At 41.5% G+C, this 121,896-nt stretch overlaps 1 protein-coding gene across 9 annotated transcripts; it reads right to left on the reverse strand.

The window, feature by feature from the left end:
* Positions 1-35,128: 35,128 nt before the first annotated feature.
* KLHL13 (kelch like family member 13) lies at positions 35,129-121,685 on the reverse strand. 9 transcript variants are annotated; one of them, XM_048318504.1, is made up of 9 exons: positions 121,599-121,683; positions 111,352-111,416; positions 101,594-101,652; positions 59,168-59,309; positions 57,851-57,983; positions 57,400-57,596; positions 50,447-51,242; positions 43,244-43,357; positions 35,129-41,656 (listed from the first exon to the last, which is right to left on the reverse strand). In XM_048318504.1, exons 3-9 carry the CDS (start codon positions 101,611-101,613, stop codon positions 41,169-41,171), a joined length of 1,890 nt encoding a protein of 629 aa, XP_048174461.1. In that variant the 5' UTR covers positions 101,614-101,652; positions 111,352-111,416; positions 121,599-121,683; the 3' UTR covers positions 35,129-41,168. The 9 variants fall into 9 exon arrangements, with proteins under 9 accessions (XP_048174461.1, XP_048174463.1, XP_048174467.1 ...); XM_048318506.1 differs by lacking the exon at positions 111,352-111,416 and adding an exon at positions 115,806-116,057 and having other exon boundaries at positions 121,599-121,671; XM_048318510.1 differs by lacking the exon at positions 111,352-111,416 and having other exon boundaries at positions 121,599-121,685.
* Positions 121,686-121,896: the final 211 nt, after the last annotated feature.

A 121,896-nucleotide genomic window follows, 5' to 3' on the forward strand; every position in this document is an offset into this window, starting at 1 on the left:
CCCTGGGGGAATAGACTTGGTAAAGCCCTCTGGTTTTGCTAACACTTCCAATTTGGTTTTCAGGGTTTGATTTGCCCGCTCAACAATGGCCTGCCCGGTGCTATTGTACGGGATGCCATGCACCAGAGTGATACCCCACTTTGAAACAAATGTTTGGCTCGATTTTGAGATAAAGTTCAGACCGTTGTCTGTCTTGATCTGCTTCGGAATGCCGAGCCACGCCATACATGTTAGCCAGTGTTGGATGGTTGCTTTAGAATCAGTTCTTAGGTGTTGTGTGGCCACGATCATTCCGCTGTATGTGTCCACAGTCACTGCAAGCCACGCTCGGGGTTTTAGCAGATGGCATAGTGTAAAGTCCGTTTGCCATATTTCTGAGGCTTTAAGGCCTCTGGGGTTAACTCCACTGGACCACAGCGGTGATTTTTGACAGTGGGGGCATGTGGCTACGATGTGTTTCGCATCAGCAGTCGAAATCCCGCACCTTTTTGCTAGTGCTCTAGCTCCGATGTGGAGAGACTCGTGTAGCTGACGAGCATCTCTCAGTGTCCACAGTCCTTTTGCGGCGGCATCTGCCTTGTCGTTTCCGATTTGAAAGAATCCTTTAACCGGATTGTGGCTGTTAACGTGGATGACAGATATGGTGCCCTTCCGCGAAGAGAGTGCTTCTTCAAGCATCACAGCCACTGTGGACACTGACACGCCGGGCCCTGACATGGCTAGGCAAAGCTTAGCCACAAACATAGAGTCAGTCACAATGTTGAGGTGCTCTTCTGGGAACAGTCCACACGCCAACACCACAGCAGTTGCTTCGAGTTGTTGGACTGAAAGCGTAGGGTCAGTTGCTTTGATGCACTGCCACTGCTCTCCCGACTGCCACACCGCTGCTGCAGTTGCGGTTAGCGACGATGCGTCTGTGAAGACCATCGGTCTCGGTTGCGGTCGGTCGATGACTTTTGGTGGGAGATCGATGTCGATGATCGCAAGCAGCTGGGTCCATGGGGGTTTTGCGGCATAGCGAATCTCTCCTCCAAAACCAGTGAGGGCTATGGCTAAAAGCTCTGACATTTCATTGATTGTGTGAAGAGTTGTTTGCGGAAGGGTAGGTATATCTTGGCAGGTTCCGTGCCCAAGTGCCTTAGGGCAAGTCTTCTCCCTTTCATGATAAGGTTGCCAAGACACTCAACTCCCAGGGAAAATGCACATTACGGCTTTCCCAAGACCACCCACTGTATCGGTTGGGCTTTGTCAGGGGGCCCCTGGGCTAGCGCTCCTACCCCTCCTTTATTTGTGAAGTGAACATACAAATCAAGAGGTGCTCCTGGGTCCCGCCTGGTAAGCGTACTCACAGACATTTGCTGCTCGATAAAGTCGAGCGAGTTTGTCGCTTCTGGTGTCAGAACTTTCTGTTCCCATGAGTTTTTTCCTCTGAGGAGGTCATTTAAGGGGTCCATGACCTCGGGAGGAATCAGGATGATGTTGCGGAGCCATTGTAGAGATCCCACCAGCTGCTGCATATCATGGAGCGTCTTGATATCCCTGCGGATTTTTATCTGGAGCGGGGTTATGTAGGAGCTTGTAATTCCTACTCCTAGAAAGGTTACACATGGTCCCTTTTTTATCTTTGCGCTCGCGATTTCAAAGCCATTTGCTTTCAGGGTCTCTGAGACTGTCGACACCAGTCAGTCTACCTGGCTTGTTGATGGCGCGGCAATAAGGATGTCATCCATGTACTGAATGATGGTCGCGGCTGGGTCGCTGCACCGGACTGGCGCTAGTGCTCGGTCTACCATGATCTGGCAGATGTGGGGGAGTTGACCATCCCTTGGGGTAACACCTTCCACTGGAAGCGCAGGTTAGGCCGTTGGCTGTTCGGGAAGACGATGGAAAAGGCAAACCGCTCTTTGTCTTCATCATGCAGGGGTATGGAAAAGAAACAGTCTTTAATGTCAAGCACCGCGCAGGGCTGCCCCTTTGGTATCATCGAGTTCATGGGCAGCAAGGTTTGGACTGGACCCATTGGTTGGATTTTTTTGTTCACCTCCCGCAGGTCGTGCAGGAGGCGAAAGCCCTCACCAGATCATTTGGGTATTACGAAAACCAGGGTGTTCCATGGGCTTGTGGAGGGCTCTATGTGGTTCCGCTGTAGCTCGCGGCTAACTAGCTCGAGGAGGGCGGTCATTCGAGGCTTAGACAGGGGCCACTGCTTGGTCCACACCAGGTTAACTGATTTCCATACCAGTTTGATGGGCAGCAGTGGGTATGCGGCAGTGGCCCTTAGAATAAATTTGTCACTCTGACTTTCAGTAGGGCAAGGGCATCCCTCCCCAACAAGGGTGGACACTTTGGCATAACATATGGGAAAAGGGTGATAGTTTTTTCCGGTCCTCTTTCGGTGCGGAGCGTTGTCGCTATCAGTTGGGTGCTTTTTTGGGCCCGAGATAGTCCCCCAACTCCGCCCATCATGGGGGCCTCCTCCAGTTCCAATGTATAGGCCAGTATGTTTCTGGGACAATGGTAACATCTGATCCCATATCAATCAAAAAGGGGAGACGAATAGCAGAGTCACCTGGGTTGTTATGGAGACAGCAAACTTCCCCACACGATCGGTGGGTGGCTGCCCACTTTCATGGCCAAAGCCACCCAGGGATCTCGCTCCCAGGAGTTTGTTCCTGCTGTGCCTGGAGCGCAGACAGGTTTAACTGAGCCATCGGTTGAGCTGTGGAATTGGTCATTTCCCAGGGGGGCAGTGGGTGCGGGAGCTCCATGGCCCATTGAGGGTTGGCATAGCTGGGCCGCTTCATGTCCTGAGTGGGAGGGAGCTGTGTGCGGCCTGGATGCCCCCTCCCCCTCCCGTTTCCCTGGAGCTTGGATCTGCATTCTCTGGCAAAATGTCCCTTTTTCCCACATGCCCAGCATGGCCCTCTAGGTCGGGTCTGGCGTGGGGGAACTGCTGTTGACGGAGGCTCTAACTGGGGACAATTCATTACAACGTGGCCTGCCTGGCCACACTTAAAGCATGCCATTACACTGGTTATTGCAGTGCGGACAGCTGCCTGGATTGGGGCCAGATGTTCTTCTTTTGCGACATGCTTAATCATATCTGCAGTACTGGACCCAGCTGGTAATGACCGTAAAATGTCCTTAGTGGCAGAATTGCATTGTTGACGCAAGCATTCTGCCACCACAGGGCCCTTTGCTTCTGAGGGCAAAGCAGAGGAATCGACTGCTGCCTGGAGGCGGTCTACAAATTGTGTGAAGCTTTCGCTCTCACTCTGCTTTATTGTGGACCATGGCGATGGTCTTGCAATAACTCTGGAAGCAGAGCGGATAGCTTCTCTGGCAGCGCGGGTAGTTGCCATGACTTCGTGGGCCCGTAGGCCCTCGGCCTGCACCTGGGGTGTGATCATGGTTGGGTCCATGCCCATTAGCCACTGTAGGCTGGAGCCGTGTAGCGGATGGTCTGCCCCAGTTGGGCTAGTTGCTTTGCGCAATTGTCTTCCCACTCTTGTTTGAAAACAATCATCCCTGCCCCATCAAAAATTATCTGCAGGTTTGTTTAATGTCAAATGGGAGCATGTCATCCCCTCCAAAAAGGCTGTCAATGAGGGTGGAAACCATAGCCGAATTAATCCCTCTGTCTGCAATTGCTTTAACAATTGCTTGTATATCTTTAGGATTTATCGGTGAGTAAGTCCTCTGGTTTCCGCCTTGCCCTCCTACCCGGACCGGGAAAGCTAACGTGGTTGAAGGGGCCCATTCAGCGCAGGCTGTTTTTATCTTTCTCCAGTCTGTAAGCGGGGTACGTTCTTTTTCAAATTTCGCCTTGGCCCAAGTAGGAGCGCGGTGGTTATAGCTTTTATCTATTCTTAAATAATCTTGGTCAGAGTCGGAGTCGGTTACAGACCATTCATCAGGCCACTCACTCCAGCTGTAGTCCGACTCGGAGCCGGAAGTCAACTGACTGGATACTTCCGGGCTCCAGAGCTTTTTCCCCGGGCTCCTACCCCGCCCCCTTCTCTTAGGATTGGGCCGTTCCTTCCCCCTGGGCTCGCCCTGCCTCCTGCTGAGGGAGGCTCTTGCTATATATGGGCATGTTTCTGGGCGAGCGCTCTGGTTGGCCCTGGTTCCCCCTCCGGGATTCCCCCCCCTTTTCCATTCACGCGCGTCTGCGTTATCTGGCGGCCCTTCTTTGGTCCCGCCGGCCGTGTCTGTGTTACCTGGTGCACCACCCCCGCTGCCACCGGCCGCCTGTTTGTCTCCCTGCGCACCTCCCCCGCTTCTGCCGGCCGCGTGTGTGTCTCCCGGCGCACCTCCCCCGCTTCTGCCAGCCGCGTGTGCGCCCCCCCCATCCCCTCCGGGGTCGGCGCCATTCCGCGGGGCATAGGGCGGGGGTCTGGCCCACGCCGTTTCGGACTCCGCTTTAACGGCAGACCCCCGTGCCTCCTCCACCAGCCCACCCCAGAATGATTGCGCCCGCTCCTTTCCCTCTGTAAGTAGAGTTAGGCTGGGGGACTGTGGAGAGGGTCCCTGCTCCTGCGAGCCTGTACGCTCGGCAGGGCTGCTTTCATCCGCCGTTTGTGTAGCCACCCCAACTCCCAGCTGAGGTGTGGCTAGCAAACAGTTCCGTGCAGCTTTCCAGGTCTCCTGCTCTTGCAGGGCCTTACGCAAAGCCTGCACGACTTTTCCCCATAATTTAAGGTATTTCCCCGAACCCGAGGACGTTGTTTCGTCGGCCAGAGCCTTGGAACATTTGTCCCATACTTCTGGGTGGAGTATATCCACCGGTCGGTCTATGACCCCAATTTCCAAAAGCCTCGCAACAGAGAGAGTAAAATCTTTTGGCTTGCAATCAATGCCCCATTGCTTATGAATCTGAGATACGACCTTCGCGAGAGCTTCCATCCTCCTCGCTGGTCCGGGAGCGTCCTCCCCGCCAGGCTGGTCCCGCCGCGCCGGCCACCGTTCACCCATCCAGGCGAATTCCCAATCCCGATTCTGATTCCGGATTCCCGGGTTTCGGCACCACTTGTTGCCTCTCGGAGGCGTAGCGACCTGGTTCAGGAACGGTACGATGACCACCTCAGGTCGTTCGGGCCATCAGCTCACAGACACCAATTTGGTGGACGGCAAATGGCGTTTATTCATGGGTTACATAGGGTTAAATAACCTGGGTTTACCGCATCACTTCCTTCTGGTCAGGTATTACCTGTAGAGGGCAGGGGTTTTACCTGTCCCGCACAACGCGATATCTTCCGAACGCCTGTCCCTAATCTCCTACATTTCCCCCCCCTCTATCCTGAATTATCCACAGCAACCAAAAGCTATATTTCTTCCTCTTTGCTTCTGCTGGTGGTATTAGATTTGCAGCTACCATTTTGCCGCTTTTAGAGCTACTGAAATGCTAGATTGCCCGTGCTACCTCTCTAGGCTGCCTGTGGCTTTCTAAGGCACTGAACTACGAGCCTAGCTGGTAAAAAGATGTAAGTATCTCCACAATAAGGATTAACACTTGTGATGCCTGTTTGTCATAGAGGAAAGGAGGGTTTGACAGGATCACAAGGGCTGAATGGTTGTGACCACTGGAAATTGGTCCATCAGAGTTCCTGGGATGGGCTTCTGAGATGAGGGCGGGCAGAGATCTACACCTAAGTGGTTCCTGTCTTGGAACAAGCACAGGGCAAAATTACTTTCTGCATTATCTGCCAGTCCTTCTATTCAATCATTTCTTAATATCCAGAAATTCCCCCTAATGTATCTATTGGCATCTGCAATGCATCCCAAGGAGGGAGGGAGAGAGGGAGGGAAGGCAGGCAGGAAGGAAGGCAGGAAGGAAGGAAGGAGAAGGAAGGCTGGCTTCTTCGTTTGTTACTTTTCCTATAAACAACAGAGAAACCTGCCAAAAATGAACACAATTTTTGTGGGTTTGGCTTTTTCCCCTCCCCCCACAAAAATATGCCTACAGATCACAGAAAATGTCAGAGAGCCAATCACATCCTTACAGCCCACAGCCACTGCTCTGCCATTATCAGACAGAAAATGTCAGGTTTTGCTGTCACCACAATGTTCCAGGACCGGCTCAAGTTATGGATAAAGAGAAAGGCAAATTCTGGCCAGTGGTGCCTTCCCAGTGAAGTGCAGCACATCAGGAGTGGTCTGTTGTGAGCACCCACAGCTGCTGCTCAGTCTTGTGCTTGCACCCCCCAGACTCACACAGGGCTTTTCATACAGTGCAAGCCCTTCCTCTCCTGTGAGCTTACATGTAGCACTATTAAACTGTCTCCTAATGACAAGCTCAGAGACAGATTTTTCCTTGCCTAAGCAAGAGCACTGCCAATTCCACCTGTTAAAAGTATTGACTGCCACAGGGTGATGTGTGGAGCAGTGAGACCACAGAGCTGCAAATTGTAAAAGACAAATTAAGTCCCCACTGACAGCACAAAGAGAGCTGTTCCTGCAAGCAGAAGACTTTGTTCAAAGAAGACTTTGCTAGATTGAAAACAAAAACAATACATGGTGACAGTGACCTTTGGGCTAAGTAAGAGCCAAGGATGAAGTTCTTGCATCTGTAAGGGCCAAAGGAGCTGCAGGATCATGCTGTGGGAGCACCAGTGGTGCCGAGAGCTGTTCAGCCACCTCTCACTTCTGCAGCACAGATGACAGAGAGCAGTTCAATTTTTTGGCTCTCACTGAGCAGACAACAGACCCCCAAGTTAGACACTCAAGGCCATTGCAAACACTAAAGCATCTGGCAACTGTAAACCATTTTTCCTCTGAAGCACTCTGTTAAAGCAACAAATTCACTATCTTTCCTACACAGCCTACATTTATTTTGCCTTGTACCTTGCCTTGTATTTAGCTGCATTAAAATCAGCTTATTCGACACCAGTCCAGTGCTGGTATATATAAAGTATACTGCTGATGATTATAAATTCTTCATGATGTCATTTTCGAAGTAGGAAAGATCCACAAGGTTGGGAGAGACTCTCCTAAAATTCTTTTACCTTAATCAATCAAGCTTGCTATAAACCTGTTATAAACTTGTTATGAAGAAAACAATCAGAAAACCAGTATCAAATTTGTCTGACAAGGTTATCTTGCCCTCCTTTAATATTTTATCCATTATGAAGTAGGATTTAAAATAAAGATGCCTTCAAGGTATCTTCACCCCTAGCAGATGGCAGAAGTCACAAGGCAAGAGATGTAATTAGAAAATGAATGGCCGTCTCATCATTTATTGCCTTCTACAGCAGTGCTGGAGAAAAAAAGTGGGTGTCTGTTTGTTGGTGCTGAGGGTATCCATTTTCCAGTTTGATGCTCCTTGCCCCTGGCCTTCACAGAGAATGGTCACATCCCACTTGAGCTGTTTTAGAAGTCTCCAAAGTGCTCAGCTGTTTCCATGATCAAGGAAAGAGGAAGATGTGTTGCTTTGCTTGCTAATAAGTCCCCAATTGCTTTTCTTTAATGCCTTTGGAACTGATCCATGAAGATTGGCAGGGAAAGGACACTAACAGTGGGATTGTGCCTTTTGCATCCCCCTGACAAGTTACCAGGCTCAGTCCAGAATTGCCCTAACACTAAGGGGAGTGTATGCAGAAATCCTGCACTCCAAGGAATGCTCCATGTGCATATGGGTCAGATCAATTTTAATTGCATGATTCTTTTTTTTTTTCTCTCAGATTCCCAGACTTATGCAGGACATGCTGCAGAGCTGGTTCATGATTCACACATTTAGAAGGAGCTCTATTCATAGACCATAAGGATAAGGTTTATGCTCCAGGCCTGCTTCCTAGAGTATCCAATCTTTAGTAGCAACATGGAAAGCTCAGGAATGAGCAGCACCTTGCCAAGCTTTTCAGCAAAGGCTGAGACCAGCTGGCCTGGCTCAAAAAGAATGCAGAAGTACCCAGAGCAGCAGTTGCACTTTGGCTGCAGCTGCCCCCAGCCACAGGCTCCAGCATCTCCTCTTTTTGCAACCTGTGGGTGGGACCTCAATGCACTGCAGGCTGGAGGGCTGGGAAACCAGCCCAGAAAACCGGCACCAGCTAGCAAAGAGACCATGCTGTAAGTAACAAGGCAAATGGTGCAGGGGTACAGGGAGCATTCATTCAGAAGCAATTCTGGAAATATCCCACAGAGTAGATAATGCCAGGGAAGAGCATTTTCCTTTAATGGCCCCTTCATTTCTCTTTTATTGCATCTGAAGTATGCAGTAAAAGGAAAAACATTTGAAGCCATAAACAACCACAAAGAAACAGCCTGGCATCTCCCGAAATACACTGCAGGATTGGATGCAGGTGATTTTAGGAGGGAGCAGGGTGGTGACAAAAAGGCATAGTATTGATGGCCCCATGCTGGGGGGAATCTCATCCTCCCCTGGGATGTCTGAATGAAAATCCCACACTGTACCCCTCATCACTTGTTCTGCTCTGGGAGACTTGCCTGCTGGCTCCATGGGCATCATTTCCCAGGGATCATGGTGTTCCCTGGGGAAGCAGAGGTGGTGGATAGACACAGGGCCTGCAGTGGGACACTCCTGGAGGAGTACCACATGTTGCAGGTCCTGGAGATCTGCGAAGAGGAGATGAGCCAAGACAAGGTTTGTGCCACTGCACTGCAGCATAAGGAATCCAACCAGCAGAATTCCACCCCCATGGACAGTAACAATGCAGTAATGTCAGAGCATCCCTAACTGAACTGCACCTTACTGGCAAAATCTTGGCCCTATATCTGATATACCAAGGAAAATTTTTTTTTTTTAGGAACTAGTAAGGTACCAAACCCCCACAGTGTGCAGGATGATACAGAGCCCATCTAGGGGGTTTGGATACCTGCTCCAAGCAGTACCTGAAGCAAAGCTGTAGGATGGGAGCAGCCTGTGCAGCAGATACTACAGGACAGTATCACTAAGGCCCAGTGGGATGAGCAAGCTCCAAAAGTGAAAGGTTTCAGATGAGACTCTCAGAAAGAGTCCATGCTGAGCTCAGTTGCTACTTGCAAAACCTCATATCTAGCAACACATGATAAGCAATTTCTCTGCCAACACACAAAGAACTCTGCTGCAGGTGAGGCAGACCTGTTCTCTACAGCTCCAGCATATGTGCCCTCTGGGCAGATCATACAAACTGCAGAGCCAGAAAAAGCTTTTGATTTGGGGAATTAAGGCCTGGCTCTGCTGTGCTAATGAGCAGTCATTATTCAAAGCATCAAAGCCAAAGGAGGGAGATCCTGGAGCAGGGTGAAAACACAAGGAGGTGTCAGGGAGAAGCATGATTACCTTCCCTTCAGAGTCAGGGTACTCTCACACTAAGGCTGCCACAGTATATCCTGTCAAGCAGCTGAAATGAGTTACCATTGAAGGTAATGAGGAAGTTGAGGAGCTGGAGATGGAACAGCTACAACCCAGCATTTCCTATTCCCTGGCTCAGCTCTGCCTTGAGCAGAGGATCTCACAAACTCCAAGAAGTGGGAGAGGCTAACTGAGTGGCAGAGTCCAACTGGCAGGACTGAGAATGGGGGTTTGATTGGGGTCATCCTGGAGCTGTGAAGTTTGATCCTTTCAGCTGCGCTCTCCTCATCTATTCTGTGTAGGCTTTTCCTGCTACACCTTCACCTTTCAGCAGCACTCTCAACAACGGGCAAGTATCTGATATCCACAAGTCTTTGTCCCCCCTACCCTTTTCTGAGAGAGCCCATCCACCTGCATTATTAAAACCTACTGATTTTTAAACGAGCTTCATAAATCCAAGAAGGGAGTAAACAGTGTAATTAGCAAGCAAATTACACATTGCAACATGATGACGAGGGAGTAAGAGAGGGGTTACTTGTTGAGATCTATCTGCAAATAAGTCTCCCATTGGAGCAGGCTACATAAACAACTAGTCAGAAACTTATTACATCTGCTGGGTCACCACTGGCTTAGCAGCTGCAAAAAAAGGTAAGAGTTCACACTTGCTGACTTTGGCGGGGGAAGACATGCAGACAATCAATGTGATTGATAAAGCAAGCTTCATTATTGGCAATACAGAGGCACTTATATAGTATAAGTATACATGCTTATCAGTTCTTAATTGGTTTAAACTTACGAAAGCGCATTCGTGTTTCTACATAATTGGGTTAGATAAAAGACTACATTTGGCAAACTTCTACTATTTATGTTTTAACTTGAGAAATCAAAGTTCTTCCTCCCTTCTCGGTCAGTACATCTTATCAGCACAGCACTATACCTCCTTAAAACTCCCTTTTGGTTCTCAGGCCTGTTTCTCACGCAGGCATTTTCTCATGCAGGCATTTTCTCATGCAGGCCTTTGCTTGTACAGCTCTTTTATTGATCTGTACACTTCAGTTTTATCAATGATCCATGTCCCTGATCCTCTAACCATTCTTCAACAGTTCATTGAATCCTAATTGGCAACAAACATTTGATCAGCCTCAGAACTAGTATAACAACTTGTCTTGGTTTGAAAGACAGGTATCTGCCAAGGAAGGCAGAAACTCCCCTTGGTATGGAGAATATGACCCCCTCCCCTCCAAATTATTATAACTCTGAAATTAAGGGGCTTTCAGGCAAAGATATGGGGAAAGGAGTAACAGTTCTTTACTAGTATGTACATATATAACAAGGCAAACAAACAATAACACCAGCAGCAACAACAAACAGAGCCAGAACCCAGCGCCAGCCTCTCTCGGCTGTCGGGCCCTTTCCCCTCGGGTGCAGTTCCGCTCGCAGCCGGCAGGGGCGCTGGCGGCTCCCGGCCGGGCAGGGCGGCTGCGATGGGAGGCTGCAGGGGGCGCTGTGCCGCGAGCTCGGCTGTCTCTGCACGTGGGTAATGGCGGCGGGCTGGCAGAAGGGATGGGAAAGGGGCTTCCTTTACAAACCCCCAGGGGCAGGCAGGCCCGGGGCCCCTCCGGATGGCGGAATGGGCTGCAGCAGGAACCTCGGAGCGGCGGCTGGGATGGCAGAGGAGAGCAAAATCCCAGCGTAATAAATAAAATGTATCAGAAACTCTGCAGCTGCAGCTGGAACCGGGGTTGTCCCAGCAGGCAGGGGTTGTGGGGTTACAGTGTAGCAAAAATCCAGAGCAGCGGCAGAGAAGCGGCAGGGGTGGGCAGCGGCAGCCCAGCTCCTGAACATGGCTGGGAGAGGCTCCCTTGGAGGGACTTGGGGCTCGGGGTCGCGGGTTTTCCCTGAGGCACCCGAGTGGATAGTGAAGGTCCCTTCCAGTGACATCGGGTGTTAATAAGGTCCCAGTTCAATGGCCGCTCCCACAAGCAGAGCTTCACTCACGGTAGAAAACAGCAGGAGACAGAGCCTCCCAGTGGTGGCAAATTCTCCTTACAGTAATTGCAGCCTGTCTCCGATGTCAACAGTGAGAGAACTAAGAATTCCGCCCAGCCCCTTTCCCCCAGCCCAAATCTCGTGGTATCTCTGCCCCTCCAAGAGAAACCTCAAAGCTACGAGAGTAGCCAGCCACACCCTTCCCCTGAACTGTGGCAACTTCTTTTGTCTCTCTTAAGTACCAGTCATTATTGTCTTTTAGCAACAGATGTGGGAAAATTCCCTGTGAGAAAGAAAAGGAATGGAGCAATCCTAATCTCCAACACAGCTACACACATATAAACAATGCTGCTTTCCTATAAAGTGTGTAGAAAGATGTTAAATAACACATATTGCTGGTTTTAATTTAGCTGGATGCTGTAAAATAATGCCAAAGTAGGAAAAAACCCACAAAATCCCAAACAATCCAAAATACCAATTTCCAGTGCCGAAGAATCAGTAACCAAGGACATGAAACAGGTTAATAATAACATTTAGCGTAGACATGCATTACACCACTGGTTGTCCAACCAGCAACACCTAATTGAACTAAAATTATTTACTTTGCATATCTAATTAGAAGGCACAATTTCAAGGCTATGGTACAAACAGTCACTCAAGCATTAAGCTTTCATATGAGACATAGCCGATGACACTTACTTGTGCAGGGCATGGAGGAAATGCCAGTGCTGGACCTGCAGCTCTGGTTTGCAGCAGATATTACTGTTTATGATGGCCCTGATCTTCTTGTTGTAAATTTACAGACCCTACTGCTGTGCACAGACATCCCATACTATATCTATCAGAAAACATTACCCACTATAGCTCTTGGCAACACCAACTCTGCTGTGTCAACCAGCCAAAACAGAGCTCTAAATGAGAACAACTCAGATCATATGTTTTGCTAATTATGCATAAGAAGTAGTAAACAAGCTCCATTAAGATTATTATGCATGAGTTCATGTTTTTGCACCATTCACAAATTCCCTACAACTGCTTTTCTTAGATAAATAAGGTTGGAACAATACAGCTGACGTTTTGTGCCAAAGACTATGACTTCACCATAGCTTTCAGAGAAATTACCCTGAGATTTATGGTCTTGTTATAAATAAAGTATGTAATTCGTGCTGTTATGTATAAAACTGGAATGTAATCAGACCATGTAGAGACAGAGTTTCAAAATCCCTCCACCAGCCTGGCTGAGAGAAAAATTTCACAACACTGAAAGAAGTTCTCTCACAATAAGTGAGGATTCCACCTAGGTGGGGTTAGATCTTATCACCGGGACATTTGCACCATGACGACTTGATTACCACCTTCTGATATCTACATCTCATCTGATAAGGAATCGGACATTCCGGGAACTAAAAATAACTGTTCCAGGAACCAGAGATGGCCCATTCATCATCAGAGATGGCCCTTCCATCACCAGAAATGGCCCACTCATCACCCAGGATGGACAGTTCATCACACCCAGGAAAGGCGTAGTGCAGCCCAACTCCGGGACAAGAAAACTTCATTAATATGATAAAATTACGAGAAGAATAGAATTAATTTGGACTCTGCCCAAAAACTGTATAAGAAGGGACCAGCTGAAGCAGCAGTTGTGAACTTGGGAGGTCTGGTGTGATGGAGATCAGATCTATGCGTGTTCACCCAGCTCCGACCCCGGGCTCGGAGCTGCTTTTCTCGATCGTGGCTTTCTTTGTGACTGATCTTTTGGCCACGGAATAAATCTATTTCTTCATTAAATTTAATTTGGCTGAATTTCTTTACTTCAGTCTTATTAACCCATGACCCTGATATTGTCTGATGAGACTTTATTATCATCCTAATCTGGTGGCTGAAGAGTCCTTTTTTTGATACAGATGACTCAGGGCAGAAGCAATGTCTCTGAACTGAATTTGAGTCTGAAAGAAACTGTCCCAACTGTGTATGAGCATGGATAGCGCTGTTCTGTCTAGAAGGAAAGCTGTGTCAGAATAGGATGAACATATAGTATATCTTTCTTTTCTGATTCAAGCCAGTCTTACACAAACTGGGAATGCTAAAACAGACAAAACTACTAGAAGGCATTGATGCAGCATATTCCCTGATCACACCAAGTTCACAATACTCCTTCAGAGAGATGTGTGGAGAGTCTGGGGGATCAGGACAAAAAAATAGGTTTCCTGCAAGCATCATCTCCACATCCTGGACAAACACAGCTCCAAATGCATAAAGCCATGGCCTCTCCCTAGGTCTTAGATCACAATGAACATGTTGCTTGGCAATACCATTCCGTTTTTAAAGCCCTCCATTCCCCAGCACTTCCGGCTTCACTCCTAACTGCATGCCTACTTGGGACTTCCTGTTGAAAAATGTTGGGAAGCAACTGCACTCAATTTCTCAGTCCCTTTATACTTCTTAATAGTGCATAAGCAGATATGGGCAGACTTGCGACTTTTTAAATTAACCATATTATTATTTTGATACTATTTTCTTCTGGCTTGTTACATAACAGGAATGCCATTCTAACCCCATGTTACTCTGCTAATTGCTTCTGTTGTACCTACTGAGCAATGGCCCACTGGCCAACACCGGAAAGAACAAACTTGATATGAAGAGATTGCCTGTGCTTCTATAGTATCTCCCGGCAGAGAGAGAAGGAAAATGCCTCCCTGAGATTAGAGTAATGTGGGATATGCCCAGCCACTGCCCTGGAGGGATGTCTGCTGAGATAAAAGATTTTGCAATCGCCCAGCAGGACTCCCTGGAAAGGTGACTACTTTTGAGTCATGGTGAGGAAAAGTAGACCCACAATCCTTTGGGGGGCCCTATGCAGATCATTCTGTAACCCATTGGTTTATCCCAGACCCTCTGTAATCCATTGGTCCCCTTGCTGATCCCCTGTATCCCTATAAAAGAAGACCAATTCGCCTCTGTAGAGAGGGAGCTCGTCCCTGGCTTCCCTTCGCCAGAGGGGACCCATAATAAAGCTACCTTCGTGCAGAACCAGCCACACGGGCCTTCTCGTCTCTCTCTCTGGTCTGGTTTGGCCTAGAGGCAGCCCTGCAGAGCTGAGCTGGAATCACGAGCTGATATCACTAAAGAGCTGACAGCTTCTGCAAGGGCTCCTCTGCCAGCAGCTGAGAGGAAGACACCGGACCCCGGGAAGGCGATTCCTTTCGGGACCACCTCCCTGGACCGGTCATCTCTTCCTGGGTCACAGCCTCGGACCCCAATCACCAGCTGTAATAGAGTAACATAGGAGAAGTCCATTACTTCAGACAGTGCTGCAGACAGCTTTGCTGGAGGAGATCAGCTTCTTCCCTTGACTGGGCTGTACACAAGCAGGAAGTCTTACCTGACATTTCTTAGATTTATAAATCCCTGAGTGATCTTCATGGATCTCTTTAAAATAGTTTTGAAGCACTGCCAGGTTCACCAACCTTGCATTGTTTCTAAAATGATGCTGAGAGCCTTTATTTAAATCAGCAGTGGGGTAAGAGCACCTTGTCTCAACAGCTCTCTTCACACCTGAAGGGCTTTAAAAAGGCAATTTAAGGACTTCTGTAGAAATCTCACCTGTCTTCCAAAAGTAGCCATTGTGAAGCACACAACTGCTGTAACACTGAGAGCCCAGTGGTCTGGAGGGCAGAGCAAAAGTCTAGAGGAGCCCAACAAGACCTGGGTTTTAACCCAAAATTAACCCACACGTCCATGAGCTGCCGCTATCATTGAGTCAGAACAGGCCTGTGCTTTCCTATGGATGTGTTCAGGCATTCAGCTTCCAAATCCAGCTTGCTCAGGGGCTCCTGCTTGTGCAAAACTGTGCCCAGACCACAAATTAAGGTTTGCCAGTGTCAATGTGTTCTCCTTGACTATGACATTCATAGCCTTTAACTACAGGTATTTTAGAATTATACTAATGTCTCCTATATAATGTAAGGCAGATTAGAGTTCTTTTCCATTTTATCTTGCTCATCCATCATTTATTTAACTTTGCATACTGCCATTCAAAGCAAGTATTTTGAAATCAAAGCTCCATTAAACCTATTGAACTATCTGTTGTTCTGGGTAACTGTTATCACTGGGTGCAATAGCTTTTATTAACTGAAATAGAACATTATGAAAATAAAAAAAAAATGTGATTGTTAACCTTGGAGCATCCCCAGGTCCTCATTATAAAGAAGCTCAGACATTAATGCTACAATTTATAAATACATTATTATTAAAAAAAGACTAGGAAAAGTTGTAGAAACAGAAAACTAAGCAATGTCTTCCATCATCGATTCTGCTTTTTTAAGCAGGTAGATCTTTTTTTACATGCAGCACACAGAAAGGCTTTGATGTTTTATGTAATGCTGTCATTCACTGAAAGGCAGCTTGAAGTTCAGTATAAAATTCAGAAGACTGCACAGAGAGCCCAACTTCACAGCTCCTGCTCTCCTATTTGTGAAAGGCTTTATATTTAAGAGTATTTATACTGCTTGAAAACTATGTTCAGAAGAGACATATCATGGTGACTCGGTCTTAGTCACTTTGTAATTAGATGTGCATTTAGTAACTTCAAAGTAAGGGGAAATACTGGTCTATTTCTGCACTATTTTTCCTCTATGTCATGCTTGTAAAAACTTCAAAGTGTCTAAAAACCAGTCTGATTTCATACATAATTAGGTATGGAACTGATACTTCCAAACAGCAGCCTAAGACAATAGCAACCCACTTTCCAGCACTTGGTAAGAAACAAATTGAGATGGAGACGACAGCAAAGAATAGCTGATACCTGAAATCACCTCCCTGCTTTCTGGAGTGAGAAATTTTGGGATCAAGCAACCCATGTGGTCTGTGTATCTTCAGATTTGTCATTTGTGCCAGGAAGTTATCTAGGAAATCTTATAGACTGAAATATATTAATTGGTCAGAGATAGGTGGCTAGATCCAGAAATGTGCTTGAAGCAGTTGCAGAAAAGTAACAGGCTCTAAAGGAAGATGCCCAGCTTTCCAGAGGCCAAAGATACCTGGTACAGCATCACAGAAAGTTGCCAGTAACAAGGCAAAATTGCAAGACTGACTGTGAAATTCTACAATGCTTAGATAGTTGTTAGCTTTATCTGGGGAGATGTTGCAGTGGGGATACTGTAACATGCATATCAAACAAGGAGTCCCGTGGAAAAAAAATATATATGGACAGATTCTTGGTAGCTGTTTCAGAGAGATGTTTCTTTCTCCAGCCGCATGGCCGGGCTCTGCTGAGGAACTCTCACAATCCTGGGACCGAGGGTCCTTGGCCGTGCAGGAAAACACAAAACAACCAATGGCGAATGAGGCTGACCAGGGGCAGGGAAACCCCGTGTCTGTCCCCTCAGGGCCCCTCTCCCAGGGCTACATGGCAGGGGAGGAGACCCCGACATTTCACCCCTTTATTTTTAACAAAAAGAGATTTAAAACTTAACATTGAAAACAACTGGATAAACATAACAAGAACAGTTTTAAAACAAAACAAGCCACCCTCCTGAGTCTTTAAATGTCCAAACAGATTCTGTGGAATATCTTAAGGCTAACAGAAGGGAGACAGGACTCTCTGGGCATGCTTTGTGGGGAAACTGATGCAGGAGAGTTTTAATTTCTTCCCTCCCCCTTTTCATCCCCCACTTGGCACTGGAAAGGGATTTTTGGGAAAACAATTGGCAAAGGCATGGTTTTGTGAGGGAAACCATGGATGAAAAAATGGATGGGGAATACACTGGGGGTAATCGGACATAGGATAAAGGGGAAAGGTGGGATTAGGAAAGGGAGACTGTAGGGGAGGCCTACAATGGAGATATTGTCTAACATGACTACAATTTTTAGCATATATACTGCCTTTTACAGGAACACCATCAGGCCCAGTGACCTGCGATGCTTGTAACCCTTTTCTACCCTGTACAATTTTGAATTCCACCCCCTCTCCATCTCCCAAGCTTGGGATGCATTTTTCAGGGTTATTCTTTTTAATAGCAGTTCTATGCACAAATATGTCTTGCTGATTGTCACATCTTGTTATAAAACCATAATTTTGTTTAACATTATACCATTTTACTATTCCTGAAACCGTAGCTATGGTGATATTTTCCTTTTTCCAAGTGGCTGCTGTTTTCTGTCTCGCTGCGTTCTTGCTTTCTCTTTCGCTTGGTCCCATGTTGGAATTTCCATAGCTGCTAGTGCTGCCAGGGCCGCTGGAGCTGCTCGTGCCTGCACGCTCTTCCCAGGGTCGCATTCTGGGCCACGTGGGGCGGGCCGGGCCAGGCCATGCCACTCAGTTCTCCATGCGTCGCCTCCTCTGGTCGCAGCTTCGCTGCCAATGCCAGGCGCTGCATCCACGTCTCGGCCGGGCCCCTGAGCGATGACTCCCCCGCGCCCCGCTCTAGCGCATGTTTCGGCTGGGTGTGGCTCCGCTCCACTGCCACCGCCACCAGCTGCTGCCCGCGCGCCGCCCCTCTTGGTCAGGCGTTCATGGGGCTCACTCCACCACGCGCTGCACGGGGCCGGGCAGGCACCGCCGGGTCGCGCCGCTCCCGCCGCGCCTCACTCCGCCACCAACACTGCTGCTTGCGTGGCTCCACCCACGCGTGGGAACTGCCTCGCTGCTGCTCGCAGAGCACTCGGTGCACGTGGCCTGGGTCGCACGGTCCCTGAGGCAGGCTTCGCTTCACCAGGACACAGCTGACATTGCTCAACAGTCTCGGTAACTAAATAATATTCACGAAAATATTCTTCCATCAGCATATATTTTGACTCAAAAATTAACTGTGTCCAAACGGTGTTCCAAAAGTCTTTGGTAAGAATTAAATCCCAAGAAACATAGAAAAAGTTCTTAAACAACCATGCCAGGAAGTGTTTCAGTTCTTTTTGAGCTTGAATCAAGCTAAAATTTATAAATCGTTGTCCAAGAATCTTTTCAAGTTTAAGATAAATGTCCATATGCGGCTCTGAGAGCCAAGATTCTTCCCACGGTTCCTCCATATTTTAGATATGGAAGAGCAAAACAAAAACAAGAGGAATCCACAGTTTCTAGGGTTTACTCACACACATCAGTCGCTTAGGGATCGGGGATCGTTCCGCTCACAATTCTCCACCATTATGTTGCAGTGGGGATACTGTAACACGCATATCAAACAAGGAGTCCCGTGGAAAAGAAATATATATGGACAGATTCTTGATAGCTGTTTCAGAGAGATGTTTCTTTCTCCAGCCGCATGGCCGGGCTCTGCTGAGGAACTCTCACAATCCTGGGACCGAGGGTCCTTGGCCGTGCAGGAAAACACAAAACAACCAATGGCGAATGAGGCTGACCAGGGGCTAGGGAAACCCCGTGTCTATCCCCTCAGGGCCCCTCTCCCAGGGCTACATGGCAGGGGGAGGAGACCCTGACAGGGAGAAGTTTAATCCAGGCTTCCTTGTAATCCTTTTCCTATTGCTGACCAACACCACCTCCCCAAACAGCCCAAAACACTCTTCATGGAGAGCAGTGCTTGCACAGCACAGCCTGCCATCCCCTCAGCAGTTCTCTGGTGCAGGAATCAATGCAAACTCCTATTAAGGCATATCTTTTTCTGTTGTTTTTCTGACACAGTGCAGAGAACCAAAAAATACCCTTGAAGAGATGCACATATGAGATTAGATGACTTACAGACAGCATGAAAAACAGACGTACATGGGTATTGACTACCTTTCTTGCTCCAAGTAATTACTGCAGGCTACAGTGAAGAAGCTGCAGTCTCCCAAACACCTTCAGTCACATCTCATTGGCCTCCAGCCAGATCATCCCACGAGAATCTTTTCAATCACATAATCCTATAAAAACCAATTTGGTTTCACAATGGTGATGAATCTGTCCTCTGACTAACCTTATTATTTGCTTGCTTTCTTTGTGAAGAGCCAGATCAGACAGCTTCAGATTTATCCATACATTTTCAGTGTTTTGTTAATCACCTTATTACTTTATTGATGTTCCCAGATTGGACAATCACCTTCAACTGAAGAACACTTGCTAATTGTCAGTACTGGGGAGGCTGGACATTTGTGGTAAGTCTGATTAGGGGAACAGCATTTCTGTTGCTCTGTTAGAATGTAATGATCATCTGTAAAACAACAGGACAAAAACAAGTGGGAAAAAAAAAAAGATATGTGCTCTCATCCATGGGAAATCATGCCTGACCAACAGTACACGATTCCTTATAAGAAAACTTCCTTGTTGGACTGGGGAAACACACTTGTCCTCACCTATCCAGAGCATGGCAGTCAGTGAAATCTCCTTAAGTGAGTTACTGCTTGAAGATGGAGTGGCTGGGAATTACGAGCAGGAACTAGCTCCACTGGGATTACCAGCAGGCTGTGATGAAATGAGACGTCTCAGAGCAAGGGCATTATCAGTGATGACAATCCAGTTCATGGTTGTCATTAAGGATCCTGATCCATGAAGCAGCTGTGGTGTTCAAGGAACATGCCGGGCTCATGTTCAAGGCAAGAGCTGTCTTACAGAGGGAGACATAACATCAAACCTGTGTAAAACAGCACTGTATTACCAGGCTTTTCTTTTTCTTTTTCTAAAACCTTGAAACAGTCAGGCTGAGACTCAGAGAAAAGGTGGTGACATCACAGGGACTGGTACAGATAAAACAGAGAATGCCTTGCAAAGAGGCACAGCTTGGCTCAGCTCTGCTCCACATGGAGCAGGTGATCACTGACCCAGGCCCACGTGAAGGAAGAATAAAAAATGTTCTTCAGCTCCTGAAGACTCAAGACCTGGGGATATCGCTATCTCGGGCTCTGCAGCTTCTGTGCCAGAGCGCGAGGTGTTGCGATCTCTAAAAAGTGTCTCCAAAGCAAATCTGCTCAGCAGGATCAGCCACACACATACATGCGTGCACGCACAAACGCATGGGTAGCCTCAGTAATATGGGTCGACGGCAAAGAGGCAGGAAGGATCTTTGCATAGATTTCCACAGGAGCAGTTTATTGCTTCCACATTGTGACGGATTCCAGAGGGAAAGACGAGAACAAAGCAAAGCTCAGGTTTAAGTATGGGAGTGGGGCAAGTGCCAGGGACCAATGGAGAAGCTCTGGGGGAGTGGCGAGGGACAAGGGCCAATGGGGGAACTTGGAGTGGAGAACTTTCTAGGATATGAAACGTAAGGTAGCAAGGGGGTGGAGTGGTCAACAGCCAACCAGGGAAGCAGAACTGGGGTAGATTACCATAACAGAACAAAGCATTCTGGGAGAGGCCTCTTTTCTCACCATGACCTGAAGTCTCTGGTACCAGGGACTGTCTTACCGAGAACTCTTTCTGTCCCTTGTACTGCAGGCTAACTGGCCACCACATGAGGGGGCAAAAAAGCAATCAATAGTGCAATTTGGTTCTAATTCCAAAATTTTTTAAGTCTGCTGCAGTGAAATAGTTTATAATGAAGCAATTTCTACCACCATAATGAAGAGGAGAGATGTATGGGCCAGCAACAAATCAAAAGCCACTATACCAGAACTATTGCTCTTGAAGAGCCATCAGAATTGCTGCTAAAGTGTCTTTAGTGCATGTGACTTAGCATTCAATCACTGCTCAGGCTAATGCTAGGCTAACTAGCCCTGCACAGGTCAGTGTATTGCTGCTGTTGGGGCTGAGCCTGGGGCCCAGGTGACTTTTGAGTTTCTCTGTGCAGGAAAAGGTGTATGAGATGCTCTCATTTGCCTCCCAGAAACACTTCACCTCTAAATAATCAGGCAGTGGAGGAAAAAGGGGTTTTGTAATGCCAGATGCTGAAGCCTATGTCTTCAAGGGCTCTCTCTCACAGGGTGCAAAAGGCTCAGCTGGTACAAAGCATTTAGTCTACACAGGGTTGACAGAACTCTTGCACCAAGCCAGGAGGCCCTGCTGTCACCTGCCTATGCACACCAAACCCTTGGAAGTGTGCAGGATTTCCTCAGCTCACCTAGGACATGGGTGAGCAGGAGCAGTGGCACAGCCAGGAAAGGCACCGGGGGCTGAGGCAGGTCCTTTCCCAGTGCCAGGAAGGCCTTGGCCAGGGCAGCTTCTGGACCAGAGCACCACAGGAGACAAGCTTAGCACTCACCCTAATGAGCTACCTATTACAGGAACAAACCTCATTAATTTTAATGCTCTCCCATTTATGCTGGAGTCATTGTGCTCGCACACTCCATTCACCTGACAGTGTCCACTGAGACAAACAGCAGCTCATTCCTAAAGCAGCAGCACCTCTGTACCCCTATGAGCCCTGGGCTGGGGAACCAAAGCTCAGACAGGAGCTCCCTGACACCCGGATGCAGCATGGGGGATGCAGACACCCTGCTCACTGCCACTGCAGGACATCCCCAGAGCAGGATTAGTGCCTGGCTGAGGGGAGGTGATGGTTTTGCCTCCAAAACCATCCCAATGCCTCTGCAACTTTAAGGCGAGCTGAAGGACCTGAGCAGGATCCCAAACTGCAGCAATCTGGGGCACAGAGACTTCTGGGCTCTTCCAAGGGCAGGCAGAGCCACCCAGCCTCTCTCATCTGGTAGAGAACACCTGCTCATCAGAAACTGTCGTTTTCACAGAGAAAAAGACGAAAAACAGGTGGCATTTTTCACTCTTTCCCACTGAATTTTTAAACTGAAAATACCACAATTTTCAAAGAAGGCCAAAAAGAAAAAAAATTACAAGACAGGACATAAACAGAAATTATTAGAAGTATTTCCACAGGATTTTTAAAGCATGAAAACCTCTTTCATAAATATCTATGGAAAGATTACTGCTATTTTGGATCAGCTGTGGAGTCAGCATCAAGCAACAGATTTTGCTGAGCATCCACTCCTCTGACAACATTTCCCAGGATAGAAAGCAAAATGTCCAGAACTTCTCAGCAGACTCTATTTGCTAATTTTGTCCAAGGAAATCTACCCTCCAAACTGATCCCTTCATGTCTTAGAGCAGTCCCAAGGAAGATCAGCAGCACTGCAGACACTTTGGTCACCCATCAGCCCTTTCTGAGGCTGCATTACAGTGTTTGTACAACATACTGCACATACAGTCCAGAGCCTTTCCCTTGCCAAATGCACATTTTTATCCATTTTAATGCTGATCCTCCCTGCATCCCCGAAGTAGTAATAAGTGGCTGAAACACAGGCAGGGAGACAGCATGTAATTGCTCTCCTGGAACAATTACAGCAACAAAGCCACCATCAAGGTGTTGCAGAGCACTGAACCTCCCAGAGAGCACTGGTAAGACGTGAACTCCTCCTTGGAACAAGAGTGGAGACAAATTCAGGGAACTTTTTCCTGCTGCCCAGATGTGTTCAGCATTGCAGGCAGCTGTGCTGAACTGGGGGTATCCTGAAAGCAAATCCATCAGATAGAGACCTGGAGAAAGCAAGACCCTGGAGAAAGGGTGGAACAAACTGTATAGCCACGGATACTGACTAATGAACACAGATTCATTATCTAATTTATGTTCAACAGTGTTAAAGCACAAGGCCTGTCCCATTCCACAAGCCAGAGGCAGCAGCATCTCCCTTCAGACCCTGCAGCACCCAGGTGCACATGTAAAGGCTTTTCTTCGAGGGATACTAGCAAAGCCAGCAACTTCTACCATGCGGATGGATTAATAATTTTAAATAGTGGAACTAATGTGATTTAATCACAGGTTTGGGGTTTTCCCCTCCTCTGGATAAAGCCCTTATACTATAATTTATTTATTAACATAAGCCCTTATTGCAATTAGGATTAGTCTCCTGTTTTGCACTGGGAGCTGAAGAGGCACGGGGAACATGGGTCCAGCACAGGGGACCAATGCCCAAGGAATCCAGGATTTTGTGTAAGCTGTGGGGACTGGAAGCATTATCAAAATGGCACTGCTGGTCACAAGTAGGAAAACAGCATCCATGGTGTCCATGGATGGTGCTGGAGAGGTGTTGGCAGCTGCAGTTTCACCCCAGGTTGGTGCTGCATCTTCTAGCTGAAGATGAGATGTTCCCCTGAGCAAGCATTTGTCCCAAGAAGCTCCCCCAGGCTCCTCTTCACTCACATATTCACCCACATTTTTTGCCTGCACCATGATTAAGAACAACTGCACTACTAAGACACATCATCCACATGCAGATGTGAACAAAGGGGAGAGAGCAACTTCCAAAACCATTGCAGATTTTGGGCATCAAAATGCTTTTGGGGATAGAAAAAATAAGTATACAGAGACAAATCTCCCCATCTACTAATAAGTTTATTTCCTGACAACATGCATATAGCAGAGGAGCACTCACTCTTAGTAATTCCAAATGAATCAATGGAAACACCCAGAAAATAATTTAGTCTCAGGAGTTAGTTCATATTCACTGACAGGATGAATGACAGTGTGGTTCCACACTTGGTTGGTTGGATTTTAACAAATATATTATCTGGAGTTGAGCAATCATCCACCACCTGGACTCGTAGCAGAGTATTGATGGATGTTTGGTCCTACCCTCCATCTGCTCAGGACAGAAGTACCATTTTTACTGATTTTGGAAGTTGTTGGTCAGGGCTTACCTCCCAGAGGCTATGCTGCCCCAGGCACCAGGCATAGGGAATGGGATTTGGAGTTGGTCCATTCACCAGCCTGGGTGAAAGCCAGCACCCACCAGTCTCAGGTATCACTCTGCAGAACAGGAGCTCCACTGAAAAACCCAATTGATTAAGGATTATACAAGCATACTTTTATTTTTTGTAATTTTGGCAATATTAACTCTGTAAAGTGTCGATGCTGCAGCAGAGCTCTGCAAAGCAGGATATTTGTAAGGCTGCTTTAAAGATTTTATAAATTGGGAAAGTGAGTTAAAAAAGGGGACCTTCAAATGAAAACTTTAAAGCCAGTTTGCCAGCTAAATAGTGCAAGAAGAAAAAGCAAAATTGAAAATAAAGTTACCCGGTTTTTAATACTACATGTACCAGACAAGCTAAATATAGCAGCATTAGACTAAGGCATTGGCTTTAGCAGGCTTAAGTTTCAACAATTCACTTGCTGATTAGCATCCACATGACATCACTCAGCACCTTGATTTTTGGAAACAAGGACAAATAGTGAATTTTTAGCTGTTTAAAGAGACCCAAATCACAGTGGGCTAAACATAGAAAAGGAGAGCGATAACGGAGAATGATGTAAAATCTAATTAAAGACCTTTGGCTGCCGCAGAATTGAAAACCAATTAAAAACCTCTTTTTGCCTAGGAAAGTCCCAGAAGAAATTCCTAAATCTTAATTTTCTTCTGTCCTTATCTGCACTCAGGTCGCTGAAGCCTCCTCAGCCAGGCCAGGAAGATAAGAGCAGTGAGCAGAGGCACACAGGGTCTGCCTCCCTCTCCACAGGCAGAGCTGCCAGGACCATGATCTTTAATTATCAGATCACAATCGGATGCTCCATTAGAGAAAGGGTTTTTAAAGCTCCATTTAAAACTTGATATGCCAGCCTCGATACCTTGCTGCCAAGTATAGCCCTGGTGGAGGATGAAGGATGATGCTCAGCCTAAGCCATACCTTGAACCCACCTACTCCTGCCAGCACTTCCAGCTGCTCCCAGCTTGGGCTGTCTCCTATCCTGCTGCACTGGGGTAGTGCCTTGGCACTTTGCCAGACACTTAATACCATTTTATTTTATTGCTGTAGGGAATTATCAAGGAGAGAAACTGAGAACACTCAGAAAGACTTTTTACAGGTTTATACTTAATTTAAAAATCTAATTTAAATCCTTAGTAGCCTTTCCTTATTATAAAATTAACACTTAACTCCTTCCTTGCTACTTGAATGAATTCCTATCTGTGGTCAGCCAGAGAAAATGAAATTGTTAATTACAATTCTGGGGTGTCATACTGCATATGAGCAATTAGAACCATGGCTTTTGACACTGATTTATTTTCTTTATTACCACTTTTTGTTGTCTATGACAACATCACTATGACCTGAGGTTTGAGATTCACAACCACGGCAAGTGCAGAGACCAGAGGGAACCAGAGGGCTCAGCTCTGCTCCCAGCTCCAGCACTGGGAAGGTGCAGACTGCCCACTGTGTGCCCACAGTAGTTGTCCTCCCTAGAACTGCCAACACACAGATCAGAAATCCCAGAGCACTGAGACTCTCCTAAGCATGATTTGGGAGCTGGTGCCATGCTATGCCAGAGGGGGAGCATCTGAGGGCCGAGGGCATGATGCCTCATGTGCCCATCACCTGAGACATTCTCAGAAAGATATCAAAGAACCTTCTCCCCTGCACATCTTTCCTTTTTGTTGAAGGCTTCCTTTCTTCTGTTACTGCTCTCCTTTTCCCTTCACTTTTTTAGATCTCTAACATATTCTGGTTTTTCCTTCCCACCATGGCAGACTCAATCTTGCCTCCCACTGCAGAGCTGCACAGCTGGGTCAGCTCTCCCTGCTGCAGGCAGCAGGTGACCCTGCTCACACCATCCTTCTCACAAGCTCTGGTCTCCTCACCTGAAGAAGGAGAATTAAAATTATCTTAGCAAAACCCTACACAATGATGGATGACTGATCACTGCACTTTCCTCTCAAAGATCCCACAGGCATTGCTTGAGCTGGCAGCTTGCTGGGATTTTCATGTTTTAATGTGTACCCATGAACTTCCCGAAGAGCAGCCTGGGCAGTGCAGGTCCTTTCATCATTTTTCCTGCTGAAGTCCCAGGCTCCATCCAAGTCAGCAGCTGCAGAGGAGCAGCTTGTGTCTGTGCAGACACAAAGAAATATCACAGTGGTGGTATTTACCAATTCCTTAGCAATGACAAGTGCAGCCACCTTAAGCAAAAGGACCACTGGAGCCCCAAAGCAATTATATAAAGCAAACTCTCACCTTGAGAACATATTGACATTTTTTAAAACTCACGCTCCCAGTGACTTTGCTCCCTTTGCTTGTGCCCCTCATGATGGCAGTTGTGGTAGATTGCTGCCTTGAGTCTGCCATGCCAGTGATCTCCATATTCCACTCTCTCCCAGAGCCAGGACTCTTGCTCCCCATGGACAGGGATGGGTCCTTTAATTGCAGCCTCTTCCCCCAGGACTGGGGTCTCAGAAGAACAGATCTGTTCCTCCCAGGGACAGCTGGGATCCTGAGGCCTCACTCTCTGGAATGCCGGGCCATGGTGCTCCAGGACTCTGATGGTCCTTCTGCTGTAGGTAGATGCACTCATCACCGCTGAGCATTTGCAACCAAGCCCTCAAGGATCATTTCCACAACCGAGGGTGATTAGTCATTTGATCAGCTTGCTCACCCCCCAGCGAGTTCTGCTGCTGCACTCCTTACATGAAAAAAAGGCAGCTTTAATTTGGGGGAGGCAGCTTTAATCCTGCTGGAGAAGAAAAGCCATCAGGAGTTCATTTAGTGCAGTTTGATGGGAGCGCTGTGTGTCAGCTCTCACGCCATCAGATGCTTAGTGAGAAGCAACTCCAACTGGGAATTAACCCATATTGCAGTTACTGCTAAACTTCTGGATTTAATTACTTTTAAGAAAGTATTTTAATCCCCATTCCTAGTTTTATTTCACCAGAGATGTCTTGGCCTTACAGCAGGTTAATTTCTACAATGGCAGCTTCAGAACCTTCTCTGAGATAGGTTGGATCCTGAGCTCAGGGGGCTCCAGGCCATCAGACACATCCACGTTTTCTGAGACCATCAGCCTCAAGGGCTCTTCTACACATAAAGATAGCCTTTGATTTTCCCCCTCCTTCCCCCACTGGTACAGGTAAATTTTATTTTCCTTTATGCCAAGCCTTTATTCTTGAACAACAGACTGCCCAGAGGGAAGAATAAAGAGGAACTGTCTAGAGGTTTGTGTATTGTAAGGTCACAGCAGGCCTTTCCTGATGTAAGTCACTAATAGTATGGCTAGACACACTAAATGACATAAAAGTCAAGAGTGGACAAATAAACATAATTTCAAAGTGATATTTATCCTACTTGGGAAGGCCACTGGATTTACAATGTCTAATCCTTTGCAAAATGTCTGTATATTAAATAGCAATAGTTAATTCAACCACATAGCCTCTCGATGACCTCATTAGTCTATCCCCTTGCTAAAAATACTCTTGGTTTGTCCCTGGGAATACAGTGATTCTCATCAGCAAATCATGGTTACTCTTATTTAATACAACAGCACAGACTAATATAGATGAAAAATACATCAAAGAAACTGAACGATGGCTTTCTGCTTTTCTGTGGGGTAAAAACAGTAAGAGCAATCCGTTATTTTCTTGTGATAATACAAAAGAACCACCAGACCACCACACGCGAAACCCAGCAATAATCTTGTGCAGGTATAAATTAGCGCCTACCCCTCCCTGTGCTCAGACCATGCATCGTACCCACAGCTACACCCTTTTATTCCCTTTATGGCACATCTTGGAGGTCTTTGACGGGAGCTGCACAGACCTGGCAGGGTTGTGCCAGCTGGAATCACCACTTCACTGAAGAGCACTACACCTGCGTCAGGCTCAGTTCTTGTTTAAGTCACAGCTTTCCAGTGTCTCTTCATCACAAGACACTGGCCCTGAATTACAGGCACTTTCTTGTTGAATTTTTCCATGCTGTCACATCACTCCTGCAGAAGTTCTCCAGCCTGTGAGATGCAGCATGAGGCCTGCATTGCCCTTTGACATAAAGGCTCAATTTGCTAAAAAATTGCATGTTTACAGAAGTGTTAAAGCAACAACAGGGAATTCTTAAGACTATACAAAGCACTTCCTTTGAGTGTGCTGGTCACAGGGCTGGTCAGGATCTCCCTTTCTCCCTCTCTGTCCATCATGCAACCCAAAAGGACAGCTCAGCAAGGAGCAGCTGGTAACACCAGAGGCAGCCCAGAATTGTTGAATCCAGTCCCCGTCACAGCTGGAAGCAGAGGCTGCAGGCGAGATGCTCCCCTGCCTGGAGGAAGCTGTGCCCCAAGAGGGGTATGAAGATCTCAGGTACCAGCAGCTTTGCCAAAGTGCATTTAAAGACCTGAGTGCTTCCCTGGCCTCCACCATCCTTAAGCAGCAAAACCCTAAGAACCTTCCAAACAGGCTGAAAGATAAGCAGTATTTTTCCTAACGCTTCTTTAAAAATCACTGTAGCTTTCATAAAACTCATTTTACCTGTAATTTTATCAAATTGTTTTGGTGAAAACGGTTCACTCCCTGTTTGGTGATGGCCACAACCAAAACTTGTTCATATGCCTATAGTAATGCTGGGAACGTGCTCCAGATTTGTTTTCTAAGCCTAAAATTATTTGAAGTAGCTTTCCATCAAGATATGTAAATCTGATCTGTGGCCCACACACAGACATTTCACCTGGTTCCACATCATTCACTGGAGCTGGAAGGGAATTGGACCTTAAATAAACATAAACCATAGCATTTGAGTATTTAACATTGCATCTTCTTCAACTGAGGAAAAACAGTTCCCCTGTTACATCCTTCCTGTTCATCACTTTCTTCAGCTGTGAACATACAATTATTGGTGATAGAAATTCTAAGAAGTAAATAAAATTAGTTCTAATTAGTAACCGAAGTAACTTTTACTGAATAAGTAAACTGTGAATCTTTCCTGTGTGCCTAAAGGACATATTTTCTCTTATAATGTCTGTGATCATATTACCAGAGTCCTGCTACTGGGCAAACCTGGTAAACAAAGCACAGAAATATCAGGCATTCTGCAAGGCATGAACAGGGTAAATGCTGCTGGTGTTGCTTGGTGGGGTTGTACTGTTTGCAAGAACAAGCTGCTACTAAACTGCTGCAGCCCTTTCCAGTGTCTTAACAGTGGAAAAATGGTAAAGCACTTGCTACAGGCCCTGAGAAGAAGAACGGATGAAACTGCTTAAGATTTACCACTATGGTGCACATCTTTACAATCAAATGTTCATGTATAAACCATCATCCATTAGCTATAATGAAGCATGCACTAAAAATAATTTTTTAAAGGAACATTCAGCTGCTGTTTACCCATTCAAAATTTTTTTTAGCCATTCAAGATGGTTTGATTTTTTTCCCCCTTTTTAAAACAATTCATCCCACTCCACCTTGACATCTTGTTTACAATTTGTTTCTAGCCACAGAGAGCTGACAGATGTGATGCGATTAGCAAGACAAGACAGCCTAAATACAGAGCAGACAGCACAGCAGACAAAACGCAAGGGGCCTGTGAGCTCCTCTGCAGGCTCCATCATCCCTACCAGCCCTGGAAGTTTCCATCTGACAGTGGAGATGGGCATTAACCCCTGCAAGTCCAGACAAGGGTTGGTTTCAAAACTGGCTGCACTTAGGAGCAAACCCAGTTTCTGTTGAATTACAGAGAAAAAGTGGGTGGTTTTCTGCAGCCCAGCTCTTTCAGACAGGAACATTTCCAGCTGAGTTCCACTTTCATTAGCAGAGTTACAAAAATTACTGAAGTTCAGCTTGTGTGCTGTGACCTTGTCCTTGGTGCCACCTCAGCAGTGCTATGGGAACAGGAGCACAGTCCCACAGCTGCTCTGAGCCGCAGGAGCAGAGCTGCCTGTGGGGAAACGCCCCCCTCCAAGTATTCAGAGCTGTCAGACATGGAGTCATCTGTGTGTTTTCCAGGCAAAGTGGTCAGGACTGGGAGGACAAAGAAAAAACAGAGGAATTTTCTAACAAACCTAAATGAGCATCTCTGGCATTGGCAAATTCAGATACCTGGAATCTCTCTTGCCAGGGTCTTCACATTACGATGCTATGGCTTCTCAACCATCCCCCAAATCAAGCAACAGGTACATCCAAAGAAGCAGCTACTTTACAGTCATTTGATGGGGTCTTTCCAAAATATTACTCCCCAGTTTTGAAAGGCACACGAGGCCATCCAATATCCACCCATCAGTACCACACATCTGAGAATGTGCTGTCCAGGATCTGCAGACAATGGGGTCTCAGGCCTGGGCAGACGGCTTTACTTACTACTCTGGTGAAGTGTTTTCATTGAAGGCTGTCAAATCACATGGATAAAGTCCACAGTTAGGGTGTAGAAACCTGAAGTTGAGCAAGGGGCATCCCACTTTCAGCAAGAACAGCACAGGTGGGTTCAGGGGCTGATGGTTCACATCACAGCAGCCATGCACAGCATTTTGCAGAGGCGTTAACCAACAGGGATGAGTTCAGAACCAGGAGGGGAAGCCTGCACCACACTAGATACTTGATCACAGCAGAGTTTCATTCACTTACTCTTGTGATGAACCCAGTTGCAGCAGTTCAAGAGCTGTTTTCATAAAATGACAAGTGGTCATGAGGTTCTCCTATGCCTTCTGTGTGTGGCCAATACAGCCACTTGACAGCACAGTCTTTGCTGTTGACATCAAAAATGTCACCTGATCCCCCATCCACCTTCAGGTAGATCACAAGATGTTAGGGCTTTTAAGAAAAAACAAAAAGTAGTATCAATAAACAGTTGGAGAAAACAAGTCTTTCAAACCTTAGCTGATAACCAGCTTCAGAAGAGTGTAATAAATTATTTGTTCCCATGTCGTGTGTAAGGGAATACAGACTTCCCAGGTGGCTTAGAAAAGAAACAGGAAAGAGAAAGGTCTTCCTCCAGCAAACAGAACTCAGAAAATAAAGATGTATCATACCCTCTGACCAAGACCCAGTGTCGTGATTTGATGCTAAGCACCAGACACCTACGAAAAACTATTCCCTTATTTTCCTCTGCTATAGCTGAGCAGAGGAGGGGGAATTAAAACAAAAACTTCCTGAGTTGAGATAAGGATTAGGGGAAAAACACTTTAAGGCAAAACAGGTTCAAAACTTAAACAGTATAAAGAAAATTTATTACCAGAATTAAAAGTAAAAAGGGTAATGAAAACTAAAATAAATCTTTAGAACACCTTTCCTTCCCAGTCTCTCCCTCTTTCCACCGACCTTGCAAGGAGACAAAACATGGGGTTTTTGGTCAGTCTTTCACTTCTTAAAAATCTTTCTTCAGTACACGTAAGGAAAAGAGTTTCTTTTTTCTGCTGTGCTCTGGGATCCTTCCCACGGGAAATAGTTCTCTGGGAACTTTTCCAGTGTGGTTTTAACTTTCACAAACAGCAGCCCGCCCAACCTGCTGTAACATGAGTCCTTCCCACAGGCCAAGTAGTCTTCCCACAACTGCCTAGTGTGGGTCATTTTAATTCATGGGGTTTAGTCTTTTAAGGATAAGCTGTTCTAGTTTGGAAACAAGGGTTCTCTTTCTCTATCTCTGGAAGCAAGGGTCCTCTCTCTCCGTTCAAGTTCCTCACTAGATTACACCTTTTCAGTAACCACACACTCCAGAGTGAGTACTCTTTCTCACAGGCTGCAAGTGGATCTCTGTGTCCCCCCATGCACCTCATGAATTACAGGGAAACAGTTTGTTGTATTATAGTCCTCACAACAGCATGCAGAATAATCTCAGCTCCGGTGCTTGGAGCACCTCTTCCCTCTCCTTCTTTTCACTGACCTTGGTGCCGCCATGTTGGTTCTCTTCACATGTCCTCACTTTTTCTCTGACTTGGAAGAAAGTTGGTGTCTGTAGGTTTGTTTGTTCTCAAGTTCCATCAATTGAAAAAGTTCTTACAGAACTTCACTGCGCTGAAAAGGTTGATTTCGTCTGGGCTCCATATCGGGGAATTGTTCACCATGTTTTCATCGCTGGCCACGTGGTTTCTGCCGGCATGGCATGGGCAGCCCCAGCTGCATGGTCTGTGCTGGCACCGCACAGGCAGCCCCAGCCACACCACTCTCGGCCTCAGGAGGGCCCTGGCCGTGCGGTCCCAGCCTCTGCAAGGCCCCCACCTCACCACCCCCTCGGAAGAAGAAAGAGAGCTTCCCACGGTTTTTCCTTTCTTAAGTATGTCACCACAGAGGCGTTACCAACTTCTCTAATTCGGCCAGCCAATGTGTCCATTGTCAGAGCTTTCAGGGATTGGTTCTGCTGGACATAGTGAAGTTCCGAGGAGCTTCTCTCTGAGAAGCAGCCTCCGTGCCTTCCTCCACCCCCACTAAAAGTCCAGGTTGTGTTAAATTAACACACCCAGCCCGTGGGTAGGCCAGGCCAAGGGTGCCCCTCCCAGACTCTGGCCCTGCTCTCCCCACATCCCCATCCAGAACCTGAACAAATGGCAGTGCTGGTTACTGGGAAGCTGAGGAGCCATCCTGCAGGACATTACCTCTCCCTGGAGGTTCATGACACTCTTGCACTTAGGTAACTGGTTTTGCCCACCAGCTACAACATTCACGGCTTCTTCCCTCCCTCCACTCCCAGCACAGTGCCCATAAGATTTAGCAATACAGAGGTTTCACTTGCCTCTTAGCTTTCATATTTGCGTCGCACACACTGAGATTCTTCTTCTTAATCCTGACCCATTTCCAGTGGCAAAGCAGTAACAATGAACACAGGGTCTACTGGTTTGATGCTGTAAAGTCAGCACTGTGTGGGGCATAGGGAGAAGATTCAGAGCAGAGGCTTCTGTAAAAAGAAATTCCAGTAATTTTTAGTTTGTTTGCTGATTTTAGACTGAATAAAAGACTGCTATTCCCTTCAGCCAGTGAACTGTTAATGAAGCTGGAATTTGTCCTAAAGACCATATGGCACATCATCTCTATCAAGTTATCTAAATTCCAGAAAGCCCACATTTATAAGTGTATAAATATGGAAGAGGAAAATGAAATGTGATTCTTTAAGAAGTGTAACTTCTGTGGTAGCCCTAAGTTCCAAGCTGCAGCTGTTTATCAAATGGCACTGGTCTCTCATGCCACGTGGTATTAAAAAAAAAAAAAAAAATTCATCTTAATTTCGAAAAGACAGCAAAAATTAAGAGCGAGATGAAGAATGTGAGGCATCTTTTAAAACTCCCAATCTGAAGCCTGGTCAAATGAAAATGCTAGTTTACAATTACGATGGGTTTTCTTTGAAAAGGAAGTAAAGATAGGGAGAGCAAAGTGTTGCAGCTTTTTTCTCACCAGCATCCCTAAGTATAGGACACCTGCTTGGTGACACGAAGAGGTCTCAATCATGTCCCTAACTACTTAAACCTCTGCATGGGCCCAACCTGCCTGGAATCAGACTCACAAAAGGTCTGAGAAATATTTAAGGCCTTGGCAGAAAACTGAAGGGGGGGATAAATCCCCACTCTCTCCAAAACCAGTGGCTGATGAGTGCTAAAATTAGATGAGATCACTCAGACGTGCTCTTAGTGACCTCAACATGCAATGATTGCAGCTCAGATTTGTCCTACACTTTGGAGAGCCAAGATTCAAAGTATTCTGATGAACAATCAAAGATTGAAAGAAATCCTTCCTCCATGCAGCTGGATGAAAGTATTTTTATGGCTCTGCTGTCCACATTGGAGCCCTGCTGGTCCCTGCTCAGAGAGGCACAGCAGCACTTGTCTTCCCAAAGTCACACTCCATCCCTGACCTTCAGCCTCCCAGAGCCACAGGCTGGAGCCCAGCTGGGGCAGAAGTGGCCATGGATGGCCCCTTGCTCTGGGCAGCTCTGTCACAGTGGGGACTGGACCCATCCCCCCCAAAAGGAGCAGGGATGGGATTTGAGGCTCTGGTGCCTCAGTGCAGGTGAGTACGCGTTGTTATTCCATAGTGTAAGACTAAAGTCACAGAGCAGGGGAATAATGCAAAGATGTTTGGTTTTTTCCTTTGTCAGCACTGTGTCACTGCAGGCCAAATGGAAACCTTCTGGGTTATTAGACAAGATAAATTTGACAGGTTTGTAAATCATAAAATTGTCCCAAATGGCAGAGCTGCTGACAGCAGACACTATTATTCAGTTGCATTTGATGTTTCCTTTTCTTTGTTTCTTCTTGCCACAGGAAGAAACATCCCCTCCTTAAAACTCTGTAAAGTGAAAAGGAACAGCAGAAACTCCAAAGAGACCTGAATGATGAAACAAAACCTGACATTTCATGTTTCCTGGGTTTGATTAAATGCAGTAATGCTGAAAAAACTAGATACATAAACCCTCTTTAAAAAAGGCTTAGGAAAAACCCAGAAAAGTGTACCCTCTAATAGTCTATGTTAATTTAAAACATTATTCAGAATTGACTAGATAGAAAACACTGTGACTAATGGGAACTAGGGCATCACTTATGTGATATGAGCACTTGAGACATCCCATATACGCACAAAGTCAAATATTAATAGTGTGGTATACCAACAGAAGCAATCTCTCTCTGTTTTGGGGACAGACGTAGGGATTTATTTAATTGTCTTTAATTACAGCAACAATCCTTTCATTGCTAATATCCTCAACTCCTGACAAAACATGCCTAAGGGACAGGAGCTCTTTCTCCCCTTTCTGGAAACTTGAGCTGTGCTTTAACTGTAGTTAGGGAGCTGCTTTGATTTTCCTTCTAAGTTCACTGCTCCTGACCCTGGTAGAGGTTCTTCAGTTACACAAGGATGTTACCCTGAAGATGGAAGAACATCACATTCAATGAGAGTCTTTCGGAGGCAGGGGCCAAGGAAACCTCACCACCTAGTGCTTCGTCCATGTACAAGCAGGGAATACACACTCCATAAAACAGCTATTGTAAGCACTTGTTGCAATTATGTATCTGAAAGATTAAAATATTCAAAACTAAAGTTAAGCACAGGCCAAAACAATCTCCATTTAAATGTATGAAACAGGGCAGGCCCGTTCTTCAATGCAATTTTTTTCCAGAAGTGTTTAAGAAAAGAGATGACTAAAAATGCGGCACCCATCAGCAGGAATTTTATGACTTTGTAATGGTGTTTATTGACAGCTGTCAAACATCTGGGTAAAAATATGAAAAGATACACTTGGCAGGCACTGAGTAAGAAACATGGGGAGGTGATCAGTGGTGTGTTTATTTCGGTGCATAAAACATTTAAGGAAAATTATTTCCGCATTTCTAAGAAAAGGTTACAAGCAATGAAAAACAAATGGAAAAGAAACCCAGCCATTTTTTTTTTTTTACAGTAATGTTGAACAAGGGAGGTAAAGGCAAAGTTGTTAATTCAACAGAAGCCAAGTATTTTGGACCAATCCCGGTTATGAGGAACACAGGTTAAAACAGACTAATTTTTCCTTTATTAATTAATACTGTTCTGTGACACAATGTTTAAAATCTGAACTGCTCCTACAGTTCTTTTTCCTGCAGTGTTGTACTGACAGATGAGAATAAACAAGCTTGCTCTCTACTGAGAGCTGGAAAGTGTGACCAAATCCTGACCTTCCCTCCCAAGATCTCCATCTGGGCAAAGAAGAAAGAGCAGAATCAAAGGCCAAAAAAAAGTATAGTTACCCAAGGAGCTCCCGTGTCTGCCCCCTTCCAGAGCACTCAGTAGCTCAAGTGCACAACTCTCCTTGAAAAGAGGACGAGGACACTTGGGTGGTCTTTACACGCCCAGGTTACTAAAATTTTCAGCCTGAGAGATTTGCATCCTGCACACAGATTTTAGCTGGGTTGGGGAACATCTTGCAAAGCAGTGAGGGGCTGGTGGGGAATTAAATGTCAAAGCCATGGCCCTCAATCCACAGCTCCACATGCTCTTTAGCTCCACAGGTACTTTAGATAGAAGAATCCAAGCTCAGATTTATTTTGGAACTCGATCAACAGCCAGCAGGGAAGACAGGAGATGCTCTTACACAAGGGAACAGATGCAGACAGCACAGAATGCTGTGGTCTGATGGAGAATATAGCAACCAGCCAGCCAAGAGTGCAAGCAGGTACAAACAACTGAGTTTTGACTCACTTAAGCCAACTATAAGTTATTTAAAAAAAAAAAATAAAATAAAAAAAAAAAAATATATATATATATATCTCACTCCCTATTCAATCTGTGGGAGCTCCAAGTCCAAACTAACCTCTAAATCATGACAAAAAAAGTCTAAAACAATATGCCTTTCTGTTCCAGTCACACACACATTTTCATCTGACATCTTTTCACACTGCAAACCAATTTCTTCTAAATGGTTAGGAAACAGAGCTCCAAATAGAAAGGATTTAATAACTATGTAGATAGACTAATAACATGAAGCTCTGAAAGAGCCACCTGAACCTTTCGCTCCCACTACAGACTCAAAGAGGCATTACTCATTTAATGAATAAAAAGTTTAAAACTCAGACAGCAGCAATAAATACTCCCAAAGATGGGGAAAAAAACCAGCACTTGAGCCAAAATAATACATATAGTTGGAGACCATCCCCTCAGGAATGTCAGCCACTCATGGCTCCTGCTGTAGCACCACTCCCAGGTTATCTGGGCTACATCATCTATACAAACTACCAGGTCATTAAAGAACTCTGGAGGACTCCTGTGTGTCACTGATGGTGGAACTCCTGAAAAAAACTAGCCATGTTGTTTCAGTAAGATAGATTGTGAAACACATCCCACCACGTTTTCCCCAGAGTGGGTAATCAGCAGGTCCAACAGAGCTGGACATCAAAATATGGAGCCTTAGGACTGAGAAGTTCACTTGACCTGTAAAAGACTGGCAACAAGAACATGTGAACTGGTGACAGGCAGGAAAGGCATCCGAATTTCCTAGCTTGCTCTCAAACTGCAATCAGCTTCTCACAGCTGAATGGGTCCTGCAATACTCACAGGACCAAAAAATTCATCAGTTAAGCAAAGTATAACTCTGCCCTTTAAGACTTTTTTTTCTGACCACATTTGCACACAAAGAATCATTATTCACATTTAAACTAAAATACAAAAGAAAAAATACCCAATAAACTACATATGGTGTGCAAGTAAAGAACACTTTTACAGAGTATGGAAAGCATAAAGTGCCACATGAGAGCTTGACTCTCCCTCCAGATCTCTGGGTAACCACTGCACACAACCCCACACACACCACGTAAGGTGCAAGCCAGGAGGAAACGGCTTTACTCCTGCAACATGCACATACCTTTTACTATCTTAAAACTGCTTATATATTTCCAAGAATGCACAAGCGGAATTACGAATACATTTATCAACAATGGGCTATCTTCTCCCTTGACATAATGACAGTGCCACTAAAAAAGCCTCAGCTTTTATCTGTTCTTACCAGGAGCAGAGGAAGTAACAGATGTCAGCTACAAAACCAAAGGATTAAAAAAAACAGTGACCAGCAGAGTCAGACACCAGCATAAAGGTGAGGCAATCACCAGCTGGAGGGCAAATTGAGAAGGAACAATGATTCTGGTAGGCAGAATAAACTTTGCAAAGAAAAGTGCTATGATCTTTCCTGATCAAATCATCCCCAACTCTTTGGTTACAAACTTCTCCAGACATTTGTACTGCACTTGTTGCTGTGGTATTGAATTATTTTTTGATGTCCAACCAGCCCATCAGATTAAGACTGTAAGCCTTTAGGGAGAAGTTTATTTATCTGCATGCAAAGTGCCCTAATCCATGATTTCCATTATTCCACTAAAGAACCAGACTACTGGTTTGAGCTTCAGACTGTTACTAAAATGTTACTCCTTAGAGATCCCACCCCTCAGAAACAGGATGGGGAATTTAAGAACTGCACTGTTTATAAGAAAACATCACACTTTTGTCCTGAGAACAGGTAGAGTGATTCTTTCACACAAGGGGCCTCTAGAGCCATAGCCAGGCTGTCAGACAGCCACATTCTGCTGCACCAGTGCTCACCCCGTCAGCACAACTCCATTATCCCAAGAAGCCATGAGATTGGCTGGGTCTTGGCAGGAATTGCTTTCCCTGGACCAGGCTCTTGGACTTTACAACTTTCTAAGGGGAGGAGAATCACAGAAAAATGGACATCTATAGATGATCAACTCTCTGATGTGAACAGGGCAAAGAAACTTTACATAACCTGGATTTTCCCAGGTCTTCTTCCCCATCATTCTTGTCCTATCTCAAAACACAGAACAAGGGAAATATCATCTCAGATGTCTGGAGTCAGAGTGCTAGGTCTTGCAGATGGGCCTTTGGGCAAATTGTATATGGAAGTGAGCACTTTTTACATTTGCTGCTAATTGGGCACCAAAAAAGCAAAGTGTGAATGAATTTTGCAGTCTGTGTCTGCATCACTGGGAGATGGCAGACAGCTCCCGTGGCCCTCCCAGCTGGCACACCATGTAGTCTTATTTCATTCAAGTCAAATAGCTATAACTGCCTTTTATCCAGATGCTTTTCTGATTTAGGTACTACAACTGCAAAATGAAAGAATTGAAGATTTATGAAGAGGCAGCCTGACTGGAAACGGAGATGGGTATTTGCTGTATCCATATGTATACCTACAGCTGTGGATTCAGAGACGGAAAGGGTTTCTTATGCTATGGTTAAGAAAGATGCAATGAGCATCAAGTCATTTTATACTACATTACAGAAGAAACCAGTTTGCAGTTTTGGGCAAGTCTTTGATGTTTGCTTTTCAATCCTAATGAGTAAATGTTAACTAATGTCATTATAAACACTTTAATCTGGAGGGAATTAAAAAAAAAAACCCAAAGATTAATTTGATTGAAGCACTACATTTAATCCACTGATGACAAAATGTTCAAAAATAATTATTCCACTTTACGTGTAACAGATAATGAGTCACTTAAAAAAAAAATCTCAACATTGTGGCCATATACCAGCTCCTGGCTATTCAAGACTCAGACACAAAACTGGCATCCTGACTTTAAACCGCCTCAGAATGATCAGAACCCATATTAAGCTTCTTCCAAACAGAGAATACCAGTGAAGATACCCACTTTTAAACAGTGTGTCCCCCATCCTCAGCATACAAACAGCAGGATATATTTACACTATCCTGAAGGAATTGCAACTCTTTCAAACACTTTTCAGTTTAATTAATAAAAGAGACACTGAATACGGATTTCAGGGTACTTAAACTCTAGCAGGGTCTAAAATCTGGTTTCTGAGCGGGGAAAAAAAATTAGTAGATGTGACACTTAAACAACTGACAAATCCTTAAACGACAAAGCAATATTTTTCTATCCAGTGCTTTGCACAGCATTAGAAGAGTATTCTTAGAAGAGTAGACTCATCTAATACTAATACTTAGTATTAGATGAGTCAATTTATCTTCACTAGCCAGTTTCCAGAGTATCCACTGGTGCCACTATACCACCTACAACAACACCTTGCACAACCACATGGAATTAAGACTTCAATTTTTTTAGAGGAAGAACTGCTTTTGATTTTAACCAAAACAATTATGAAACCTAAAGCTTACACATAGATTTTGGTAGTGACCATTACTAGTAAACTGCATAAAGAGTAAATAAATATCAGTACTTCCAAAACTGACACCAGAGTAATCCTGCTGCTTGATGCACCAAGCAGGGACAAAACACAAATAGCAAACTCCCAGCAAAAGTCTATTAAGCTTTACTTGGTTATTGTTAATAGGTAATACAATAAGCTGGTTTAAACAGTTTTCCCCAGAAGATACCCCTGTGACTGTGTTCATTAGCAAAATTACTTGTAACATGATGGGAAGTTCAGAACAAGCACAATGGCATAATCAGAGCTGCAGTTTCTCAGCAGTGCATTGTATTTTGGAGCATGTAAAGATTCTTGTGAATTTGCACAGCTGCACACATAAGCAGTTCTCCAAGGAAAAAACATTAAGACTGTTTTTTCATCAGTCCCTAACAATAAAATGAACACATCAGACCAAAACAATTTCTTAAAAGTAGGTCAAAAATACCCATTCATTATCACTTCTGCATTGGTTTCCTAGCAAATTCATCTACCCACACAGATATACGTAATGCGTATCCTGGAGACAGTGAGGCAGAGGAAGAAAACCAAATACATTAATGAGGTAGCTTAGACTGGGTAACTGCCATTAAAAGTTTTATTGAACTAAGGAAGGTAAAATGTGGTAGTCCAGCTTCACTGAGCAAAAGTAGCTCTCTTGCTGAAGCTGCACTTTGTGCTAAATAACCTTATTAACTGAGACTATACAGAGGACACATTATGCAAGTTATCTCAACAGCAAAGGAGAAAAGGTAGATTAAATTTGATCTGATGGAACCATTTGGTCAAACTCAGTGGCTTAAGTTACCATTTCTAGCCCTTAACTACCTATATTCAGTACAGCCATACAACAGAATTCACAGCTGTACTGAATTCCCATTTGTTAATAGTGTGTGCTCCCATGCAAGCGGAAGCCAATACCTGAAAAAACAAAAAAAGAATTAGAAAACACATGTTTAAGATGTTTTGTTTGAAGCATCACTCAACTGATTCAGGAAAAACACTCGATATATGTTATAAAAAACTCCTGGCCTCTACAAGGTCTGCTCCTGTACAGTGCTAATATTTTAAAATTATTTTATTTCTTCCCTCTCCCTAAGAAACTTCATATGCTCTGAAAGCACCCACAACGTCAGGTGGGTAAACAGATATGTCAAAAATACTCTGTGAAAAGAGGGAGGTAGCTCAGGTCCCTTGGCAACCTTCAGACAGCTCACATTGATGTGGTCTACCTACCCTTGTAATCTGCAGTCAAAAACGAAAGGAAGAAGGATTTCAGCATGAAATTTAGTGACATGTTCAATACAAAGTCTTCAAATTTGACTCACTGGGCTCCCAAATGTAAGCTATAAGGTACTTCACACCCAACATACAACATTAATAACGTACCTAGATCATACATTTTATAGACAATACCCTCTCATTTGTTAAACATTTGGCTTGGGCGAGTACATAGATTTTGTTAACCACTTGAGAGACATTCTAGGCCAAACAAACAGCACAAATAATGTCAAAGTCTTTTTTTTTTCCAGTAATTGTATGAAATGCTGTAGGCTAAGCCTAACAGAAACTACTGAAGAAAAATAATAGACCCCATGATGCACTGCAGAGGTGTTACTACAACATCGTAAGTCAAGGGATGGTTCTAAGGTGCTGAAAGAGGAGACTCTCTAGACGGTGACCCTGTATTGTCCTCTGGAGGGAAAACAGTGAGAGTGCAGGCTCGAATGCCACCAAGAGATTCTGGAAGGTCAAATACTTTATGCCACTCATCTTTTTCTGGATCATACTTCTGAACTATTTCCACCATACACCGGTTATTCCAAGAATATCCTCCAACAACATAGATTTTATTTTCAAAGACAGCAACCCCAACATCACTTTGCCCACGTAACATGGCAGCAATTGGAGTCCACTGGTCTAGAGTTGGCGAGTAATATTCACAGCTTAGAACATCATCATAATCACTTGTTCCTCTAAAGTGATTCCCACCAATAACATACAGCTTGTCTCCTACAGTACACATGCAGTGCAGACCTCTGACTGTCGTCATCGGAGCTTTCTGAGTCCATTTGTCTGTGTCAGGGTCAAAACACATGAGTTCCTTTTGGAAAGTATCATGGGTAATTCCCCCTAGAGAAACAAAACACATTAGAGTAGTGCTCACCTTAATACACATTAGGTAACAAAAAAATACATTTTACTGAAAGAACTCCATCTTCCTTAAAACTTTTTCACTCTAGCTTAGATTACTATCACAGAAGTACTCCATTTCAAATGACATTTGTTCCTTTAAATGGGAATATGGACAGAAGCCATGTCTCACACTGCACCTCATTACACAATTTATACTGGCAGATTAAAGGAACAAAAAACTGTTACCTATGCTTCTGTCTTGCAAAATTATTTCTTGGCTTATATTCATTCATTTTGCTAGTTTTGTTTCTCACTATAAAGAATCCATTTCCCTTTCAAATTTTGATACTATGCTGCTGTGTTTTAAGTAGTCCTATCATATAGTAGAATTTTCATGAGAAAACTTTTTTCAACAAGTTCAAGTGAATAGAGGACACACATTTTAGATATTCTTCTGTCAATAGTTACGTATGGTTCCCTCTACATTTGCTTTCTCCATAGCTCCCTGCAAAAGCATTTGGAGAGGCTTCAGGACAAAAGGAAAAGAAAAATCTGTGGGATCTACATGAAAAACACACAGCAGACAGCATATTCATGTATCACCTGCAGTAAAACAAGCAAAATGGACAAAACACAACTGGTAACAGCACAGCAATAGGAGTTCAATGGACTTGCTCCAGAAAAATAAGCACCTGTACCTTATAGTAAATTCTAAAACAAATTCCACCTAGTCTACTGGCACAAGGGCCTCTAAATCAAGCTGTGCCAGCACATCTCCCCACCAGTTCTTGTCAGCTAAGCAACCTTGTCCCACCTCCTGCCCTGAATTTCAGTTTAGTTCTTAAGACAACATACTTTAAAATTTCAGTAAGAGAATATAGGCCTGTGATCTCTGCAATGATCACTGACAGACAGATTGAATCTTCTTTAAAAATTAAGCTAATAGCAGATTTTCAGACAACTCATTTGGAAAAAAATTGAATGAAACTATAACCTCAGTGACATACAGGACCAAGCAAATTCCAAATAAAAAACCAGTGAAAGTACAGATATCACTTACATACTATGATTAACATGAGAACTTAGCCCTTTCTATTACCTCCATGAAGGCAAAAGTTGTTCTTTAAAGTAATACAATTTCCAGTGCTTTCCAAAGTTTATAGGGAGGGTGTGTTGAATTACATTGCTATATTATAATACAATTATATAATTATTTAATACTGTTACACATAATTATAATATAATAAAATATATTATAACAATATTATATTTAATTATATTACTATATAAATTTATATATGTGGCTACAGAAAACTATTCTGATTGGTAAAATGAGTAACTGCTTTGAAATTCAGAGCTATTCAATTACTAATAATATTATCTACAACAATTTTGTCAGCACCTGCAGTATATGTGCTGTTTGACCAGCTTCATATGAAACTGCATCACTACTGATACCATGGCAATCCTACTGCAACCACAGACTAATTTGTACTATCTGCTGCTGAAACAGAAAAAGTTAGATAAGTAACTGTTAGATAAGAAACTCTGTTTCACAGAGATGATATCACAGGCATGATTTACCTGAAATATACATTAACCCCCCATACACGGTTCCAGCGTGACCATAGTGGGGTTCATTCATTTTTGCAACGTAGCTCCACTCGTTCATTCTGGGGTTGTAACATTCCACAGTGGCTGTTGGAAACAAATGAGAGCATAAAAGTGTTGAAGCCAGCACGGCAGTTTGGTGCTGAGCACAGTGCACTGGCAGAAACATTCACAGAGGAAGTGCCAACAAGTAACACTGTTCAGCTGAGGAAGTCTCAAGGGAATTGTTGAGCACTATCACAGAAACACAGAACAGATAGGGTTGGAAAAGGCCTCTGGAAAACATCTAGTCCAACCCCTCTGCTAAAGCAGGGTCACCAAGAACAGGTTGCACAGGATCCTGTCCAGCTGGGTTGTACCATCAGCAAACTTGCTGACAGAACACTCTACCCCTTGCTGACTAATTTTCTATTGTATTGCAGGGTTTTATTAAGGATTTGTGCAGCAATATACAGCACAGCATATGCAAGTCACCACATCAATTTACAAAAGCCACCCTTAAAAAAAAAGAAAAAAAAAAAAAAAAAAAGAGATGAAACATCCCTGAATCTGGAAAGGAGAAAAGCAGTGCCTGTGTTGATGTATAACTCCATTTGTGCCGTTTTCTTTGCGAGTTGGAATGTTAAAATTATCAAGAGATTTATCAGATCAGAAATCACAGAAGACAGTACTAAGTTAAGAAGAAACCCTTGCCCAGGAGTCAGTGCAAAATGGATTCCTGAGAAGAAAACCTCTCTTCAATGTAAGGTGGGAGAGATGCAGGTTGCAGGAAAAGGGTGTGCAACAACCACAGAGAATACAAATACAAAGCAGATTCAGTAACGGAGCAAGCTCTAGGTGTTGGCAGCTTGAATACTACAGTATGATCAGAGGGGCACAAGATCCTCAAAAACCCCATAATATAGTGACTTTACGATGCACAGAGCAACTGTCAATAATTAAGTTATCTTAAAGACAAATCTCATTTTAAATAATTAAAATAAAGACTGCTTAAACTCTGTTGGATGTTAATGAACTAAACATAGAAAAATCGAATCTGTCTTTAAAAGTGGCATTTTATTTGCTCTAAAACAAAGTTTTTATTGAATCAAGGGCAGAAAATCTGAGTCAGCTCTATGGAATCAGTGATGATGACTTAAGAGTGCAAGATTATGCATCAACCGAGAGAAAAAAATACCCTTAGAATCTGAAAAACTTGCTATTATAAAGGCAGGATCTAGTTAGTGTTAGTTTAAGCCTGCAAAATTATGGACCAGACGAGTAAAGAACATCACACAGTAACACTTACATAGTGAATATAAGACACCACACCCAAACTCCAAAGCTGTTTTAAAAACATCCTCTGGATCATTTTGGCTGAGTGAAGTATAGCTATGGTCTCAGACTACAGAACAAAAAATCCCTAGTCATGAAAAAATTAGTACAGAGCACATTAGAGTGACCTTCTAAATTCTCTTTTAGTTGATGCATAACCTCCTTATTGTTGCAAAATGGGATGATCATGTGTAATTCCATGCAATTAGCGTCTCAAGTACACACACTGAAAATAGAAGCTTCCAGTTCCAATGTTAGAAATACTGTTTGACAATCAGTTCAGCATCATTTAAGGCTAAAAGTGAAAAATAAAAAAATCTGTTTTGCACATAAGAATTGTTAAATTGTTACAGCACACTGGATTTACTTCAGCTTTTCCCCACACAGGAGCTGAAATTTAAATTTATGAAATACAGAAAAGTGCCATTCCAGAACATTAGGTTCATGATATAAGGCAAAACACACTAAATTTCTGCTTTTTTCTGAACAAATTATATATGTTGATTTGCATGTATGAAATTAATAATTTCATAATTAATTGAAACTGTTTCAAAATAGTAATGAAATCTTGAAATGCATCTGGATCTGTGAGAGTGCCTCACACAAGGACTCCCAGTTCTGCCACCTCCAGGATGTGCAAGATGTGACAAAAAAATAACAAACCAATACAAAGTAACCAAAGTCATGTGTGTCTGCAGTACTGGCGATGTACCAAATTTTTGATTTAAAAAATCTGTCCAACATATGGGCAAGTTCCCAAGTCTACTCTAAGAGATCTGCCTTGGTTGTTTGCATTTTCTTAATAAAGATAGAAATCTCCTCTTGAAAAAAAATTGTAACCTGCAGATCTTCTGTATCTATCAAGGACTTAGCCATAAATCCAGCGAATGCACAAAGAACTGATTCCACAAATGACGCCTAAAATTAAATCCATGAGTTGTGTTTCTGTGCAGTGCCACCTTGACACCACACGCAGTTTTTGCCCAATCCCCAAATAAACCCATGCTCACTCTCGTAAACATATTCACCCATACCAATATTCTTTTTTTAAAAGGAAAGCTCCTTTCCACTCTGCTCTATTTAGCAATAAGAAGCAAAGATGTGCAGAAATTTCAAAACCAGAAAGAAGCAGATTCGATGTGCAAGTAAATATAGCTGTCCCAGTTCCACCCCTAGAACGGCCCCATCCAACCCACCATTCGCTGCTCCTCTGCACCAAAACCATCACTCTACTGCTTCCACAAAAACAAAGACATCTTCTTTCCCAAAGTGCTTCCACTCTGCATTGAGGTGAGGAACTTGTATTTCTAACACACTCCAAGGCCAGGAAGAGCAGGGGATGTGCAAAGGAAAAGCAGATGTGCAAAGCAACTGCAGAGCCAGCAGCACCCAGATGAATACGACATTCAACACAGGACAGTTTTACCTCACTCTGCACTATGAACTGCATTTAAGAGAGAAGACATAGCCAAAATAACCCTTTGGCAAAAGAAGGCAAAACATGCAGAATTGGTACACATTACTGCCATCACTATCACCACGTTGTAAAGACATTATTTATCTGGCAAAGGATGATGCCGAGTCCAAGACCCGTCACATTCTGATGTGGCTTCAAAACTGTCTCGAACATTCCCAGCACAGCTAAGGTACTGTCTGACAGTATTTCAGACAAACTATTCCAACTCAAATCTCACATCCACTGTGCTCTAAAACAAAGCTAATCACTTTCCAGCTGAAAAACCCTACTCTTCTGTTAGATTGATCCACATACTTGCTTCCCTGTTACCTTACTAATGCAAGGTCATTCAACTTCTTTTAGCAAGATATTCCTCTGCACTGAAAAGAAAAAAATATTCAAAATTCCAGCTATTAAAGGTGCCCATAATTTAAGAGAGACATCAGGACATTCTCTACAAAATCTCCAGACAGAGCAGAGTTCACAAAACACTCTAAAACTGCTACTTTAACGCACCTAAATGAGAGTGATGGATTCATTCTCCCAACACCATGACCAGGCTTTATGTTTAACAGTAGAACTTCTGATGTGTTCATTACCATAATCCAGGGAAGACAGGCCTCATTTTAATAGAATTAAGCAATCTCAAAAAGACACAAAGCTTTAGCAGTCCCAAGGGATTTTCAGCCTGCACTCATTTTATAGTGCCATCTGTGATGCTATTTGAGGAGTATACAGATAGTTAACACTTTTCTGCCAGCAGCTTCCTAAAGCGTCTTGAGGTCTATTACAGCAGCACTTAGCAACTCTGTAATGTCCCAAAACCCAGGATCTTAATTTTGTTATATTATTTCTATAATACAGCTTGCTTCTGTACAACTCTAAGCTGACTTGGTTAAATAGTCCTGACTAATTTTGTCCTAGCATAGCAAGGAGCCATTCTAAAATAAGCCTCTGCACAAGAGGTCCTCTAGTTCACACTCTGGTCTGATATTCACAACACTACTCAGACAGTAAACAGCCCAACTGGGTACTGATGAATATCAAACAACATCATTTAAAATATATTAGCTATATCTTTATATACATATATATATATATATATATATGTATATATATATACACACACACACACACAGGGGAAGTTTTTACATAAACAAGGAGGGTTCAACATCATAGCGGGCATCTGGAAAATAAAAACCTTCCAACTTGATGGGCAGAGGGTCAAAAGAACAGGTAACTGGCCTGGACTGCCGGTTTTCTCTTTTTGTCTTTATTGCAGCGTGATGAATGAATCTGTGGTTTGGTTACAACCCAACATCCCTTTAAGTGCTCAGGAAAAGCCCATATATAAAAACCCCAAACTCTACTCAAGCCTATCAAGAGCAGAGCCTGAAGTATCTGGAAAATACCTAAATGCACAAGTTTTCTAGTACTTACAGGCACAGCTTCTGCTGTCATCAAGCAGCACAACAACTCTTACAATGAGTTACAAAAATCTACTTGTCAGAAAAGAAAATGGTCTCCAGCATTCAGCTGGAATCTGCCAGTGTGCTCTGCTTCACAAGTATTTTTGGGAGCCACACTTGGTTTTCCCTTTGTCTCTTTTTCAAAAACTCTCATTTTCTGCACACCTGCTTTCTCAGGCTGGGCTCCTCCCTGAGCCCAAGTGCTGTTCTCCTGCCTTCTAGGAATACCTCTGGCAGGTGCCTGCCTTGCCTGCGTTTAAAGAGAACTAACCAGAATTATCTACCATCCTTCCAGGAGTGGTGCTTAATTCTGCACAGCCCTAAGCTGTCACAGGGTTGAAAAATCTAAATTCTAATATCATAATTCAGGACATTTAAAGGATACATTTACCAAAGTCCAACACATGTACCACATACATGGGCATTCACTCATCCTTTCCAGTGAACCAAACTTTTCTCATTGGCATGCACTGGTAAAACAGCAGCTCATTATTACACTAAAGCAAGTATTACAGATGTAGAAAGTGGCATTTACAAAGTTCTCAGAAGATGAAACATCTGAAAACTGTTTTGAAAAGGCTTGATAAAAGCCTCAAAAAAGTATAATTTTTATTCCTGTGAATGTCGGGAGAAAAAAAAATTAGTTTTAGTAACTTTAATCCTTTGGCTCTTTTCCATAAAAGCTGATCTTCCAGAAAGCTGAATTCAGGTTTTGGGAATTTTTCCTCTCTAACAACAGACTGGAATTAGTTTGAACCCAAGGGCAACTTCTTTAATATCTGTCCAACACATATTTGACCTTCTCTTCTATGAAAAGCCCGAGAGTTTTTCTCTTCTGAAGAGAATGGGAAGTTTAAGCTGAATTTCATCTTCCAGTTGTCAAGGTTTATGAAAGAAACATGAAAATGAAAAGTGACTCACCTCACAATTAACAAGGAAAGAACCTGAAGCCTCAAATCAAAGCATCAGACAGCTACAATATTTAGCATTTAGAGTGCTCTTCCCACAGACTGATCTAGTGGCATTTTTCAGGTCTGTGTGCAAATTGCTACAGTATTTCAATGATATCTTTACAGAAGAATTTTCGATAGGTGATAAAGTTTGTATTTTAATTAAAGAAAGCAGAAGAGTTGAGGTCAGCAGAATGCTACTGCTTGATCTAATTTAACGTAACGCTGCCCTCAAAGCCCCCTTCATGTACAGGTTGCACTGGCTTAGTGACAGTATTATTTCATATTGATTTTGTCAATATGAAATATTGACAAAATTGTCAACTTGCAACTTTTTCACTGACATTTTTATAACCCTTCAGATTGTATAGTACGCAAGGTCAGCAATCTGATTATCTGCTATTAATTCATACTGTTAAAAAATAGCTCACTGAAGCTATTTACCAGGTTTTCTGATACTCAAGATAAAGATCAATACACGCTAGTTTGTACATTCAGTCTTCTAGAGGATATTGAGATTGTTTAGGATGTATTTTCAGGTAAATAAAGTGACACATAGTAAAAAATTCTGAAAACCTCAGGATCTGCATCAGAAAATGGCTGCCTAGGGAAAACAAGTTACTGCTAAACAGTTTCCCATCTTTTTGGAACAGGAGGCATTTTTAAATGTCCCATTTCATCAAACATTGGAAGGGATTTTAAATTTATAGCAAAGCCAGGCCACTTGTGTGTGGTGGAAGCAGTTTAACTGTATGTTTCCCATGAAAATTTGCAACATGACAATGAAAAAAAACCTGTGTATGTGAATAACCGAGATGCAGTAATTTTAAGAAGCCACAGATCCTGCAGTAGAAATCAGGTTTTGTATTGTTTCAGTTAAAAATGTTTCTCACTGCACTTACAGATACCTGTGCATTTCTGAAAAGCAAGAGGCAGAAGGCACAAAGACCTGCAAGGACAGTTGAGTACTGGGCTGAAAGCAGCAAACTAAATAATGAGATATTGTATCTGGTTTAGATATAATATTATGCTAAACTTCCAAGCATAATCTCTGTAACATTTCCATTTTAAAGCACAGATAAATTTACAATTGAGTCCACTACCCCAGACTTGACTAAAGGCACATCACTATGGCTTTGCACAATGCAGTAGATTAACAGGGGTCATCCTCTGCATTTTTTTGTTAAATTATAACTTATCATGTATTTATTCTTTGTTTCTATCTTGTTTCCCGGAAATGGATATGGGGGATTTTTGTTCCTTTTTTTTTTAATGGGTTGGGGGTTTTTTTTGGTCAAGCTAAATTAAGTATCATTTGCAAGGGGGGAAAAGAAGAGGCACCAGGACCGAGTCATTCAGTCATTCATACAAATAAGTTACTTGTGTACTCACAAGATCATAGGTGAAATATAAGATTTTTAATAATTAAAAAGTCCAGAACATCAGAGTATCCGAATCTCACTAATCTGTGAGTGAAAAAAGTCACTGTCATTAAACTAAGACAAAAAAAACACACCAAAAAACCCCTTGGCATTTCAAATACTATTCCAGAAAATTTGTGTCTTTTAAAATGTAATGTTCATTCAACAGTGAGTTTCAGCTAGAGCCATGTATCCCTTAGGAGTGGATTTAGTTTCTCAGCGGAAGTAATGATTAATTTTTTTTTTTCTTTTTAAAACTGCATTTGCATTCCCCCACACTTCACAGGCAGACATACATACTTACTTCATGTTTTATGGCAAAGGCCAAGACATTGGATGTTATGCATCAATACACAAGACATATGTATTTGGAATTTTTTTTTGTGGGATCCATTCTAAAATTAACTTCTAGTACTATCCAGACAAATTCCTCTCTGCATTTGAACTACTTCCAGAAAGCAGCAGCACTCCAATGACATCAACTTGTTTCTCTCCACCCATTCCCTGGGCAGCAGGGTATTTCCAGGCCCAACAAAAGGCATGGGGCTGGCTCCAGGAGGACTCACCTAGCTCACCCGCTGCATTCCGACCTCCAACTGCATACAAATGTCCTTTGAGGGCACTTAGGTGGAAGAAGGTCCGCTTCTCATTTAAAGATGCCACTTGCATCCACTTGTTGTAGCGAGGATCAAACCTGAAGACTGTGTCCACCGCTGTCTTTCCTTTTGTGTCATAATTGCTCTGGCCCCCGACCACGTAAAGGAAGTTCCCGATCACAGCAATGCCGTGCTGATACCTCGGTGCATCCATGGGAGCCAAGGATTTCCACTCGTGGGCCTTCTCATCATACATCCGTAACTCCTTGCTGACCACCAGCTGCTGCCTTAGCACTCCCCCCAGGGTCACCAGGTGCGTGCTGTCCGAGCGGATGGCCGTCCGCTCTGACTGCATCACCGGCTGCATGTATGGCATCATTTGGTAATTGCTGGCTTCCAGAAGCAAGTTGACACAGGTGTTGTCAGTTCTCATGAAGTCCACTGTCTGAACATAGTTAATAAGATCCTGGGGTGTCATCAGGGGAAACCTGATGTTCTTCATGAGCTTTGCAGCATACTCCATGCGAGGTTCCTCGTAGCGTAGCCAGCGACATGCCGCCTTGAAGAGTTCAAGTTCAGTGCAGTGCTTAAGGCTATTACTTGAAAGCACAAAGGCAAGACGTTCAAAGGGGAGTTTCACAAATTCACCAGTACTTAATAATGCGGGGAAGTTCTTCAGAATGAAATTATTAACATATTTATCCACTTCTGTGAGATTGTATGTGTTGGCAATTCGCCCAACCTCAACACAGTTTTCCAACGAAACCTATTAAGCAAACAGAAAAAGGAATCAAAACACTTTCTTAATTTGGTGTCTAAATGATAATGTAAAATTTAATGAATACTGTAGAATCAGCAATATTTCAGCATTTCGCAATGCTCAAGGTGATTTACACATAACCAAATATTCAATGAAGTATATATATTCATGACTGCAAAGGGAGACCAAATTTATTTCTTATTTTGAGGAAAGAAATGAGACAAGTAACAAGCAGATGGCATACATTATGTCAAATGCCTTGTACAATGATGATGCATAACAATTATACAGCACTTCATCTTTGGAAAAACTCTGAAAATATCTTCGTAAGAAAGACATGTGGAAAATAAAGTTAAGGGAGAGGTGATCAGCCAAAGGTTACAGAGAGCAAAACAAAAGTCTCACCATTCGACATTTTCTGACATTATTCAAATTGTATTGGCATAATAAAACTGAAGAGAATGGCACACCTAACCCCTGCATGCCACGTATTTCAGACAACTTATATTTACAGTGTTCAATCTCATGAATACATTCCTTCAAAACAAAAATGGATCTTTAATAAATCAAAGCAGTGTTCTTACAGACTCTGTTCAAATTAGATACATGTCAAAAATAAGACAAAGGTAATGATTTTAGTTTATACATAATTTTTTTAAAAGAATGAACCTAGGAGGATTTCTCCTAAAAATACCCAGCTCATTAAATGCTTTAGCAGTATGGATCACACCCTAATTTAACTCAGTACTCGAGTGACTGTACCTCGGTAATTTCTGAGGTCATTTGGGATCCAAGGCACAAAGAGGCAGAAACATGGCAGGTATGGGGCATAACTTCTGGTGGGTTTTCAGTGAACCCAGTCAGTTCATTTCTGCAAGCTCTCTGGTACACGTGCACAGGAAGTTAATCAAATGCTTCTTGCTGAGAATTGCGGCTTTTTTGCATTCAAACCTTATTCCAATCCAAGCTCCATTTACACATGTTCTAGTCTCTGTGCATGTCAGCCCTACTCAGTGTCAACCATTTCCACAACTTTGTGATTCTCATTATATTTGTAATGCCAGAAGAATTGAAGCTTATGAATCTCATGGTTATTTCTAAAAGATTATAAAGATTGAGGACTATGACCCAACCGCAGCCTAAGAATTCAAAAACCTTCAAATGACCTTCTGATCATGACAGAGATTGGAAGATTTTAATACTGTATAACTCAATCTGATCATTGTCCTTTAATACCAGACAATTCAAATGTCTAATGAGTACAAGAAGAGGAGATTTTCTTAATTCACTAGAAACTGATCTAACTTGCCCTAGAGTTAAGATCTACAGTCATCCAGTCTTCATTCACACACCTTGAAATGCTTACTAATCCTGTAATCAGATCCTATCTATAACATAAATGTGCAGCGGACTGTCAGGAGTTCTATTATGAAAATATTTGTGCTTTATATACATGGAAATAATTTTTTGTATTATAAGACACACCACATTGTTTATATCAAAATATAATCACGCCAACTAGCAACAGCCCATAAAACATTCTCTGACTGGTTTTGAGGGTCAGCATCAAACAGGTTGCCCACAGAAGCTGTGGCTGCTCCATCCCTGAAGTGTTCAAGGCCAGGCTGGATGGGGTTCTGAGCAACCTGGTCTAGTGGAAGGCCCCTGTCCAGAGCAGGGGGGTTGGAACTGGATGATCTTTAAGGTCCCTTCAGACCCAGGCCATTCTATGATTCTAATTTCTGCACACTTCCTTTTAGGTATTTTAATTTACATAAATTAACTGCATAATGGAAATAACTGCATGCCATAAATTAAGTAACTTAAATAGAACATTCTTACTTCTAAAATTTCTTTCAAGTTGCATTACAAAAATAAAGCAATGGAAAAATCACCCCATAACAAACAGCTGACTTGCAGTATACCACAAATCTTAACTCTTGCTATACAGTTACTGTATTTAAAAATTACTTGGCAATACATTTACTGGCACCAAACTAGAGAAATGCAGCACTTCCTCCACGTCAAAGTAAGCAGTCAGATATTATTATATACAAGAAAGGCACACTTGAACTTGAAAGATCAAAGCAAAACCTGTACAGGTTCTGTACCATTGGCACATGTTCAGGATGCAATGAAGTATTTGGAGCTATTGCTGACTGGCTGCCACTTATCAAGTGCCCAGCGTGCATCAAATTATGTATTACCATAATTATGCTACACTGTAAATCTATGCCACTGGGCATATTCCTGGACTTCTTATGTTTGAGAAATTTATTGACACATTACACACTGTTAATGACTGATGAACATGGCATCAGCAGTTTCCAGTCAATCCCTGATTCTCAAAAAATTTACTTTATACCGCCTTTATTAATCCACTAGGACCGTACTGCACTCAGGGTTGTTTTTTTCATATATGATTGCAGGTACTTCTCATTATGCTTATGAAATTGTACACTATGTTTGGCTCACTATCAAATTCCACCACTCACCTCAAATCAGTGTGCCATATTAAATATTGTCTTAGAGGTTACTTTTCTTGCAAAATTACTATTACCCTCTTTGCTCTAAGATAATAATCCATGTACCAGGCTAAATCATATTGCAAAGACTTAACAGTCATAAAAATATATATTCTAGAGATTCTTAAATCATGAGCCAAAAAAAAAATCATTCAACAGAAAGAAATGCAATAGCTACTTCTACTTGAATATTCAAAACTGGACAGAGTTCAGTACAATAATGCTATTAAAATAAATACTTCAGTTACCCAAACATTGGGAGGTTTTGGTTTTTTTAGGAGTTTGACTCATGCTATAGTCCTGTGTGGAAGTCAGTCAATCAGGAGCTCTTCAACAAAGAGAAGGAACTGCTACTCTGGGAATCCCACTGAAGTAAACAGGAGGAATGGAAATACCAGGTGAAAATATAAGACTGACTGTATAGTGTATCCAGTAACTAGTAAAAATATTCACAAGGGAAGAGCTAAAAGCCATAAACATTCAAACAGCTAAGCAGCTGCACAAAGAGTTGAGGATTTTATTTAAATAAATCCTATTTTACATGGACTTTGACTACTGAGCAGAGCTGCTCGTTCACATTGCAATTGCTCATTACAAAGCATAAGTTGCAGAAAATACTAAAAAGCTTTTCAAAAAAGAAAGGTCAAGCACAGCACAGTGTTATGACAACCTGAAAAATCCAAACCAAAAGCCAAAGTACTTTCTTGAGAAAGCAGTTCACTTAATTCTTTGAAATTTTGAAGCAACCACTTCCCAAGCTCGCATAAAAACTTATTCACTATAAAATACTACAAAACTGGAGACAGCAAAATGATTGTAAGTATGAGAGCCTTGGAGAACAGATCAAGACCAGTAACATGCACAAAAAATCAGGCCCTCAAACCCAGTACCACAAAACAATCAGGTGTCTAACTTTGTTTTGTTTCAATGACTGTTAGACACTGAAGCACTTAATACAGTGTTTCAAAGGGTCAAAGTTAAAAGAGCAAACATACTCCTGAAACCCTCAATTTTCCTGTGGGCTCCCATACACAGAAGCCCGGAAGAAACAGCACAGAAATTTGACCAGCTCAGAAAACAGAATCCATTGTAACCCTGCAGTACAAAAGTCAAATTTCTGGTGGCTGTCAGAGCTGGTCTCAGGGTTAAATCCCACGCTCCCATAAAACAGATTAACTTGCTCCATCCTCAGATAACCAAGTTTTTGACAAGACACGACTTCCAAGTATTAAGCCCTCCATATTTGACTATTTCCTAGTAGTTACAAAAGCGTAAAGCACAAAATTCTAGAAGGAATAAAATTTTTATGGAGGTACAGCCAAGACACTCATTTTCAATGTTTGGGAATGTTTTCTTTAATTACCATGTAACAACCCCTTCCCCTCTACCCTGTGATTTTCCTGAGTGCTATAATTCACTTGGATAAGTTTCTCATCTTTCTCCATTTTGTACACTGCTGCTACTTTTGCAAAATCAGTATTGTGTCTAGAACTCACTACTCTGAAAACATTTCCATGCCATTTTTATGAATTTTAGTTACATTATGGCTCATTTAGATGTGGACATGAGAGTAGTCCTAGACTATTGTACAGCTATAATTATTTTAAACCAATAGTAACAGTAAGACTGAAAACATCTTAGGAAGTATTCCATTGTTTCTCTGAGAATCTGTTTGGTTGCAGAGCAAAGATTATCAGAGCAATGGGCTACTTGACAGGAGGGGTGTAAATGCAGAGCAAATAAAAAACACTTTCAAGTCAGCTACAACAGATTCTATTCTTTGAAGGTCTCATTATTTTTGTTACACAAATTAAGCTGTTACCTTAAGCTTCAGTTTTTCTTTGTAAATATTTCCAGTATCCTCTTATCCTTAAGTAGACAATTACATTATGCCTTACATAAACTGAGTTCTATAATCTTTTAATAATGGACTCCCCAGACAATTTAAAGACAATTAAGCATTTGTCTCAGAACGGTTACATCAGCTCTCAAGCCAATTAACTTCAGTAGAAATAACCTCAATACTTGCTCAGAATATTCATTTAATTTACAGAAATGCTCCTTCGAAAAGAAGCTCATTTGCACACCAACTCTTGTTCCAACAAATTCAGAAGTAAGGTCATTCAAAAATTCTTTATATAAGGATGCTAAGAACATAACTAGACTAACAGCACAACCTCAATTTTGTACTTCCTCTAGAGCTATACCATGAATGAGATTACATCCCCTTAGACAACGGTCTAAATGAAAATACTCCAGAAAAAAAAAAAATCAATAAAATTAAGAGAATTAATAAAGCCTTCCTAATTCTTTGAAAATGCAGTATCAAACAAGATACTTCTTATTTGAACAAAAACAGTGACTGAGTCAACATCACAACTGAACATACTTTCAGAGAGTGAGCATTTTTAAACAGCAACACAATTTAATATGAAAAAAGTTCTTTCCTTAACAAAACAAAATAAACAAGCAGCTGCACTACCCAGAAAGGAGAAAGGGCAACACAGTGTCCCCAGGGCTCAGCTCCCATCAGAGGGAGCCCTTTTCAAATACCTGATTCAAAGCACCACCAAGACCTTTTTCCAAGCTGGTATTTATAGCAACGTCAAACTTGGAGAGGCATCATTTTGGAGGGTGAAAAAACCACTGAGCAATATAAAATAGGTGGGGTAGGACTGAACAGTATTAAGCTTAATGAAACATTATCACAACATTATCAGATGACTGGTCAGTTGGAAAAATTTCCAAATTAAAAGCAAAACAGGGCATTATCAAGCCTAAATGTCTCTTAACACCTCGTATGAAACAGATTGCTGTTATTACCAGCTTGGAGTCCTCTTGTTTGCATAAATCCTGGTACATATTTTCAGTTAGGGAGGTCATATTTCTAAGCCTGTACTCTGCAGAGCAACAGGAATACCTGCTTCTGTATTTCTCATTATAGAATCAAAAAGTTGAATTCCAAATAATACTTGTAATTCGTGTGGAACACACCAGTCTCCTGTTAAAGTCAGATTTCTAGTAAGGTATATAAGCAATTAACATCAACATTAGAAAACCCCTAGGAAACATTAAAAATAACTGCAGAGTGTCTCTCCAGGCAGAACTGCTTTGACAGCACAGCTCTTGCACCACTGCTGTTCTACAGCCCCACAGAGCAGGTGCTCCCCTTTTCGGGTAGGACAGGAGGGCAAGGAAGGGTACTGGAGGTCTGGGTATTGCTTATATACTGTGTTTAAGTCAGAAAACAGATAACTGCACCCCCATTCTGAAATGGAAGTGCTGTAACTATAGCAATAAAGTGAATGTAACTGAAGCACACCTAATGAATGCAGCAAGCGCATTAATGCTAAGAGTGAGTGCAGTCATGCAGGGAGACTGAAACATATCAGACATGTAAGTGAAGAATTTTGATGTGGTGAAACGCTTGTATCAAAGTCACACTGTACATAATACTCAGAAGAAAACCAAGTTTTTCAAGGAAACTACAAAGCAGACTTGCTCGCTGTGAATCCAAATCATGAATAATGGCAAGTTTTAGACATAACTGTGACTATTATGTAAGTGTAATTGAAGAAAAAAACCAAAACTACATACCAAGGCCTTAAACATTGTAAATGGGAAACAAATAGTCTTACCCCAGAGATAAGAAATACTTTACAGAAGTCCAAAACAGGTAAAATCTGCAAAAAACTGGCAGCTTCCAGAGTATCCTGAAGGTTGTCCATGTTAAGGGAAAGTTTTGCAGTATAGATGAAATCAATGATCTTCTTTAGGCCTATTTTGTTCACACCATGAAGCTTAATGCACATTAAATCCTGTTCCTTCATTCCTCCTGAAACAGACATGCAGGTAAATGTATGATAGTTTTGATGGGGTTGAAATTACTTCATAAATTTAGAGATAATTAAAATATCAATTTAAAATTTAATTAAAAAACCTCATATGCAACAGTACAGAAAGAGATGTTTAGTCGCCAGTGTTGTTTGCAATCATGGGCTGATTCACACACAGCACTGAGCTTGTGTCTGAGTGCCTGAATGAGAGCAATTTGGAGACAGCAGTACATGGCTTTAATAAAAACACCACCTGTGAACATGGCCTTGAAGTAATCACTTGCAGAAGCCATCATTGCTCTGTGGACAGGAAACACCTCATCACCATCTCCAGGAACAAGCGTCACATCACAGAGCAAACCTTCCACTCGAAGTTGATCAAAACCCTGCAGGAAAAGCACAATGTAAAGCATCCCTTTGATTTGGAAGGAGAGTAGGAATCTCTTTTATTTCCCTTATGTAAGCATTTATTTACTTTTATGTACATATGTACCGTAGGTCCAAAAAAGTGACAAAGAAATAATTCATCATCTTAAAACCATTATCTCTAATATAATCAATGATTATTATTCATTGAAAACAAGCAGAATAATCATTATTTTCCAGATACAGCTGATGAATGCAAAGTACACTGGGCCAAAAATTAAGTCCTTTTCAGGAAGGAGTTTCTTTTGTAAGCTTTCACAATAACAGTTGTTTCAGGTAGGGACTGCTATCTTTTTTGGACCTACCCCTTCTGGTCACATACGCATTCTAGATACAATTCTGTTCCACAGCAATTTAAGGGGGTTGCAACCTAACAGGCTGCAAAAGTCTGTGGCCTGAAAGGAAAGCTGTTACCTGGTTCTATGATTATCAAATTTGTTACCAAAGCTGACAGGCTAAAAACTCCAAAATAAGCTCCCATTATGCATCTGATCTCGTCTGAATTACTTATAACTGTAATAAAAAATAAAGTCATCTACAGCAGCTTCCTAGAACAAGATTTCCTCCAAAGATGTACCCAGTTGTGGATACTAGAGGATGGATTAAATACACTCCTTCATTCAGTGTGGAACAGAAGCTCAAACATAAAACATTTTCCTTCAAACTCGTATTTTTCTAATATTAGCAAGAATGTAAATATTGTCTCTATAGGTGCTCTACCACACAGTAGTGCCATAGTCAGACCCAGCACAGGGCATTACAACAAACCTTGCAAGGCTCTGCCATCTTAGGGATATGTCTAATGTAATCACATGATGATATTTAAGTGAGCTTCTTTGATACAGCTGTCAGGTCAGAGTTTAAACATTGTTACCTCTTAGAACTTGAGAGTGGACTGGGATATGACCCCAGGAAAAGGCCAGGGGTTTTTTTTCCAAGCTGTTGCTAAAAGTTGAACCTCTACCTCACAGGAAAAGAAGTCCCAAGCAATGCTTACTTGTGGGCATTGACAGCACAAAAACATGAGGATTTTTGAGGCTTTATAGAAATTACTAGACTGATAAAATCTATTGAGTGGATGCATTGTTTAGAGCAGCCAAAATTCTCAGTACAGCTCAATACAGGCATGAGAATATTTAATTACCTGTAATACCACAGAACTGTGAGTATTGCTGGTGAAAAATCTTGTGGTTCCTGTCTTTGAAGACTGTAGATGGGCAGAGATGCCCATATCGCTGTTACCAAGAGATATTTTCATATGAGGATCCTCCTCTTCCACCAGAGATCTAAGAAAATTGGAACAGAGAAACCTTAAGACTGAACTCATTTTCATTCAGTGATCTTTTGTTCTAAACCCACAGTCTTCTGGGATGAAATGCAACAGCACAGAGGCTACAGGAAAAAAAATCACCAGGCAACAGAATCAGTCCTTAGTGGTTCCCTTCAGCTAATTCAAGAAAGTGAAGCCTTAACAGTCTCTAAAAAGGTGTAAGTACTTTTTGGCTACTAAGTTTTTCCTTTTCCTTCCATCCCTGACTCCCTGATTTAGACACTTGCACAGTGTGTTATTTCTACATTCCAGTATTATAGGATGCTTGTAGAGGTTTCATCTGGTTTCCAAAATCAAGCATCTTAGCTTTTCCATGCAAACTGGTGAAACATTGAAACTCTAAGCATAATATTAAAGAAAGTATTTTCATTCTTACAGCTTGCATTACCTCATTCATGCATGACTATTCATAATAGAAAAAATATATCATGGAGTTTCAAACTGCAGCTTTAACCTGCTTTTAGAAACACACAATTAGAATTCTTTTAGGACATGATATCCAGTATTTTGCTACTGTGCAGGGAAACACTTCATAATTTCAATTTAAGATTTGATTCCAAGCACTTACTCTCCAAATCTAGACAGGATGAGCTACTTCTAGGTAGAATTGTTAAAGAATTACTGCAGTATTATTAGCCTACTATTTTAATCTTGAGATGTAAATTAGGTTATATCTGAGAGCCTAAGTATGCTAACCTGTAATTATTATTACAATGCAAATAAAATTCATCTACAGAAATATTAACAACAACTAGTTTCCGTAATTTCGGGGATCTAATGTGCTACCTATGAGCCTGGATAGAGTTATAATGAACACATACACAGTTTTAATTAGCAAACATAAGCTGTCAATCCACAGAAGAGGGCATCTCCATTGTTAATAAAGACTCCATATATCAAAAAAGATTCATGGTCATTTGACTAATTGCTGCAAATTTCAGATACAAGAAGTTTTCCAGATTATTTAAACATGCAGGTTAAAACATTGGCCTCCAAGCTAGTTTCAGAAATTAGGTAACAAGAATGTGCTTAAATCCCCCTCCTTTTCCCCAGTTTTGATTATGATCACTATGTGAGGACAAATTTGGAATTTGTGGAAGAAAAATAATTTTTATAATTTCCTTTTTTTAAAAAATATTTACCCCCACCTTCTTCAGGTACAAAGACCATATAGAGCACTTTCTGAAACTCACATATTACCCTCATAGCATCAATGTGCCTTGTTCAAACCCATGAGTACAAAATGTCAGCTACAAAAACATATTCAAAACAAATTCACCATTCAACAGTGTACAGGGGTTTGAAACAGTGAAATTTTATGCACACAGACATAACATTGTAGGAACAAGGGTACATCTAAATAGCTGTGACTTCTAATGTACTCAGCTGAATAAACTAATGTGGATGAACTGCAGCATGCAAGATTTGTGCTATTTTTGAAACACAGTTATCTATTTTATAAAACAAATCCAGAGTCATTTAAACAAAGTTTACAGGGTATACCTTAGAAAAGGGCTCTCCAGACTATCTCTGCATCCAACAAATACAACTATGCAACAGAGCAGCAAAGCAAGTTGCTAGCTCACGACCCAAAATATTTTTGTTCACTCTGTTCTAGGGTGTTTTGGGTTTGGTGCGTTTTGTTTGTTTTAGTTTTCATACAATCGCATGGAGGCAAGAGTCTTACATAATTTCAAAGGACATCCAGTCTCTAAATTTGTACATGTCTTTCTAAGAAGAAATATGAAATAATGTGGGTAGACTTGCAAGCGTGGGTGGGAAGAACAACAGATTCAACAAGCATGAATCTGACTCTCTGCTCTCAAAGCATCTTCCCAAAATGTCAGATCAGATAGATGTTACATGAAGGAGTATTTAAACTACTTTCTCTGAACTCAGAAGAAAACAGAAAATGAACACATCGTTTAAAATCATTACGATAAGAAATAGACAAGTAAACCAACCTTCTTGGCTGTTTGGGGTGGGCTTTTTGCCATGTTTGCCACATTGCTACTTGATTTCCTGACAGACAGCGTAATTCATAAATTTTACAAATGAAGGCAAAGACCTTGACTATGATTCATTTATTCCAAGAACAGCTGGGATAATGGAAGCATTTTTCTGAACATTACACACAACTTCTGTGTCCTCTACAGGTTGTCCTCTATAGAACACAATACTTTGTTAAAACTGCTCAGTCAACAGAAAGGATATAATAAATTTTAAAATTCTTGGCAATACCTAAAAGTACACATTCAACATGCCTAGTGTGGCTATAAGCAGTTATTTCCTCTACCTGATTTTCAATATCTAATGAGCAGTTCTCTATATCACACACATAAACTCAGAAGCTCACCACCTGAAGCTCTTCTACAGAAAAGATTTTCACTATTTCTCTTCCACATTTGCTGTTATGCATGGACAGAAACCTGCACATGTGACTACAGCATTAAAAACTGCAAATTCCACACTATAAAAATTCACCAGAATGTAACTGTTACAATTCTAGTCTTAAACATTAACTTGGTTGTGTATGATTCCATGTGAATAAAGACAAGCAGATTATATTAATCCTATATGGGTTTTGGCTTATATCTAAAAAACAATGACAAAAAAAAAAGTGATATGGGTTTTGTTTGTTTGTGGGGGCTTGGGGATTTTTGTTTGTTTCGTTCTTGTTAAACAGCACCTTTCTAATCTACAGCTTAACAGTTCTGGAGGGCTGAGCACCCTCTCCTTTCTGCAGAAGGTGACATTCAGGAGCTGTGTTTGGCAGAAGTTCCAAAGCAAGTCAGCAATAAGACCTGGCAATAAGGCACCTATCCCCTGAATTCCAACCCTGTGACATTCACCAAGAGGGAAAGAGCACTCCTAGAGCGACCACAAATTATGCCTTTGTCACTGGCTTTGTAGCACTTCAGCATTTATCTTCACACAACAAAAACCTGTCTTTATAAGACAAAGTGAAACTGCAACAGTGCTTAAGCTCTGTGTTAACCGTAATACACACAGAGCAAAACCCAAGCATTGCATCATATACCCTGCAACAAAATTTTAAAGTATTCAGAATGTAGCTTCTGTTGCTGGGGCTGTAAAATTAAGGTTCAGAAATAACTCTGCCATTCACACCCAGAACAGACGGGAAATGCACTGAATGTCCAACTGAATTCCCAACAAAACCACAGTCAGTAGATCTGTCTTGTTTGGACACTTACCAAAGGCATTATTTACATTCATTAACATAGATCTACTAAGCACTATAATTAACTCAATAGTAATGAATGTAAACATATTGATTTTTCTACTTTAAGTACAGCGTATCACAATTAAGCATACTATCAAAGGAGAAAGTTAGTTCACTTTCTAATTAATTCTATTGTTCTGATAAACAGAAATCATTAAACAAGAAGTGCAGCAGTACCATTTTTAACCAGACTTTTAGAAAGTTAGGAAACAAAAATTAAAAGAAGTTAAAACTACAGTAACGTAGTGAGAATTCACAACAAGCTGCTCTAAATGTGGATGTTAAAACCACCTTCAACACACACTTGGTCTGGAGAGGATTGAACATCATAGTAGTAAGAACAAGAGAATGTTGGGAGTTGAATGTGAAATGAATATTAACACTGCAAGAGGAAGGCAGAGGAGCTGCCTGACTTTCTGCAACCTCTGGGAAGCAGTGGCCTGTAGTTCAGAAAAAGGTGCCAGAGGTTAATTAGTTGCTATCACAAAGTAGGTTCAATCAGAAATTTCTTTCTAACCGCATGTTGATTCTTTAACGTTTCAACAGCATAGTTTTTTCCTAGAGGCTGTAACCAAACATGCTCTTCTCATGACTCCAAGTTAATCCTCCAAGTGCTTCCAACTGGTATTTTTGTAGTGATGAAAATGGAGTGGGCATTATATGGATATTAATATGCTTTAACTTTCCAGCAAATACTGACAGATTTAACTGGCTGGAGTTACAACATGATTCACAGAGGCAAATTGCTTTCTAAACCACTTAGCAATTGTTAACCTGTTAAAACGGTTCAGAGGCATCCAGGCGACCCAAGATAAGCAAAGATCTGTGAAAACTGTGACAAATTTTATTCTCAACTAGAATATTCTAATTATGGAGTCGCCATTTTTTAGAGTTTAGTGGCACAAATGAAATAAACCAATATTCTGTTATGTTTTCTTCAGAAGTAGTTGAGTTCATTCTGATGCAACAGAAACAAGGCAACTAAGAGTATTATTAAGGATTTGTTCATTTCCATCAGTAATCCATTCATGTTTCTCAGACTATTGTAGGGACTCTTTGAAAACAAAGTAAGGACATCAGCCTACAGCTACAGATATTTTAGAGTGCATGTTCTCCAATTTATTTAAAACCCAGTCTTTACATAACTCAGTAAAAGCTTTGCCAAAGCCATACTGGCCAGAGAGTGAGTTCTTAATTTGGTGAAGCTCAATAGCTCATTTTTGAAAGGACTATAACCTTATTTTCTCTGTCAAATTACTTCTCAATGAACCATGACCACAGGTGTTCTGGTCACTGGTAAAATGGCTTCTGATGCAATCACCCCTGGCATTTGCCAGGACACTGGTATTTATCAGGTAATAAGGACAGAGATTTCAATGTCAGATTATTCTTATTGCAAGCCAAATCTTTATGATTTTACAACCTATCAAAAAAAACCCTGGTTTTTTGTACAGGGCATGTACAGGGCTATCCTGTGCATGCACCTATGCATGCAAGTCGCTAATGAACCTATTAATTAAAAGGCCACTAAATACAAAAAAACTCTCATTTACTATTAAAAATAGAACAATTTTTTACTTTATATGCTTAATCAGCCAAAAATTATTTTAGTAAACTCAGTCTCAAAAAAAAAAAAAAATTATTGACTATATTGCTATCTTCCCACTATGAACAGATGTTCCAACTTCATGAGTAATGAATTCAGGAATTTCCCAACAAAGCACCTGGCCACCTTGGAGCTCAGTAAGCAGAACTGATGTGGCAGCATTGTATTAAAGAAAATCTCATAATATGTTTTTAAGAAATCCAAATATTAATATAAAGTAGATGAAAAAAATATGCAATCATGGTATTTCACATTTCCATTCCATATCTCCTACTCATACAATTTCAGGAAATCCTTTACTCAGGTGAAGAAGTTACTTTTATACTTGTCCTTGCCTAAAATAGCATCTCTTCCTTTTACTACTATTTTTTATCAAGAATTTCTAATTTAATTCTTTTATGGTATCGGCAACACAGTAAAACTAACCAGTTTTATCTTTGGCTGATGGTTTTTTATTGCAAAAAAGCTTCTATAGGAAACACAAATTCATATTTTAAAATAGATCTACAATTCCAGCTACCAAAGAAAAGAAAGAGAAAAGTCATTTTTGTTGCAGTAGGTTGACAAAGCAAGTTAACTCCTCTTCACAGACCAACCAATAGGTTCAAACTTCAGTTCTTGCTTTGGGGCACACAGGTACTGACACCACTGCTGCTTAAGAGCCAAATGTAGGATAAACACAAGAACAACACTGGAAGGCAAGACCTAAATTGCTTTGCGTGGATCATCTCTGTGACACACACAGTGCATTAGGAGTGGGAATCATGCCTTTTTTTCCTTTATCACTATGACCAGTTGTCCTACGCTATCAGCTTCAGATGTCACTGTTTTTACTGGACAGTTTAAAGACCATATTTTTATTAGATGAACTTGAGGCTTCTGCCGAAACTAAAAACACTTTGTATTTGTCAGGCTACTGAATTTCTTTAAAATGCTATTTAATTCTGTTCACTTGAAAGGGGCCACCACAACCAGAAGTTTACAAACCTTCTGCCTCAAGTAAATTATCACTGCATTGTAACTACTGTGAATGCAATCTCCTAAAACAGCTGTGGCAGCTAGTGCCGAATACTGCTCATTTTGGGCAATGCTCTGATGTTTATATTTTGATACTTCATTTTTTACACCTGATCTTTTTCATACATTAGAAGGGCAGCAGTAACAGCAGAACATTTAAAAACATTCGTTTAGTAACTTCATACTGAGCTCTTCTAAATCTCTGCTCCAGGAGAAAGGCACAAAATAAAACTTACTGTTACTTAAATTAAAAAGCAAAGAGATGCCACATTTTCCACCTTTCCTCCAAACTGAGGGTGCTCTGTAAAAGGAGAAAATAAAAACAGGCTCTATATAATAGACCAAAGCAGTGAGAAGTGGGTTTTTACTTTTACAAGGCTCTGGCTAATGGAAGCAGGAGATGAGGATACAGGACTTGCAAATCCCCCAAAATCAGCAGAGAAGGACAAAGGTCATTTCTAGGCACACACTGATGAGCAGAGGCAGGCAGGCAGTGCACCAGCTTTACCTGCTGTTCTGACACAGTTACAGCATGAGATGCATTGCAGTGACCAGATGAAAAAGGTGAAGGGAAAGTCAGTACAGAAGCAATGTAGCCTGAGCAACTCTGCCAGCACCATCACCAAAGGCAGCAAGGCCACAAGGTGAACAACAAACACAACTTCACCTGAAGGACAGGGACACTGACCCATGCTCAACCACAGTCAGGCTCCAGGTAACTGACTGAAGCTATTTCTAGAAGCAAAGTTTTGGAGACTAGTACTTAAATGTCAAGCCTTAACCTTTCCTTTTTGTGCTTTTTTTTTTTTTTTAATACAGTCAAGTCTCTTTGGACTTCAACATACAACCACCATACTGAGAAAAAGTTTGCGCCCAAGCACACAAGCCCACATCCACAGAAATGATGAGAGCTACTATAAACACTCAGATGATTGAATACATTGTTACTGTTCCCAGCACCAGTGGATCTCAATGGAAAGTAGGAGAACACAGAAACAAAGATACTCCCAACATCACTTAAACCTTTTTGTATCACCTTCTAGTAATGCCACACTGTTACCAAAGCCAGCACAAGATCAGTTGCCACAAAGCCAGAAGAGGAGGACTGAGCAACATCATCAACTGCTTTGGTATGTTTTCTCGAGAATATGCAAACAGAAAATATTCTCTTCAAAATTCCTTCTTAAACAACTAAACAATCACAGGTCTCAAGCTGTTTGCAGCATAATTACAGCCCACTGGTTAATTCAAATTTGTTTTCCACAGAAATAAAGCAGTATTTGGCTCAGTCAGTGCTATAAAGCTATTGTTCCTTACAGCATTCAATCTCTCTGGGAGCCTTAGTATCACATCCACATTTATCTGTTTGACAAAGGGTTTGCATTCATTGAACCATTAGTAGTGTGAAAAACGAGGTTCACTCTCCTGTTAGAATTTAAAGAGTTTAATATAAAGACAATAAGAGACACATAAAATAAAGCAAAGGGATAATGGCCGGGTGCCTTGGCACTCTGCCAAGAGCACGCCTGATGCCCGAGGTGAGTCCTTTTTATACCATTTTTACTGTCTGTTCTCTATTCATATTAAAACTTTTCTAGGAATTGATCTGCATGGCCACTCCTTGGGGCCGCCTTTTTAGAGCGTGCGTAGTCTTCGGCCTTGTGGTTTTATTTCTTTTGATTCTTGGGGTTGGGCCCGCTAGGTAAGAGTCGATGGTAGGGTGGATCTCTTAATTCTCCAGACAGTCAGGGCTGATTGCAGCTTTGGGCCTCTTTGCCCCCTGGGCAGAGCGGTGATAGCGGCTCTCGGACCCTCCTGGCCGCCCGTTCTCCGGGCAGAGCAGCCTTTGGGCCCTTTTGTTCCCCGGACAAAGTGTTGATCAGCAGCTCCTTGGGCCTCATCCTCTGCTCTCTTGGAGGTTACCTTACTTGCTCACACTTGCTAACATTCTTGCTAAAACGAGAGAAAACTACATCCACACAGCAAAAAGCATTTCTAACATCATATAATATCTACTTTAATACTTTGCAAGAAGCCAATACTATATGTTTATAACAGTAGCTTAAATTTGCGGGCTCACATTGTTTAATGATGCCAAATTAGAAACAGTTCTCTAATGACTTTTTGCTAAAGTTGGCATTTGTCTATTGATTCCTACTGTTAGAAACAGAAAAAGCAAAGGAAATACACATTTTGTAGCTTTTCTACATAAGGAGAACTATTTTATTCCCTTAATGTTGAAAAAGGTAAAATACAATAGCCAGAGGTTTCATAGTTTAGGCTGGACTAACACTGCACCTATTTTCTGCTCTTTATATTTGGTCTTAAGTGCTCAAAAGTTAAGAATTTTGACTAGGCAGCTTAATACTTCCTGAGTATTACAAAACACTTACAAAAACCATTCTGCATGCACCAGCAGATTACAGTTGTACCTTATGTGTCCTTGGTTTTCACACACAAGTCAGTAAGTTAACAGAATGGCTCCTTAGAGACAAATCTAAGTCTAAAGAGGCACCTGCACATTCAATATTTGGTCATAGAATATACATCCCACTGTATTCCTGTAACTAAACTACGAACTACTCCCTCCAAGAGTGTTGGAGGGTTTTTCCCTACATACTGGTCAGAATAATTCTGATACCTTAAAAGTCAGTAAGATTCTGACATTAGGGTTTGTGTTCTTCTCTACCATTTATCTTGCTCTGTTACTTCTCACAGATGTTTTAGCATTCCTTTATTGCAGTCTGCTGGAGAGGGTGTAGAGGGCCATTAATTACTTTCAATTGTAAAATATTCTTCCCCTATATGATAAAGCATTTAGATCTATGCATGCCAGATGAGGGCATGTGACTTGTTCATGCCATGAAAAAACACATTTTTGCAATTTAGATGTTGTTACAATCTTTGTCACTGCTGGACAAAATATTACAGCAATAATATAATGTGCACTTCCACTTCAGTGTGATAGCTACACATTATTACACTAAAATTCCCATTATTACCATTTAGAACAAGCAACTATTATTTTAAAACCCAAATATTCACCAAGCACTTTTTGAAAATCCATAGGTAGCCCCACCCAAATGTTAACAGAAAATACTAGAAAAGTAAGTGAGTAGAATGTGACTGGACAACAAGTTTTTTTTCACAGTAACAAAGAAATAATGGCAAAAATAACAAACTGGCAGAACTAACATGCTGGCAGAACAGGCTGAGTAATAATTCTAGATAATTCAATAAAGATGTTTTACCATGTCACAACACAATGCCAATATTGCAACATCACGCTGTATAAGGAGAAGTGTGTCAATCTGGGGATCTGTTAGCTACATCATCCCGTATAAGATCTCCCCAGAAAAAACATGAGCCCCAGGAGGCTCCATGACAAACAAGTTGGAGGTTTTTCCTCATTTTTATCAGTTTACTACAGCAACGAAATTTCACATTTCAAACTTAGAATAATCTCTTGAAATAACCATTACATAAAGAGCAGAAGAAAGATCAACAGGCACAAAGGAGAACTCCTGTTGGGGTTTTAGTTTAGTCCTAGGTTGTTTTTTTTTTTTTCTGTTAAAGGAATTTCCTTTCCCCCCCCCCCCCCCCCATACATGTTGCTAAGGGAACAAATCGCTGATACTTAAGAAAACAAAGAGCTACCCACTGAGGGTGGGGTGTGCCTGGCTATTCCTTTTGTTTCACCTGGGTGTGGGGTCAGTTCGCTCTCTGCGTCGGAGAGAGAGAGGAGTCTGCTTGCTTCCGCTACTTTTCTTTCTGCTGGAAACAACACCGGGATCCCAAAGCCGCCCTCCCTGCCCCGCTGGAGGCCGAGCTGTGGCCGCCCTGCCCCGCTGTTGCTTCGAGCCTTCGCTGCGTTGTAGCCGTGCTCGCCCTGCCTGCCCAGACCTCCGGGGGGTTCTCTGTTTGGATACATCTCGTCTGTCCTCCGGGATTTGTGCTCATCTCTGCCGCTCCAGCCTGCCGTTCCAGCCTGCTGTTCCCGAAGCTCCAGCCGGACACCGGGGCCAGCTGCCCAGCGGTTTGTGAAGCCTTTGTTCCATCCCTTCCCGGGATCCCAGGGCACCGGTGCCGCGGGTTTCCCGAGCTCGCTCCGGAGCGCCCCCTGCAGCCGCGGGGGAACCATCGCACCTGCCCTGCTCACCGGGAGCCGCCAGCGCCCCTGCCGGCTGCGAGCGGAACTGCACCCGAGGGGAAAGGGCCTGACAGCCGAGAAGGCTGGGACTGGGTTTGTGATTGTTTGCTATTACTGCCATAGTTATTGTTGTTTGTTTGACTGGTTTTATACATATATATATATATATATATATATATATTTATAATAGTAAAGAACTGTTATTCCTATTTCCCACATCTTTGCCTAAAGGCCCTTGATTTCAAAATTTTAATAACTCGGAGGGAAAGGGGTTACATCTGCCACTTCAAGGGAGGCTTCTGCCTTCCTTAGCAGACACCTACCTGTCTTTCAAAACCAAGACAACTCCATACACAAAATTTCTGGGATTAAAAGCAGTCTCCTACTAGTAAGATACAAGCCCCCTTTACTCCCCACTCATTCAATTAATCTGTTTGCATGTACTGTCAGATCAGTTTAAAAAATATTTGAGGTGAGCTGCACATGGACTTTCAACATGTTGAAATTTGAAATATCTAGGAAGCAATGTCATAAAATGGAAATCTTGCCCAAGACAGGTGAGTGTGAATATTGTGTAGTCTGCCAAATGCTCAGGAGCCCAACAAAAGGGCTCATTTACCAAAAATGACCATTGAAGGCAGCAGACATGCACAGGGTAGTCTCACCGAAGAGAACTAATACAGGTAGTCTGATGAATTACGCACACACACCTTTTCCCATTTAAGTATATATCACTGTATAGCATAAATTCAATTGTAGAGCAAATCAGATAGTTGGAAGAAGACACAAAAGCATTAACCTATATAACCATATAAGCAGCTAAAACTAATGCTGCTTACTCCAGAATACTGAGAATTTATTCTACTTTCCTGCACAGTACCTGATTTCCATTAGAGCAAAGCATTTCCGATCAGAAAAATTTCACAACCACGTGACTCAGGACAGACAGACTGTGTTGCAAACCCTTTAATAGCAATATATTTGGAATACCACATCTGTTTATTTCTCCTAACATTTGTCAGTTATTTATGAAAACACATGCAAAGGATAGCTGCCATTTAATATCAACACACTATTCCATGTAAAAGGATAGAAGGCACTAAGATTACAAATTGATTATACTGAATTAAGATTTATTTTATTTTACTTATCTTTAAAATTGGCATGCAGCTGACTAAAACCACTTAATTCAACATTTAAATTTTTAAAAAGCAGCTAAGAATATTCTTGCATGACACAACATTAATAGAACAATCCTCTGTAAAGTGTTTTTGCAAATAGTATTCTTGCATTATTGAATTTTTTGTAGATGCTCATCATAGCACTTAAATCTCCTGAGTTTCCACAAACATTGTTTCCATTTGTGTTAATGGAAGATGCGCACAGTTTTTTTTAAAAAAAATATGACATTACTGGTGTGAATAAGAAAGAATTCTCTTAGTTCTTAATGTATGAGATGCCGTGCCCCATGAACAATAATTGGGACTCATGTTCCTTTATGCCTCAAAACTGTTAAATACAATTCAGAACTGTTCCTCACCCCCACTATAGTAGTGCTTTAATTCTTAACCTCTGCTTATGTCAGTCCCTGTTGCTTTTTTGTTTTTAACATTTGGCAACCATGTTAAATAACAGCTATGATGGCATGGAACACCACTTTTTCAAGTGTTATTCACTTTCTGTGTTACTCACTTTGTCCTTGCCTCTTACTCGCTTGCTGACACTGTCCACATGATATATGAAGTCACCTAGGTCTCTCTCCACATAGGCAACGCAACCACAAATATGAATATGATTTGACTAATGGTGCATAAACTTGCTGTAACAGCTTTCCCAATGTTTGGCAAAAGTCATCTATATTCTAAATCCCAGCAACATAATTGCCGTGAAAGAAAATGCAGCCTGACAAAGGTGTATGCATGTACCTACAGCTGCACATTCCTAACTCATGCACTAAGCCAGCTACACTACACCTACACATACTGGTACATGCCAGTGTTCCAATTCTAATAGTGCCTAATTTCACCTATGCAATGTCACTGGATCTCTCCAGTTTGGGGGAAAGTTCAAGCTACTCTGGATCAGTTTCACCAGAAGACAGGGAATGTGTGCATTCCCCCTCAGCGGAACCCTTCACCCTCTGAATAATGCGAAGAGTTCCCTCTTGCAGTCAGGATGTCCTGAAAATATCCCTACTAAATAACTGGTGGTATACAAAGCCACCAGGCAAGAGGCAGCAAGTCCCTGCTGCTCCTTCCCATTGCCAGGAAAGGGGTACTAGACCGGGCAAACCAAACAGACTTCCCAGTAACAGAACCACATCCTCACCTACAAATTCATCACACCTCAGCTTTTGCAGGTCCTTTATTTCAGGTACTACCCTTCCACAAGTTCCCCCCAGCACAGAACTCTCCAAGACGAGCTCCTCACACTCCTTTTTCCAGATCACCAACTACCACAAACTTTCCAAGCAGAGACTGAGCTAAGCCACCCCAGCTGCACAGCTGCAAGACAGTAAACATTTTGCAGCAGCACTTAGTACATAGGTGCTTCATCCAAGAAGCCAAACCTGCTCACAACCACCAGTCTCAGCATTTTGAGACAGGGAAACTAAGGCACAGTTCAGCTATTGGGTACACAGACCAAAAAAACTCTAATAAAATATATGTGACCTGATCATCAGGTTACTCTCTAGATAAGTTGCCTGTAAATCATAAGCAGGGTGAAGCCTTTAAAGCTAAGGTCAACTTTACTAGAGAAACCTGAAAAACTGGAATTTCATTTTAAATACAAGAAAAAAAACCAAGCACTTTTAAGACCTCTCTACTTTGCATTCCAAACTACATTAAACCCCCTATTTTGTAAGATGGAGATGTCAAGTATTTAAGGGATTAAAAGCTCAATCATTCCTTTGCATACCCTAGATCCAAAATACCTAGTATTGAAGTGCTCATCTGTGAATTCTAGAGTTTTATGGCCATTTATTTTACATCAATATGTGTTCCATGTCACACACCACTTTATTCCTCAATCCTTTACTCAAAACATAAGCCCTTTGCTAGTGTGCAGAGTACTACTTATGACAGAAAATTTATAAATATGAATATGAAAAACATCAGATTATATAAAACAGTAGTAAATTTACTGTTATCTCTGCAATGAAGGTAATTAATCCCATAACCTATTTTACTGGTCAACCTAAATTACAAGGGATTTTTTAATTAGTTGATTTATATTGCCTAATCAAGTAGGTGCCATTTTGTAACATTTCTCATTCTTTACAATAATATATATGAATAATTTTAACGTGAGATATACGAGTCCTCCTAATGTCAGGTCTGTGTACCAGTGAAGAAGTGTCTTCATAAACATTGAGATACACTGACTCATTATCAAGAGAAGATTAAGGCTGCTGAGCACATATTTCTCATACTCCAGATAAGCTCAGCATCATATAGTTTAAGCATGATCAATAAACCTGTTCATACTTTCAACACACTGAGATAATCAGCCACACAATCCCCATCACAAAGGCTGGAGCATTCTCAGGGCTAAGATTAGCACTTTAAAGGCGACACACAAAAGAAATGCACCGTTTCGGCAGCAGAGACATCAGACCGGGCTAGTTCTGATTTTTCTTGTATTTAAGAGTACTACAGTTTAAAAACAACAGCATAAGATAAAACAATGACTACACTGTTTCCCTGAAATAGGTTCAAATGTCTCACAACTCTTATCATAATGACACTTTCCTTATATTTAAGTCATATTTTTTAACAACTCAGAATAGGTGGAAATACCTTCTCTTTTGGTAGCCTTAAGTATATTTGAAGCTTCCGGTAAAAAGACTGAAGCACACCCACATCTTGTCATAAGATTAGTTAATCTTAAATGTGAGCGTGCCCAGTACAGGTTTTTTACAACCAGGTTTGTTCCCTCAGCCTTTCTCCCTGAGAACAATAGTGACCATGCACATGGCACTGGATTCTTTCAGCCCCACCAGTAACAATGCCATGCTCAGCAACAACAACAAAAAAGACATTTAGAGGACCTGTGCACCTCTCTCTTACAGCATGTACCTACTGTAGCTGAAACAAAAGCCTATCTGCAAGCAGACAATGCAAGCTTAAAACTACTAATATTGTAGGTATTAGGCTGGAATACTATTGAAAAGTAGCAGCCTTTACAGCAATTTCCAGATAGAAAAGTCACCTACACTGCTACCTGTGCATTTTAAAGCAACTCTTCCTCCTTTTGAAAGAGCTGCTTCCTTAAATAACGGCAGAAGGAATTCAGTACCCTGTGCTTAGTAGTTTTATTTCAGAGAAGGAAAAAAAAGCCACCTGTATATGCTAACACAAAACTCACAGCAACAATAGGTGAACAAAAGCTGCATCAGGATTTGGCAAGACAAAGGCATATTGTGAAGCTACTTTACACTGACAACCTGTATAACTACGTAAGTATTCAGATATGAATGATTCAAATTTATGTTTTAAGATTTTAGTGTAACTTTTTATGAAAACATTCAATTTGTATTAAGGCTAAGACTTCAAAGAATAAAACAAGACCAAAGCAGTATGATTTCATCTCTACAAGAACTCACATGAACAGAAATGCAGTACAATACAGCAGGTGATTTCAAGCTCAATTTCCAAATGAAATAGTCAGGAGGAGGAAATGTTCACATACACACTATAAAGAAAGCCTGCCAGCCTCAAAGCTTAACTTGTCAATTCAAGATCAACTCTACAAATTAACACCACCACAAACTTCTCAAATGAACATACAGAATATCATTATGAATATGGCTTAATCTGCACAATTTCTCTACGTTTCAACAAAAAGAGAAGACTTGACACAACATCCATAATAAAAATGGGAGGGGGGGGGGCGCATCTACATAGCAAACAAGATAAAATTCTGAGTGCCAATGTCATTTAATATGTAACAGGGTATTTTGCCACAGGGTAGTCTCACAAAAAACATTCCCACCTTATTATCCTCATTTCTCTCACTTACATGTATGCTGGAGAAAGTGGCGATGACCTGGATGTTTTAAGCACAGGAACTGGGAATTTCCAGATAGCAGGAGAGCTCGTTTTCCATTTCAATGGCATGTTGTCACCACGGTACTACAATAACAGTAAACAGCGTTTCCATAACAGACTACCAACTAGGACTTCCATTCCACACACTACTGACACAGCAGTGGCTGCTGCTAAGAACAAGGAAATGATTCTGCCAATGCCTCTAAACCGATGCTTCCAATCTGTAAAACAGGGCTGTAAGGCATCTCCTTTTAAATCCTGCTGTCCCCTAAAGCAATATGATGATTCTATCCTTCTAACTCAACAATAGTGCCACCTCGTTAGGGAAGCACTGACTGCAGTATATGCTAAGAAAAAAAATACTGCACTCTGCACACCAGCACAATGCAGCTTTATTTAATAAAAGCAGCTAATTTTTAAAGAACTGTTTCTGGTGCTATTGTTCTACCCTAACAGGGACACTGCAGCACTGTACTATATTCTCTTCCTATTAACCTCATTTCTGACCAATAGAAGCAGAAACAAAAAAAATGGGTTTCATATGAAAATGAAACAACATACCTACTCAGAATACACTTGTCATCCTCTGAAAATTCTTCTTTTGAGCTGCAACAATATAAATGGGATATAAATCTCAGCATAGCCTTAGGCCACGGCTAATAGAGATCAGTAGCTAAATTCAGCAGCCTGTTTTCCTCCTGTGCAAGCTCTGACCAAACAATACAAGAATGCCATTATGGAAAAAACCCATTGCAAAAATCAGTCCTTCTAATCCATAGCTAAGAAGACAAAATAAAGCAGAAATCACTGCAGGTTTTCATGCTCTTCTAATAGCTTCTGGTTCAGGATGCTCTCATTTTCCCATTCTCATTTCCAATGAGGAAGAGCAAAATCTCATGCATTTTACAACATGATATGGGAACACAAATATCACTCTGTCTTCTGCAGTAGAGAAGCAGAGACTAGCAGGCTGTTAACAGCAGTCTTTGTAGGAACGCTATCAACAATCTAATTCTCAACGCCCCCCCCCGCCCCCAGCAGCTCCCAAATTGCCTCCAGAACTGATGAAGCAGATGGTCACGCAGGTCCCCATCACGGACCACTCAGCAACTCAGGGCTCTGCTTGGTGACCTCCTGGGGCTGACGACAGTGGGGAGCAGGGAAGGCAAACTATTAAAAAGGGAATAGGGAATTTAATAGCGTCTTATGCAGAAGCAGAGCAGGTTTCTAGGGAAAAGAAGGCAAAAATTCAGCTATATTGATCACCTTACAGGAAAAACATAAATCACCTCTAATGTATTGCCACAGCACAAAAAATCAACACTAAGATATTTAGTCTACAGATTTCAGAATAGTCTCTGTACAGCATGACAATTTTTCTACTCATCAGGACAGCTTAATCCTCTCATTAAAAAGTCAACACCCTATCACACTACTTAGCAATAAAGAATTGAACCAGGACAGGAGCTATTTCTACAAATTACTATAAATTTAATCATTCTAGTAACATTTAACAACACTCTGAGAGGGTTTTTGTAACAATGAAACATACAATGTAAAGTTCAATTTTGGGCTGAAATAACCAGGGAATAATTGCTGATCCTGATCACCATTACTGAAAATGTTTGCCCAAAATACTTTTGGGCTTCTGAAGCCGTTACCAAAACCAAAGGCAAGGAACTAAAATAACCCAGCAGAACCCCACTCAAAACCAGATGCACTCCTTGGACAAACAATCGAGGGCCTCTCTCCTACTTCTCTGAAGTTCTAAATTACAAATGAGTGGCATTAAGCCAGGCAACAAATTTCACAGGAACTGCTACTGGGATGCTGAAGAGACATCACTGTGTATGACAACAGAGTTTATATGCTATGACTATTAAGAAACACTAGTCCTGCAAAAACAACCATGCAGTTTTAGCACAGTCATACTTTTAGCAAAATAATTCAAGCATTTACATGCAAACAGACACACTTGGCTACACACATGGTCAATACTGTGTCCATTCTCACACAGACACACCACCAGACTACTACATCATGCCAGCTCTGCACTGAAGGCCTAGAAGTCAGGTTGAAAGACGTCAGATAACCGCTATTATAATCACAAAATAAAAAAAATCATGAGTTTGCATTCATACACTCAACTTTGCTTTTACATTCACCATTATACAGAAAGTGTCTTAAGATACAATAAGCAAAGTTACTCCCTTCCTCACACCAAGTGCAGCCAGTACAACCAACTGGTAACTGCTTGTAAAGTCTCTTACTGCTCTGCAACCTCCAAGGAGATTGCCACATGTTTTATTTATTAAGAGCAGCATGACTAATACGAAAAAAAAAAAAGAATGAGGCTAAAGACAATCAATGGACCCCTTTTTCAGAAGTAACTCCTGAAATACCCTTCTGATTTGTAAAATAAAATCCAACTCGAGCCACAAAGTCATTCCCAAGTATTGACTGACATTTATGTCAATCCACACAGGCACAGAAATCAGAGTTACTTCTCACTTTTGACCCAAAGATCATTCACCCTAGAGGGCAGCATGAGTCCTCAAGTATCTGCTCTCCTTTGTGTGCTTCTGGTCTCACTTATTTTTCCACTTACTCTACAAGCAACATAAATAAAACCTGTGCAGAAAAACCAGTAACAGTAAACATTTTTTTGAAAGTACAGGAATCCCAAGCACTGCCAACCAAATCCCCTCCTGAAGTCCAGCACAAACTACTCCACCAAACAGCCCATGTACAAAATCCAGAATTGAAGAAAGTAGCAGTGGCAGATACTCTAAAAATAGGGAAATGCTAGTCACTTGCTAAAGAACAACCATGTGAGAAATGAATCACCTATCCACACACAACGAGAAAAAACAAAAATCAAATCCCATTTTCTTCCTGACAGTCACAGATTAGTTGCATATTCACAAGGAAAATACTATTATTATGTATTTTATGCTTTCCATAAACTAAGACAACAGACAATCACAGTATATAATTCGGATATTTTAATTAAGACTTCAAAATAACAGTTTAGCTGCGCATTTTAAAATACAGGAAAAGTAATCTGATCTCCTGAAGTGCATTGCACCCAATGAATATACATTTTGTGTTCTCATATTACATAGCTTTGTCACTCATCTTCAAATGAACTGGTCCTGAGCGCCAAAAGCAGAATTACAGCTGTGTGCAGAATCCTCCTTGTTGAGAAAACAGTTATTCCCAGACAAGTGCTCTGAAAACACACCAACTTGGCACACAAACTGGAGATGTGCTTTAGGTTTAAAACTCCTAAATGCTTAAAATCCCATGATAACTGCACAGATTAAACATCCTTTTGAGACCATTCAAAGGACTTGGTCTCTGTAGTTTTCTCACAAGCAAGTTCAAATTCAAAATCAAAAGCATCTACTATTTATAACTTGCTTAAAGTTATATCCTACTTATTATCCAAGTCTCCCACACATCTTTTACTCTGTGTACAAAAGATGAGAAAGTGTTTGGGTTTCAAGCAACTAATTCCATGCTCGTGTTTCCAAAGCTGCACTGAGCACAGATGAAGTAACTGACAGAGTACCAAGCACTTCTGCACAAAACTTGGCCATAAAGGAAAGGAACAGGTGGCATAAGAAGAAAGAAGTAAATAATGCCACCAAAGGCAAGATCCCAAGGTGCCATTTTACAGACCTGAGATGTTAAGCAAGGACAGAAGCTACTGACTGGGGCTGAACAGCAGTGCAGCTCTGTCCACAAAGAGAAGAATCACTGAAAAATGCTTGTGTTAAGAGAGGAAAGCATTTCCTAACCTTCTTCCTCCATCCCTGCATCTAAATCCTGCTTCACTATTGAGCAACAAGCAAAATTTGCCCCAAAGGAGAAGAGCAGGCACACAGCATCACACACAGCAAGCACATGACCAAATCACATGCAGTGCCCCCCTTGCCAGGGCACTGATCACAGCATCTTTTCTTCTGCAAGCTCTCCCCAATCTTCAAGGCAGGAATGCAGCTAAAACCATGTCCCTTGTGACTCTCTTCCTTTTCTGAGGATATCCTCTTCCTTCCTTTGTGCAACTTGAATGCTAAGCTGCTACCACATTTTGTCATACATACCAACTGTCAACATGCTGTCCTCTTACAGCCCACTGTGTTCACATTTCTGGGGCATCTGTACTTCCAACAAAACTTTTAAACCATCTCTGCATTTCCCATAAGACTTCCCTTCACAGTTGTTCAAGCAGAAGAAAAAGGCACAGGCAGAAAGCTGTATCAGAGCCCAGGCAACATAAAACTGCACTAGTCTGAAAGTCTTTATTCTTAGCCTTTGAATGCCACTTGAATTTTTGTACAAAAACTAAGCAGAATAGAAGTCAACTTCTAGAGATGCCACTGGATTTTCATTAGTTTGCACAAATAATGAGTTTAACTTTTTCTCCTCAGTTCTTAAACTGTTAAAAACAAAACTGAAAAAAATACTTGCTCATTCAAGTGATTTGCTGCAGTTAAAAAAATTGCTGTTCCACTTAAACAGGCTACTTGCCTCTCTCCTTTTATTAATCTCTTAAGTGTCAGAGGAACCGAAAGCACTAGGTAAAAAGTAGGGTTATGCTATATTAGCACTTTCTAAAGTCTTCCAAACCCTTTCTAGCATGACCTGAAAAGTCTTCTCTCTTCCAGAACCTCAGGCTTCTTTAGATTTACAGAAAGAAAAACAGTCAAAGCTACAGTGACGGTATGATGTACATCTCCCATTTTCATCTAGAAATGTAGACAACTGAAAGGTCTAAATATATGTGTCACAAACTATTTTCTATTAATATAGTGTTTGTATAAGAAAAGATGCCAAACTGAACAACAAGAAAAATAACTTAAAATGATAGTGGTAAGACCAGTAAACATATTCAAAATTTTGAGATTCTTTTCCCCAACACCTGTGTTCTAAAAATTCATTGATACAAAAGCATGTTTCCACTTCAAAATACACATTTGTTATAGGGTAAAATCCTTGTTTTATGATATTAGCACTAGCAAAGCTTGCTCCAAACTAAAGGCAGAAAATCAGTTTCACATTGGGAGGAACTGCTCTCATCTTTTCTGTATCTTCAAATCACTAGCCTGCTGAGCTGATGCATCCTACACTACATAAGACCATTTTGACACAGAATAAAATAAAGCAGAACCCCCAAAATCCAGTAAAAAATTCCCAAAGCCATGGAGCTCAAATGCAATAATTATTTCAATACCAAAATCATTTTAGCAATTTATGGCTGCAAAGGCACAAGTCTAGAAACTGAAGAGGAGCAAATAAGGATGTATAACATTTCTCTACAGGTTCCCTAAAAATCTGTGTGATAATTTAATTGGCTTCCTAATTCAGCTCTTTCCACTTCACATGGGTGCTTCTCATGCCTCTACCTCTGGCTTTTCAGTCTATTAAACTGCAGCTGTTCCAATTACTGGAAGAGAATAATTAAAAGATGGTGTTGACAGTACTTGCCCTAGATATGAGCCAGTTAATTAATATAAGTTCTTTAACCATATATTGTCAAAATATTCACACCAAAATTCATATGAAGGAAAAACAAATATCTGCTAAGGAGGAATCCAAAGTTTCGAAACCACTGCAGTCACATTTGCAGTCCTGGCACAGCAACACTGTAACATTCCCCAAATACTGAAGTACAGAAGAAGATTGGCAATGTGCACCTGGTAACACTTTTACTGAAATGGCAACTTTTGTAGAAACATCAAATAAGTATCTTACTAAGAAACAGTCTTTCAATTATTTTTTTTAATATTTCATTAAGAAGTTAGCTTTAAAACCGCTACAGACAGTTCTGACAATTATGCCTGTACTTTGACTTGCTACCTACTGTGCTGTCTCAAAGAAGTTTTTTTTATAACTGGGGATAAAAAAAGCCTTCAGACACCAGGTGTAAGTTACAGCATCTCTTAGAAGCAGTTGCACTGTAGACATCACAATGCATGTGGCCTCATAAATGGATCAGAGATGCTTACAAAGTAGTTACTATCAAATATATTTAATTCTTTTAAACTGGGCTGACTGCTCATGGAACAAGGAACAATCATCAATCATAAATCATAAAGAAGTGAGATAAACCAGGTTTGCAGCCAACCCCTCCTGCTGTCAAAATGCTGTAAACAGTGCAGGTTCCGGTCTCTATAGCAATATGTGGGGCCATTTCTCAAATGGGGAAAAAAATCCCCAAATCTTTAAATATTAAGTTAAGCAGTCAGGGCATGTGCTACGCATTCAACAAGAACTGCTACAGTTTTCTATCCACTCACTCAGCATTTTTTCCTGTATAAATGAGGAAATTGCTGCAGTAACATTTTAGGATGCATCATTTCAGTCAAAATTATTATACATAAATATACATATGCCTACTATATATATGTATAGTAGGCATATGTATATTTATGTATAATAATTTTACAGACCTGAGAGATATATATAGCGTGTATATAGCATGTGTATATATATATACACACACATACACACACACAATATATAGACATACATTATTTTTATATATATTTGACAAATACACATTTACCCTGCATCTGATGCAGCCACTTCCCCTTCCCTTCCAGACACCTCAGATAGGAGAGGTTCAAATTCTCACATGATTTTGAGGCTACCAAAGTAAGTACATGTTCTTCAACAAACCAAAGAGGCTGAGAAGGAATCATGTTGAGAAATTAGTTTCTCCATTTCACATATTCTTCAAATGTCCATAACCCTGGTCTTTGCATCACTCATAACTGAAAAAAAAAAAAAAAATTTGAAAAAAAGTTTGAAACTTCTGAAATTATTCAGCAACAGCAAACATTCAAAAAAACTCAGGCCATTTCCTATAAGGTCACAATCAACTATTTTTAAAACCTTTAAAGTTTTAAAGTTTTACATTTAAGTAAAATAATTTTGCTTAAATCTTAAGTCAGGTTCCCAAAAACTTGCAGGAAAAGGGAGACAAGCAATGAACAAACTTAGTCCCTGCAGTATTCACAGTTTTAATATTTGGAAGCATTAATATATTAAAATATTAAAGCCTGTCTCAGGTATATTTGGTAACTACACACAGTCTCAGAAATATTTCCAATCTATTCTGAAGTGTGTGTTTCTTACCATGAAAGTGGGTTTTATTTTATGCCACTTACAGATGACTTGCATTTTCTTGTGTGTATTCTTGAAGAGAGATTTTTCTAAAATTGAGGTAAGATTTGTCACTATGCACTGTTAATTACAAGCTACAGGTTATAATATTTTAAAAAATCAGCTTGGGTAAATTACTGTTACATAAAAGTTATTAGGTAAAGTAAGGCCTTAAAACACTTAGGAGGTAAAACCAAAGTGAGCTAATGAAGGTTTCCAATGTTTGATCTAAGCCCATGTACTCTACTGACAACACACCACTAAGAAGCGATGCTTTTGAATTAGCACCAATTTATTCAGAGAACTTGGCTCATCTTCCCCAGGTGATTATATTTAAAAAATCAACACAGAAACATGAATGCACAGTTACAGCAGCCAGACTGACCCTGCTGAAGATAATTGTCTGAAGCAACAGTTATTTTTATTAGGTCAAACTGAACTATAAAGTATTTATTTCTAAACAACTTCTCCACAGCTGTTATAGTCTGTTGGCTGTTCAATTTATTTTAGTAAAGTCTAAACGCCTAAACACATTTACGCATCAGACTCAAATCATGCAAATATATTAAACAATTTAGTAATGGAACAGAAGCCAGGACTAAGCACTAGCCATGAACAATTTCAGTATTTCCTGCACCACAGACAGCAAACTACAAACTACAGGAGTCATGTGTTGGGTAAAGTTTTTTGGAACTATTCTTAAAATTAAAGTTTGCAGGCTTTTCTTTCATTCTTGCATTACTTACATGGAATCTGTTAGTCCTCTTCATTCTCAAAATCTTACTATCTTTATCCACTGAAGTGTGTTTTTGTGGTCTTGCACACCTACAGAAAGTACCCCTGATGAAAAGAGCAGAAGAGCAGGTGTGGGAAGGCAAGAACGAAGCCCTTGATCACTACTCTTGTGTGCTTCTGTAATGACTCAGTTTCATTAAAAGCCAAAAATACAAACTTTTCCTGAACACAGGAATTCCTACTGCATTGTCACTTCTGATGTCTCCAATCCACAAAATCTCCACTGTGGGCACTCCTGACACCTTTATCCAAAGGCCAGAATCCCTCCAAAGACTGACAGAAAATGAGATTGAAAAGGTTTCAAGATGATGATGCTTCAAGTCCAGGTTGTCAAAAATCACTGTGTGCAACCTGGGAGCCATAAAAACTGCAGGAATGCATCTCCCAAGGAGACCTGAAGGTGCTGCACCTTGCTGCCCATGGCCACTGCACTGCAGCTAGCCGGATTCCTTCAAGGAGTCACAAAAGAGACACCCAGATGCAACCAATTTAATTACCTGCTATCAGACACTCTGAAGAATATTAGATATAAATTTTTATGAAATAGCAATTTGACCTTAAAGTTCAGCTTGCCTTCACACAGGGACATGTGAAAGTCTTAAGCAGCAAAAAGTTCAATTTCAAATTTGTCACTAATGTCAATTGTTTATCCCTAGTGTTAATTTCTCACATTCAGTGAGAGAAAAAAAGTGTAATTTCTCTACACTAGAAAAGGAGTTTCAAGACCACAGATCATTTCAAATAAATGCCATCAGAACAGGTAGAATTAGTACCAAAGCTAGAACAGCTGAACAGGCAGTGCAGGGGAAAAGAGAGTCTTGTACTAAACTTTAGATTTCTTGATCCCCCCCCACACCCCTCAAGAGCCAGTGGCAATCAGGAATCAACTCATCCCATTTGACAAAAGTAGGTGTAGTCCAAAGACTCCTTCCCAAAAGACAACATGGGGTAACTCCCTGGTTCATTTGCTCAGGATCCTCCCTTCCTCAGCAAACCAAGCCAGTGATAACCTCCACACTACCTGCTCCCAAAAGGAAAGTAAAATCAAGTAACCAGGTCTCTTGTTTTGAGGCACTTCCCTACACAACAGCAACAGTGACAACTGACAAAAATGGATCGTTTTCACTGGTTCTTTCACTTGGAAGGCAGCCATGAGCAAAGACACTTTGAAGATGTGTGTTTGCAGCTCAGTGATCATGCACACCTCAAGGATACCTGCAACCACCCCTGCAGTCCTAAATGTGTGGAACAGCTTTAATTGCAAGATTTCAGCAGAGCTGGATACTACCTCTTCAGAAAATATCTAATCACCTTATGGCAAAAAGAGGTTTTCTGCAAGTTCCCGCTGTTGAGTGCCGTTATACGAAGGACCCAAGGCCACAGCCTTTCACATTGAGCTGAATGGGGTGTAGGGAGGGTGTACAATCAATGAGTGTGTTCATGCCATAGAATTAGCCCAATCTGAGCGGTCATCAACACCTAAAAAACACATGAAACTTTCCAAATGCATGCCTTGCTCACATTTAGATTTTTCCAGAAGACAAAAAAATACTATCACAAAAACAAGTTCAATTTCTCTGAAATATGCTGTATTTTACTTTTAAATCACTAAATGTCAAAAGTCCTGTTTAATAATTAAATTATGGACAGAAAGTTACAAACTGCTTTCATCTTTAGCAGCTCTGAGAACATAAATTTCAAGAAAATTCCACATTTCCTAGCCAAAGTTTTGAAATATGCCAGTTATTAATTTCAGATTTGTTGTGGTGGGCAAATATACAAGGTACTAATTCATTTCCAAAAGCAGATTTAAAGTTTTAAGATATTCACTTAGCAGATTGGAAGAACTCTGCAATTACCTATTTAGTGACAATCTGGATAATTTAGGATCAAAAGAGGACATGCTGCTTTGCATAAAGTAATTGTACATAGCAAGAAAAGTACAACCTGATTTTAGAAAGACCCATGGAAGAATGGCAATCTTACTTGCATTTTTAAAAACTATGAACTATTTAAATCAAATAGTTTAAAGTCTCCTGATTATAAACCTTTATTTCATAAAACTTCAGACATCTGACTCCTATTCAGAAGCGAAGTTCAGTGCTTTCACCAATGTCCATGTAGCAGCTTCTACAGGTCATTTTACCAGCACTCCACACAACTCCTGACAGTTTTCTACATCTTTATAGTGTTGCACATGGCCACATCCCTTCACCTGGCAAACTCCCCTTCAGAAACACAGAACTGAAAATAAATCAATGAAGCTCAGAGGAGGAGAAGACTGCAGAGAGATGGGTGGGAGGCTCAGCCCAGTGACAGCCACCACCAGCACAGCTGCACCACTTCCTTCCACCCACCTCATTTGGTCAGGAAAAAAACATTCTAAATTCTGCAAATAACTCTAGGCTCCTATGCAAAACAGTCACATCGTTCTCATCTGTGCTGCTCTAGTGAATCACAGCAGACTCCAGAGAGACCACATTAGAGAAAAAAAAATGATAGATGTGTGTGATGTAGAGGTCCTTGGGGTGAAATAGCATTGCACAGCTGTGATGCACAAAGTCACAGTGCAAGAGTCAGCTAAATCAAGAAATATCTGTATTTCAGCACCTTCTGCAGCTGCAGTAACGTACTTTTCTACAGCTGAAAATATCTTTTCGAAGCATACACAGAGAACACCAAGCAACTGTGATAACTTTGAGCTGGGACAAGCCCTTCTCTGAAATAATTGTAAGTAAAGCAGGTGTCATTTGGGACTTTGTCTGCCAGAGGGAGCTGAAGGAAGGAGAAAAAATCCCATGTATCTCATTCCTTCAGAAGTTTCAGGGTTGTCCTACACCAATTAACGTAAGTATTCTAACAAAAAGGGGGGCTAACGCAAAATCAACCCCAGCTGTGTCTGGCACAGGGCACCCCTGCACTGACACCCCACTGCCAAAACCTTGCCCATCATGCCCAGTGCACTTGCTCTAGGAGTGAGTCCCCCTACAACACTGAATGGAAACAATACCTCCAATAAAGTGTATTTAACTACTTTTTGATCAACACCATAGTGGAGATGATTGCCTGAGAGACAGACTAATAAGAAAAGCATCAAATGAGATGGTATCTAATACTTTCTTACATCAGCTTGTCAATAAAGGCAGGGTAACACTGCACAAAGACTAAGCTTCCAATTAGAACAAGATACATATTACCTGAAAATAGCTTGTCATTAAAAGGCTCATTGGTCTTCTTTGCACACTCTTACCAATACTTACTGTTTCTAACACTTAATGTTAGTATGCCTCAGAATCTGCCTCTGGTTGGAGGTGCTACCACACAAAACTATCATTTATATGTTACCATACTAATAATGTACTCTTTCATAGCACTTGCTAAAGAGCTTATAGTAAACAGGAATTGGTCTCATTTTGCAAATTGATAAAGTAAGCTATTTAAACAACGTGTTCATGGGAAACTGGGATTCTGTAAAACACCTCAGGAAAGAATTTCACTGCACACATACTGGATGATCTCTTTCTTCCCTCCTGCTGCATTTTCAGGTAAACTACTTCCAGCTTCAAAAACTTTACCTATAAAAACCAGCACAAAAGGATTTCACATTAAAAAAAAAAAAAAAAAAAAAAGGCAGATGGGTATACCTTTAAACAATTCTTTTAAATGCTAAGATCTAAGTTGATCCAACTTCCCTTAGATCAAAATTTCACCAATAGCTTTAAAATCAGAGTAGTAGAATCATGCACATTCCTTGCATTTTGGAATTTCTTGCTTTTAGGAAAACAGTTATGCCACCTTCTGGTATTCACAAGAACTACTCGACAAGACAAATATTTTAATACATTCCCATTTTAAATGGAAAAAAAACCAAAACAGTACAAACAGAAAACTCACTTCATCTACGAAACCAGTGAAAAATACTGCATTTTTTAAGCTTTGGTTGATCTGTGCAACATCACAGCTAAGACTAGCTAGCTTGGACTAGTTTGTGCCCAGCCTCAACGTTCCTAAGCCTGTACTACCCAGGAGATGGATCTGATGATCCTTAGGGGTCACTTCCAACTCAGGATATTCTATGACACCTACTGATAAACACAGTATCCTTCCCACACCTTACCTGGTGTGAGACATGAGCTATTCTACCCTTTGCCCCATCTCACCAGCTACAGCAAAGAACTGGGAAAGTCAGAGAGTGAAAAGGCTGAGAAAACTTAAGGAATGGCTTCTGTACAAGAATCAACTGTTATATTGGACTTAACAGCATGGGGTGCAGAGAGGGAAGAAGAAATACACTGAGAGTATATAGCATCACAAAAAGCACGGTAAATGTCGGGTGCTTATTCACCAGCTCTCCAACACAATAAAGAGAAAGCTTTGCATGAAACTAATACTAGCAGAGGTTTGGTGGATAAAAAACGAAACAGTAGAAATGTCTTCACATAACATGCTGCAGCTATCCCACCAGCAGTTTTTCAATAACCATTTATTACAAAACAGATTCACTGAAGCAAAGTGAGAAAAACAGTTTAAAACAGAAGTGGCTTGTACCCAGTGCTCTGTAGGTGACTTCCGCATTCACATACAAGGCCAGCAATCAAACTTCTCCACCTCACCTCCCACTACCCAAAGCATCCTTGACGCTGTAGTGGGACACATGCATGGTTATGTAAAAACAACTATAAACCCCCTTCCTCCTGTGTTATACCTGGATCTGTGCAATTAACTCTGTACTGATAAAAACACAAAGGAAGATGAATTTAAGCTATGACTTCAAGAAATTTTTCATCATTTCCAACCTATGCCTTCAATATAAAACTGTTTCCAGATGTCAAATTTCCACCAACAGTTTCTGAAGCAGAAAAAGCTTCAGTGAAGGAAGAAAGAAGACATAGAATTAGGTATGAAGTAACATTTACAAATTAAGTGGATAACTGACTCCAAAGTGTGTCAACTGATGCTTCACAATCACTCCCGAGACAAACATCTAGTGATTCTCCAATCTTAGACAATCTCTGACACAGAAGTAGGTATTTCTGACTATAATGTTCCACTGTAATTTTGAACTACAAAGTTTAACTACATGAATTTAAAACAGAATTTGGAAGTTTGGTGTAAGAATCAGACAAACCCAAGACCATGCTCAGGCATTAATGTACAAACAGCAGAAACAGCATAAGACAGCTGAAATACAAGGACACCTATTTGCATGCCCACTTGCTCATCACATCTTCCCACAAACTTCTGCATATTCTTTCAGCCATGTTTACTCAGCTCTCTGCAGTATGTGTCCCATGGTATAACAATTTTCTGGATCTCTAAACAAAGCAAAACTTACATTAAGCAAAGCTTTGCTTTGATGCGTTCTTCCAATAACAGTATATTTTACTCATTCTGAAGTTCAGCAGTTTCACTTTCTGGAGATGCTGAAATTACAATTTTGCCCCCACAAGACAGAATGATAATATGCAGGAGACTATACACACACACCACGAGAAATACAAACCATGATTTTCATCACAAGCAACACCATAAATCATGCTGCAAACAGTATTATATTTGCCTGAAAGATTTTACAAGAACCTCTGAAATAACTAATACAACAGCTAAGTTTCACAATAATACTTCAGGAGAATCACGAGAGTAACTCAGACCAGGCAGAATGTCACTGCAACCACCTGAACAAAGTCTTGCTGCATATTGCATGAAGTGTTGCCAGGAAAATGCAATACCATAATCCCACATAACCAACTGTTAAAATAATTCTAGAAAAAAGCCATGCACTAACATCAGTCATGCCTGAGCTGCTCCTGCGTCCTCATGTATCTACAGACATTTAGAACTGGAAACGAGTAGATTTCTGCAATTTACCAAAGCATTTCTTCACTCACTTGGAACACTGATTCTAAATTTCAAACCTTATACTGAAAGCAGTGTTGGTGTCTAGAGATTCAAAAGGCAGTCTCAAAGGAACTCAGTACTTTCATGACACTAAAATTCTTGAAAGCTGAAGCTTTGGAGGCCTCTGAACAGCATATACTGAAAACGTGAAAAGAAGGCAAGACTGATTCTGGGGACAGGTGGTAAACCTCTGCTGAGACAAACATACAGTACTCCAAAAGCACAGGATACAGAGGTCAGATCAGGAAGGGAGGAAGGCAAGCAGTAAACCAGATATTTATTCAGTAGGGTCAGTACTGAACTCAAAGCAAAATGCAGTTAGTAGCTTAAAGTAAGATGAACATTTGCCACAAGAGTTTCTGTAAACACTGACATTTCCCTGCATCTCCCCTGCAGGGAAACCAACAGTTACAGCAACTATGAACCCAGGAGTTTTACATAAACACTGTTACAGAAGACCGTTCTTTCTTTAGTGCTTCTTATCAAATTTCTGTGAACTTATGTTCTGGCTCATATCCTGAATCAAGCAACATGCACAAACATACCTTCTTCTGTTTGAGTCTTTCACTAAAGTAGAAACATAAGCAAAATACCAACACCTTGTTGTCCAAAAAGCAGCTGCTGGGGAGAAATTTCTAAAACATGACAAAATTTTGCTGGATCTTGAACTTAATGTCCATTCAGGGATTTTTTTTTTTGTTGGGTGACAGGGGGGTGTGCAGATGGCACTAATCAAAGACTGATTTATTAAAAGGAAAAGACCTATTTGAAGACTACCAAGTATTTTAAATAATTACATTCGATAAATAGCTAAGAAGTTTTTCAGGATTTTCACTCATTATATCAGGCATCTGGGTGTAAAATCAGTAAATACAGTATCTGTAGATAAGCAGCCTATTTATAATTGTTTTTTATCAACACTCTAGAACAAGGCACAATGTGACTAAGCTTTTACTTCAGTACTCTAATCTGATGAAAGCCTACAGAATCCAAAGAGCAGAAGTAAAATTAACTAAAATTATTGAGTCTTAGCTTTCTGGTGTTGAACGCACAAATTCTTTTTCACAGCAAATTCCAGCAATGTGATTCAATTCATTTACCCTCCTCCCTCCCTTTGCTCCTGAGTTCTGCAACAGTCTTCTAACCCAGTTAACTGGCTGGAGAAGAAGGCCATTCCTGTTCTCCAGCATCACTGCTCATTACTCCTGAAGCATATACAGCAGAGGGATGGCTGCTCCAACTGCACACCAAGCCAGCAGCATCACATAATTACTCCTCGTCAGCCAAAGTCTTTGCCACACCCCACTGCAGAGCAGCAATGAAAAGGATTTCCGGTTCCCAATGACAGACCAGTGATGTCCTGGCAAACGCCCTGAGCAAAACCCAACACAGACAACCATACACTTTGCTGTATGGGCCGAGCTCTAATTATCTGAAAACAGAACTGAACAGTGTCACACTGCCACTCTAATTACCGGGAGACAGAACAAGAGAGGAGAAAACCTGGCTGTGAGAGCAAAGAGGAGCCCAGACAACAGGCAAAGATGCTGCTCCAGCCAGGAGAGAGCAGCTTTACAAAGCCTGCAAACTCCTCTGCTTCAGCTCTCATGTTCCGCTTCACTCCCACATTGCTCTGACTCACTCAAGTCACATCAATTTAAGCAACACCAAACACGGCTTTGCTCCTTGTCCAGCTGGGCTTCTGAGGGTCTTGCTGACTTGTTGATACATGACCTCTGTGCTCTTTGGGACAACAGAAGCAAAATGAGACCATCTGAAGATTTAACACATTCACTTCAAATTAAATTTCCTCCCAGATCCTTGGTTGATCCACCTCCACCTACCCGGCTGTCAGCTTGGATTCAACCACCCTGTAACAGGTGAGCTGGAGCAGAAGAATTAAAGCGGAATTCAGGAATTTGGAACAGAGTAGTTGCAGGCTGAAAACACTTGGAATCCAACACGATGGAGCTGGATGCGGTAACATAGCTTGGGAAAATGGAAGGAGATTAGCAAGATGCTCAAATTTCAGCAATGCCATAGGAAGGTCAGGCATAAATATACACATAATAATGTGACAAGGCAGAACAGCAGTAGTTATAGCTGAAGGTTTTCCATGACAGACATTGACATTTTAACAGTGTACTGTTGCCTTCAGTTATTAAATTTGCTATTATCTGCAGGAATCATACTGATGCTGGATTTCAGATTTCAGTGTGTGTCTATTTATGGGATTGGAAGTCACCAGGCTGTAGAACACACTGTTTGAAAAACTGAGCTGTTTCCCTGAACGGCTTTCGCTGGTCCTGCAGGATACCTGTATAATACCTCTGAAGATCACATGAAAACTTAATAGTTGCTTCAACTTTCATTCTCCAGAACAGGACATTAATGTAAATATAACCCAACACTTCTCATTATTACAAGATGTCCTTAAGAACATTAGTAAGCTTAAAGTGCAGCTCATTAAAACAGATCAGTTTCAGATGCAAAACTGATCTCTCCATACAGTGAACACAAGCAAGGCTTTGTATCCTGTTTTTCCAGCATAGTCTCCACCACTGTGAGATTATTTTCCAAGATATGACCGATTTTGCATCCAAGTGAACTACAACATGAATCAGAGACATCCCAGATGTCCAATGACAATGGAATAATGGGAAATGTATTACCAAGCTGCACACATGAACATACACAGGCAGAACACCTCTAGCATTAAAAAAAAGTAGGAGGTTTTGATTGGTTGAGTTTTATAATGCAAGGGTGGTTTTGTGTTCAGGTGTGGGGGGGTTCTTCTGTTCAAATAAGGCAGAAATATACATATCCATCAGGTTTTTTGGGGTGAGGTGCGGTTTCTTTCATTTGTTTTAAGTATAGAAAGTACCAAACTATTTGGTAACCATGAAGAAAGGGACATTTTTCTTTTCAAAATTAGGTCACTTCTTCTGTTAACAGCAAAATTAAATAAAACAGGTCAGACACACCCAAAGAAAAGTTGTATTTATTCTTTTCCCTTCCCTTTATGAATAGCAGATAATGCAATTCTTCCATTTTGACTAAATGGAGGGACATTGATTAGAGCTAAACTTCAGCACCAAAAGAATTTTCTGGGAGTAAGCAATTTAGACAGCATTGCTGTTTTTCAAGATTACAACTTTTATTTCAAAAGTGTTCATTTAAATGATCAGCTGCTAGCTAAGGCAGATAAAACTGCATATTAAAATGATTCATTTTTGAAAAAACAGGTTATTTTGTAATGTTTTGTACATTGTCAATATAAGAGCTATGCCAGTTTGTACCCAGAAGTGGTACACACGGTTTAAATATAGGATCACAATGGATAAATTACATGCAGACAAACAAATACCATACTCTCTCAAAGGGACAAAGCTGCACCCACTATGTGAGTAAATTATTTTAGATTTAGGACTTTAAAGCATCTTACCCATAAGCATGAAGTTGCTTTGGTTAAAGCCCTTCTTTTTAACTTGATGCATTCAAATAAACAGCAAACAGAGCAGGGAAACAACTACTCATAACCCTACAACCACCACTCATCAGGAAAACAACTAGAACCAGTAGAGATCCACCCAAGTGACAGAAGACAGAGATAGGAAACAAAAGGGAAAGTGACAATCAGCATGAGATTACACTACACTGCTAACAAGGTGTCATCAGATGGAGAATTTTCCAAAGAGATTTTCAGAAAAAGCCTGCTTACAGTATATTGAACATCCTACAAGCCAGCCAGACCTTCCAAGCAGCCAGTGAAGATTGCAAGCTCACCTATGCCATTAAAAGTAGCAATTGACCTTCTTAGAATAAAATATGACCTATTTTAGATCCACACCTCTTTGCTTCCCACATGAAGTCCAAGTTGCAAACAATTCATGTGCAAAAGGCACTGGTTTACAAACCACACACTAAAGCTGCACTTGGACAGATGGCAGAACCCACAGCCATGTCTAGAGGAAACTGAACTGCAGTTAACCCAGAAACATACCCAAACCAAAACCCTGCTTTTAAATATGCAAGAGAATGTTTCTGCTTTGAACCACTGTTCTTTCTTAATGAAAAAAAAAGAATTAACAGGAGTACACCTGTGTCATGCTTCAATACATTCATTAAGCCTGCATATTAATTTCTAGTCACAGAAGAGGAACTTTTGCTTTTTTATCATATATTCAATCACAAAGAAAACATTTCTTTTACCTAGGCAACTGAAAAAAATTACAGATATTTTCTTTTAATGCAAGTCAACACTAAAGCTATATTGACTCTACTAATGCTTAGGTCATTTTAGTGGTCAGTTAAAAAAAAGGTAATTTGGAGAGCTAAAAGCATTTACTGAAGAAAAACTTTTTACTGAAGAGGTTAATCCTTCCACTGAAATTAAGAACCCTTTTCCCCCTTAACAAGCATAAACACTGTCAAACACACCATACTGAGACCAGATGTAACAAAAACAAGCATCCAATAAATAAGGTAAGAAATTTATCATCTCCTTAAAAGAAAAAATTCACGGAACTTTTTTCTAGTTCTTGATCTTCTAATTTTAACTCCTACATTAATATATTCAAAAGGCTTCACATGGCAATGGACTTCTAAAGTATTCAAGTGCACATGCCTGTGAACAAAGGACAAAATTATGAACCTAGTGAGGACTGAAAATATTTGTAACATCACTGCTAAGAACACAGAGATGACTGCTAAATAAAATGAAGTACAAAAGAGTAACTTGAAGGAAATAGGACTGAATAGGTACTGGTTGGGATTACTAGAGACTGGAAGCTTTCAGAGATGGAGAGAACACATAAATAAGAACTCTGCTCTAAGGAAAGCTTTTATAACTTTTTTTCTTCAAAGTTTCACAGCATTATTCATTAAAGAGCCATTTTTCACACTAAGCAGAAATGTGACTGACCAAAACACTGCTAAGAGGTTGTGTGCACTCAGAGTGACAGCAGTATGCAAGTCTGAAAAGTGAAACCTGAGACTAAATATGCTCAAATCACCATAAATGCATCCAGCAGACAAAAGGTACTTGTGTGCCTGTTTAAAAAAAATTTAAAAAAAAAAAAAAAAAGGCAGAAAATCTGTTGCTTCTAATCAAATATGTAAGGAAAAATCCCCCCAGAAGCAGAGAGCAGCATACTGATGAGTTTGGTCATTCTTCAAGACTGATTTAGCTACTGCCAAGACATAACTTCAATAATTTAAACTGTTTTCCCATTAATTACCTGTTTAGACTGAGACAAAAGTACACAAAATCAGTGAATGAAACTACAGAAACTAATAAGATTTCTTCAGTCTAAATTTGCTAAAAGAGGGTTGCTTAATGTCAACACATGTGTTGGAACAGAAATAATCAAGCATTTATTCTTAAGATGAATACTCAAAATGGTCATATTAATCTAGTTAAATGAAAGGTTTAAAATGCCATTAGCAATCCAAACGAAAAAAGTGGAAGCCTTAAATGGCATTAACAGAAAATCCTAGTCATGAACGATGCCTTTTGCTGCAGTAATATTTTCACTCACCTAAAAGGAAAAGAAATCCTACCAATATACTGAAACACGCATAGCCAGGCTGTTACATTTTGTACAGTGGTGAAGAAAAGCACATGATGGATCCCCGTCACTTTCTCAGACAAACACCAAATCAAAACTATCCTTCCTGACAGGATGTCAGGATGTAAAGTTCCTTTACAAAGCAGTGTCAGAAATCTTTGTGCCAGCAGCACATTTCATCATAAACTTAAGACCCCTAATCTTACCTTTTCCTTTCCATTTAAGTATGATGTCCCTATTCAACTGCAAAATCCATGAAAACTAATCAAGATATTTGAGCATGGAGCTCAAAAATTTCCTACAGAAACATCCTGCACTACAAAAATAATTATTTTTCTCGTTTTTTTGAAAGAATGGACCCAGTCACTCCAACATAAATTAACCACATCAGTCAAACTACCATTACGGGTGTGCAAAGTACAGCACAAGATAATATAAACAATGTTATAGCTTCCACGTTCATGTTATAAAAGAACAATTATGTTTTAAGTGAGGATCTAATTTCAAGAAAAGACACTGAAATAAGGTTGCTGGAAGTTCTGTCAGGTTAAGGTAATCAAGTCTGCATTAAATGACTGCTGTAGATCTATGGAGTCCATCTCCTGTTTCCTATAAGAAATTAAGTCTTGTGGTTTCAAAAAATCCTAAATCACAGAAAGCCACAAAGCAGATGAGACATTCTAAAACATAGAATCACATCTAAACACAAGTTTCCAATATCTAAAATGTACTTGTAGAGAAGATGGGACTTGCTCCCTTCACAAGGATACACTTACCTCATTTTTTCATCAAAAATCTCTCTTGAAAACATGTTAAGAACAAAATTACTTTCCAATGAAAATCAATATTAAGTTGTTTTTGTCACCACAAAGCATTCCACACAATGAAAATATTCTGCATTATAAAAAAAGGAAAAAAAAAAATCACCAAACTTTACTAGTTGTTCTCTGTGCCAACAAAGCATCAAGAACTAAAATTAAATTCAAAAGTTGAACTAGGTTTTCAGACATTTTAATTTTATAAAGCCTTGGGTGAAAGTGACAATATTTATATCAAAATAATCTCATCTCTTCTATCCACATGCTACCTCAAGTTTTGGAAAGATCTACATTTATGCTTTTTATCTTGCCTGCAGCAGTACATCACTAGGGACATGCAGTTTTGCCTGACTGGTAATTTGTTTGCTGGGAGCAATAAAGAAAGAGTGTTTTGTTTGCAGGATCCTGTCCCTTGGCATGAAAGTGAAGACAAAGGAAACATGAAGGGTGCTGTTTCTCTAAAAAACTTACACATTCAGACCAGCAAGGGCCTTAAACAAATGCATTTACACTGCTAAATTACTTTTATCAATTTATGTCATCAATTAGGATAAACTGGGAAAAAGCCATCCTCTGGAAGTGTACGCTGCAGGTATAAACAGTTACTGGCAAATAGACAACAACTTTTTCCAAAACTTTTTCTACATCATCTTCAAGATGCAGCCTTTTCTGCCTTGTTATCTAGTCAGGTAAAGTCCATCTTTCACAAAATTAAATTGTTCTGGTTTCCGACAAGCCCCACATTTCTTAATCTTTGAAACTACTCAACTGATTTCCTGCCTTGTCTCTTCAGCCATATTAACTTACTACAGCACATCCATCCAATACTCCGGTTTCTCTCACCACATCCAGCATGAAAAGCTGCTTTCAATGCCCTTCAGGGCTCAGCTTTGCTGGTTTTGCAACACTTTTTGCCCTCAATTAGATCAACCTTTGGCAAAGCATCCAACAAACACTTCTGTGTTCTCTTCCATGGGACCCCTAACGCACAAAGGTGCCAGAAAAGAAGCAATAATAATTTCTTCTTCAGAACAACACCAAGCTGGCAATGGCACATGGCACTCAGCAGTCAGAGTGATGATATATGGCAACTATCACTTCTTAGGCACTCAAGTTGATTTTCCACAAATCCCCAGACAATCCACAAGCTCTTACAGTAAGAATTGGGAGCTCCAGGCTAGCACAGCACAGGCACAGCATTATAAGTACAATTAAGCAGCAATTGTTAAGGTAACACTTTGCCCCTTGTAATCCCAGTACAAAAACTTGGTAATCTCTGATCAAAAGCCACCAAAACCATGACAAGGGGTGCAAGCTGATTGCAGAGCACTCTGCTAGCACAGTAACAGCAGAGACTCAGGCCTTTCCATCAGCTGCAAATACCTACATGCAACATCTGTTGAGTCAGGGCTGCTTAGAAGCAAGGATTAAAGCGGGAATCAGACAACATTTTAAAAAGTATTTTCCATGGATTTTTCTCTTTAACTGAAAAGACTATGAAACCGTTCCTTATTACAAAAAGAAAAAAATAAAAATCAACAACAAAACTATTCAGTTTGGCTCCTTGAAGTGAAAGCAATTTTTAGTAAGTTGTGCAAAACTGTCCAAAGACTAAATTTTAAGGAAGTTTTGTTAATAAAAAAAAAAAAACAAACAAACCCACACTTCATGTTGCACTAAGGAGTGCATCAAAATTCAGCTGTAGACATAGTAGGCATGTGCTGGATCAGTTCAGACTTCCTGAAATGCCATTTACAAGCAGTGAATTTCAGGTAAGCCACGTACACTAAAAAGGAAGTGAGACCAATAGAACAGGATTCACTACAATGAACTCCGTAATACAAATCCATATTTTAAATCAGTGCAAGTAATTCTTGTTTTATGTAAACCATTCTACTGCAAAATCAGCTTGTACAGCACACAGACCACTCTTAAAGCAGCGTAAACACCTGGCTTGTGAAAAACACACCCTAGCAAGCAGGAGGCAACCCAGCAAAGGACACAGTACCAATATGTAGAGTGTAAAGCTCCAAAAGATCTATCGCTTTCCCTTCATCATCCTAAAACACTTCCCAAAACAGCTCAGAAGGACACCTGTACCAAATCAGAATATAAACTGCTTCACTGCATAGCCACTGCAACCTCTATTAAGACATTGTACCACAGCAAAATAAACCTCTTGTGCTGTTACTTGGAGAAAGGAAAATCCTTCTACAGTCCTTAATGAAATCTAATCTATAATCTCAAAACCATTCAGCAATTTCAACCCCTGCATAACATTTGCAGGAACACAACTGTGCTTCTATGCTTCCAAGCTAAACAGGATTATTTCACTGCCTAAGTACACTGGCATCTTGGCTCAATCCCTGTCTTGGCAGTTTAGGGGCCAATTCCTAAATTGAACTCCAAGATGGACAAGGCTGACAATACCAGTCATTGTAAAATTTCAAAGCAAACAGGGTGGCATTCTACATAAAGATTTATGTAACTTAAGTTGAGAAGCAGACCTGTCTGTTAATACATTAAGGGAGATGTAGGACAATACATATCTGCAGCACACTTTTACAGAAACTTCAATGCACTAGCTTGTGTCTGCCACAAGTCATCTGAGGTCCCTCCTCTCTTTGTACATCACTTGCAAAGTTTATCTGCTCCAAGTGAGCTTTTCTGTCCATATTAATGACCTAGAAGGTGACACTGCTTCCATCCTCGACCCTGTGTCTAAGTGAACAGCTTAGCCTGCTGCAGCCTCACACAGAGCAGGGACAGAAGCTCTGCCCACCAACACCTCACCTCAAACGGGGCAGGGACCTGAAACTCCCCCATTTCTACATGCAGCAGATTACCTCAGGTCAGGGCTCTGTGCAAGGACAGCCTTAAACCACTGCACTGAACATAAAGTAGCAGAAAGCAGAATTTTTACAATGCTGAGGTATGTGTATTAAAACACTGTCTTCAATTAAATATTCTTCCAAATTTTAAGTCAGATGATCAACTTTTTCCTGCCTGGATTTGCATAATGAACCAAATTTAAATTCACATATCTATGGTGAAATTAATCAAATTATTATGAAGCTTATTGGCTGGCCCAAAAGCATCTAATCAATTTATTTAGAAGTGTTCTTAAAATGTTTGTGAACTTACAGATTTCCCATCTCTTCAGTATTCTGTAAAGGACTTGCATTTCATCTGCACTCTCCAACCCTCATAAAGCCTTTCCCTCATATAAGTCACATGTGGCTACAACTTCAGCATATTAAAGCTCATTCATTATCACCTACACTTAACAAATCCATAGTGATGAAATAAACTCTGCTGACAAAATTTTGATTAGATAAGCACTGCATGTAAGAAAAAAGCTGTACGTAAGAAATCCAGGAAAGTGAAAGAAAAACCTGTATTGTCTCCACAAAGACAACAGAACCATGACATTTGGATCCCAGCTTCTCGTCACTACCAAATGAAAAAAAACCTGATATGAAACCAGCTGCTGACTGTCAATTATTTTAAGAGCATAAAGCTTTATATGGTTACAGAGAGGAAAGGCCAACAGAACATATTAATTAGTCCATTCATGAGGAAACTGAATAGCTTAGATACAGCATGTCCCTTCAGTGTCCAACTTGTCACACACACACCTGGATCTACTGACTACCAAGGGCACAGCTCAAGTACCTTTTACTATTGTACAAATTAGATTCACTCAGACATGGGCAGATGTCAAATAAAACAAGGCACCCTCATTCAGCCTGTCCAGAAAAAAAAACAGCATAGGGAATGCTGTGCATCTGTGTTTTGGTTGAACTTCATGTTAAATATTATCCACTACATTTAAGAATTAATATTTCTGAAGTTTATGAATTTAGGAGTCAGTATTACATGAAAATGAAAAACTTTTTATTGTACATTTGTTCTTTATTAGAAAAGCTACTTTTTAACTTAATGGACTAAGTTGCAGTGTGTATTTCAAGCCCTTTAAAGCCTTCCGCATGAGCATTCAAAAGGTGAAATGTTTTTCCATTTTTCACCAGAAATTCTACACATCAAGTACACAGTAATAACCACAAAAAGAACAATAGCAACAGGCAAATACAGCCCACAAACTTGATAAATACTTCTCAAGATATTACAGCATAAAGGTTAAAGCCACGGTTATGATCATGCAGAACTGGGAAAACGAACCAGTTCCTTCAGCTCCATCCTGCACCGAAGACTAATCTCTATTCAATTCACAACTTATCCCATTATATCTTACACACATTCACCCTTGCAATAATGCCATAAGACCTAATGGAACTGTCCACATAAATATTACCTGTTATTGCAGCTACTAGTGCTGACACAGAGGAGTATCAATGTAGGCAAATCCCAAAACACTCTTCATGGTGGGTGTCATTGGCTGTGAGCCTTGTCCACTCAAGTTATCAGAGCACAACCTGACCCAGCCCAGTGCTGCAGACCATGAAAAGGTGACTGCTATGCAACTAAAATGTCCTTAACAGCAACCACCTGCACAAATTAAATGCCAGCTCCACAAAATAACTGTTGTGTACTTTACAGAAAGTCTTTTCTGAAAATGACCTCACTAAAATACAGTCAACGTCTGTAAAGAAGCTCCAAGAAAAATGTATGTATTATCAGTAACTGTAGCATCACCATGAGAACACTTCAAGGTATATAGACCGATACTTGGAAAATTTATACCTAAACTTCTCATTTGATAAAAAAAAAAAATTCTATCAAGTTCCAATTTTATTAAGCAGATACTATGAAAGAGATCTTATTTTTAAAATAATGAAATAATGAAGAATATTGCATATTATCGTTGCTACTCAGCCAACTGCAGCAGAGACTTCGCGGACCTTGTCCATAAGCAATCTCAACATAAGAGAGTAAATCAAATCAACACTATCTCCTGGGTAAGTCAGCTGGATCAGGACAAAGATTTCTCTGGCTGCTTCATAAAGAATCCAGCATCTGGACCGGAGACTGTTATAAAAAAATCCTCACAGGGCCTTCCTGAACCAGCAAGCAGATCCTGGAAGAAGCCAAGGGAAAGATGACTACAAACCAATGTTATCTTTAAGCTGATTTTCTCTTGAGTGAAAGCAAGACAGCCTTTCAAATCAGGCACTATTCGCAGATGCCAAACCAGAATGAGGACATTAAGCAATAGTGACTTTTTTTTTTTTAAATTAGTTACTAAACAAATCACAAAACCACATCTATGAAAATATCCAAAAGGTTCCAGGAAGAGGGAAGCCTAAAAACCATTTAGCCTTTCTCTTAGATCTAGGTAACAAGAAAGGCCAATCACATGTAAGAACCCAAGAAGAAGAACTTCCTACCTAGAAGTTGAAGCAATTACTGGTCTATTGTAATAAAAGGATTTTTCTTCAATTTAAGAAAAGAACAAAGAAAAAATTTTCATTGTGTAGCTTTAATGCTACAAACATAGGAAAACTTAGAAATTAAGGTGCCTGAGGGAAGAGCAGCTCTTCTAGCTTGAGCTCTTTCGTGCCAAGAAAAGCTCTGAAGTTGTCTACAAAGGCACTGTTCTCCTAGATAATTATCATCAGAACAAAGCAGCAGCTCCAGAGTATCAAAGTTTACGGTTTAAAAGAAAGCACTCAAGCACATTACTCATATTACACTTACACAAAAAAAAAAAGAAGCACAAAGACTATCATGGAAAATACTAAAATAAGATGCTGCTTAATCCACAACTGTTACTGGAAATCTGGCAAAAAAAAAAAAAAAAGAAAACACTGGGACTAATTACTCCAAAGAAATGAGCTGGCTGAGGAGCCTACAGCACTAGAAACACAGCATTTTTATGGAATCCATCTGAAAAATAAGACATTGCATCACCTAATTGTGGTCTCTAAAACTGACCTTGTCTCCACAAAAGCAAATCCTTTAAGTACTTAATTAGGTACAGTTATCATGGAGGTTCTTCCCTTCCTGTAATGTTTTAGGAGTGTGGTTTAGCTACTTGATCCCCGAATGTTCTTGTTTATTCCAGCAGACAAGAACTACAAATTTTCAGGAAAGCTTCCATTGACTGCTACTATTCCCATCATTGTTATGGCAGATATAGCAGACTTGTGTGGTGGCCGATTGACCAGTGGTACAAGAGACAGAGAGGGATCTTGGTAAGACAGTCTCTGGTGCCAAAGACTTAAGGTTATGGTGAGGGAAAGAAGCCTCTCCCAGGATGCCTTGTCCAATTATGGTAATGTACCCCAGCTCAGCTAGGTTGACTCTTGGTGCTAGCCACACCCCTGTACTCAAGCTTGAGCTGTTGCATACTCAAGAGTCATTTGCCTCTAGAAACCTTCACAAGTTGTAGCAATAAACTGCTTTCTGTGGAACTCTAAGCAAGGACCCTTCTCAACTGCTTGTCGTCGGCTTAATATTACTGAAGCCATCCCTGTGTCTGTGTGCTTATGCATGTGAGCCACAGAACTATAGGAGACTCAGTAATAGACTTGCAATCCAAAATTGGACAAGGACAATAAAGCGTTAAGAACCTGACATGCAGAATAAGCTTTTGTAAGTAACAAGTTAACCCTGCTAAAGGTTCCCCATACCCACCATGTCAACAGTTTTACTGCTGTCTAGAACACTTTCAGCAGTCAACAGTAAAAGCCTTTGGTAGACTGATCACTACAGACAGGTAAAGCATTGTGGTTAATCACTTATGAAACCATACAATGCTCTGTCCTCCAGCTCTTTCCTTCAACAATCAGGTTTGTCCATGGTTCCCATGAAGGGCTCTACACTCACAGCTTTCCAGACTCAAATAAAAGTGTTAGACAAATGGCACAGTTATTCTAAGTTAGAGAATAATAAAAAAAAAATTAATTCCCACATTAGCATTTTGGGCTTTTTAGAAAACATACGTCAGTTACTCACAAAGAGTCTCTCCACATCATCTCTGATAAGCGGAAATATCTCCTCTGTTCTTCATGTACCTGTGGGCAAACAGAAAAGAACTGAAGCAGAGTCACACACAGACATCCACAGATAGCACCTGCCTCTCAGATCCCATGGATTTTCACAAAACAAACCAAGATTTGTTCCAAACGTTCATGCACAATCTGTTTCCCCATTTCACTTACTTTCCCTGGTAAAATTAAAGAGATGAAGGAGCACAAAAGCAAGAAAAGCGCTTCTTGTTTGCATGCATTAGGCTGCTCTTTGCTGTGGAAACAAGGATGAATTATGAAAACTAATCAAGTGAACAGAGCGCACATGCCCTAGATTTTTCAAATAATCTCTTGGTTTAACCCAGTTGTTCCTGAGCCTGCCTATCCCATGAACAATTTACTAAAATGAAAGCTGTGACTCATTAAAGCCACCTTTTTAGAGAGAGAGAAACAGCTCAAATTATTTATAGGCAAGATGTAATCACATTAATTTGTATAGAAGAGGCCAAAATCTTAATGACTTCCATTTCTAAGATCCAATACTACAGTTGATAAACAAACTCCTAGTTCTTTTTTTTTTTGATGTCTCAGGAGTATGGTATCTTACAGCCTTTAACCAAAATGAAAGACTACAGACTATATTCTGGCTTGTGAAATCATACCTCCCCTTGAAGGGACAGTGAAAAAGTTGTAACATTTCTATTTGCTGACATTTATTTATTAGCAAACATTGCAAAATATGAACTATGCAATACCCCTGAAAAGAGCCACACTTCAGATTTTTGGTCTTTTACATATTTTACATTTATAAACATAACTGAATGATAAAAACTTAGTAGCTGTATGCACTGGATATTTCTTTAAGCAATTTGCTATTAATTCACAGCCCAAAGAAGAAATTCCTTTTTCTTAATCAATACTTTTAAGACACAAAAGCAAGTTTTTAGGTAAGGTCACAAAACAGTAGCAGTTTATCTATAAAAAAAAATAAAAGCTTCTATCTCATCCTCTCCCCTTCAACTGCTCTGTAACATGACAAATAAAATTTTGACTTCAGAGAGTAGACACAACCTCTCCTAATTTAAGAGCCTGTCTAAAATCTTATTTTGCTAAAGCAGACTTAGACATTTAGCGGAAGGAAATAGCACACAGTATTTGTAAGCATGAATTATAAATTCAGTGTATGCTTTGCAATACTTTAAATATGCCACAACTGAGACAGCATCAAACCAAATTGTTTGACAGCACCTAACTTGTCCATTCCCTCCCACTGACACTACAGCAGCTGGTAGAATAAAGTGGTTCTTAACTCCTGGTGTTGCTACACCTCAGGACATCCTTTTGTTTTAAATAAACTTTAGGTTTTCCTCTGTTAAAGAAGTCTGCTGAGTAAACAGGATGGGTTTTATCCATCCTCCATCACAAAACTAGCATTCAGAAAGTGCCACATCACCTGAGCTGCTCTCCTACCATCATTACTCTGTTATTTGTGAAGTCCTATGTGATGTGCAATGTGGTTACTGCAATTAGGATGGATGCTGTAGTCTCAGTCCTTGTTTTACCATCCTGTGGGCACTGCACAGGCTTCTCCAATGAGACCTATACATTACACAACAATATGAAGGGATCAAAAATATTCCATGTTAAAACAGAATTTTTCACACTCAGAAAAATTTTAGTTAACTTTTATCTTTAACAATAGAGCTTCTATCACCCTCAGTGTTGATTCTCCATTCCCAGCATACAGATATCAGAAATTCACACCTCGGCTTATACCTCTGCCACAGAAAGGACAAATCTGATCACCAGCACAAACTTGCATCCCCCTGCCAGGAGCTGGGGGCTGAATTTCTGATTACTGTGCAAGGTCCTGAGATCTCTGGTTTGCAGGGTTTGCTGTTGTAGCTGCTGTTATATTTTGCCATCATTCCTTCATAAATGCAAAAAGAAGTACATATATTAATGAATAAGGATTCATTTCCTATATAAACGATTACATTTGTTTTAACCATCTTTAGCTTGAATACAGGAAGACAATTTAAAAGAGGTGTGGTTGAGACCCATGTAAAATTGTTGAGCATTCCTGAGAAGTTACACTACTTCCAATTCCAACTCCATAAAGCAAACACACTGCATGCATTGTCATATGCCGTTGAATGCAGCTCACATGGTGGATACCCTGTGAAACTTATTTTTATGCCTGTAATTCATCTGTCAGGAAGCTCTAGATTATTCAGGGCTGATAGTGCACACTGCTTATGTAGGTTACTTGTATCAGTTACAGCCAGCTCTTCGGAAACAACAGCAAATTAGTGACACAAGAGATGCCAAGGAGTGACAAAGTGTGCAGGGCACAGCCTAGGAAGCCATTAAATGAACAAGCCCACACATCCTCAGGGGCAAATGCAACCATCCAGGGAACGTGAGAAATACTCGTCAGGTCAGAGGCCAGACCTCAGCAAACATCACTCCTACAGCAGGCAAGTTGTTTTTAAATTATTCTCAGAAATCACAAAGTGGATGCTGGGATTGAGCCTGATTTACAGTGGTAACACAATCCTTCCTCTAGCACAGCAGATAACCTGAATCAAAAATTAACAAAACACAACTGCTGAAAAACAAGAGTGCTCATGAAATCCAAGGGAGGAAGAGGTTGAATTCTCACTTGGGAACACTACTGAGGGCCACAGTCCCATGTTACTTAGTTTGACCCAACTACCACTTGCCTACCTCGTGCTGGACCAAACTACCCAGTTGCACAATCCAACAGAAAACAGCTGTCAGGGGACAAGCAGTGCCAGCACAGCCAGCGCTGCCTCAGCCTGGCAGCTGCAGCAAATCCCTGGCACCCACCACGCAAAGAGAGATGGAAGCAGCACTGTCCCTTTCAGCAGCAACTGATTAAATCTGACATCGATCTACGCTCTTAAAAGAATGGCTTTAATCTCTAAGTAAATAATAATAAGAGAACCTCTCTAAACACAGAGAATATATGCCTAAAAAAGTGTTATCATCTTAGAAGTCAGATGCAGACCAGCCTGATGTAGGCAGTTTTCAGCATGAACTTTGTACACATTTCCGGAGAATAGCACAGCCTCCCAGTTTTTATAACAGGCATCAGAGTTGCATTGCCCAAGAGCAGCATTAACTTATATCAACTATAACCTGATAATCATTACCAAGCAGAATAATTTACTAACTTCCACCCACAGACCAGAAGTATATAAGTACTTAAACGTTTTCCATAAAAATCGAGTCCAGACACAAAAGAAGCACCATATTATAGATTACAGAAAATACAACTGAAGCTACCAACTTGCTTCAGTCAGCCAAAGTCCTGCATTTTGAAAAACTCAGTGTCATAAAGGAAGATGACAAACTGTTGAAACACATTTCTGGGTAGGAGAACAGATCTTATCCTAACAGAAATTTTGCAACTGTATTTGTAAAGAAATCTTACCCACCAAAAGCAGTGCTACGGTGCTTGTCAACTGCAGTTACAGAATGGCCTTCATTAATGTACTTTAAAAATATGTTTGATAAGTATTTTTTTCAACCTATTTTAGGAACACAAAATAAAACAAGCTTCAGCATGCTCACACAAGCTTGGAAGTCTTCAGTAATACTTCAACTATTAAAAAAACCCAAGCTTCTTGGTGTAGTATTTCACTCACACAGAAAGAGAAAACAGTTCCCTGAAGCAGACAGAGTCATTAATACACCGCATATAAACCACACCTAAGTAAAACACCTGCAGTTTAAAATGGCACCATAGGCAAGAAGAAAATGCTGTATTACATTGAATAGCTGTGCTAAGCCTAACAGACCTGGGTTGGATGCCCTTATATTATACTCTCAACATTGGGAGCTTCAGCAATTACAGCATAGCATAATCCAGTCCCAAGGAACGAATGGACTTCTCTCCCATTACCTTGAGCCCTAACAAGATCATCTCCACACACAGCAATCCTAGCCTGGGACCAAAGAGAGGGGGACAAGGAATAGGCTGCAGATGACACACCACAGTCACAGTGAGTCTAAGATGCCAGCACAGGGAAGGGACAAGGATGCAGCAGAGCCCAGTTCCCCAAAACACAGGAAAACACGTGTGAGACTAGCCAGCTCCCTGCCAGAGCCACAATGACCTGACAGGTTAGTGACTCACCTGGGTTCACATCAGCTCTGTTCCCTGGACAGCAGCACTGCTCTGTCTCTTCTGCTCTTGGCTCAAACATCTGCACCCTCTCATCATCCCCAGCTGCAGTTCCAAGCACTGTTCAGAGCTGTGCACAGCACCCAGATGGTCTGGCAGCAGCAGCTGCCCAAAATGCTGTTGTCCTCCCACTGCTGCTCCTATAGCCACAACACAGAGCAGGCCCCTACCAGTGCGATGCCCATAACTCCTGCTGTTTGCCCGTGTCCAGACAATAAAGCAGCTTCCATGCCACCCCTCTCCTAAAGGCAATGCGAGCTTCTGCCTCTGTGCTTGTGACTGGAGGAAGATTTTTAATCATTATCTCCCAAGAGCGCTGACAGTACAAAGTTGTGAGTCTTACCCACCATGGATTGCTTCCATTTGCCTGGAACTCCATTCTGGACAGTCTATGTCACAGATTTAGAGGCACCAACTAGAACTCTGGAAGCATTAATGAAAAGGCCATTTCACATCAGACTGGAAACAAGTGATAAAAACAGGAGGTAAAAGCCTGTGAAGCTTCCTAGTAAAACAATGCACATACACTGCAGCAGAGTGAAATCTTCCAGTCTTCACAAGTGACTCCCGGATAGCCAGTATACATTATCAGGCAATAAAAGCAAAAAAGCTCAGAACATTAAAGCCCGTTTTCCCATTTTCTGCTGTAAAACCTTTTGGCACCCTCTCCTATATCACACACCAGAGTATCAGAACCACCCACATCACTGAGAAATTGAATCCTTGGTATTTCCTTATTGCTACCATTCAAGTATCCTTGTGACAAGCCACCTTGGAATCACTTTCCATGAACTCCAAGCCCTCCCACCTGCTGTTACTTCCATCAACAATGTCCATTACCTGGAGGCTTCACCTAAGCTACATCCTTGGGAGAAGAAGAATCTACATACGCAAATAAAGGCTTGGGAAAAATACTCCTAGATCAAGTTAGTCAGTATGATTTCCAACACCAATCACTGTTAGCAAGCTTACTAATTTTGCAGTGATGTTATGGGCAAAGGTGGAAGCTAAGGGAACACCAGGCTGCTGATCAACTCAGAGGCATTAGTTTTCCTTTACTTTCTAAAGCTATTTTGAGCAGACCTTGAAATGGCACAAACACTGAACTGACAATTCAGGACACACTAGGTCAGAAATTTACCCAGCGCACAACACAGCTAACACTAGTCACTGCCTTATCGTAAGCCTCACAAATGACATGAGAGCTGAGTGAGATGCGCTCCACATGTTGATCATTCAGCTTTAGTTAGTGGCACATGGATATTTTCTAATACAACAGTTTTAAAAGCAAAATGAGATTTGGATTTCTGATTACACTTATGCTAGAAATGGACGTTAAGAACCTCCCAAACACAAGGATCTTGAACACCAGTACAGTAACAGTCCAGCTTTTTTGGCTCCAATAACCACCTTGAAAGAAAAGCCAGAAGAGAAGCCATACAACGTTTAGACAATTGATTGGCAGGGAACAAAAAATGCCAGGATCATTCCAGATGTCCCAACTTGTACCAAGAATCATTTCTACCCTTAAAATGCCTCTTTCTTAATCATCACTAATGAGTGATTATTCTCTGACATTACAGATATTTGCTCTCAGAAAATGGTTTGTCTGAGCAAATCTGTGAACATCAAAGTTTCTTATCTTACCTCTCAAACAGTGAATTTGCTAAATAAGACAGTTCAAAATGAAGGATTGTCTTACCTCTGAGCAGCACAGCTTAAATTGTTAGCTCAGTCAATCCACGATCAATGCAGCTTTAGCTGCATTCTGATAAGATTTCAAAGCTACTTAATATTCTACAAATATATACATTTATCTTTTTCAGGTAAGCTGAACAAACTTCTCAGAAAGCCAAAAGCAATCAGTCTTAGCAGAATCTGCTTGAGTTACATATCCTACTTTGTACAAAGCACTAAGCTTCCTGTGTCTTTGTCAGCTCTCCTAATAAAGAACATAAGGCTCTGTAATTTGATCTACAAGAATTTAACAATTATAGAGTTTGTTCATCAAAAGAGAGTTCTGATATTTTCAAGACCTTAGTAGTGCCTAACATCTCAAGTATATAAACCAGCTTTTGAAAGCCCTTGGAAAAAAACTGCTCCCAGGGAAGAATTAAACATGACATGGTCAGAGAGTCCTACAAAAGAAAAATAAGTATTTTTTCATTTGAGCATTTGCATGTTAAGTATTGACACTGCTGTGAAGAGTTTAGAGTGCAGGAGTTTTCAAGAGATGTACATTTCCAGTGGACTATATCCAAATTATTATATGTAACAACACAAAAGCCTTCTAATTTCTGTCCCAGTGAAGGCTGACAAATTGTGTAAGTTTTCAGCAGACATTGTTGACACTTTCGAAACATGTTACTCACCCACACAGTCTCTCAAGTCATCTATTTTGTACTGGGAAAATTAATCAAAATAATTTTCAATGTGTTAATTTAAGGAAGTCTACTGCAACATCTGGAAAAGGCTATGTAAGGAATACAGAGCATGTACATACATAAATATTTATGTATCCTTCAAACTAGGAAGTCTCAGACTACCAACAGCACAAAAATATCTGAATATTTTGATCAACACTCAATATCTTTAAAGCTACCTTGCTTTTTTGGCTACATGAACTGTTTAATTAACCTCCATTAAACACCAAGTTTCATATCAGAAAAGCTCCACACAAAAGTCAGACAGGAAAGCTCAGACTGAAGACCTAATTGGCCATGCTGTCTAACAGCAGGAGCAGTGGCAGTGAAAGAACACTGCCTTCTGGCAGCTTCCTTCTGCCAGGGTTTTAGGGACTTTCTCCCACAAACCGCATCTGGAATTCAGGCTTGAGCACTTCAAAATTCACTTTTTTTCTTCCATTAATTTGTCTAATCACATTTCAATCTAATTTGCACTCAAGATATCCCATGACAATGGAGTCGTGATATAATTATACACTGGGTAACAATGGAGTTTCCCAATATAATTACACATCACAGGAAAGCATCCTTCAGCTACCACCTCAAAAATTTCCTAATACACCACCTGAGGGGAGGCACAGGGTTTCCCTGCCCCTGGTCAGCCTCATTCCCGATTGGTTGGTTTGTGTTCCCCTGTGTGGGCAAGGACCCTCGGGGCCCGTGATTGTAACAGTTCCTCCGCAGAGCCCCGGCCACGTGGCTGGAAAAATAAACATCTCTGAAACATCTACCAAGAATCTGGCCATATATATTTCCTTTGCACGGGACTCCTGGTTTGATATATGCATGTTACAGTAATCCCCACTGTAGCAAATGGTGGAGGAATGCAGGCAGGTCACCGATCCCTAAGGACAGAAAATTCATGAGTAAAAACCACTCTAGATCTCTCTCTTCTCATCTTGGTTTGGATATTCTCTCTGGACTATGGAAGAATCGTGATAAATGGGGCTCTCTGAGCCACAGAAAAAAATGTATCTAGAAGTTAAAGGAATCCTTGAACAAAACAAAAAAGTAATGCAACCGGGAGATCTAGAACATTTCTTCATCTGGCTTTTCAAAAGGTTCTCCTATATTTCTCAAGACTTACTTTTTGATATTGAACCTCCTGGAACTTGTCATGGGTGTTTTTGGGACGAGATCTGGGATAAGGTAAGGGATCAAACAGAACATGGACTAGTGATAGAAGCTCTCCGTGCATCTCTTGTAATCAGTGAAGCTCTTGAGGAGCATTTGTATGGTCCCATTACCCCTAAAGCAGAGGATCATACTAATCCCGTGGCCGAGACCGCACGGCCACCATCTCGGGAGCACATGACTGCAGCCGTGCCGGCGGAGGTGCCTGCACTGGATGCGCCCGGCCCCCTCGGGAGCGCGCACCTTATCGCGGACCCCATCCCTGTCTCGGAGTCCCCTGCCACGCGACCGCGAGTGAGGGAGCGATGCCGCAGGCACCGCGGGTGCCGTGGGCCACGAGCAGCCAGGAACCGGGGGTCGGCGTGGAAACCCGCTCTGAGCACATGGCTCGGAGAGCCCTGCGGAGGGAGAAGCAGCGGTTTCCACAGCGACACGAGAAGCCGCGCAGCACAGCGCCGAGTTGAAACAGGGCCACTCTCAAAGCAGCGTGGAGTTTGCGGAGCGGAACCGCTCACAGGGCGCGGAGCCAGCGGCGATGGCAGCGCGGGGCCGCGCAGAGCCCAGACACGCACCGGAGCAGTGCCGCTCAGAGAGCGAGGAGCAGCCACAAGGCGGGGGCCCGGCCGAGACGTCGGAGTTGGCGAGGCAGCAGCCATGCAGGACCGGCAGCCACGATGAACACGCAAGCACGTGATAGGAGAAGTTATAGCAATGAAAATCACAGGAACTGTGAAATGGTACAATGTAAAAAACAACTATGGATTTATAACACGAGATGATACAGGGGAAGATCTATTCATCCACAGAACTGCCATTAAAAAGAATAACCCTAAAAATTACCTGCGTAAAGTGTAGGAGATGGGGAAGTTGTACAATTTGATATAGTGCAAGGAAAGAAGGGTTTACAAGCAGCGAATGTTACTGGGCCTGGAGGTATTCCCGTCAAAGGCAGCCATTATGCACAAAATTATAAACAATATCCATCCCAGCAACTTCCCTACCCACAGCCTACTTTCCCCTTTTACCCTATACCCAATATGAACCCTTTCCTAAGTTTACCCCATCCCCAGTTTATCCCTAATCCCTTTTTCACCCTATGGCTTCCCTATACAATTCCATTTCCCTCCAATTCCTCTCCAATGCCGAAGGGGGGGATGAAAAAGGGGAGGGAAGAAATTAAACCCTCTCCTGCCTCAGTTTCCCCACAAAGCATGCCCGGAGAGTTCTGTCTCCCTTCTGTCAGCCCTAAGATGTTCCACAGACTCTGTTTGGACATTTAAGGAGTCAGGAGGGTGGCTTGTTTTGTCTTGAAACTGTTCTTGTTATGTTTATCCAGTTGTTTTCATTCTCCTTTTATTAAAATAAAATGGGTGAGATGTTGGGGTCCCTCCCCCCTGCCATGGAGCCCTGGGAGAGGGGCCCTGAGGGGAGGCACAGGGTTTCCCTGCCCCTGGTCAGCCTCATTCCCGATTGGTTGGTTTGTGTTCCCCTGTGTGGGCAAGGACCCTCGGGGTCGGTGACTTTAAGAGCTCCTCGGCAGAGCCGCGGCCATGTGGCTGGAGAAATAAACATCTCTGAAACATCTACCAAGAATCTGGCCATATATATTTCCTTTCCACAGGACTCCTGGTTTGATATATGCGTGTTACAGTAATCCCCGCTGTAGCAACCACCCATAGTAGCTTCCCACCTCCAGTGCCATACTGGCTGCAGAGACTTCCCCACTATAGTTTCCCAAAGAATCCTCCCCTGCTGATCCACCCCTCTGACCTACTGTACTGCTTCTTTACTGTATGGAAAGCTGGGAGCACCTCCACACTGAGCTACACAATGTGCTGCCTGGTTGTGTTAATTGAACAGGAAGTTTCACTGCAGTTTAGTCACTAAAAGAAAATTATTATTTGCATACACAAAGTATGTCAACTTTCTTACTGTTCATGGCAGGATCCCAGGGCTATGTTTCGCCATTCCCAAGTAGTCCAGGTTAATTCTGACATCTAGAACAAGGTTTGGGAAGAAAAAAAAATTGTCACACAAGTTTGCACACCATTATCCACCGTAGATGTTATTTTAAAGAACTGCAGGGTAGAGCATCTCCAACAGAGTTAACGATTGGCTTCTGCAGCCCTCTGAGCTCTGTCTCTAGTGTGAGTGGAAAATTGTATAGCCCTGCTTCTTGCCTGAATGGAAAGTTCACACAACTCACTAAAAATCTGTGGTATCCTGCTCTTTATATATGGAATATTTCATACAGAATTCCACAAGATCACAGCTCCACATAAAATCAATTTCAACAGTAGCGCAGAAAAAAAAAGTCAGATCGAATTTTTTGCTTTGAAGCTACTCATGCAGTCACTGTCTCAGAATCACAGCCATCATTTCATGTAAATCACTAAATGCATACAAGTCACAGGAGGTACAGAAGTAATACCTTGCACCGTGGTCCCAAGCCAAGCCCCCTTCTCAAAAATTCCCCCCAGCAGCTGTTACCACAGCAGGAAGCTCTGGCTGGGCTTGCACAGAGAGCACCAGTCACAGAAGAGCTGAAATAGCACAAAGTTACAGTGAAAAGTCATCTTACAGCCATGAAGAATAGGATAGAGGGACTTAGGAGGAGACACTGCATTTCTTTTTAATGCTGAAAAGATAGCACAACCAATTCAAAAGGAAAACAGCAGGCAGTTACCTCAAAATACAAGGAACAATCAGCAGCGCTGTCATTTGCACTGGCATTAATTTTTTTAAATTCATTTTAACGTAAAGCAGAGTGAAGAAATGCTGGCCATAACGCTTTCGTTTCCTCTGCATTTCCTCTCAGAAAAGAAAAAAATGAAAACATTGCACTTGGCAACCCATATTCTCAACACTCATCATTTACTAAGGGTCACTTCTATAATTCAATGAATTAACATTCATTGAATGAACAGTATTTTTTCAGTTACAAGTCCTTGCCAATCAAATTATTCATACAGTTAAAACAATAAAATGATACTAACAACAAAATCACATAGTAAAGTGCAGGTTAACCAATAATAATGGATCAGAAGCACTATGGGACATTCAAACTTCTTAACCAAAACAAAGAGTTTATCTGAAGATGAGAGGCTATGGAAGTCTCCTTTCATTAAGCTTTTGATGCTCCTCCTTAAAATGTGTCAAATTATTTTGCTTTTATATATGCACAGCTTTGGATGGCAGCAATCAGAATGACTCATGTTCCAGAATTAAAATACCATTGTGTCAGGAATGACACACAATTCATCAGGAAGCCTCTTACACAGTTTGTTTTGGTGAAGAAGGCCAGAAAGACATGAAGTTAGAAAGTAGCTTCTGGTGGCAAGAAGCCCTTTAAAACTGGGAGTAAGATCCAGCTCCCCCCCATCCCCTATAAGCACATTTTGCCCAACCTGCGTGGTGGCAGAGCCGTGTCAGGCTGCTCCAGTGACACATATGAGCATTTACACTGCAGGGCCTTGTGAAAGGCTCTTAGTAATGAAAGTCTCAAACAATGTCAGACTTGTTAGACACATCTGGGATGGCACTGAAACAATAAAGTCAATACAAAGATAACATTTTCTCCTCTGACCCATGCATTTTTTCCTCCTCCCATTTCTTTTTCTGCCATTAATTATTCCTGACTCCTTGTTTGGGACTGTAAAGTGCTGCCATGCAACCTCTTACCTTGCACATTGATGTTTTCCTGCCCAACTCCCTCCTACCATTAATTTTACCAACGAATAAACAATTGGAACTAGTAGTGGGAGCTGGTGACAACCATAAAGTGGACTCTTTTATACACACATGGGGAAGACAAGACACTGCTGCACAGCAGCCCCACACCACGTGCCTTGGCGCCTGGCAGCACCACTAGAAAGGTGCCAGCACTGCCATCCCCTGCTTCCCCATGAAATATGTCTAAATTTAATCACTTCTTTCACTCCACACCAGCAGATCATTACAGCCTAACCAGAAAATACACTCATTCCCCATGAGGATGATGAAGTGGGATCTTCTTATGTCAGCTGTAATCTCAGGGTTATTTGCAGGGAGAAGCCACATTTCTGCCTCCAAGCAGCCCTTTAACTTGTGAATCTCTGACCTAGGTTGAGCTTGGATGTCCTCCTCTAGGTACAGCTGTGCCATAGAAGAGCTCAGCACCCTTGGTTGCCTGTCCCTGCTCTCTGCCATAAGGCTCCAGCCGAGCTGCTCTTAAGTACTTTCTAGCCTATTTACTCAGGATCAACCAATACAAAGAGTGATTATTCAGGCTGTTTAAACCACTCCAGCTTATTTTGGTTGACATTCTGTAGAAGAGCTCACATAAATGTCTACGCTGCCAGAGGTAAGGTTTACAACACCCTCACTGAAATATTTTCTCCTCCTACAAACTAGGAATGATAGCCAATAGCAAGAGAAAGCCAGCAGCAGACAAGAAACCCGACTGTCATCCCAAAAGAAGCCAGAGCTGTTGGCACACTCATCACTGAAGAAATCAATTTTAAGAGGACAGTAAGTCTAGTGTACATCTGCTCAACCCTTTCTCTCAGAGAAGATGTAACTTGGAGCTCCATGAGCCAGGACAGCCATGTGAGCACCTACAATAATACTTCACACAAACCCCTGCCCTTGGAGGAAGGCAAGAGATGCTGGTAAAGTCCACCACATTGCCTTAAGGCTAGAAGAAAGAGAAAAATGCTACCACCACAGGCTAGAGTTAGACTACTTGCTTACTAAGATGTTATCAACAATAACTGGGGTTTTTTTACAGTTGTACCCAACCCCACCCACTGCCACCACAAACACCAGAAAAATAACCAGTGGAAGAAAGACTACAGCAGCATAGCAAGATTTGGGAACAGAAACTGTCTTTTTGTTCTGCACATGGGAGGCACTATCATAACAAGGTCTTGGTGCATCACTGTGGCTCTTAATTATCATCAGGTAGACACACCAGCTAGAACACTACGCAAAAAAAGATAAGCAACTGCAGTAGGAACACAAAATCTCAGAGTCCCTACCTTCTTGCTAAAGGGAAGTGCTAGGGGGGTTGTACCACAGTTCATTTAGAGCCTCACAGCAAAGTCCTCCACATATCAAAATTTACATTAAGACAAGGTACTAAACCATTCCTGAAAAAGATTAGCAAAGATACAGGCCACGCTCTCTTGTAGCAAGTGATACCACCAACATCACTGAGATAAGAGATGAGTTAACAACACTTCCACCAATCCCAAGACAGGTGATAATATGATCATCTCATTACTCTTATCCTTTAAATATCAGAACTCTGTTTGGACATTAAGGACAAAATTTTCAGACTCAGGGGTAAAATATGGTACCAAGCCTCACTTGGATCACAAAACTCCCCACAATAGTCCTTTTATCATTAGAGATGTCAGTGTTTGGTACTGCCCAAGCCTAATAAGGAATAGAGACAGTGAATGCTGGCACATTTACTCCCCTATGACAAATGTGAGCAACCACAAGAGACTGGGCAGATTTGCAGAGCCACCAAGGCAGCAGCATAAGGTAGCTCAAGCAATCTGGTAAATTCAATATTGCTGACTTATCTAGATTTATCCTCAGATTCCTTTGTAGTTTAAGTGTTTAATTCCTAATTTCTAGCTTCAATGTGTAAAGTCTTTTGTTTGTATCTCTCATAGGACATACACCCCAGTGGAAATACTTCAATTTCACTGTATAAAAAGAAGCTTAGAACAGCAAACACAAGAGCCCAGATTACATTTCTAACCATAAAATCATTGCTATATTATAAATTCAACATTAAAGAGAACAAAACTGGTAACACTGTTACTGTTAAAAGCTTCCAACATAAACAGGCAATGAAATATAGTTGTTAATAAGTGTCAGCAATACAACCTCACATGTATTTTATAACTTGTAGTTGCTACTACTTAAAAAGTTGCTAACAGTGAGCTGAAAGATGATCAGGGAGGGGGCTGGTAGGCATAAACTATTAACACACATCTTCTACAACTCCAGCACCATGGTGGATAATCAGCTTCTGAAAAAAAAAGAAACACATATACAGAACATGTGTCCACGTCTGTAGGATTCTAGTGCCGCTCACAGCTTTCTTTAAATAACAGATGTGCTACTCGCTTCCTCAATTCAAAATCTGTGGGCAGCCATAAACTTGCCCAGAACCATGTGTTTTGTAACACTGAAACTGGTTTAGAAGCAGGCACTAAGAAGCCAAAAGTTGACAAGGCAGAAGAGCAACCCATTTCTCCCTCTTGGCTCCCTTCAAGAGCCAGGTATCTGTCAGCAGGATGCAGGGCAGTGTTTGAATCCTCCAGAACTGAGAAAAAGTCATCCCCCTTCCTTAATGTAGTGTAAAATTTCCGTTTTAATATAAACATTACCTGAAAACACGAATTTAAGCATTACATGGATCATGCGGCTTCCTCACAGATGGAAAGCTAATTGGAGAACAGCAATCCCAGGGAGAGCTCTTTAAAGGCATCTGGAAACATGACTAGTTTGAAGTGGGAGCAATGCCCTCGTCCTGCTGAGCTGAGTTTGATACTTCATCCCCAGAATTTGATGCTTCATCTGCTGGGAAAAGATGTGCTGCTTTCCCTCCACTCACCTCCAGACACGATTCCTGCCTCTACCTGTGAGAGCAATAGCAAGGTATAGTGACAGGGTGAGTTAGCAAACAGATAAAAACATTAATGAGTGGGTAAGTTTCCCATGAGCTAAGCAGCATGAAAGAAAACACCCTGCAATCACTCAAACATTAGCTCTGCCAACGGAGCTGAAGCAGGAGATCGGGGCACAAGGCAGGACCACCCAGAGGCACATCTGATGAGGTACCTGCAGCACCAAACTGTCTCCAAAGCCTCCAGCATCAGATTTTGCTGAGTGTGAATCTTCTGCTTAACTTTCAATCCCTAACAAGTTTATGAAGAAGTTTGAAATTTAAAATAAGTATTTTGCATTCTTCTCTTACACATTTATTTTAAAGTGTAAAAAACATACTACAATCATGTATGACAGAACCAGAGCTTCAACTTTAGAAAGCCAGTACACTACAAACGTGCTGGGTATTTCAGATCATCATCTTAACTTACTGCTGGATACCTCCCATTAGCATTATCAGATAAGGTCAGTTATTCAAAGGAATCAAAGTTCTCACAATACTAAATTAAATACATGTGCAACATATTCAACTTAAACTAGAACAGATCACTCACATGGAGATCCCAAAGAACAACCAGGGAAAAAGAACTGGGTTGATATTCATGTTTGTCCTTGCTTTTTTCAACCTGTAAGATTCTAGTATTTAATAATTATCACTCACACTCATTCTGCTTATTTTTTTCATTACATAGCACCTCACCTTCCTCATAACAATTTGCACTTGACCAGATGGTTATGGTGTGAATTAAGCTCATTTACCATGCACCACGGTTTTCACTTGTCATGATGCTAAATCCTGGTCTGCAATTTCTGAATAATAGACTGATAAAATGAGTTTATTTGCCTCACCAAGAAAAAACGAACAAAGTTCTTTCCTCACTGCCCTGCAAAGATGGAAATTTACATTCATAACAGGACTCACATGATTCGTGGCTGAGTACTACAATATTTGTTAAAACACATAATTTGAAGTCCTGGGAGCAAGGACAGGCACTCAAATCACCCCATCCCTAGTTTTAACCGTGAGATCCATGCAACACATTCCCAGCTTTGCGCCAACTGTTTTATTTCTTGCAAGGTGGAACAGCTTAGACAGGACCTCTGTCCTAAAGCAGCTTACACCTCCCACTTCAGGCAGAGACTTCTGAGAGGCAGGACAAACAAGTACATATGCCAGGAGGCAGGAGCCAAAGCAAGTGTCTGACATCATGGGTAAATAATCATGCCGCTTTACCTACTGACAACCAGTTCTGCTCTGGTCCCATCCACACCCGCACAGATTACAGCAGCAGTTTTGCTCTGTCAGTAGCCTTCCATGTGCATCACTGTCTGGGCACCCTCCAGAGAAGGGGCCCTTGAAAAGGGAGAGCAAAACATGCACTCTGACAGTTCAAGCAGGCATGGGGTCCCTGGTAAGATCAATGCTCTTTAATAAGGAAATGGAGAAAGGTCTGAAGTTTTCCCCAAAATTTGAGCAACTACAAGTAAGGGCAAAAGCTCTAAGAACTTCTTTAAAAGCAAAACTTCTGGTCACAAGCTATTTTCATGCATACTTTCTCCTGTACATAAGCTTGCTCATATTTTAAATATTTCACATTAAAGAAACCAAGCAGAATAGCTGGCATTGCCAAACAAATCTCACATTTCACAACTACAGAGCACACCACCAAGCAGCTGCATCAGTCACAGAGAAGGTAAAACAAAAGCCCCAAGCAATCATATGACCATTGACATTAGTATTAACAAAGCACTGATTCCACAAAAAGAAATCAAATTACCTATTTCCTACAGCGAGTTTAAAGCAAAAATATCAATAATACAAATCAGTAACTGGGGCATTCTTCAAAAAGTAGTACAGCCAACTCACTTGAAAACAGCTTCTCAGAACAGGCATCAAAGACATCAAATTCATTACAGGACACTGAATATGGAAAATCACCCAAATTTTCTTAGTTAGTATTCTGAAATACAAAGGCTAATTAAAGGAGTCAGGTTTAAATATTGTCACAGGTTGCAAGCTCCTCCTCAGTTCAAACAGATCCCTTACTACCTCCAAATCCAACAGATATCTTCAGGAAATCCACTTCTGTCACCAACACCAAGTCACACATTCCAACTCCCTGTATCTCCCACCCCAATGCACTTATAGCCTGGTTCCCTTGTCAGAACCTCCTGATACAGGATATAGGCTGTCTGCACTACATGGCATAGGCACAGTTACACCCCAAAACACCTCCTACTGTGTAAAGCCCGCAGAGACAAAGCTCTATGAAAATAATTCAGACAAAAGCAGAAAATTTTTCAATTCCCCTGAATGCCCACTGAAAGCATGCCTTTGCTCCCAGAGACTACAATCTAACATTGTTGGATTACTTCACAGTTTTTCAAAGATACTTTGCTTAGGGCTAGCCAATATACTGAGAAGAGTTTCTTCCACAGCAGTGTTTTTAATTTATCCACAAAAATCTCACAATTTTAATAAACCTGTTGCATCACAGTTAAAAAAGAAAACCATAAAAATGCTTCCAGTCAGTACTCTGACAATGCAATACAGCTGTGAAAATTTAAAAAATCTGAAAGTAGAGAACCTTGAAAGGAAAGCAGAACATACGTTGCCCCAGCTATTTAAGCTTTTACCTCCCACTCACACTAACATCCATAAACACTATGCCAGATCTGTGACAAAAGCATCCATCCCTGTGAACCCAGGCTGTCAAAATCAACTCTGGTAAGCTTTTAAGGGTCATTAGAAAAGTTTTGCACTATCGATACAGTGAAACAGCCAAACACTGAATATGTTCTAAGGCTGCTGTTCTTAAAACACTTCATAATTGAACAATTTTTGCCATAGTGCAGTTTCACAGAAAGTTTTGCCAGCACAGACATACCATCTTAAAGAGTTTAAAACAAAGCCATATACTAGGCATCACAGCTATTTCAGCAACCTAACAACAATGAAAAACACAAGCATTTCTGACAGCTTTGCTTGTGGTGTTTGTGGAGGTGATAAGAGTAGTGCTAGCAAAAACACTTCCAGCAGAACACTCTGCAGATTCCTTTGGAGTCTCTACCAACACTTTCTTTGTAGAATTGATTAAGTATCCCTTTCTAACAGCTGGGCCACACCAAGAACATACAGTCCTGGAGGTAACTTCAATGATCTCTTATTTCAGACAACAGAGGTTCTATCTTTAGATCCAGACAATCTGGGCTTGATCACCATTGTCAAAGAAACACATACAAGTATCGTATTATGCTAAGATACATTCAACATGAGATAGCTTGTTGATTTTTTTTCTTTTTTTTTTAAGATCTCCAGCATTTTTCTCAGCCTGTTGGAAAACAAAACAAAGAAACAACCACACTTGTGACTAGAATTCATAGAACCGTAGAACAATTTTGGGTTGGTAGGGACCTCAAAGATCATCCCGTTCCAACCCCCCTGCCATGGGCAGGGACATCTCCCACTAGACCAGGTTGCTCAATGCACCATCCAACCTGGCCTGGAATTCAGGGAGAAAAGGCAAGGCTTTACTTTGTATGCCCAATCCCACTGTGCCTCTGGACAGTTCATGTGCCAGCAGAAGAACCCTTCCTGCAGTAGCTACATCTCACTTCCCCTCTGAGCCTCACAGGCTGCCCCAGTAGTGATACCAGCTGCACATACTCCCTTTCCTGCTTTGCCCCCATAGGCTGCCTGAGATGATCCCAATGCTCATCATCATTCCACGGACATGCTCTGCTGTCGTTTGGGGGACTCCACTGCAAACTAGATCAGGAAATCTGGGCATAACCCTTTCCCTCTGGCTGGGTACGTTTGCTGATCTGCTTCATACATCACCAGAAGTTGTGCCAATGATACCATGAACTGCAGAAGGCTCCAAGCCACTATTACTGCTACAGATCAGGTACATTTGAACTACGGCCTCAAATGACTTTCAGTTTAGTGAATCTTCTATAAAAGAGCAGAAGAAATTCTTTAAAGTAATACTAATTTTAAAAAAGCTGGCTGGGGCAAAGTCACTTTAATTCATTTTTGACACCTAGTGTCATTGGCTCACTAGAAGCAGTCTTGCTTCTTTGAAGCAGAGCAGCATGCTAATTTATGCTGGCACCTCACTACAATTTTTTGAACTTTAAAAGTCAAGGAAAATGTTTAGAAGCACAATTTTGAAAATCATAGCATCAAAGAGATCACCAGAAGTGCATTCAGGACAGCATTTAATCCAAGTTACTACACAAACTTTTTTTACTATCAACACTCTCCAGCATACTCTACTATTAAACAGGAGTGCAGAACAAGCTCTACCATGAAATCAGAGAAGTGGGAAGAGTGCCCTGAAGGTTATTCATTAGCATTATCTCTATGTGTAGCTCACTGGGGAAAGAATAAGAAAAACTCCTCCGTGTCATTCTATTCAAATGTATGAGGCATATTTAAATGGGTAAGGGAAGTATTTCTGATGCAGATTTCACAGCAGGTCCAAGACAGCATCAGTTTCATTAATAACACTCAGAACATCAAAGCTGAAGAAACCTTTGCCATACAAAACTGAAAAAGATGTGCACCTTGTGTCTCCTGAATGATACAAAGGAGCCGAGCCAAGACTTCCAGAGCTCTTAAGTTAACACCGCACTTTTCATACGGAGGTGAAGAGTCCTGACCAGTACCTACTAAAAACAGAGCTTGGCCTAAATTTTACGCGAACAGGGAGAAGAGGAAACTGGCAAGTTAATTACAACCTACAGCTACGTCCCCCTTTCTAATGGCTGCTTCTCAGAACTAATCCCCAAAACTCCTTCCTGCACCCAGACCTCGTCCAGCCTATTTAAAGACCAAGGAACAATAAACAGTGACGAGCAGAACGAGCCGGGGGAAGGAAGAGAACGATTACAATGGCTGCACAATGAAGCCTGGAAAAGGAGAGTTAAAGACACTTTTTGCGAGCGGCACAAGCGCCGCAGCCCAGTCCGCACATGCCGCCAGCTGCGACCCCGGCCGGGACACTCCCGCTCTGTCCCCAGACACTCCCAGCCAGGACCCCCGTCCTGCCAGACCCCTCGTCCCTGCCCCGCTGCTCGCCCCGCCGGACACGGCGCACTTTGGCTCTGCCCCTGCACACCCCTCGCTGGGTACCCGCTGAAATGGGGGCACCCTCGTCCTCCCTCCCTCACCAGCGGGGTCCCCCCACTGCCCCATGCCGACCCCCCCCAAGGCACAGGGGGTACCGCCCGCCGCCCCCCAAAGTGCAGCCGGGACACCCCGGTCCTGTCCCGCAGGCAGGGAGACCCTGCCGCCAGCAGCGCTCCCCCCGCGGCCTCAGGGCAGCCCCCGGTGAACGGGAGACCCTCGGGGCAGCCCCTCCGGTGCAAGGCAGCCCCCCCGCGCCGCTCACTAAATGCGCCCCGCTCCCCCCCGCGGCCGCAGAGGCCCCGCAGGACGCAAAGCCCCCGGCCCCGCCGGGCCCCCGAACGGGGCAGAACCGAGCGGCGTCCCCGAGCCCCGCCCTCACCTGCGGCTGCGGCCGCCCGGCCCCGGCCGCGGCCCCACTCCGGAGCGTCCCCGAACTGGCGAGCGCGGCCCCGCTCCTCCGCGCGCGCCCGACCCCGCCCCGCCCGGCCCCGCGTCACCGGCACGGCGGGGCGGGCACTGCGCCTGCGCGGGAGCTGGGCGGGGCGGTGGGGGCTAGGGGCGGGGCCGTGGGGAAAGGGGCGTGGTCTCTGTACGCGTCGGGAGAGATGGAAGGAGGGAGGGACGAAGAGAAGGAGGGAGGAAAAGAGGAAAAGAGGGGAGAGGGTGGGGTTGCAGTG

Source organism: Corvus hawaiiensis, chromosome 14 (genome assembly GCF_020740725.1).
Source record: "Corvus hawaiiensis isolate bCorHaw1 chromosome 14, bCorHaw1.pri.cur, whole genome shotgun sequence".
Taxonomy (NCBI): Eukaryota; Metazoa; Chordata; class Aves; order Passeriformes; family Corvidae; genus Corvus; species Corvus hawaiiensis.

What these genes read in the sequence shown, in the direction of transcription:
- KLHL13 (XM_048318501.1), bottom strand. Translation starts at nt 74,490, where the DNA reads ATGCCATTGAAATGGAAAACGAGCTCTCCTGCTATCTGGAAATTCCCA. An exon ending in ACAGTTCTGTGGTATTACAG is followed by an intron (nt 57,984 to 59,167) that starts GTAATTAAATAT and finishes CTTTTCCTGCAG; the next exon opens with GGTTTTGATCAACTTCGAGT. An exon ending in AAGTATTTCTTATCTCTGGG is followed by an intron (nt 51,243 to 57,399) that starts GTAAGACTATTT and finishes TTTGCTTAATAG; the next exon opens with GTTTCGTTGGAAAACTGTGT.